This window comes from Chiloscyllium punctatum, chromosome 7 (genome assembly GCF_047496795.1).
Source record: "Chiloscyllium punctatum isolate Juve2018m chromosome 7, sChiPun1.3, whole genome shotgun sequence".
Lineage (NCBI taxonomy): Eukaryota > Metazoa > Chordata > Chondrichthyes > Orectolobiformes > Hemiscylliidae > Chiloscyllium > Chiloscyllium punctatum.
In genome coordinates, this window is record NC_092745.1 from 87,929,319 (window position 1) to 88,073,497 (window position 144,179).

The window sequence follows — 144,179 nt, forward strand, 5'->3', positions numbered from 1 at the left end:
CCGTAGTGTTAGATGAAGGGGTAAATGTAGGGGTATGGGTGGGTTGCACTTTGGTGGGTTGGTGTGGACTTGTTGGGCCGAAGGGACTGTTTCCACACTGTAAGTAATCTAATCTAATATGTTCTATGTTCTAAAGGGATACAGTGGGTGGGTGTGGTTCTGGTGGTATACTCTTTGGAGGGTTAGTGCGAACTTGATTGGCTAAATGATCTGTAGGGCTTTTATGATTCTATGAGATCTGACAGCATCTGTGGGGAGAAAATAGATTTAATGCTTTCCAATTACGTTTCATTAGACCTCTTAGATAAACAATTATCCCCCATTACTTGCTGCTGAGCTTTTTTGTTATGCACCTTGTTACATTTCCCTGGATATTGTGAGCATTTTTTTTCAAACTAACGTGCCATACTAACTTGTGAAACTAACTTGTGAAAAGCCTTGTTACAATTGATGAGCTGTATTATTTTCATCAATCTGCCCTGTTACCTCCTCAAAAAAATTCGATCAACTTAGGTGCAGATTTCCATCAGGAATGGGGCTTGTGGGCCAGGGGGGCTGAGAGACAAGTGGGAGTGGGGTGGGGCTGAGGGGAAGGTAGTCAGGAATGTGTTAGGTTAATTTAGATGGGGGTGAAAGTAATAGGTTGGAGAGGATAGTGGAGCAGATGGGGTGGGAAGGAAGATGGACATTCAAGAGGGTGGTGCCGAGTTGGAGGCTTGGAACTGGGATAAGGTGGGGGGAGGGGAAATTAGGAAACTAGTAAAATCTACATTGATCCCATGTGGTTGCAGGGTTCCAAGGTGGAAGATGAGACACTCTTCCTCCAGGCGTCATATGGTTAGGGTTTGGCAATGGAGGAGGCCCAGGACCTCCATGTCCTTGGTGGAGTGGGAGGGGGAGTTGAAGTGTTCAGCCACAGGGCGGTGGGGTTGGTTGGTGCGGATGTGCCAGTGATGAATTCTGAAATGATCCACAAGTTGGCCACCCAGAGATTTTCTCTGAAATGATCCCCACCGCCCCGTGGCTGAACACTTCAACTCCCGCTCCCACTCCACCAAGGACATGCAGGTCCTGGGTCTCCTCCACTGCTAAACCATTACCACCCAATGCCTGGAGAAAGAACACCTCATCTCTGCAACCACATGGGATCAGTTTCCTCACTTCCCCTCTCCCTCCTTATCTCAGTCCCAAGCCTTCAACTTGGCACCACCCTCTTGACCTGTCCATCTTCCTTCCCACCCATCTGCTCTAACCCCATCTCCAACCTATCACTTTCACCCCCACCTTCATCTATCATATTCCCAGCTACCTTTCTCCCAGCCCCACCTTCTCCCATTTATCTCTCAGCCCCCCTGGCCCACAAGCCTCATTCCTGATGAAGGGCTTATGGCCAAAACGTCGATTCTCCTGCTGTTTGGATGCTGCCTCATCTGCTGTGCTTTTCCAGCACCACACTCTTGATTCTAATCTCCAGCATCTGCAGTCCTCACCTTCTCCTAGGTACAATCTTCCCATAGCAAATCCATGCTGAAGTCCTTGGTTACTCCATGCCTTTCTAAGTGACCGTCCTGTCTCTCAGAATTGATTCCAATAATTTCTTCATTACTGAAATTAGACTGACTAGCCTGTAATTATTTAGGCTTTCCATTGTTCCATTTATAAACAAGGGTACCATGTTAGCAGTCCTCCAATCATTTGGCACCACACCTCCATTCACTCAGGATTGTAAAATGATGGGCAAAGCATCTGACCATTTCTTCTCTGGCTTCTTTGGACATTCTTGGGTACATTTCATCCTGTTCTGATGCTTTATCCACTTTCAAGTACACTAATCTCTTCAATGCTTCCTCTCTCCAAATGTTCATCACATCCAATATTTAACATTCGTCTTCAACTGCAACTACTGCATTGTCACTTTTTTTTCGAGACAGACACAATATATTCATTAACAGCCATGCTCACATCTTCATTTTCTACACATGAATCCCTTTTTGTCTTATGTGTTTATTTCCTCAATTATATACTTATTCTTAACATATTGATAAAACACCGTTGGGTTTTCCTTGATTTCGCTTGCTAATATTTGGTCAGCCCTCATTTTGCTTTCTTCATTTCTTTTTTGATTTCACCAGTCTTTGGCTTTCTGCAGTATTGGTTTTGGTGTTGAACATATGCTTTCCTCTGCTGCCTTACCTTACCCTGTCAAGGTTTTTTACATCCAGATGACTCTGGATTTGGCTGTCCCACCCTCTCACTTTGTGCGAACGTTTTTACCCTTGAACCTCCCCTTGGAATGTCTTCCTGTGCTCTGACACTGTTCATTATGAAGCAACTAGTCCATTTTTTCTGAATCACTCCTCAGCTTCGTAAAGTTGGCCTTATTCTATTGTCTCACTCTATTTCCTCTTCACGGCTGGTTTTGATTTTGTTTTTTCCCAGAGAGCACACCTGCTCCAGGCAGGAATTTTGATTCTTTGTTTATTTTTCTTGACCCTTCAATCGCTAATTCTATTAAACCCCGGAAGCCTAACTCTTCTGCTCTGCAATCTCTCCTAAACATGTACCCTATCATGTACCTCCCTTGGCGCCTTGTCCCACCCACCTCTGACACAAAACCTATTACATGTCTAACTTTACGTTCACAGACATAGATGAAAACTGTCCATGCAGATGCTGCTATAAACTGCTGAGAGTATTTAGAATTGCTGCATCCGCTGTATTGCGCTTTGGGAAAATGTTTAGTTTGACGACACCTGACATCGTTGTGATTTTGATTTACTTTGTGACTGTTATTGGTGTTGGAATATGGGTGAGTTAAGACTTAGTTAGGCATTGGTGATTGTTAACTTTTAATTACATTCTTAAAACTTCTTAGACTCCTAGTAATTATATGTAGGTTGTACTTCAAAACTAAACCTACCCCATACAGTCCGCCGAAAATTAAACTGTTAAGAACTTCATACAACCCTCCACTGTATTACCGAAAACACACAGCGTGAGGAATTTTACTCGAAATTTCAAAAGCCCCTTTTATGTGTAAATTACTCCTGGGGCTCGCTTGCTTTGATGGCCGTTTAGAGAAATATTGAATGAGGCAGAGAGAGCTATGATACTAGGTTACAGCAATATTGGAACTACAATTATTTTTCAAACAGTTCTTCTACGTGGAGTAATAACAACATTTCAACGACTTTGGTATACTGTATCTTCTCAGCTTTTTAAACCTTGCACCCTTCTATTTCCTTTAGACTTTGAATAAGGAACTGACGTCTAATTTTTTTTTGCATTACAGTCATCTGTAAAAGCCAACCAGAGAACAGTGGGAGGATATTTTCTTGCTGGAAAAGCCATGACCTGGTGGCCTGTAAGTAGGGACTGGTTTTGAAATGTGTTAATATTTAATGTGGTTTAGTGCAGTGTTTAAATAATAATAATAATCACTTGTAATAAAATGTATCACAACTTCACTCTTAAGAACTTCTCTATTTTACTCTATCCAATGTCATAGAGTCATAGAGATATACAGCACGGAAACTGATCCTCAGTCCAACTCGCCCACGAAGACTAGATATCCTAAATTAATCTTGTCCCATTTGCCAGCATTTGGCCCATATCCCTCTAAACCCTTTCTATTCATATACCAATCCAGATACCTTTTAAATTTTATAGTTGTATCAACCTCCACCATTTCCACTGGCAGCTCATTCCATACACACACCAGCTTCTGCATGGAAAAGTTGCCCCTTAGGTCCCTTGTAAATCTTTCCTCTCTCACCTTAAACCTATGCCTTCTAGCTTTGGACTCCCCTACCCTGGGGAAAAGATCTGGACTATTCACCCTATCCATGCCCCTCGTGATTTTATAAACTTCTGTAAGGTCACCCCTCAGCCTCCAATGCCCCAGGGAAAACAGCCCCAATCTATTCAGCCTTTCCCTGTAGCTCAAACTCTCCAATCCTGGCAACATCCTTGTAAATCTCTTCTGAACCTTTTCAAGTTTCACATCATTTTTCCTATAGCATGGAGACCAGAGTTGAATGCAGTATTCCAAATGTGGTCGAACCAATGTCCTGCACAGTTAAAACATGACATTTCAACTCCTGTACTCAATGCACTGACCAATAAAGGCAAGCATACCAAATGCCTTCTTCACTACCCTGACCAACTGTGACTTCACTTTCAAAGAACTATGAACCTACACTCCAATGTCTCCTTGTTTGGCAACACTCATTAAGTGGATAAGTCCTGCCCTGATTTGCCCTACCAAAATACAGCACCTTATAATTATCTAGATTAAACTCCATCTGCCACTTGTCAGTCCATCTGATCAAGGTGCTGTTGTAGTCTGAGGTAACTTTCTTTGCTGTACTACCCACTGCACTACCCATTTTGGTGTCATTTGCAAGCATTCTAACCATGCCTCCCATATTCACATCCAAATCATTTGTATAAATGATGAAAAGCAGGGGACCCAGCACTGATCCTTGTGGCATACCGCTGGTCACAGGTCTCCAGTCTGAAAAGCAACCCTCCACCACCACCCTTAGTCCCCTACTTCCAAGCCAATTTTGTATCCAAATAGCTAGTTCTCACTGTATTCCATGTGATCTAACCTTGTTAACTAATCTAGTTCAAATTCAGATTCAGATTACTTACAGTGTGGAAACAGGCCTTTCGACCCAACAAGTCCACACCGACCCGCCGAAGCACAACCCACCCATACCCCTACATTTACCCCTTACCTAACACTATGGGCAATTTAGCATGGCCAATTCACCTGGCCTGCACATTTTTGGACTGTGGGAGGAAACTGGAGCACCTGGAGGAAACCCACGCAGACACTGGGAGAACGTGCAAACTCCACACAGTCAGTCACCCGAGGCGGGAATTGAACCCAGGTCTCTGGCGCTGTGAGGCAGCAGTGCTAACCACTGTGCCACCGTGCCACCCATAATGATAGTTACCAGGCGGATCCTTGATGAAGACCTTACTGAAGTGCGTACAGACAATGTCCACCAATCTGCCTTCATCAATTCTCTTCATCTCTTCTTCAAAAACTCAATCAAGTTAGTAAGACACGATTTCCAGCACACAAAGCATGTTGATTGTCCCTCATCAGTTCTTGCTTTGCCAAATACATGTAAATCCCATCCCTCAGGATTCCCTCCAACAACCTCCCCACCACTAATGTTAGGCTGACCCATTTATAGTGCCTTGGCTTTTCCTTATCACCTTTCTTAAAGTATGGCATCACATTAGACAACCTCCAGTGTGGCTGTGCCTTACTGCTGAATTGTATTGTGCTGTAGTGAAGTTGGATGATAAAAAAAAGTTTAAAACTACAGCCACCTCTATTAATCATTTAAGGAACTTTAAATTGGAAATCTCTTCCTTTCTCCCATATGGGAATCTCTGTCCAGCTGCAATCAACAATTTCCTCATTAAAGGCCTTGATTATTAAAGTTGTGCTTAATTTATTTTTGAATCCAGGTGAACTATGACAAGTCCCTTTATAGCACCCTGAAGTCAATATTCATCCAGTGAAATATTTTTACAATTGGCTCATCATTGTGCTCTCCCATAACTAGCCTAAACCTTATGACTGCTTCTTCTCAGTGTTCTCTGACTGAGATTTGGCTCATATTCCTACTGAGAACAAAAAATGCTGGAGATCACAGCAGGAGAGAAAGCAAGCTAATATTTTGAGTCTAGATGCCAACTTGGAATTACTTCAGCTCTATTTCTTTCCTCTCGTACATATCTGAAACATTCCTCCCCTTATTGCTCTTTGTTGTAACTATCATAATGTACTTTAGAATAATTCGCCAATGGCTTTGAATCCAATACTAAAATTCTTGCTTTGTTCCATAATTTGTCTGCAAAATTGACTTCCCCTTTTCATTACATGGAGGTCTATGGCATAGATTGACAGCATAATAGCCCTACTGATGTTCCTTAGTCCTAATGAAATAGGGTCTGTATTTGGCTGTTCAACTGTATCATGCCCTTGCAATGCAGTCATAGTTTATTTGATTAATACTGCCAGCCGCTTTTGTTTGGCTTGCCTATCTTTCCTGAATACCTCATTACTGGGAATATCAAATTTCCATTCTTCTTCTTTGAGTCAGGTCTGTTATTGCCACATTATCAGCATTCCATATAGTGACTTGTGCTTACAGTTCATCAACCTTATTTACAATGTATGCATTTGTGCTACAAACTTATTTTAGGCAGCTTTACAGTTTCACTTACCTGTTGCCTCCTAGTTCAGAATTATTCGACATTGTGCTATTTTGCTTGAACTTGCTACACCTTGGTTCCCTCTCTCATGTTTTACCCTGGTACTCATCCTCCTGATGTGTTAGTTGAAACACTCCCTGAAGCATTAATTAATCTCCTGGAAAAGACTTGACTTCCAATGCTGTTGAGACGTACCCTGTTTATCTTAGTCTCAATGCCCGAGGATTCTGAAGTCCTCGTTCCTGCCCATTCTTACATACACATTAACCTGCCTGAATGAACACATACGCACTTCAACACTTGGAGCAATTCAGAGATTGCTGTCCTGCTTTTTCACTTCCTCCGTACACCTGAACCTCTAACTGCAGATCATCCTCCCTTTTCCAGTAACAATAAGAACTTGTATCGCCACAGTACCTTCAATATAATAAAAATCCCAAGGCATTTCACAGGAGCAGTAGAAAGCAAAGTTAGGGACATCAATACAATATTCAATTATCCATTTAAGTTTAAATATTCTTGAACATAGAACCAGTAAACTCCAGACTGAGAAGGATGCCATTTGCCCCATTGTGTCCATGCCTCCTTTTGCAAGAGTTAATCAGCAAGTTGCACACCTGCCCCTTTCCGCATATCCCTATAATTTCTTTCTCTTTTGGATAATAATTCAATTTCTTTTTGAAAACCACAGTTGAATCAAGTTCGACCACAATCTGTCAGTGTATGCCAGATCCTAACTACCCACTGGTTTTAATAAAAAGATTTCTCTCATGTCATTTTTGGTTTATTTGCCAATCAGCTTAAATCTTTTGGCTCTTGAAGCTTAAACCAATGTGAACAACGTTTTAGCATTTACTCTATCAAGACCCTTCATGATTTGAATACCTCTATCAAATGCCCTTTCAAACTCGTCTTCTCCAAAAAGAGAAAACTTTCAGCTCTTCCAATCTTTGTAACGGAACTTTCCCAATCCTGGTGCTATACTCCTAAATCTTCACCTGCAGCCTCTCTAAAGTCTTTCTGTCCTTCCTAAAGGTTGGTGCCCAGAATTGGATACATTATTCCAACTGTGGCCAAACATGTCCTGTTTCATGTTTCAACACAACTTCCTTGCTCTTAAACTTGGTGCTTCTATTTATAAAGTCCAGGATTCCGAATGAATCGTTAAACACTTGCTGAACTAGCCTACTAAACATTCCTGAAGAAGGGCTCATGCCCGAAACGTCGATTCTCCTGTTCCTTTGATGCTGCCTGACCTGCTGCGCTTTTCCAGCAACACATTTTCAGCTCTGATCTCCAGCATCTGCAGTCCTCACTTTCTCCTACTATTTTCAGTGATTTGTATGCATATGTCTATTTGAATTGCATGCTTTAACTTATATTGGCTTGCCTCATAATTTCCACCAAAATGTATTCAGGCTCACGTCTTTACATTAGATTTCATCTGCTATTGTCCACTCATTCTACCAGGCTGTATATGCTGTCGTGAAGTTTTGCAGTCTCCTGCTCATATTGCATAATACTTCAAGTTTCCTGTCAACATCAAATTTTGATATTGTGTACTGCATACCCAAGTCTAAGTAATTAATAAAGAAAGACAGTGGTTTTAACACTGTCCTTGGGAATCCCAGTATATTCCTTCCTTCAGTCTGAAAAATGACTTTCACTTCTACAATCTGTTTCCTATCACTCAGCCAATTTCTTATCCATGCAGACTTTGTCCCTTTTATTCCATTTGCTTTAACTTTGCTGACAAGCCTATTATGTGATACTTTGTCAAAGGCTTTATGGAAGTCCATGTGCATGCATCACATTACCATTATCAGACCTTTCTGTTCCCTTATCCAGACCTCAATAAAGTTAGTGAAACATGAAAACTGGACAAAAAAACTGCAGTTGCTGTAAATCAGAAACAAAAACAGAAATTGCTGGAAAAGCTCAGCAGCTCTGGCAGCATCTGTGAGGAGAAATCAGTTAATGTTTTGGATCAAGTGACCCTTCCTAAGCACTCAAAAGTTCAGAGTTCTGAGGAAGGGTCACTCCACCCCAAACATTAATTCTGCTTTCTCTGCACAGATGCTGCCAAACCTGCTGAGCTTTTCCAGCAATTTGTTTCGTTAGTAAAAATGAAATGTTTTCAACAAGTCCATGCCGGGCTGCCCTAATTTGACCAAGTGACCGCTAATCTTCGTGCATATTATTGTTTCTAAAAACTTCCCATCACCAAAGTTAAACTGATAGGATTGTAATTGCTAGACCCATTCTGCATCATTTTGAACAAAGGTACCTGGTGACTTATCTATGTTAACTACTGCCAGCCTTTAGAACATAGAACATAGAACAATACAGCGCAGAACAGGCCTTCGGCCCTCGATGTTGCACCGACCTGTGAACTAATCTAAACTCATCTCCCTACACTATCCAAGATGGATTCTTAGAATAACTGGTGCTGGAGCCTACCAGGGAGAAGGCAATTCTGGATCTGGTATTGTGCAACGAACCAGAATTGATCAGGGACCTCAAAGTGAAGGAGCCATTGGGAAGTAGTGACCATAATACAATAAGCTTCAATCTGCAATTTGAGAGGGAGAAGGTACAATCGGAAGTGACAACATTTCTGTTGAATAAAGGGAACTATGGAGCTATGAGGGAGGAGCTGGCCAAAGTTCAATGGTGCAATACCTTAGTAGGGATGACAGTGGAGGAACAATGGCAGATATTTCTGTGTATAATGCAGAAGATGCAGGATCAGTTCGTTCCAAAAGGAAGAAAGATCCTAGGAGGAGGCATGGGATGCCGTGGCTGATGAGGGAAGTTAAGAAAAATATAAAGTTAAAAGAGAAAAAGTATAACATAGCAAAGATAAGTGAGAAAACGGAGGACTGGGAAGCTTTTAAAGAACAACAGAGGATTACTAAGAAGGAAATACGCAGAGGAAAAATGAGGTACGAAGGTAAACTGGCCAAAAATATAAAGGAGGAAAGTAAAAGCTTTTTTAGGTATGTAAAAGGCAAAAAAAATGGTTAAGATTAAAATTGGGCCCTTGAAGACAGAAACAGGGGAATATATTACGGGGGACAAAGAAATGGCAGAAGAATTGAATTGGTATTTCAGATCTGTGTTCACTGGGGAAGACACAAGCAATCTCCCTGAGGTAACAGTGGCTGAAGGATCTGCACTTAAGGGAATTTATATTTGCCAGGATTTGGTGTTGGAGAGACTGTTAGGTCTGAAGGTTGATAAGTCCCTGGGGCCTGATGGTCTACATCCCAGGGTACTGAAGGAGGTGGCTCGAGAAATCGTGGATGCGTTGGTGATTATTTTCCAGAGTTTGATAGATTCGGGATCAGTTCCTGTGGATTGAAGGGTGGCTAATGTTGTACCACTTTTTAAGAAAGGTGGGAGAGAGAAAGCAGGAAATTATAGACCAGTTAGTCTGACCTCAGTGGTGGGAAAGATGCTGGAGTCTTATTATAAAGGATGAAATTATGACACATCTGGATAGTAGTAACAGGATAGGTCAGAGTCAGCATGGATTTATGAAGGGGAAATCATGCTTGACTAATCTTCTGGAATTTTTTGAGGATGTAACTCTGAAGATGGACGAGGGAGTTCCAGTAGATGTAGTGTACCTGGACTTTCAGAAAGCTTTTGATAAAGTCCCACATAGGAGGTTAGTGAGCAAAATTAGGGTGCATGGTATTGGGGGCAAAGTACTAACTTGGATTGAAAGTTGGTTAGCTGATAGGAAACAAAGAGTAGTGATGAACAGCTCCATTTTGGAATGGCAGGCAGTGACCAGTGGGATACCGCAGGGATCATTGCTGGGACTACAGCTTTTTACAATATATATTAATGATATAGAAGATGGTGTTAGTAATAACATTAGCAAATTTCCTGATGATACAAAGCTGGGTGGCAGGGTGAAATGTGATAAGGATGTTAGGAGATTACAGGGTGACCTGGACAGGTTAGGTGAGTGGTCAGATGCATGGCAGATGCAGTTTAATGTGGATAAATGTATGGTTATCCACTTTGGTGGCAAGAACAGGAAGGCAGATTACTACCTAAATGGAATCAATTTAGGTAAAGGGGCAATACAGAGAGATCTGGGTGTTCTTGTACATCAGTCAATGAAGTTAAGCATGCAGGTACAGCAGGTATTGAAGAAGGCTAGTAGTATGCTGGCCTTCATAACAAGAGGGATTGAGTATAGAAGCAAAGAGGTTCTTCTGCAGCTGTACAGGGCCCTGGTGAGCCCACACCTGGAGTACTGTGTGCAGTTCTGGTCTCCAGATTTGAGGAAAGACATTCTGGCTATTGAGGGAGTACAGCGTAGGTTCACGAGGTCAAATCCTGGAATGGCGGGACCACCTTACGCTGAAAGACTGGAGCGACTGGGCTTGTATACCCTTGAGTTTAGAAGATTGAGAGGGGATCTGATTGAGACATATAAGATTATGAAAGGATTGGACACTCTGGAGGCAGGAAACATATTTCCGTTGATGGGTGAGTGCCGAACCCGAGGACACAGCTTAAAAATACGAGGTAGACCATTTAGGACAGAGATGAGCAGAAACCTCTTCATCCAGAGAGTAGTGGTGTGTGGAATGCTCTGCCCCAGAGGGCAGTGGAGGCCCAGTCTCTGGATTCATTTAAGAAAGAGTTGAATAAAGCTCTCAAGGATAGTGGAATCAAGGGTTATGGAGATAAGGCAGGAACAGGATACTGATTAAGGATGATCAGCCATGATCATATTGAATGGTGGTCCAGGCTCAAAGGGCAGAATGGCCTACTCCTGCACCTATTGTCTATTGTCTATTGTCTATCATCATCCATGTGCTAATCCAAGGATTGTTTAAATCTCCCTAAGGTGGCTGAGTTAACTACATTGACAGGAAGGGCATTCCATGCTCTTACCACTCTCTGAGTAAAGAACCTGCCTCTGACATCTGTCTTAAATCTATCACCCCTCAATTTGTAACTATGCCCCCTCGTACAAGCTGATGTCATTATCCAAGGAAAAAGACTTTCACTGTCTACCCTATATAACCCTCTGATCGCCTTGTATGTCTCTATCAAATCCCTTCTTAGCTTTCTTCTTTCCAATGAGAACAGACCCAACTCTGTCAGCCTTTCCTCATAAGAGCTTCTCTCCAGACTAGGCAACATCCTGGTAAATCTCCTCTGTACCTTTTCCAACGCTTCCACATCCTCCCTGTAATGGGGCGACCAGAATGGTCCACAAAGCCTTTCTAATGCCTTTTCTTTCTCAATTTTTATCTCATCCAGTTCTTCAGTTGCCTCCTACATTTCTATACTTTAACTTCATCAGCATTTTCTTTCTTCATACAAGAGCTCTCTATAATCTCATGTTATTCTGCCAACACTCTTCCAGTGCTTTAGACCTGCAGTGCTATCAGACACCCTGCTGTTCTCACAGTGCTATTTGTAAGCAGTTTTAAGGCAAATGAGTAAAATCTTTGTGAAGAGGGTGGCTTTTAAAAAGCATCTTAAAGAAGGAAAGAGTGTTGAAGAGTCAGAGAAATTTCGGGAGGGCATTACAAATCCGAAGGCTGAGGCAGCTGAGGATACAGCTGTCTATGGTGAAGCAGTTAAACTTGGAGCTGCCTGGCTAGCTGGATGTCTCTGAGGGTTATGAAGCTGGAAGAGATTTTATAGATAAGGAGGTAAGACCAAGGATAAATTGTAAATAAAGAAAGGAATCTTTAAATCAGGTTTCTTAATCAGGACTGAAAATGTGTTGCTGGAAAAGCGCAGCAGGTCAGGCAGCATCCAAGGAACAGGAGAATCGACGTTTCGGGCATCAGCCCTTCTTCAGGAATGGCCCGAAACGTCGATTCTCCTGTTCCTTGGATGCTGCCTGACCTGCTGCGCTTTTCCAGCAACACATTTTCAGCTCTGATCTCCAGCATCTGCAGTCCTCACTTTCGCCTTTCTTAATCAGGAGCCAATATAGGGCACTGAACATAGCTAGTAGGTGATTGGGACTTGGACAGACTCTTGTGTCCCTTTTCTATGGCCAGTTTGCTGGTAGGCGGCATTTGATTAAATGGGGTCTGAAATGGGTGTAGGAATCAGTACAAGTGGAGGCCACAGACCATGAATTTAAATTTTCTTCCCAAAAGCTCCACACAAATTTCCCATTAGTGGAGTATGGCCCCACATGCACATCTTCCAATGTTGAGGTTTCAATTGACGTGCTATAGGGAAATATGTATTTGATGTCCCATAATACTTTGTTGGGGCAAGTAGATTTTCGAAATCTTTCAGAAGCGCTCCAGCTAAGAGGTTTGGGAACCTTGGGCAGCCTGGTGAAAAGTTGAAAGCATTCTGAAAGATGAATCTAAAATGTTTTGGCAACCTAAAATGTCATGATTAGGTACTGTCATACAAGTTAAATATTTTATTACATTCATGGGGCTCTGTCCTGAAAAGATATGTTGACCATTACATTGATCAATGTTGTTTAGTTTTGCCATTGGGGGTAAAATAAACTATAATACTTTAAAAACTATGAGAAACAATGGTCAGACACCTTCCTGTCATGATCTAAATAGTGATTTAAATACCCAGAATACTTTAACTTTGAAAAAAAAGACCTATTAAGCCTAAAAAAGCTACAAATTACATTTTATTTGATTGGCAAGGTATCTGCTTTGAAATAGAAAATAAACTGTTCTTTTAGTTCCATTGTTTGGAGGTATAATTTGACAGTTGAGCCATTGTGAAAGCTTGACTGAGTTTCAACAAGCATTCAGCGGATCGTCTTTACACTTTGTGGGACTAAGAAGACGGTTTCTGTGCAGTTTTAAGAGAATATTATATGATTATCTGATTTCTGTGCGGTTAATGAATATTACTTAAGTGGATTTAACATTTTCCACTAAGTTTAGAGATAGACAGGAAAGTGGAGCTGAGACCACAATCAGATCAGCCATGATTCTGTCAAACAAGGGAACATTTTTAAGGGGCTGAATGGCCTGATTTAGCTGCTAACTGATATGTTTGTATGGAGATTTCTTTCTGTACAGTTTGAATGGCTGTGTGACTGATGCCAGTTTTATTAGATTGCAAGAGCTTTAAATTTTTCACGGAAGTCAACGGCCTTCCATTGCTAAACATGGCTGCTGAGGACAGTGTCTTGTGAATAGTGGGGGAATGGCTACAGAGGATACATAAGAGCACAGAGGATGTATGGGGCCTATGAGGGATCTTGGAATGGATATAAGAATGATGTGGAGAGCTGTGCTGTTGTACCAGAGAACATTAATGGACCTTCTAAGCAGCCAGCCTTGGCACCTGCATTCCTTTGTCACTGCCTTGGCTGGTCTAAGGAGGCTGCAGACCTAAATCCTGCCTGTCCATGTGTCTGGAAGATGAAAGTATTGCAGGAATGAGAACAGCTGATGTGTTTGGGTTGGTGAAGTCAGAACTGCCCTAACTTGGATTTCTCAAATCTGAGATGAAAATCTAGTCCAGAGATTCAAAATATTGAGACAACAGACAGCACAATTGACTTCATTTAATCAGAATAAAAGGCTAGATTTGGAATAGTATGTATTCTGAGGAAATAACAGCACCATATTGGATTATAACATCATTGGGATTACAATTTCATGGCTCTACCCAGCAATTTGGAAAAAATTTACATACAACAGTTTAAACTGCTCATGAAAGAGAGCAATGACAACAGAAAGGTGGCAAGGGAGTTTTATTTCCCTTCCTATATCATTGGTTTCTGTATGAATCAGGACCTCTGAGTACACCACTATTCTGGTTAAAATATTGTGCAGCCTCTTGATGGTGGTCTGATTTCAACTTGTTTTCCCATCCACTGGGGAAAAAAAAATGAAAGGAAACTGGAAGAGAAATATTATTCATCTCTGAGCAAGAGAAATACCCTCTTTAATCCCATTGCCCTTCATAAAATCAAATTTCCCTTTTCTTTTTTGCCCCTTGGAGTAATTAGTTGGCTCTTCACAAAGAGACCTTGTTTCCTAACTTCAATAATAAGGCAGTTAGGAATGAGTAATGTTAAAACTAGCGAGGGGAGGAGAAAGCATTTCCATAGTTACACACAAAAAAACCTGAACATTTTTAAGGAGGCGGTGGTTCATATGTGGAAAGAAAAAACTAATGTGGGAGTGATGGGACCCAGGGAGATAGGAAGGAAAGCGATCTCTTTGAGATTGACACTGTTGGAAAAAGGAGTAAGTCAAACAAACAGAGTAGTCATGAACAATATAGAGATTGAGGTAGGACCGGTAGAGTAATATGGGACTGCGATATCATAGCAATTCCAGGGTGATGGCTCAGAGGAAGTGATAGCTGCAGGTAGGGTTATAGATTTAAAAGACATTTGGAAGACATTTAAAAGACATGAATAGGAAAGGTTTAAAGCGATATAAATCAGAGTCAGGCAAGTGGGACTAGGACCGAAGAGTCTGTGTGACTCTATGACAAGAAAATATAGGAAGTCTGGAATTTAAAAAGTAGGTCCTCGAGGGTAGTAATGTCTGGATTACTCCCAGTGCCATGACCTAGTGAGGGTAGGAATAGGAGGAAAGAGCAAATGATGGTGTGGCGGAGGAGCTGGTGTAAAGGAGAAGGATTCATGTTGTTGGATCATTGGAATTTCTTCTGGGGTAGAGGTGACCTGTATAAGAAGGACAGATTGCATCTGAATTGGAAGGAGACTAATGTGCTGGCAGGGAGATTTGCTAGAGCTGCTCGGGAGGATTTAAACTAATGTGGGGGTGATGGGACCCTGGGAGATAGGAAGGAAAAGATCAGTTTGAGACTGGTGCAGTTGGGAAAAGGAGTAAGTCAAATAAACAGGGTAGTCAGGAACAATATGGAGATTAAGGTAGGACCGATAAAGTAAACTGCATTTATTTCAATGCAAGAGGCCTAACAGGTAAGGCAAATGAACTCACGGCATGGTTGGAAATGTGGAACTAGGATATCATAGCAATTACAGGGCGGTGGCTCAGGGTTAAACAGGACTGGCAGCTTAATTGTCCAGAGTACAGGTGCTATTGGAAGGATAGAACGGGGAGCAAGAGAGGAGGCGAAGTGGCATTTTTGATTAGGGATACCATTACGACTGTACTTAGGGAATAAATCCTGGGAATAAATCCATGGAAGTTATTTGGGTGAAACTGAGAAATAAGAAATGGATGATCACCTTATTGGGTTTATATTGTAGACCCCACTAATAGTCAGTGGGAAATTGAGAAATAAATTTGTAAGGAGATCTCAGTTATCTGTAAGAATAATATTAAAAATCACACAACATCAGGTTATAGTCCAATAGGTTTATTTGGAAGCACTAGCTTTTGGAGCGCTGCTCCTTCATCAGGTGGATGTGGAGTATTAGATCGTAAGACACAGCAGTTTACAGTGTGATGTAACTGAAATTATATATTGAAAAAGACGGGGATTGTTTAAGTCTCTCATCTTTTAGAATGACCATGTTAGTTTCAGTTCTTTCACATGTATTTTCATACTTTTCATTTTTGACAACAAGTTCTTCATCCAAACACACGGAACAGCCATGGGGATCAAATTTGCACCCCAATATGCCAACATTTTCAAGCACAGGTTCGAACAAGACTTCTTCTCTACACAGGATATCTAACCAACACTATAAACCAGGTACTTTGACGACATTTGCTTCCTCTGGACCCATGGTGAGGAGTCACTGAAACAACTACATAGTGATATCAATGAGTTTCATCCCACCATCAAACTCACCATGGACTACTGTCTACTATCTGTCTCATTCTTGGACACATGCATCTCTATCAAGGATGAGCATCTCAGTACCTCACTCTACTGCAAACCCACGGATAACTTCACGATGCTACACTTCTCCAGCTTCCACCCAAAACATATTAAAACAGTCATATCCTATAGACAAGCCCTATGCATACACAGGATCTGTTCAGATGAGGAGGAACATGATGGGCACCTGGAAGTACTCAAGGATGCCCTCGTAAGAACAGGGTACAATGCTTAACTCATCGACCGTCAGTTCCGACATGCCACAGCGAGAAACCGTGTTGACGTCCTCAGGAGACAGGCATGAGCTACAACCGACAGGGTACCCTTTGATGTCCAGTATTTCCTAGGAGCCGAAAAACTATGCCATGTTCTTCACAGCCTGCAACACATTGTCAATGAGGATGAGCACCTTGCCAATGCCTCCACTTCTCGCCTTTAAACAACCACCAAACCTCAAGCAGATCATTGTTCATAGCGAACTGCCCAGCTTTCAGGACAATACCATACAACCTTGACATGCGAGACGCTGTAAGACATGTCAGAATGTTGACATGGATACCACCATTACACATGGGGACACCTCCCACCATGTGCGTGGCAGGTACTCATGCGACTCAGCCAACATTGTCTATCTCATATGCTGCAGGCAAGGATGCCCTGAGGCATGGTACATTGGCGAGACCAAGCAGAGGTTACAGCAACAGATGAACAGACACCACACAAGAATCAACAGACAGGAGTGTTCCCTCCCAGTCGGAGAACAGTTCAGCAGATCGGGACATTCGACCTCGGACCTTCGGTGACTGTCCTCCAAGGTGAACTTCGAGACAGGCAACAACAAAAAGTGTCCAAGCAGAAGCTGATAGCCATGTTCAGTACAATGGGGATGGCCGCAACCGGGACCTTGGGTTCATGTCACACGATAGGTGATCCCCTTGCACTACACACACATACACACAGACAGACACACACACACATAGAGACTCCTGCAGACACAAACTCCTACACACACACACACACATACAGAATCTGCAGTAGTGATTTCTTGATTATATGTTTATGGAGATATGTCTCTTGTTAAAACTTAAAATATAAGCCATAACTATTAATTTAACCTGGGGCAGTGTTTGTAGAGGAATAAGATGGTGCTATTTTCTGGGTCTGTAGATTGTGATGGCTAAAAATTTCTGGGTCTAAAAATTGCCTTTAATAGAGTGATATGTACTTCTTATCAGATTTGGGAGTTTAAAGAGAGTTTAAGGGTTACTGCGGATTATATCTGCCATAAATGCTGCTGGCTGCGAGTTTTATCAGATTGAATGGATCAGTTGGAGAGACAGTTAGAAGCAATGAGGAATTTGATGTGATGGATGGCAGTTATAGAAAGGGGGGAATGTCTCAGATACAGTCACATAGATGGGCTAACACCAGGAAAGATAAGAAAGGTAGGAAGCAAGTGCAGGAGTCTTTTGTGGATATACCCATTTCAAACAGGTATGCTGTTTTAGAAAATGTAAGGGGTGATGGATTCTCAGGGGAACGTAGCACAAACAGCCAAGTTTCTGGTATTGAGACTGGCTCGAAGGCAACGAGGGGTACGTCGGCTTCCAAGAGAACAGTTGTGTTAGGGGATTCTGTAGTCTGAGGTACAGACAGACATTTCTGTGGCCAGTAGCGAAAAAAGCAGAATGGTGTGTTGCTTCCCTGGTGCCAGGATCAAGAATGTCTCCAAGAGGGTGCAGAATGTTCTCATGGGGGAGAGGGGCCAGCAAGAGGTCATTGTCCACATTGGAACCAACAGCATAGGAAGGGAAAAGGTTGAGATTCTGATGGGAGATTAGAGAGTTCAGCAGAAATTTAAAAACGAGGTCCTCGAGAGAAGTAATATTTGGATTACACCCGGTGCTACGAGCTAGTGAGGGCAGGAATAGGAGGATAGAGCAGATGAATGCATAGCTAAGGAGCTGGTGTATGGAGGAAGGATTCACATTTTTGGATCATTGGAATCTCTTTTGGGGTAGAGGTGACCTGTACAAGATGGACGGATTGCACCTAAATTGGAAGGGGACTAATATACTGGCAGGGAGATTTGCTAGACCTGCTCGGAGGATTTAAACTAGCAAGGTGCAGGGGTTGGGACCCAGGGAGATAGTGAAGAAAGAGCTCAATCTGAGACTGGTACAGTTGAGAACAGAAGCAAGTCAAACAGTTAGGGCAGGCATGGACAAGGTAGGACTAATAAATTGAACTGCATTTATTTCAATGCAAGGGGCCTAACAGGGAAGTCAGATGAACTCAGGGCATGGTTAGGAACATGGGACTGGGACATCATAGCAATTACAGAAACATGGCTCAGGGATGGGCAGGACTGGAAGCTTAATGTTCCAGGATACAAATGCTACAGGAAGGATAGAAAGGGAGGCAAGAGAGGAGGGGGAATGGCATTTTTGATAAGGGATGTGATAAGGAATAAGGGATGTGATAAGGAATATCCTCCCTCAGCTGTGCTGAGGGAGGATATTCCCTGAAATACATCCAGGGAAGTTATTTGGGATGGAACTGAGAAATAAGAAAGGGATGATAACCTTGTTGGGATTGTATTATAGAGCCACTAATAGTCAGAGGGAAATTGAGAAACAAACTTGTAAGGAGATGTCAGCTATCTGTAAGAATAATAGGGTAGTTATGGTAGGGGATTTTAACTTTCCAAACATCGACTGGGACTGCCATAGTGTTAAGGGTTTAGATGGAGAGGAATTTGTTAACTGTGTACAAGACAATTTTCTGATTCAGTATGTGGATGTACCTATGAGAGAAGGTACAAAACTTGACCTACTCTTGGGAAATAAGGCAGGGCAGGTGACTGAGGTGTCAGTGGGGGAGCACTTTGGGGCCAGTGACCATAATTCTATTAGATTTAAAATAATGATTGGAAAAGGATAGACCAGATCTAAAAGTTGAAGTTCTAAATTGGACGGTATTAGGCAAGAACTTTCAAAAGCTGATTGGGGCAGATGTTCGCAGGTAAAAGGACAATGGAAAATGGGAAGCCTTCAGAAATGAGATAACGACAATCCAGAAAAAAGAATATTCCTGTTCAGGTGAAAGGAAAGGCTGGTAGGTATAGGGAATGCTGGATGGCTAAAGAAATTGAGGGTTTGGTTAAGAAAAAGAAGGAAGCACATGTAAGGTATAGACAGGATAGATCGAGTAAATCCTTAGAAGAGTTTAAAGGAAGTAAGGAGTATACTTAAGAGGGAAATCAGGAGGGCAAAAGGGGGACATGAAATAGCTTTGGCAAATAGAATTAAGGAGAATCCAAAGGGTTTTTACAAATACATTAAGGACAAAAGGGTAACTAGGGAGAGAATAGGGCCCCTCAAAGATCAGCATGGTGGCCTTTGTGTGGAGCTGCAGAAAAAGGGGGAGATACTAAATGAGTATCTTGCATCAGTATTTACTGTGGAAAAGGATATGGAAGATATAAACTGTCGGGAAATAGATGGTGACATCTTGCAAAATGTCCGTATTCCAGAGGAGGAAGCGCTGGATGTCTTGAAACAGGTAAAGGTGGATAAAGCCTCAGGACCTGATCAGGTGTACCCTTGAACTCTGTGGGAAGCTGGGGAAGTGATTGCTGGGCCTCTTGCTGAGATATTTGTAACATCGATAGTCACAGGTGAGGTGCCGGAAGACTGGAGGTTGGCTAATGTGGTGCCACTGTTTAAGAAGGGCGGTAAAGACAAGCCAGGTAACTATAGACCAGTGAGCCTGGTCTATTGTTGGAGGGAATCCTGAGGGACAGGATGTACATGTATTTGGAAAGGCAAGGACTGATTAAGGGGAGTCAACATGGCTTTGTGTGTGGGAAATCATGTCTCACAAACTTGATTGAGTTTTTTGAGGAAGTAACAAAGAGGATTGATGAGGGCAGAACGGTAGGTGTAATCTATGTGGACTTCAGTAAGGCGCTCGACAAGGCTCGCCATGGGAGACTGGTTAGCAAGGTTAGATCTCATGGAATACAGGGAGAACTAGCCATTTGGATACAGAACTGGCTGTAAGGTAGAAGACAGAGGGTGGTGGTGGAGGGTTATTTTTCAGACTGGAAACCTGTGACCAGTGGAGTGCCTCAAGGATCGGTGCTGAGTCCTTTACTTTTTGTCATTTACATAAATCATGGGGATGGTAAGGTCCTCGGGAGTGTTGCTGAACAAAGAGACCTTGGAGTGCAGGTTCATAGTTCCTTTAAAGTGGAGCCGCAGGTAGATAGATTAGTGAAGAAGGTGGTTGGTATGCTTTCCTTTATTGGTCAGAGTATTGAGTACAGGAGGTGGGAGGTCATGTTGCGGCTGTACAGGACATTGGTTAGGCCACTGTTGGAATATGGCGTGCAATTCTGGTCTCCTTCCTATCGGAAAGATGTTGTGAAACTTGAAAGGGTTCAGAAAAGATTTACAAGGATGTTGCCAGGGTTGGAGAATTTGAGCTATAGGGAGAGGCTGAACAGGCTGGAGCTGTTTTTCCTGGAGCGTCGGAGGCTGAGGGGTGACCTCATAGAGGTTTACAAAATTATGAGAGGCATGGATAGGGTAAATAGGCGAAGTCTTTTTCCTGGCGTCGGAGAGTCCAGAACTAGAGGGCATAGATTTAGAGTGAGAGGGAAAAGATATAAAAGAGAACGATGGGGCAACTTTTTCACGCAGAGGGTGGTACGTGTATGGAATGAGCTGCCAGAGGATGTAGTGGAGGCTGGTACAGTTGCAACATTTAAGAGGCACTTGGATGGGTATATGAATAGGAAGGTTTGGAGGGATATGGGTCGGGTGCTGGCAGGTGGGACTAGATTGGGTTGGGATATCTGGTCAGCATGGACGGGTTGGACCAAAGGGTGTGTTTCCATGCTGTGCATCTGTATGACTCTACGACTGTATAAGTTTGTAGGGTGAATTTGTACTTATAGAACTACATTTTACTTTGCTCAAAAACTGCATGAATCCATATAAGATTCTGTAAATCGGTTTTTTAGATTAGAATCAGTTTGAACATTGTGGCATAGACAGCCTCACACAGGGAAGCTCACACCTTCAGTACCTTATCTGGGCCATTATTGAGCATGTAACTTTTAAAAAAAAATTGGGATTTTCATATGAAAGAACTGAAACCAACATGGTCATTCTAAAAGATGAGAGACTTAAACAATCCAGGTCTTTTTCAATATAATAATTTCAGTTATGTCACGCTGTAAACTTTTGCTATAAATTCTGTGTCTTACAATCTAATACTCCACAATCATCTGATGAAGAAGCAGTGCTCTGAAAGCTAGTGCTTCCAAATAAACCTGCTGGACTATAACCTGTGTTGTGTGATCTTTAACTTTGTCCACCCCAGTCCAACACCAGCACCTCCACATCATGACTTTATTGGTCAGAACATTGAGTATAGGAGTTGAGAGGTCATGTTGCAGCTGTACAGGACATTGGTTAAGCCACTAATGGAATACTGCATGCAATTCTGGTCTCTCTGCTTTTGGAAGGGTGTTGTGAAACTTGAAGGGATCCAGAAAGATTTAGAAGGATGTTGCCAGGGTTGGAGGGTTTGATCTATAGGGAGAGGCTGAATAGGCTGAATAGACTGGGACTATGTTCCCTGGAGTGTTGAAGGCTGAGGGGTGACCTTACAGAGATTTATAAGATCATGAGGAGCATGGATAGGATAAATAGACAGGGATCTTTTCCCTGGTGTGGGGGAGTCCAAAACTAGAGGGCATATGTTCAAGGTGAGGATTTAGAAAGGACCTAAGGGGCAATTTTTTCATGCAGAGGGTGGTGTGTGTATGGAATGAGCTGCCCAAGGAAGTGGTGGAATCTGGTACAATTGCAACATTTAAAAGGTGTTGGAATGGGTATATGACTTGGAAGGGTTTCGAGGGATATAGGCCACATGCTGGCAAATGAATTTATTTAGGATATCTGGTCAGCATGGACAAGTTGGACCGATGGGTCTGTTTCTGTGCTATATATCTCTATGACACTGTGTCTCTATTATAAGATTTCAATTTTCTGAACAGATATGCTTAAAGTAGTAATTAATCAGCTGGATTAACATTTATGCATCTTTATAGATATTGAAAGTTTCAGCGAAATGAAATATTATCAATTTTTTAAAAATTGTTTAACATTGAAACCAGTATAACCTTTTTTTTATTCTCAATGTGTGAACAGATTGGAGCATCACTTATGTCCAGTAATGTGGGCAGTGGCCTGTTTATTGGATTGGCAGGAACAGGAGCTGCAGGAGGTATTGCTGTTGGAGGTTTTGAATGGAATGTAGGTTTGGCTGTTTCTAACTTATTATATGCCATATCTTATCCTAAATTGTTTTTTTTAAACCTAATCTGGCTACATAGTGGCCTTCCATTCTTCCACCCACAATTTTGATTCTTATTCAAAGGCTGTACTTTTGCTGAAACAGAAATGTATCCTTTAATCTGTTTCATGTTGTATTGAGGTTTAGACAATTACTGTTTCTAAATATTAGAAACTATCAAACAAAATTAAATAATTCCACATCAAATATTTTTCTTCTTGCACTGGTCTTGATTTCAAGTATTAGTTGCTGAAGAGATTACGTTAGAGGTAACATAATTTTGATGTTAGTACTTTGGATGCACATTGAAGAAAATTGAGCCAAACCAAATTGGGAATTGAGCACTTTTTACACTGGTTATGAAAATCACAGCATAAAATAGTGAAATCCCTTCACGTGAGTATGTTCAAAACTATTAAAAAGTTAACTATTTCAATGCACCACTCATCTTCAAGCCATTGCAGAGGCATCTGCATCTACAATAAAGCCTTGGATGCCACATATAAAGATGAACACTTAAATCCATGTTTTTTTGCTGATTTGCTGTTAATATTCTGATTAGGATTACCCCATTTCTGAATCAAGTTGGAAACAACCCTTTCTACCCACGTTTCCATCATGAAAGAATTCTGTAGGATTGATATGGAGACCCTCTTTCCATTTGTATTTTCATTGATACGCAGGAAGATTTGTCCTACTTTCTATCTTGCACTGGGAAAATATTATAATTCAACACAGTTACTAAGCTTAATCCATAGATTTTCACAAACAAAAACAGAAGGTCTGGCAGCATTTGTGAAGAGAAATCAGCATTAATGTTTCAGATCTGGTGACCCTTCCTTAGAAGAACTGCATCTGCAGTTCTTTCCGTTTCCATAGGTTTTCACAATGGACTTGCCAAAGGCAATGCCACATTGTGCCATATATGCAGGAGAATGGAGAGTATAAGGCAAGTCAGATTAATTTGGCAAGGTCAAACCAAGCCAGCACAGTTCCTATAGCAGAATTGACAAACATAGGTGTCTTTTCCAAGACCTTTCCCAGGAGCTGTATCTCAGGAAGTATCATTTCAGTTATAATGTTGCAGTGGAGCTGTATTCATTGCTGCACTAATATACAAATGCGATTCACTGCATGAGCAACATATCACAGGCAGTACCTGTGTAGTGTTCTGTTTATGTTCACAAGTTGATTTGTACACAAGTCAGAACATGGTGCAGGACATTATAAAATAGCCATTTGTTAGTACAGGAAAAGTTTGTAGGTTGGATCTTTAAAATTACATGGCTACATGGGATTGCTTTTGCAAGGATGACCATTCATAAGTTGGATATTCATAAATTGGAAATCCTCTGTAAGGCAGCACAGACGTGGCTACAGTTCTCTATCTCATTCTAAAAGATCGGTTGATGTTAATACAAAAAGCGCTGGAAATATCGGTAATGCAGCATTTGTGGAGAGAAACAGAGTTTCTCTTTTGATTAAAAAGTCATTCACCTCAAACATTGATCAGAATCTTCCGATTATCCTCCTCAGTCCAAAAGTAGGAGAGTTTGGAGGAGGGGTGCCTGCGACCTCTAAAGATTGGAAAGCCTACTGATCTTCCAGCCATCAGGCAACTGACTGATTGCCATTGCCTTTTGGCCAGAATTAGGACTCATGCACATAAACAGGTACGGAATAGAGGGATATTTCTGGCTGCCAAGAGTTACCTATCAATCTGAGGTTGGCAGCTACAGAACTCAGCAACACCAAGGTGGTTGTTAAAGCCCACCCAGACTCTCAGGATGGAAGATCACACACAGGAAAGGTAATTGTGCTCCTGTTATTTGGGGATTATGGTTTCTAGGGCTCAGGCTCCTGGGATGTGGTCGGCGCAAGGAGTGTTATAAAATGTAAGGGCAGGCAGTGACTCTGACTGACCATTCCTCCATTCCTAGATTAGTGCAGATCAAGAGGCCCACTACCCATCTCTCACATCCATCGACCCTTCACCACTCACTGATGGACTGCCCATACTGCAAACTAGTTAGAAAAGCAATCTTTCACATCCAGGCTGGAGCTGACAGTTGTAGTGTTTAGATGGTCATTAGTGGATCACTTTGGGACTGACTTGGTGGGGAGTGAGATGATGCAGCTTTACCCTCCCTAGACTCACATTAATTTGGGTGAGAGCAGGAGGGTGCTAGGGTTTTGATTCACCAAATTAAATTCACTTTCCACCTCCAGACTTGGAAGACTGTGCCCATTAATACTTGTTTCTCATTACAGATGCAGCCTGACCTGGTTTTGTTCCAGAATTTTGCTTTTGTGTTAAATGTTGATGATGACATTGTTAATGCTATGTGGAACTGCAAGACACTTAGAACAATGCAGCACAGCAACAGGTCCTCAGCCACCATGTGTGTGAACAACATGATGCCATTCTAAACTAAACCCATCTGTCTGCACATGGTCCATATCCCTCTATTCCCAACCTGTTCATGTTCCTGTCATAATGCCTCTTAAACCTTGCTGTTCTATTTACTTCTACCACCTCCCCTGGCAGCACATTCGACATTTACCACTCTTTATGTTTTAAAAAACATACCTCACACATCCTGTCTTAACTTTCACTTCTCACCTTAAACCAATGACCCTGAGTATTTGTCATTTCCACCTTGGGAAAAAGCAACTATCCACTCTATCCATGCCTCTCATAATTTTATATACTTCTGCCAGGTCGCTCCTCAGCCTCTGATGCTCTTGCAAAAACATCAAGCTTGTCCAACCTCTCCTTACAGCTAATACAGCCAATTCAGGCAACATCCTGGTAAACCTCTTGCACCCACTCCAAGGCCTTCTTCATCCTTCCTATAGTGTGGAGACCAGAATTGCACAGAATACTCTAAATATGGCCTCATTAAAGTCTTACACAGCCACAACATGACTTCCAATCTTTATACTCAATGCCCTGACCAGTGAAGGTAAGTATACCATACACTTTCATTACCACCTATTCCACTGGCGTTGATGTGGAGTGTTGTGGAGTTGCACCCGAAGATCCCCCTGTATATCAATGCTCCTAAGGGTCCTGCCATTTACTATATACTTTACTGTTGCATTTGTCCTCCCAAAATTCTTCACCTCACACTTGCCTTGGATTAAACTCCATCTGCTATTTCTCTGCCAAACTTGCTGACTCATCTGCATCTTGTGTCCTTTGACAACCTTCTTCACTCTTCGCAATTCCACCAATTTTCATGTCACCTGCAAGTGTACAAATCAGACCACCTACATTTTCATCATATATATAGAGGTCCCGGCAGTGATCCTTGTGGAACACCACTGGTCACAGACCTCCAGTCAGGAAAACACCCCTCCACAATTATCCCGTCTTCTATGACCAAGCCAATTTTGTATCCAACTTACTAACTCACTGTAGATCTATCTCACATGACTTAACCTTCTGGACAAGCCTACCATGAGGAACCTTGTCAAATGCTTTAGTAAAGTCCATGTAGACAACATAAGCTGCCCTCATCTTGTTAATCATCTTTACCTCTTCCACAAAAAGATACTGAATCATATTTGTGAGAAGTTCTCCTGAGCAGAAAGCCATACTTACTATCCCTAATAAATCCATTCCTCTCTAAATGTGAATAAATCCTGTCCTGAAGAATCTTTTCAAATAATTTCTCTACCATTGATGTAAGGCTCAGTGACCTATAATTTCCTGGGTTATCCCTGATGCCCTTCTTAAAGAAGAAGAAAATTGGCTATTCTCCAGTCTCCTGGAACCTTGCCTATTGCTAAAGAGGATGCAAAGATCCCGTCCAGGCCTCTGCAATCACCTTCCTAGTCTCCCTCAGTGTCCTGGGATAGATCCCATCAGGCCTGGGGACATATATACCTTCACATTTTTCAAAACACCCAATACCACCTCCTTACTATTGACATGCCTGAGCAAATCAACATACCACTTCCCTAATCATACCATCATTTATGTCCTCCCCATTGGTGAAGTACTCATTAAGGATTTACCCATTTTCTCTAACTTAATGTATAAATTCCCTCCATTGTTCCTGAGTGGATCTACCCTTTCCCTAACTACCTTCTTACTCCTGATATATGTATCAAATACCTTAGGATTCTTCTTGTCCTACTTGCCAAGAACATTTCATGGCAAGGAAATGAACTAGCCCTTCTAGTTCCTTGTTTAACTTTCCAACTTGCTTTATATTCCTCAAGGACTATGTCTGATTTTAGTTTTTGAAACCTTACAGATGCTTCCTTTATCTTTTTGACTGAACGTTCAATATCCCTTGTCATCCAAGGTTTCTGAATCTTACCAACCTTCCCTTTCACCTTCACAGGAACAGGTTGATCCTGACCTCTGTCAACTGGCCTTTAAAAGATTCTCGCATGTTAGCTATGGATTTATCCTCAAACAATCACCCTCAATTTAATTTCGCCAATTTCTGTCTAATACTGTTGAAATTAGCCTTCTCCCAATTTATCAGTTTTAGCTGAGATGAAGTTTTATCCATAATTATCTGAAAACTTACAGAACTTTGATCACTGTTCCCAAAATGTTCCCTCATGCAAACCTTGATCACCTGGCCAGGCTCATTCCACAAAACAAGGTCTCAAGTGGCCCCTTCCTGAGTTGGACAATTTACATATTATTTCAAGAAGCCCTCCTGGATTTGTTTACAAATTCTGCTCCATCTATGCCCCTGGCACTAAGAGAGCCCCAGCCAATATTGGGGAAACTAAAATCACCCACTACAACAATGTTGCTCGGAACTGACTCATCTAACACACCTTATTAGATTAATTTCAGACCTTTTTCACAGAACAGGGTACTGTACAGTTAATTAAAAATGTGCATCTTACCAAACTCTTCTCAGATTTGTTAAACTCATTAATCACCTTAGTTAACAATCACTTCCTAATTTGGAGCCCAATTCACATTTTTGTAAAAGGGAAACGAATAATAAACTAATTTATTCTCATAGTAAACTGATTTATTTCACTGGATTTATTCCAATTATTTACAAAAACATATAAGCTCTTTCCATCACTGACAACAAATGATTTCTGTACCATATTCTAACAAATCTTTGACAGACATGGGACAGACTATCATGGATCCTAAGTACCCTTGTCCATAAGTCAGAAGCTTTTGTGGAAAGTTGATAGAACAAACCTTTTTGCTGTTCCCGTTTCATCAACTTGTTTCTTCCCTCTACATATGCTGCCTGACTCTGCTTGGTACTTAGATTTCTCTAATGTTGTTTCACATTTCCAGCATCAGCAGAAATTTCCTTTTGCCTAAGATTGAAAGATGACTTGATCCCGATAACTTTCCTCACAATTGAACATTTGAACAACATCATATACGGGGAAAGCAGTTGGATCATTCCAAGCATGGGCTTTTATTGGAGTCCATTGTCATACTTACATGAGCAAAGATGCAGAAATGTTCCCCTCATCCCACTGCATCCTTGGAACTTTCTCAAGTGATGGGATGCTTTTGGCCATCACTCACTTCCTCTTTAAGTCGTTGCCGCTAAGTTTTTCATCACTGAGAAAATGATGTTAGGTTTGTAAGCATCAATGATGTAGTGCAGTCCAACTTTGACAAGCATTTGATGCCAAAGCGTGTTCACTCTGTACGAATTGCGAAGAGGGCACTGACGATACGTGATTTCCCTGACTGTTTTTGATGGCTCAAGCACAGCTGGCATGAGCTGACTACTGACTATGGCCAAGTGTGTGCAGATTGTGCCCATGACTGACAGAACCAGGACCACCTGACTGGTCGCATCGCTTCCCCCCACCCCAACCGAATGGACTGGGGTCTTGCCCCCATCAGTTTCTGACATGGCCATTTGGTTGAATGAACGTGCAATGTGTTTGCTGCTCAGGCAGCTGGCACATGCTATTGGGATTAGATTGATGTCTCAGTGTACTGTACAACAAGATGTCACCCTCGCATGCCAGACAGATCACTACTGACAAGCGTAATAAGCAGCCTGTCCCTGTACTTGCACACAGGAGCATATCAGTACAGCAGTATTGTAGCTTCCAGCTCCAGCTGGGAGGCATGGCCTAGAAAGGTAAGGATGCTGGGAATATACAGGTGGGTGCATGTGAGTTGGTCTAAGTGAGCAGATCTGAGATGTATCCTGGTCTAATCCGTGAGCTGGGTGCCTGTTCATGTGCACAGTGTCCCTGCAATAGCCTGTCAATGCTAGTGGCTGGTGTTTCCTGCAATATGAGTGTGTGTTTACTAACCAGCCTGCAAGTGGATCAGAGAGGTGCCACGATGGATGTGAGGGTTCAATAAATGTCAGATACCAATGTCCATGGAAGAGGGGAATATGCAGCTGGTTTCTGTGGATCTCACCCTGAGATGATTATTTTGGTGTTGATCATCACAGAGGCCCCCTTAGAGCCTGTGGCAAGCTGAAGCCACCAGGTATCTTGCTTAGGTTTCCACCTGGAGAATTCTCAATGTCTAGTTTGTTTGGCAGATTTAGCAGAATGGAAAGCTGAATGTTAATGAGCTAAGTTCAACTGTTAATAAGGTGGTTTATAAGCTTTAATTCCCCCTTAAATAGAGTCATAGAGATGTACAGCACAGAAACAGACCCTCGGTCCAACTCGTCCATGCCAATCAGACACCCTAAACTAATCTAGTCCCATTTGCCAGCTCTTGGCCCAGATACTCTAAACCCTTCCCATTCATATACCCATCCAGATGCCTTTTAAATATTGTAATTGTATTAGCTTCCACCACTTCCTCTGGCAGCTCATTCCATACCTGCACCACTCTGCATGAAAAAGTTGCCTCTTTGGTCCCTTTTAATTTTTTCCCTCTCACCCTAAACCTGTACCTTTTAGTTCTGGACTCCCCCACCCCAGGGAAAAAGACCTTGTCTATTTACCTTATCCATGCCCCTTATGATTTTATAAACCTCTCTAAGTGACCCCTCAGCCTCTAACGCTCCAGGGAATATAGCTGCAGTCAGTTCAGCCTCTTCCTATAGCTTAAACCCTCCAACCCCAACAATATCCTTGTAAATCTTTTCTGAACCCTTTCAAGTTTCCTATAGCAGAAAGACCAGAATTGAATGCAGTGTTCCGATAGTGGCCTAACCAATGTCCTATCAGTCACAACATGACCTCCCACCTACTGTACTTAATGCATTGACCAGTAAAGGTAAGCATACCAAACACCCCTTCTTCACTTTCATATCTACCTTGGACTCCACTTTCAAGGAATTATTAACCTACGTTCCAAGGTCTTTGTTCAGCATCTCACACTTATCTAAATCAAACACCATCTGCCACCGCTCAGCCCACTGGCCCATCTGATCAAGATCCCATTGTATTCTGAGGTAACCATCATCGCTGTCCACTACACCTCCAATTGGCCAGTCGCCACTGCCAGTGAGAAATTTGCCTCACTATTTGGCAGATGGATTAAAGATACAGTAAGGTAATCCAGCATCAAAATAAGCCTCCCGCCTGATTCTGCCCATAAATCTCATCATAGGCTGTCACTCAGACCTCTGAAAGATTCTGCCTTGGCCTCACATTTACACAAGATGAAACTTAAAGTAGACAGCACACTGGTTTAAAATAAAGCACAAAACATTTTAAATTTACTCATGGAATAGCCGATCTCGAGTTGCCCTTAAGAATGTGGTGGTGAGCTGCCTTCTTGAACTGCTGCAGTCCTTGTGCTCTAGGTATACCCATTAGGGAGGAAATTCCAGGATATTGACCAAGTGACAGTGATGGAATGGTGATATATTTCCAGGAAGGTAGGTGGCTTGGAGTGAAACTTGTTGGTGGTGGTGTTCCCAATTTTCTGCTGTCGTGCCTTTCTGAATGGAAGTGGTTGTGGGTTTGGAAGACTCTATCTAAGGATCTGCTCACTGCTCACAATCCCTTTTTGTCAACAGTTAGATGTTTATTCTTAAAAATGAAATGATTTTGTATACTGGACAAGATATACTCACCGTAATGCACATTATATATGACACATTTAATATTCATTTTAGAGAAGAGTTGGAAAAGAAACTATTCCTTTGTGTTCCTTGTGAGTTGAATGCATATTTTAAATTTCTTAGACATGGTTTAATATGATATATTAATATACTGTTACTGTGAACACAAGCAGAGAGCTGACTTCTACTGTCTGTTGTTTTAGGCTTCTTGGCTTCTCCTGGCACTTGGCTGGATATTTGTTCCTGTGTACATTGCTGCTGGCGTGGTCACTATGCCTGAGTATTTGAAGAAAAGGTTTGGAGGGCAGAGAATCAGAATCTACATGTCTGTGCTTTCTCTGATTCTGTACATGTTCACTAAGATATCGGTGAGTGGGAGAAATAATGCTGTGTTGTTTCATTAGATAGGATAGCTGAGTAGACAAAAAATTGGCAGGGGAAATATAATTGGGAAATATGAATGCCACTTTGGTAGGAAGATTAGAAAAACAGTATTCAAATGGAGAGAGAGATTGTAAAATTTGGTGATCTAGAGTATACAGTATCCTGATAAATGAATCACAGAAGGTGAGTATGCAAGTGATTAGGAAGACAAGTTGGATGTTGGTGTTCATTACATGGGGAATGGATTTTAAAAATGAGGAACTTTTACTGCTGTTAAGATGGTGTCTTGGTGAAACACTTTGAGTATTGTTACAGTTGTGTAACTCCTATTATAAAAAAGTACAATTGTGTTGAAAGCAGCTCAGCGAAGGTTCACTGATTAATACCTGTTGAAGAACGGTTGAACAAGTTGGGCTCGTATCCGTTGGGAGTTTAGAAAGATGAAACCTGATCTTATTGAAAAATGATTTGGAGATGCCGGTGTTGGACTGGGGTGGACAAAGTTAAAAATTACACAACACCAGGTTATAGTCCAACAGGTTTATTTGGAAGCACTAGCTTTTGGAGCGCTGCTCCTTCATCAGGTGTTTGTCACTTGATGAAGAACCACCTGATGAAGAAGCAGCGCTCTGAAAGCTAGTGCTTCCAAATAAACCTGTTGGACTATAACCTGATGTTGTGTGATTTTTAACTTGTGTGATTATAAGATTTTGAGAGAACTTCATGGATTGCATACCTGGGGCACGTTTTCTCTGATGGGAAAAACTAGAAATAGGAGACAGAGTTTAAGAATAAGAGCTGTGTACTTTAAGATAAAGATGAGAATACTTCTTTTTGTCAAAGGTTATAAGCATAGCAATTACCTCCCCAGAAAGCAGCAGAAACTGCGTCATTGAATTTATTTAAGGCTGAATTAGGGAGATTTCTCATAAACAAGGGAATTAAAAATTATGGGAGGCAGAGAGGAAAGTGGGATTAAGAGCACAACCAGATCATTCATGATCTTATTGAATGATGAAGCAGGCCCAAAGGGCCAAATCACCTATTCCTGCTCTTAAATCTCATATTCCAGTCATTAGATAATGCTTGGAGCACCATGTTTTGTTGGTACCTAGATTAGATTTCCACATTTCTCTGAAATCACAAGAACTGCTTCAGTTCAACTTCAGTCTCAAAAGTTCATGTGCCATTCTTGTAGTGAAGTTTTTCACATTAGTCTTGTGTGTACAGCACTCACTTAGCTCAAATTTTCCCTGCACTATTTTGCAAGCTTACTTTGATTAGATTCCGTACAGTATGGAAACAGGCCCTTTGGCCCAACAAGTCCACACCAACCGTCCAAAGAGTAATACAGCTAACACTATGGGTAATTTAGCATGACTGGCACAGCTTTGGACTGTGGGAGGAAACCGGAGCACCTGGAGGAAACCCACACAGACACAGGGAGAATGTGCAAACCTCCACACAGACAGTCGCCCAAGGATGGAATCGAACCTGGGGCCCTGGCACTGTGAGGCAGCAGTGCTAACCACTGAGCCACTGTGCCACCCCACGGTTTATGGATGTGGAGACCTCATGGAAGAAGCAATTGCTGATCATAATCAAAACTTTGTAGGACTAGTAGAGCTTGACAGTTGAACTTAATGCTGACCAAGAAAAGAAACTGTAATTAATGATGTCAGAATACAAGTGCAGAGTCATGTACTGCCAGCAAAATATCTTCACCCAAATTCTGGCAATTCAGGAGTTGCAACAGTGATGCAATTACCAAGAGATGGAAAAGCAGCACAGCTATTTATTGGATTCGTTGACTATTGAGCAACATTCTTGCCTAATTTGTCAGCTGAATGTGAACCATGACATCAGTTCACTACCAATGACATGTAACTGTCACAAAACAAGAAGCAGCTGTCACTAAAATCAAGAAACTAGTGATAGCAGTACTTAAATACAATTCTGTAAATGATGAAGTCACCTTGTCGTGTGATGTCAGTGAGACTGGACTTGGATCAACCCTGATAACATTATTTCATTTGAATCCAGGGTTTTAAAATAGAACAATGCTACACTCGGATTGGAGTAGAAGTGACTGGCAGTTGCTTTTGCTCGTGAGCATTTTCATTAATACCTACTTGGAAGAGATAGAGTAACATTCAAGCTCCTTCAAAACATGTTCGTCAAGGTACTAACTGTTCCGAAGTGTCTGCAAAGAAAGTTTACTTTGGTTCCAGAGATGGCAAAATTGCAAAATACTGCAGCAAATTTTGGAATAAATGCAGAAATAGCTGGAGACAGTCTGGAGGTCAGGCACCATCTGTGAGGCAATCAGTGAATAATGATTATTTCCACAGATGGACACTATTTTAAAAATACAGCAGAACAAAGAGAAAGAGGATTGAAGCAATCATATATAACCTTTACACACACTGTTACATGTATGTGCATGTTTGCAAGCTCACTCCAATGCCTGTGAAGTAAAAATTAAAATGGAAAAAAGGATTCAATTCCACGACAAGAATGAAATTAATATGAGACAATTGAAGGTATGATGAGCAAAATTAAAGAGTGCAGTCTGTGTGTTAATAGATTAAGTAGCAATGGGTAAGGTGGGTAAAAATAGAAACTGGGAAACCTGGCTAAGCCAAAGGGGATCTAGTGGTCCCGGCGCCTGGGAGGGAAGTTGGCAGGTGCTGATGATGCCACTGTCACAGTTTTTTAAAGCGATGTTCCTGCCTATAGCAACAAGGCATTCCCTCCTGTACAACCTTGCAAATGTGATTTGTTTAATCTGTTCCTCCTCCTTTGATTTTTATTGTTTTCTTATTCTCCTTAATGCTTCCTAATCCATTTTCATATTCTCACTTCTTTCTTTCGTCCTCTTCTTGTACATGCTCTTACTATACAGATTAAAACACACAGTGCTGGTTACTTGGACCCAGTTCATTGACACTGGAACACAAATAACTAATGGTGTTGGATTTTCTGTTCTTGCACAATTAGTTGAACTGTGAAGTTGGCTGTCGCTTGATTAGCCTTATTGAGTGTGCAGTAAGATAGGGAGTGTTTCTCTCACTGATGACCAAATATAGTATTTTTACCAACAACCAGGGTCATTTTGCCCTCCTATATTTCTTGATGTGATTGTTTTTTTTTCTCTGAAACCTGGCACAGTGCTATTACTTACATTAAAAGAAAACTATTTGTTCTTGAGCATAATTTACATTCACAGAAAGAAATGACAAACCCATAAATCTTACAGATGGGCAGAAACCGCTATCCTAGAACACCCAGCAAGTAATATAAGTTGCACCAAACCGATTCATTTCTTCATTGCTAATTGAACTACTGTATATGATTCACCTTCATTTCCTTAATATAAATTAACCTCACCGTTTTGTTTCCTGATAACTTTACCTACTGTATTCAATTTCTTCTTCTGACAATTCGTAACCAGCAGTCGAAAGATGCACTAGGCTGGTTTAGATAACTAGGCAAAAGTGAGGACTGCAGATGCTAGAAACCAGAGTTTAGATCAGAGTGGTGCTGGAAAAGCACAGCAGGTCAGGCAGTATCCAAGGAGCAGGAAAATTGACGTTTCGGGCAAAAGCCCTTCATCATTAAATAACTGCTGATGAGCTGATGATTCTTCTAGTCTCTTTCCTCAGGGATATGTGAAATTGACAAAGGCCAGTCCCCTCACCAATAGGAAAGGTTATGTTAGTCCAAGCTCTGGTATCAAGACCTGGACTATCAAATTACAGGTCGTTAAGAAATTTGGGAAATTTCCCAACTTGACACATTTACTTCAGAAGAAAGTGTATCAAAAGGTGTACTTGTCCAATGGGGTAACAGTAGGTGTGTGCTGGGGTTGAGTCCTATACTCAGGTCTGAGGCAGCTGCTGGAGATGCTGAATGCCAACAGGAACTGGTTATAGTTCTTTGGGACTTCCGCCCAGCTGCTGTGTTCAATAATAGGCCATCTAGCCCTCACCCCTCATAGCCGCTCCTACATCACACATTTCCCAAGCCAACCCCTGCCTGCCACCTACCCCAATAGTCCTTCATATTTATCATGCCAACCTATGCCCCTCCACTCATCTCCAATATCCCCTACATATTTCATTGCAATCCAAATGGACCTCATTGAACATATACTCTGTACAGAACTATTGAACCCCATAGTGACAATAGCATCTAGAGATGCAGTTCATAAGTTTCTTTATAAACAGCTATTACTACAATCCCATAAAGGTGCACTCAACCAGATATTTAAACTACCTTTCTGATAAACCTGTTCAGAGATGTTATCACACACTTCTGAAGCAGGTGGGACTTAAATCTGGGTCTCAAGTGTGTTGGTGGGAAAGTGCAGCAGGTCAGGCAGCATCTGAGGAGCAGGAGAATTGACGTTTCAGGCATAAGCCCTTCATCAGGAATGAGGCTTGTGGGTCGGGGGCTGAGAGATGAATGGGTGGGGGGGCTGGGGTTGGGGGTAAGGTAGCTGAGAAAGTGATAGGTGGATGAAAGTGAGGGAGAAGGTGATAGGTCAGAGGAGGGAGTGATGGACGGGTGCGGAGGGCAGTGACGAGTTGGAGGCTTAGAACTGGGATAATGTGGGGGAAGGGAAATGAGGAAGCTGTTGAAATCCACATTGAACCTGTGTGGTTGCAGAATCCTAAGGCAGAGTATGAGGCATTCTTCCTCGAGGCATTGGGTGGTAACAGTTTGGCGGCGGAGGAGGCCCAGGACCTGCATGTTCTTGACAGAGGGCAGCGAGGTGGCTCAGTGGTTAGCACTGCTGCCTCACAGCACCAGGATCCCAGGTTCAATTCCAGCCTTGGGCAACTGTCTGTCTGGAGTTTGCACATTCTCCCCATGTCTGCGTGGGTTTCCTCCGGGTGCTCCGGTTTCCTCCCACAGTCCAAAGGTGTGCAGGTCAGGTGAGTTAGCCATGTTAAATTGCTCATAGGGATAGATGCATTAGTCAGTGGGGGCTGGGTTGCTCTTCGGCGGGTCGGTGTGGACTTGCTGGGCTGAAGAGCCTGTTTCCACACTGTGGGGAATCTAATCTAATCTAGTAGGAAGGGGAGTTGAAGTGTTCAGTCACGGGGTGGTGGGGTTGATGGTGTGAGTGTCCCAGAGATGTTCTCTGAAACAATCCGCAAGAAGGCCTCTCTGGTCCAGGAACAGGGACACTACCAATGCGCCCCTAACAAGAGGGCCCCTAACCAGACATTTAAAATAATAATAACAGAAACTATAAGCACCTGACACCGTTTTATCATCTTTAAAGAAACATTGAGCTTGGTGGCATCTTGCAGCACAGTGGTAGTGTCCCTGCCTTTGAACTAGAAGGCCTGGGTTCAAGTCCTACCTGCTCTGGATGTGTGTAATAAAGTCCCTGAATAAGTTGATTGGAAAATATAAACATTGAGAAAACTGTCTATCAAGCAGTGTTTCCACTGTGTGGAGCTTTTTCAGCAACGAAAAGTCAGCCTCTCGGACAAATGTGCAAAATGAGAATTGGCTGGGGGCCAAGGCATCAATTAGTTTGTTCTGTTTGTAAGTAAACCTGATTGATTTTGTTGAGTAGTTGTCCAACTTGGTGACTCCCCCACCAGCAACTGCAAAATGACGGACTTTGCCCTCCACTGTCTTGCCTGAAGCTTGATTGAGGAACGTCAGTAAAATGACAGGTCCCCACCCTGCACTCTTCCTCTTGATCAAAGTCTCCATCCATCTCTGACTCCAAACCCTTCTCCAGAGCGTAGGCATAAAATCATGTTGATTTTCCTAGCCTCAATCAAGACAGGTCTTGTTATTTGACTTCAGGTCAGCAGCCTAGTGTCTGTAATCAACTGTAAATTATTTACTATCATCTCTTAGTAATGGAGTAAAATGGAATGTTTGAGATCAAAGATCTTGAAAGTATGAAATGCTGATGGCTCCACAAATGTGGCCTGAAAACAAGAAACTGTCCCACATAAAGAGCACATTGTAATAAATAATAAATGATTTACAGGACTTGGTAAAACATTGTGAATCATTTAACACATATGACATCATTGAAAAGCCTTAACTAAATTTTCTCCTGTCACTATAATTGTTACTTTAAAAGCAGATGAGAAATTATCACCATTATTTTGTTTAAGTGACGAATTAAGCAGTCTGAAGCTTTTGTTATTGTTTGCCTATCTTTAATGGTTAAGAAAAAGAAGGAAGCATATGAAAGATATATGGAAAGGGCTTTTGCCCGAAACGTTGATTTCGCTGCTCGTTGGATGCTGCCTGAACTGCTGTGCTCTTCCAGCACCACTAATCCAGTATTTGATTTTCAGCATCTGCAGTCATTGTTTTTACCTATATGAAAGATATAGACAGGATAGATTGAGTGAATCCTTAGAAGAGTTTAAAGGAAGTAGGAGTATACTTAAGAGGGAAATCAGGAGGGCAGAAAGCGGACATGAGATAGCTTTGACAAACAGAGTTAAGGAGAATCCAAAGAATTTTGACAAAAACATTAAGGACAAAAGGGTAACTAGGGAGAGAATAGGGCCCCTCAAAGATGAGCAAGGCGGCCTTTGTGTGGATCCGTAGAAAATGGGGGAGATCCTAAATGAGTATCTTGCATCAGTATTTACTGTGGAAAAAGATATGGAAGATATAGACTGTAGGGAAATAGATGGTGACATCTTGCAAAATGTCAGTATTACAGAGGAGGAAGTGCTGGATGTCTTGAAACACATAAAAGTGGATAAATTCCCAGGACGTGATCAGGTGTACCCTAGAACTCTGTGGGAAGCTAGAGAAGTGATTGCTGAACCTTTTGCTGAGATATTTGTATCATCGATAGTCACAGGTGAGGTGTGGGAAATCTGGAGGTTGGCAAACGTGGTGCCACTGTTTAAGAAGGATGGTAAGGACAAGCCAAGGAACTATAAACCAGTGAACCTGATGTTGATGATAGGCATGTTGTTGGAGGGAATCCTGAGGGACAGGATGTACATGTATTTGGAAAGGCAAGGACTGATTAGGGATAGTCAACATAGTTTTGTACGTGGGAAATCATGTCTCACAAACTTGATTGAATTTTTTGAGGAAGTAACAAAGAGGATTGATGAGGGCAGAGCAGTAGATGTGATCTATATGGACTTCAGTAAGGCGTTCGACAAGGTTCCCCATGGGAGACTGGTGAGCAAGGTTACATCTCACGGAACACGGGGTGAACTAGCCATTTGGATACAGAACTGGCTCAAAGGTAGAAGACAGAAGGTGGTGGAGGGTTGTTTTTCAGACTGGAGGCCTGTGACCAGTGGAGTGCCACAAGGGTTGGTGCTGGGTCCCCTACTTTTTGTCATTTACGTAAATCATGTGGATGGGAGCATAAAAGGTACAGTTAGTAAGTTTGCAGATGACACCAAAATTGGAGGTGTAGTGGACAGCGAAAAGGGTTACCTGAGATTACAACAGGATCTTGACCAGATGGGCCAATGGTGGAATTTAATTCAGATAAATGCAAGGTGCTGCATTTTGGGAAAGCAAATCTTAGCAGGACTTATACACTTAATGGTAAAGTTCTAGGGAATGTTGCTGAAAAAAGAGATCTTGGAGTCGCACTTCCTGCGAAAGTGGAGTCGCAGGTAGATTGGAGAGCGAAGAAGGCGTTTAGTATGCTTTCCCTTATTGGTCAGAGTTTTGAGTACAGGACTTGGGAGGTCATATTACGGCTGTACAGGACATTGGTTAGGCCACAGCTGGAATATTGCGTGCAATTCTGGTCTCCTTCCTATTGGAAAGATGTTGTGAAACTTGAAAGGATTCAGAAAAGATTGACAAGGATGTTGCCAGGGTTGAAGGATTTGAGCTATAGGGAGAGGCTGAACAGGCTGGAGCTGTTTTCCCTGGAGCGTCAGAGGCTGAGGGGTGACCTTATAGAGGTTTACAAAATTATGAGAGGCATGGATAGGGTAAATAGGCAAAGTCTTTTCCCTGGGGTCAGGGAGTCCAGAACTGGAAGGTATCGGTTTAGGGTGAGAGGGGAAAGATATAAAAGAGACCAACAGGGCAGCCTTTTCACACAGAGGGTGGTACATATATGGATTGAGCTGCCAGAGGAAGTAGTGGAGGCTGGTACAATTGCAATATTTAAGAGGCATTTGAATAGGAAGGGTTTGGAGGGATATGGGCCGGATGCTGGCAGATGGGACTAGATTGGGTTGGGATACCTGGTCGGCATGGAAGGGTCGGACTGAAGGGTCTGTTTCCGTGCTGTATATCTCGATGACTCTATGACTCTAAATGTGTTCCTGTTTCAGACTGATATTTTCTCTGGAGCGCTTTTTATCCAAGTCGCATTGGGTTGGAATCTCTACCTTTCTACAGTGATTCTGCTGACAGTGACTGGCTTTTACACAATAGCTGGTAATTATTAAAATAAGAAAATTTCTGCACTCTGAGTAAGAAATGCTCCATTTATCACTTATCACATCACTTTTAGTTACTGTTTCTTGTGCCTATGTGCTAAGAATTATTCCAAAGTACAGAAAATGTCAGGATACCTTCTCTACACCTTACACCATATTGCTCTGAAATCACACTGGTACATCAGAGAAAATTTCTTTGTAGCCCTTATACTGGTTCCGTGAGTGCTCACGGTAACACTATGAGATCTTGATGGGGACAACTGTTCTTTTCTGAAAAGTGCTCCTCGAATGATCATGATACAACTTGCATTCACATAGACCTTCAGTGTCAACATCCCAACGTGTTTCACAGCAGCATAATCCGACAAATTTAGCATGACATCAAAAGATAAGATACTTGACTTGGTGATCATAAGCTTCATCAAAGAGAGAAATTTTAAAGAACAGCTTAAACGAAGAGGGAAAGTGGCAGAAGAGTCAGATGGGAAATGTAGAGCTTAAGGTATACATGCTTGGAAGGCATTATGAGGAAGACACAAGAAGCCAGATTTAAAGGCTACTGCATTCACACCTTAAAGCTTGAACGACGTACATGCCGTCTGATAATTAATTTGTTCACAGCAACAGCAATAACATTAGTCAACAAAAAAAATCATAAAAGCTGTTAAAAAATAGCAGAGTGTTCTAGGTGGTTATTGCCTGTAAAATCAAACCCCTGATTCAGATAATATGTAGATGCTAAAGAATAGCAAATCCCTCCTTTGGCCTGAAACAGTCAATTCTTGCAATAGCTCTGTTAAACATCACTTCAATAAACTAGAATTCACGTTAAATTTCTATTTATATTTCTTTAAAGAGTTTAATTATGTAGGATTGGTAGTTTGTTTTAATTTTTATGACGCATTCCTAAAATAAAACAAGCATTGGGGAAAATAGAGAGAGGAGTGCTGCAATATGGCTTCTGTTCTCTTGCCATTGTAATGTTCTTTCTTTTGCTAAGATATGCTTATCATGCTTGCTTTTCAACATTTGACTGAAAACACACTCATACAGCTTGCAGATTTCTAAGGATCCTGTTAGCTCCTGAAAGCCAAACTGTTCAATTTATACAGCTAGTTCAAAAAGCTGTTTCTTAATATAAAAGAAAAACCATGTCTTAACAATGCGTAGGTTTCATCAGTCAGAACCCTTCTAGATGTCATCTTCATACTGTCCTAAAGTATATCAGCACACTCAAAATATTAATGCAAGTGATTGAAGCTCTACTATATAGTAAATCTCCATTTTAAAACGGACTCAACATTGTTTCACTTCAATATTAGTAATAAAATAGTGACAATTTATTTGTTTAACTTTATGGGTTTCAGTTTAACTTTGTTTGCAACAAAATACCTCTATGGCATGCTTACTCTCAAGATCTTTTCGCCATAGTTCATTCCATAAGACCACAAGACATAGGAGCAGAAATGAGCCATTTGGCCTATCAAGTCTGCTCCACCATTTAATCATGGCTGATAGGTTTTTCAACCCCATTTTCTCCCTTTCTCCCGTAACCTTTGATTCCCTTGGCAATCAAGAACTTACCTATCTCTGTTTTAAATATGTTCAATGACCTGGCCTCCACAGCCTTCTGTGGCAATGAATTCCATAGATTCACCATTCTCTGGCTAAAGAAGTTTCTTCTTATCTCTGTTCTAAAGGGTCTCCCCTTTTCTCTAAGGCTGTGCCCTTGGGTCTTCGTCTCTCTTGCCAATGGAAACATCTTTCCAACATCCACTCCTTCCGGGTAGTTTAGTATTCTGGAAGTTTCAACCAGACTGCCCCTCATCCTTCTGAACTCCATTGAAAATAGTTCAAGAGTCTTCAGAAGTTCCTGTTATGTTAAGCCTTTCATTTCTGTGACCATTCTTCTGAGCCTCCTCTGGAGCCGCTCCAAGGCCAGTATGTCTTTCCTGAGGTATGGAGCTCAAAATTGCTCACAATACTCTAAATGTGGCCTTATAAAACCTCAGAATACATGCCTGTTTTTATATTCTAGTCCTTTCAAGATGAACAACAATATTGTATTTGCCTTCCTACCTACCTACTCAACTTGCAAGTTTCTCTTAAAAGAATCCTGCAATAGGGCTCCCATGTCCCTTGGAATTTCAGATTTCTGAACTTTCCCCCCATTTAGAAAATAGTCCATGATTCTATTCTACCCATCTAAGTGTATGATCTCACACTTTCCTATGTTGTATTTCATCTGCCACTTCTTTGCCCCCTCTCCTAGCCTGTCTAAATCTTTCTTCAGCCTGCCCACCTCCTCAATACTACCTGCCCCTTCATCTACCTTTGTATCATCTGCAAACGTAGCCAGAATGCCCTCCGTTCCTTCATCCAGATGTTAAAGTATAAAGTGAAAAGTTGTGGTCTTGACACTGAGCCTTACGGAACATCACTTGTCACTGACTGCCATCCTGAGAATGACCCTTTTATTCCTATTCTCTGCTTTCTGCCAGCTAGCCAATTTTGTATCAATGCTAGTACTTTGCTTCTAACACCATGGGCCCTTAACTTACTTAGCAGCCTCCTGTGAAGCATCTTGTCAAAGGCCTTTTGGAAGTCCAGTTTGATAACATATATTGGTTCTCCTTGGTCTAACCTGCTCATTACCTTCTCAAAGAATTCTAACAAATTTGTCAGGCATGACCTCCCCTTGATGAAACCATGCTGACTTTGCCCTATTTTACCACATGCTTCCAAGTGTTCAGAAATTTCATCCTTCACAATGGATTCCAAGATCTTACCCACGACCAAGGTTAGGCTAATCGGTCTGTAATTTTCCATCTTTTGCCTTAATCCCTTTTTAAACAGGGGTGTCACCTTAGTAATTTTCCAGTCCTCTGGGACCATCCTGTAATGATTCCTGAAAGATCAACATTAACTCCTCCACTATCTCTTCAGCTGTCTCCCTTCGAACTCTGGGGTGTAGTCCGTCTGGTACAGATGGTTTATTGACCTAAAGGCCATTTAGTTTTTCCAGCACCTTCTCGTTGGTGATGGCCACCATACCAGCTCTGCCCCTTCAGTCTCTTGAATCTTTGAGATATTACCCATGTCTTCCACCGTGAAGACTGACACAAAGTAATTATTCAGTTCCTTAGCCATTTCTTTGTTCCACACTACTATCTCTCCAACATCATTTTCCAATGGCCCAATGTCCACTTTTGAATCTCTTTTGCCCTTTATACATCTAAAGCTTACCCTCAAATATACCTTATTCCTCCTTACTTCTTCTTTTGTTGCCCTCTGTTGGTCTTTGCAAGCTTCCCAATCCCCTGGTTTCCCACTGCCCTTTGCCACATTATATGCTTTCTCTTTTGCTTTAATGCTGTCCCTAACTTCCCTTGTCAACCATTGTTGTCTCATCCTCCCTGTCCCATGCTTCATTTTCCTCGGGATGAATCTCTGCTGTGTCTCCTGAATTACTCCCAGAAACCTCTGCCATTGCTGTTCCACTGTCTTTCCTACTAGGCTCCTCTCCCAGTTAATTCTACCTAGCTCCTCCCTCATGCCTCTGTGGTTGCCTTTATTCAGCTGTAATACCATTACCTTTGATTCTAGTTTCCCCCTCTCATTTTGCAGAGTAAATTCAATCATATTGTGATCATTGCCTCCTCTGGGTTATTTCACCTTAAACTCTCTTATCAAGTCTGTCTCATTGCACAGTACTAAATCCAGTATTGCCTGTTCCCTCGTGGGCTCCATCGTCTCATAAACATTCCACAAATTTGTTTTCTTGCAACCCACTACCAACCTGATTTTCCCAGTCCATATTGAAATCCCCCATGATGACTGTAACTTTACCTTTCCTACACATCTTTTCTATGTCCTGGTGTAACTTGCACCCCAGCTCCTGTCTACTATTTGGAGGCCTGTACAAAACTCCAACTATGTTTCTTTTTTACATGTGCAATTCCTCAATTCTCCCCACGCAGATTCTACACCATCTAACCCTACTTTGTTTCTTACTATTGATTTATTCCCTCTCTACCCTTCCAATTCTTGTGTTGGTTCAGATGTTTCTTGAATGCTGCTATTGTGTCTGCTTTCATTTCTTCCTCAGCCAATGTGTTCCATGCACTCACCACCCTTTGTGTGAAAAACTGTATTACCATATTATATAGCTATATTATTATACTGTTTTAGTTTTAGTGATTTATTTTATCTTTCAAGTAATTTCAGCTAGGGACATCTCATACTGCAATACAGATGAATGTAGCATACTGAATACTCACACATAGTACAGTATTTTAACCTGTTTTCTCCAAGCAAGAAATGTCCACAGGAACCTAACTCTCACTTTAGCATTAATGTCCATGGGAAACTATATTGCACTGTATGTTGTTTCGCCAATGGTCACAATTTCCCAGAATGAAACTACAACTTTAAGTTCTATGGTCAAGTTCTGTTACCTCATCTTGATACAACTAAAAGGTAGCTGGTGCTTGAAATTTATTTGAATCTTTTGTTAATAATACAGATCAGACAAAGAGAACATTCTTCTGTTTCATAGTTAGCAGTAGTATAACCTCAGATAAATATGTGTAGCAAATTTTTTAACTTTAGCATTGATGCTAAGAACCTGCAGAGATAAAATTGTTGGCATGCTATTTTAATTGAAAATATATCAGTAATCTCTTGACATAAAGAAATATTACTAGCAAATGATAAAGCTGTAAAAAGGAGCAGTTGTTCTCTATTGTCAGTGATGGTTGTGCCCAATGCATGGACTTCAAGCATAATAGATGTTTCATTAACTTTGAATTAATTCCTCATATGTTTGTACAGTTTGAATTGAAGTACAAATCGTAACAAATGGTCAGTTGGTCAATTTTCTGATGTAATGCTTTGATTTAAAAATGTTTTTAATGCAGGGATGAAAGAAAAGCAAAAAAAATTATATGGATGAGTTTGGAGTAAAATAAATTCAGAGCATTGTGGAAATATTTTAGGAGATTTGGTAGAGCAATGTATAGTAGGAGAAGTATACTTAGTTGAAGCAGGTCAATAAAATTCAGTAATTTCCTCAAGAATTTAGTGTAACAGAGAATAAAACAGATGAGATGTAACATTTGCTGCCAATTTGCTTATTGTCTGTTTTGATGTATTGCCAAAAAGTAATTTCACCAAAATAAGGGTATGATAACATGACATTACTCAAATTTTCAGTTTGATTTGGTTTATATAAGAGAATCCGAGAGCAAGATTAGGTACCATAGTAAAGTCCTGGATGCAAGTCTAACCTTACTCCTAAATTGTCGACTTCATTGTTCCATTCTACATCAAAATTTGTAATCTGTTTTCTGTCTTTTATCAATGGCTGATCAGTCGGTTCCAGGGGACTCAACACTGCAGACAGAGTCATACTGCATGGAAACAGATCCTTTAGTCCAACCAGCCCATGCTCTCCACATCCCAAATAAATTCATCCCATCTGCCTGCACGTGGCCCATATCCCTCCAAATCTTTCTTAATCATGAACACATCAAATGCTTTTTAAACATGGGAACTGTACCCACATTCACCACTTTCTCTGGCTGTTCATAGAACATAGCGCAGCACAGGCTCTTCGGCCCTTGATGTTGCTCCGACCTGTGAAATTAATCTGATGCTCATCTAACTTGCACCATTCCATTATTATCCATATGTATGTCCAATACCTATTTAAATGCCCTTAACATTGGCAAGACTACTGTTGCATGCAGGCCATTCCATGCCCCTACTGCTCTCTGAGTAAAGAAACTACCCCGATATCTGCCCTAAATCTATCACACCTCAATTTAAAGCTATGTCCCCTCATGTTAGCCTTCACCATCTGAGAAAAAAGTCTCTCCCTGTCCACCTTATCTAACCCTCTGATTATGTTATACGTCTCGATTAAGTCACCTCTCAACCTTCTCTCTCTCCAACGAAAACAGCTTCAGTTCCCTCAGCCTTTCCTCATAAGACCTTCTGTCCATACAAGACAATATCCTAGTAAATCTCTTCTGAACCCTTTCCAAAACTTCCACATCCTTCCTATAATGCTGTGATCAGAACTGCACACAATACTCCAGGTGTGGCCTTACCAGTGTCTTGTACAGCTGAAGCATGATCTTGTGGCTCCGAAACTCAATACCCCTACCAATAAACACCAACACACCATATGCCTTCATAATGACCCTATTAACCTGAGTGGCAACTTTTAGGGATTTATGCACCTGGACACCAAGAATTCTCTGTTCATCTACACTGCCAAGAATTTTACCATTAGTCTAGTACTGTGCATTCCTGTTACTTATTCCAAAGTGAACTACCTTACACTTTTCCACATTAAACTCCATTTTGCCACATTTCATCCCAGCTCTGCAGTTTATCTATGTCCCTCTGTAACCCACAACATCCTTTGGCACTATCCACGACTCTGCCTACCTTAGTGTCTTCCGCAAATTTACTAATCCATCCTTTTACACACACCTCCAAATCATTTATAAAAATGACAAACAGCAGTGGGCCCAAAACAGATCCTTGCAGCACACCACTGGTAACTGAGCCCCAGGATGAATATTTCCCATCAACCACCACCCTCTGTCTTCTCTCAGCTAGCCAATTTCTGATCCAAACGGCTAAATCACCTTCAATCCTGAAACTCTGTATTTCGTGCAATAGCCTACCATGTAGAACCTTATCAAATGCCTTACTGAAGTCCACATACACCACATCAAACACTTTACCTTTATTCACCTGTTTAGTCAGCTTCTCAAAGAACTTAATAAGGTTAGTGAAGCACGACCCACTCTTCACAACACCTGTTGACTATCCCTAATCAAATTATTCCTTTCCAGGTGATTATAAATCCTATCTCTTATTCCAACATCTTACCCACAGCCGAAGTAAGGCTCACTGGTCTATAATTACCAGGTTTTTTCATCTCCCCTTCTTAAACAAGGGAACAGCATTTGCTATCCTCCAGTCTTCTGGCACTACTCCTGTCAACAATGATGACATAAAGATCGAAGCCAAAGGCTCTGCAATCTCCTCCCTGGCTTTCCAGAGAACGTAAGGATAAATCCCATCTGTCCTAGGGGCCTTATATACTTTCAGATCTTCCATAATTGCAAAAACCTCCTCTTTGTCAATCTCAATTCCATCTAATCTTGTATCCTGTATCTGAGTATTCTCACTAACATTGCGCTTTTCCAATGTGAATACTGACGAAAAGTTATTCATTAGTGCTTCTCCTACATCCTCAGACACAACTTTCCACTACTATCTTTGATTGGCCCTAACCTTACTCTAGTCATTCTTTTATTCCTGATATACCTATAGAAGGCCATAGGATTTTCCTTGATTCTTTGCCAAAAACTTCTCATGCTCCTTCCTGGCTCTTCTTAGACCTCTCTTTTAGATCTTTCCTGGCTAACTTATAACTCAAGCCCCCAAATGAGCTTTTACGCCTCATCCTCACATAAGCCTTCTTCTTCCTCTTGACTAGAGCTTTGACATCTTTAGTAAAGCATAGCTCCCTTTCTCGACAACTACCTTCCTGCCTAATAGGTATATACTTATCAAGGACTGACAGTAGCTGTTCCTTGAATAAGCTCCACATTTCAAGTGTGTCCATCTCCTGCACTTCCCTTCCCTGTCCTATGCATTCTAAATCTTGCCTAATCACATCATAATTGCCTTTCCCCCAGTTACACCTCTTTAGCTGCGGTATATACCTATCCCTGCCCATTGCTATTGTAAACATAACTGAATTATGGTCACTATCACCAAAGTGCTCACCTACCTCCAAATCTAATACCTGGCCGGGTTCATTCTCCAGTACCAAATCTAATATGGCATTGCCTCTTGTTGGCCTGACTACATACTGTGTCAGAAAACCCTCCTGTCCACATTGAACAATAACTGACCCATCTAAACTACTTGAACTGTAGTATTCCCAGTCAGTACTGGTGAAGTTTAAGTCCCCCATAACAACTACCCTGTTACTCTCGCTCCTATTGAGAATCATCTTTGCTATCCTTAATGTGCCATCATTCCACACATGAGCCACTTTCTGTGTAAAAAACATGATGGTGGATATAAGTTTAAACCTTAGTTTCTCCTTCATGATGATTTCCAGATTAAATAGGTTATAGAAGGAAGAAACAAGGGAAACCAGCACATTTAAGAAAAGAAAGAGTTACCCAGAGGCACTTTCCCTCAGAGCCATTTCTGAGAATATACAGAAAGGGGCTTGAGAGTATATTCAGTTTGAAAATGTTGTGCAGCTAAAGAAAGGGCCATAAACAGATTGTTTAAAGACTATTTTTAAAATAATCTCCCTTCTTTTGATAATGTTATATTTTAACAAAAGGGTGACTGTGAAACCTGGCCACAAAACATTGAACTGGACATGACGGCACCCCTCTTGCTGATCTCAATATTGCCCTACCTGCAATACATTTGGCATGACCAGTGAATGGGAGTGGGCACAGGTTTTTAAAAGGAAGGAAGGACAAACTATTGGAGGTTGCCCTTTGCCTCTCAGGGCATGTCCCCAGCAGACAGCAATTGCCCTAATTTCCTTCCTATCTCTAAAACCCACATCTCACCACCTCCTATCCCGACCCTGACCCCAATCACTCTGCCTCCTAAGTTGACAAACTCTCTTTGCCAAATGGCCCTGACTTACCTGAATCCATTGGGCCTCCTTTATGGACCTGTCTGTAGTCCTGGTAATGCCCACTATGGAGTCCTGATGCTGCTATCCAATCAGATTGGATATCAGCCGAGAGGGTGGGCATTCTTCCCCATTGAAAGGCGCATTACTTGAGCCTGCCCACAATGCATTTTGACTTGTGTATTTATCGGCTTGCTATCAACTTGTCTTCCTGTAAATGTCTGACCCTTATCTGTGCTGCTTTGTTATTGCCTCTGGATTGTGCCTGACAATCTTTAAACATTGTCCCATGGCTCCAGCCCTGCCTCCCTTCAGCATTTTTCCCAGTATTACACCAGAGGTTACATGAAGGCTCTCTGCATCAAACATTAGAGCTTCAATATACTCTGATACTCAAAAAAACAGACAAAAAAATTCAGGAAAAATGCCATCCTCCTTTCAACAATCATACATGAATCATTCATCCCCTCTCCTTCCCTCAACTCATTCACTGATCTTGCATTATCGGTTGACAGCCAGAAATCTTGTTCGGCATGTCACCCAGCACATACATCAGATCCGGTCATGTTCAATAGCAATCTTAGCAAAAGCCAGCATTAACTTACTATCCAATCAGTGCATAGAAGATGGGAAAATATTTTTAATGTGTCTTGAATATAAATAGGTACTTAAGAGCTGAAGTCCAATTGATTAATATTTCAAATTCTCTGCCAGTCAGGAACAAAATAAGAAGTGGATGTTAAAAATGTTCAGTTTAAACCTCCTTTACATAAGTAAATGAACAAAACTGCCTCAAACCTTCCTTCCAAACGTCTCCCATTCTCTCACGATTGAATCGATAATCTACCCTGATATATCTTCTTTGCAGAACCTTTCATAGGTCCTTGCATAATTTCCCTTCACACAGGTAATAAAACAAGCTGAAATCTAAGCTGTGAAAGTATAATTTCTATTGCCCGCCACAAGTCGAAATATTTCAGAAAAACTTCCCTTAATTTAAATTAATGTAAAAACTTCAGGGAGTAACTTGACGATATTTATGTCTGATTTATTATTTACAGTCTGGGATTATTGCTCAGTAAATGGTTATTTTTGTCTTCTCATTGACAGGTGGTTTGACAGCAGTGATTTACACAGATGCGCTGCAGACTGTGATTATGGTGGTTGGAGCTATTACGCTTATGTTCATTGGTGAGTCTTTCAGTATCAACAAACAAAAAAATTTGTACACTTCAGTTAGGTATATGGAAAGGAATGAATATATGCTGGAGAGCAAATTCACTTTACTGACTTGAAACCCGCACATCCACTATTTATTTGTTCACTGGAATATGATGGCTTCAGGCTGAACAGTAATACACTTTCATTATAAACAGACTATCAGCAATTCCAAATTGCATTTTCTGAAAAGGATAAGTAACAGGAAAGCTTTTATATATTGTGTGTATTTTCCTATTTTTTATTGTGAATCTAACCTAGTATTCATGACTGTCAGATGTATGATGTAATCTGTGTTAAACCTTTATGTCCCTGGAATTGTTATTACTCTTTCAAACACACAATGCTGTCTCTGCTGCACAAGTCTAAGATTACCCTCAATGCCTCACCAACCTCCTTCCCAAGCCACTCACTGTCACACCCCTGGGTCTGTTGGCAGATCGACAATCTCAACGTTTGTTCAGAATAATTAAAGGAACATTTAAGATGATACAAAACTAGCTTATTTACCCCTGAGAGGGAAAAACTGCACTTCATTAGAAAGAACAGCTGTGGACAACTGAGGAGATAAGGGACGGCATAAAACTAAAAGAAAAGGCAAACAAAAATGCAAAAGACAGCACACATCAGGCTGAGTGGGAAAGATGCAAAGACCAGCATCTAAACAGTTTATACAAGTGAAATAATTGCAGAGGCCAATATCCCATTAACAACTCACCCAGTTCACATGCTCTGACCAACTAGCTCAAAGCCACTCCCCAGACTGAGGAGACCTTCTGATACTCATGTTGATAAGTATCAGACAGAGCTCCCTGATTGGCCCAGGTTTCCTCCCTGAGGAAACCCACGCAGACACGGGGGGAATGTGCAAACTCTACACAGACAGTCACCCAAGGTGGGAATCAAACCTGGGTCCCTGGCGCTGAGACAGCAGTGCTAGCCACTGTACCACCCCAATGTCTATGGATGTTGTTGATATGGACTTCCAGAGACATTTGGTAAATGATAGACTGTTAACTAAAATAGAAGCCCAGAAAAATGAAGGGAAATTACTATCATGGCAGGATAATTAGTTGAGTGGCAGGCAACAGAAAGTAGGGATAATGGGTAGATACTCAGATTGGCAAGATGTGACCAGTGGTGTCCAACACTGATATGTGTTAGGGCCTCAGTTATTCACATTATTTATTAATGGCTTGGATAGTGGCATGGAAACTCATGTATCCAAATTTGCTGATGAATAAAATCTAGCCAGCATTAGAGACCAGTGTAGATGGTACCATAACAGAGTCATAGAGATGTACAGCATGGAAACAGACCCTTCGGTCCAACCCGTCCATGCCAACCAGATATCCCAACCCAATCCAGGCCCACTTACCAGCACTCGGCCCATATCCCTCCAAACCCTTCCTATTCATATACCCATCCAAATGCCTCTTAAATGTTGCAATTGTACCAGCCTCCACCACTTCCTCTGACAGCTCATTCCATACACGTACTACCCTGTGCGTGAAAGAGTTGCCCCTTAGGTCTCTTTTATATCTTTCCCCTCTCACCCTAAACCTGTGCCCTCTAGTTCTCCCCAACCCCAGGGAAAAGACTTTGTCTATTTATCCTATCCATGCCCCTCATAATTTTGTAAACCTCTAGAAGGTCACCCCTCAGCCTCCGACGCTCCAGGAAAAATAACCCCAGCCTGTTCAGCCTCTCCCCGTAGCTCAGATCCTCCAACTCTGGCAACATCCTTGTAAATCTTTTCTGAACCCTTTCAAGTTTCACAACATCTTTCCGATAGGAAACATTACAAAGGGCTATTGATAACTAAGTGAATGGGCAAATCTGTGGCAGATGGAATGGGTCTTTAAAATGTCATGAACAGGTGCAGAATGTAACAAAGAAAGCTAATGGAATGCTGGCCTGGATATCTAGAAGACTGAAGTACAAGGATGCAGAGGCAATGTTGCAGTTATACGAAACCCTGTTTGCATTCGACTTGCCGCACTATGAGCAGATTTTAGAAACGATATATTGGCCTTGGAGGGAGTACAGTATAATTTTGTGAGAACGATACCTGGAGTTGTGTTTTGCCTCCACCTCGGCCCATTGAAGCCACTCAATGTGGTTTTGTTTTGTGTGGGTACTTCTGGTCCAGGTGGACCATCTTGGACTAGAGTTTCTGTAGTCAATAGTGTTATGGGTTAAGCTGGACCATTTGAAACATTCTTAAGCAGGCAGCTCAGACCATAATTTAGGTTAGATTAGATTACTTTCAGTGTGGAAACAGGCCCTTCGGCCCAACAAGTCCACACCGACCCTCTGAAGCGTAACCCACCCAGACCCATTCCCCTGCATTTACCCCTTCACCTAACACTACGGGCAATTTAGCATGGCCAATTCACCTAACCTGCACATTTTTGGACTGTGGGAGGAAACCGCAGCACCCAGAGGAAACCCACGCAGACACGGGGAGAATGTGCAAACTCAATACAGACAGTTGCCCGAGACGAGAATTGAACCCGGGTCTCTCGCGCTATGAGGCAGCAGTGCTAACCACTGTGCCACTGTGCTGCCCACTTGTGCCCACTTCTAAAACCACTTTGGCTGAAGTCTCATCTGTTTACTATTTGTTTCAGTAAGTGTACAGTGAAAATTACACGGATTAAGTTATCTAGATTGACTACTAGATTCTAAAACAGACAAAAATTTATTCACAAAATTACACAATGAAATGCAAAGAACATGATAAAGAATCCCTACAGAACTCGTTGATCCAAGCTAGACTTAATTATGCTGTTCCGAATGTACACAACAGTTCAAATAAGCAAACTCCCTTTAAAACCCAGTATAAATGGAATACATGCTTACAGGTTGAAGTTGAAGGTGAGAAAAAAAGAGAGTGTTTCCACACAGCTCCCTGTCGAACCTCTCACCAGGTCAGACTGAACGAAAACTGCTCAGCGCAGTGCAGCTAGAGAGCTAACCACACATGAATTGTTTTCATCTCTGTACCAAACCAGACTGATCAGAGCCCAGCCTGGCTTATTACCCCTCTGAAAAAAATCAAGGACAGAGTCTCCTTCAGCCAAGGAACAGCTTTTAGAAAGAAAAACGGAATAGCGTTGTGACAATGGGAATCTTGTATTTCTTCAGGGACACTTTAAGGATAGTCTGTGAAGCATTTTTCCTGTGATCCTGGTAACCACTTGTTATGAGAAAATTCAGAATGGAGTGCTCATTTTAGGAGTCTTGTGTGGCCCATGCAACAGAGCAGGTTGACTGTAACCAGTGCCTTGATGCTGGGAATTTTGGTGAGAGAGGGCACTAATATTGGATATCTAGCCAGCTCTGGATTTTGCATGAGGCATAGCTGGTTGTATTTCTCAAGAGATTTGAGATGTCTGCTGTACACTGTCCACGTCTCTGATGCATGCAGGATAGTTGGTAATGCTGCTGCTCTGTAGGAATGAGCTTGACGTTGGGCTTGAGGTCGTTATCATCAAATGCTGGGTTTCTGAGATGGCTAAAGACTGTACTGGCATAGCTGAGGCAATGTTGAATTTCATTGTTCATGTCTGCCCTCACTGAAGGAAGGCTCCCAAGGTATGAGAATTGATCCACGTTGTCCAGTGGCTTGCTGTGAATTTTAACAGTTGGAGGGCAGTGTTACTCAGTCAAAGAAAGCTGTTGGAGGACCTTTGTCTTCTGAATATTTAGTCTAAGGGCCATTCTGTCAGATACCTCTGTGAATGTTTAGAGCTTGGACTCTGTGAGGTCACACCCAATCTGTGTACTGCAGCTCACAACAGAGGCTGGGGTAGTCATGACTCTGGAGTGGTGGTGATGCAGGTTGAACAGTTTCCTGCTCATCTGATAGATTAGCTCCAAGCCAGTGGAAAGATTGATGGATATGGGATGGAGTGTTGCAGCAAGGAAGATGGAGAAGAATGTTGATGTGATGGACTTGATTGACCCCAGTTTGCACTCATCACTGGATCTCTGGTGGATGTGTTGGTGAGGCCATTGTGCAGCAGACAGATGACGAATTTCAGTGGGCAGCCAAGTTTGGGGAAGATTGTCTTCTCACATGACAGAATCAAAGGCCTTGTTTAAGTCAAAGGAGGATATGTATAGAGGTTCCTGCTGCTCTGCCCTTTTATTTGACTTACCTTGCTGTGAAAATCGTGTTCACTATGCCTCTTGATGAGTGGAATTCATATTCAGGAGGCTTGTGGGGGATTCTTGAACTGACCTTGTGGAGGACAGTAATCAATTGAAAATAAAAATGGGTGTGATCAAAGTTTGGCTGCGAGTCTGTTTCAAGCTGCTGATGTAGACCAATTTCACTTCACAGCGTCTAAAACTTGCTGGGCTTTGGGAAAAGGACAGCACATTGGACTATTTTACTGATCAGGACAGACTTAATGGGATGAATGACTCTTACATCACAGTAAGATTTTAATAGGGTGGGAAAACCAGTCATTATAAGGTGTGACCACTGACAAAGGACACCATCACCCTTTCTCTGAAGGTTAGCAGAGACAGCAGGCAATGAGTCACTAGCTGTCTTGTTACCAAACTTACATAGTAGCAGCTGGAGAAGGCATGAGCAATGAGCATTTCAATGAAGATGGAAAATAGTTAACTTGAGGTTAACTAAATTGGAGTTAGATGAACTCAATAGTAATCCTCATCTCCAGATTTCCGTATGGAATTGCAGATAAAATTGCAAACCAAGATGTCAGCGTGACCTTTAATGAAAGTTAGGAATCAGAAATTCACAGCTAAGTCTGCACAGACATTGAATCTCCAGCAGAGGTCATTGATAAACAAACACTGCACTGACTGAATTCACCCAGGGATCTCGTACGCCATCTGGTTTAATGCAGCTCTCAGTCAGATTACTGGTGAAGCTTCTCATGCTGTATTTAAAAGCAGAGAGCAATTTCTACCTGCTTTTATTCATTCATAGGATGAGGGTGTCACTGCTAGGGCCAGCTTTTATTGCCCATCCCTAATGACATTCAGACGAACATACAAACTGAGAGCAAGAAGAGGCTGTTCAGCCCATCAAGCATGTTCTGCCATTCAATAAGATTATGTCTGATCTAATTAAACTTCAAATCCAGTTTTTCAGTCTACCTCCAATAACCTTTCACTTTATTTTGACAAATATCAGTCTACTGTTGCTATCATTATATTTAAGGACTTTGATCACCTTTTCAACAAGAGGGTCTAAACCTTTAATTTGTGCAAACTTCATTTAGCCAACTTTAAATCGTAATTTGTATTTGTGTTAAAGTAAAACCTGCCGTTTAAACCTGAGCTTTGAGCAGGTTTCTTTTGAAGAGCTGCTTTGAAAGAGTATCCTAATTAAGAACCAGCTGAAATTGGCTTCCCATTAAGTGAGTGAGCTGGGCCTTTTGCTTTGGGAGCCTATAAATTCAGTGAATGAGTTCACTTCAGCTTTGGACTGAGCTTGTGTATTTAATGGATAAGACTGTCTAAATCTTCATTCCTTATTAATTTGTTGAGGTAGGCCCTTTTTCTTGGGAGTATATATAAGCAGCCAATTTAGTGTGAAGTAGCACTTGATTGTGACTTACAATAGGGTACCAGGGTTGTGCATTTCAATGAGTATGGCTGACAATAGAGTGTATGATTTGAGCATCTCAAGGAGTTCAGTGGTAGGAGGAGAGAGATATTCAGTTTCTTTTGCTGAAATAAAGCAGCTGTTCCTGAATAGGACTATTGTGTACTTCCAGTCTTTAAACTAAAAATATGTTTTATTTTTGTGTTTAGGTCTTCAGATTATTTTCCCACTTTCTTAGAAATAGTTTGTTCGCTATAAGATTAATATAAGCATGTAAGAAAGGAAAAGAAAAAGTGTTTAGGGTGGGGATTAATTGTGTCTAAAAGAGCATGGACACGAGAGTGACTTAGTTGATAACGGATATAAAATACAATGGAGATGGAAGGTTGGGTGATGTGTTGTAGCTGCAGTATGTGGAAGCTGCTGGACACTAAGGTGATCCATAGTGAAAACATCTGTAACAAGTATTTGTAACTCAAAAAACTTTGGACCTGAGTTGAAGAACTGCAGCCCAAGCTGCAGACATTCTGTCACTTCAGGAATGGTGAAATGTACCTAGACATTTGGCTGCGGGAGGTGGTCGCATTCCCGAGATTAGGTCATTCATTGTTGGGCTGTGATCAAGGACAGGCAGGTCTGATTGTAGGTGAGGCACATATAGCAATCCAAGGAGCAGCTCTTAAGGAGATTTTGATCTTGCAGCTGTCCCAACAATTATGAGGTGATTGCAAGCTGTATGGACAAGAGTGGGGACAGCAGGAAGGACATGCGAACTGACCATGACACCATGGATTGGGAAAGTTTTAAAAACCATCAGAAATTTGACCAAAAAAATAAAAAGAGGGAGAAAAATAAACTGAGGACAAAGTAGCAAGGAAAATAAAAATATACAGGACAAACTTTTTTTAAACATATTTAGAGAGGCCAAAATGAAATCATGCCCATTAGAGAATGAAATAATAAAGGAAACCAAGAAATGGCAGAGGAGTTGAATAAATACATTGCATCATTTTTGATGCAACAATCATTCTTCATTTACGTGGTGGCAGTTACAGTGGGAGGAGTGATAGCGAGGACCAAAGGCCCAACAGGAAGGTTGGAGTACAGTTTACAAACTTACTCCATGTATAGGCAGAGGGCATGCTGAGCAGGAGCTGACATGGGACTGCTGGGTAAGTGAGGCTTCATATCTGGGCAGTTGCGTTACTCTAAACACTACTCGGGTAGTGTCTCCCACCCATTCTCCTCCTCTAACCAGAATGATAAGGTGACTTGTCTTTCTTTTTCCTCTCTTTTAGTTTTCAGTAGGCTCGCTGGTCATTCAGAATAGTGGGAATGGATTTTAGAGCAGTTGAATGTTCCTCCTGCAGAATGTGGGAGTTAAGGGCCACCACTAGTGTCCCTGCTGACTGCATCTGCGGGAAGTGGACCCAACTTCAGCTCCTCGATAACCGTATTAGGGAACTGGTGCTGGATGAAGTTCAGATCGTTTGGGAGGTGGAGGGGGTTACTGAGAGGAGTTACAGGGTGGTGGTCACACTTCAGGTACAAGAGGAAGGTAGATGGGTTACAGTCAAGGGACAGAAAGGGAACAGGCAGGCAGTGCAGGGATCCCCTGTGGCCATTCCCCTCAACAACAAGTACACTGTTTTGGATACTGTTGGGGGGAACAACTTACCAGTGGTAAGCAATGGGGCATAGCTCTCTGGTGCAGAGTCCATTCCTTTTGCTCAGAAAGGAAGGAGCAGAGCATTTGTCATTGGAGACTCCATAGTTCAGGGGACAGACAGGAGGTTCTGTGGGAATGAGAGAGACTCACGGTTGGTGTGTTGCCTCCCAAGTGTCAGAGTTCATGATGTCTCTGATCATGTTTTTGGCATCCTTGTGGGGGAGGAGGAGCAGCCCCAAGTCGTGGTCCTCATATATACCAACAACACAAGTAGCATGAGAGACGGGGATTTAAGGCAGAAATTGAGGGAGCTAGGGTGCAAGTTTAGAGCTAGGACAAACAGCGTTGTTACTTCCAGTTTGTTGCCCATGCCATGCGCTAGCGAGGTGAGGAACACGGAGAGAGAGGAATTGAGCATGTGGCTACAGGGATGGTGCAGGAGGGAGGGTTTTGGATTCCTGATAATTGAGGCTCTTTCTGGGGTAGGTGGGACCTCTACAAACAGAGTGGTCTTGCTAATGCTCTTCGGGTGGGTTTAAACTAATTCAGCAGGGGGACGGGAACCTGAAATGTGGTTAGAGTATAGAGGAGGTTGAGAGTCAGGACATCCGAAATAGGGTTTCAGGGTCGCAAGAGGACACCAGCAAGCAAAAGGTTGGTTTGAAGTGTGTCTATTTCAACTTCAGGAGCATCCGAAATAAGGTGAACTTGCAGCATGGGTTGCTACCTGGGATTTCAATATTGTGGCTATTTCAGAGACGTGGGTAGAGCAGGGAAAGGAATGATTGGGGTATGTTCCAGGATTTAGACCTTTTAGTAAGAACAGAGAAGATGGTAAAAGAATTGGGGCTGTGGCATTGTTAGTCAAGGACAGTATTACAGCTGTATTATCAACCGAGGACTCATCAACTGAGATAGCATGGGCTAAGATTAGAAACCGAAAAGGAGAGGTCACTCTGTTGGGGGCTTTTTATAGGACTCTGAATGGTTTCAGAGATGTAGAGGAAAGGACAACAAAGATGATTCTTGATAGGAGTGAGAGAGACAGGGTAGTTGTTATGGGAGACTTCAACTTCCCAAATATTGACTGGGAATACTATAGTTCAAGTACTTTAAATGGGTCAGTATTTGTCCATTGTGTGCAGGAGGGTTTTCTGATACAGTATGTAGACAGGCCACAGGGGAGAGGCCACATTAGATTTGGTATTGGGAAATGAACCCGGCCAAGTGTTAGATTTGGAGGTAGGTGAGCATTTTGTTGATAGTGACCACAATTCAGTTATGTTTACTTTAGTGATGGATAGGTATACACCGGAGGGCAAGAGCTACAGCTGGGGGGAAAGGCAATTATGATGTGATTAGACAAGATTTAGGATGCATAGGATAGGGAAGGAAACTGCAGGGGATGAGCACAATAGGAATGTGGAGCTTATTGAAGGAACAGCTACTGTGTGTCCTTGATAAGTATATAGCAGTCAGACAGAGAGGAAGTTGTCAAGCGTGGGACCCATGGTTTACTAAGGAAGTTGAATTTCTTGTCAAGAGGAAGAAGAAGGCTTATGTAAGGATGAGAAGTAAAGACTCAGAACGATTGAGAGTTACAAGGTAACCAGGAAAGACCTAAAGAGAAAGCTAAGGCGTGGGAGGAGAAGAACTTGAGAAGTTGTTGGTGGATAGGATCGGGGAAAACCCTAAAGCTTTCTATAGGTATATAAGGGATAAAAGAATGACTAGAGTAAGATTAGGGCCAATCAAGGATAGTGTTGGGAAGTTGTGCGTGGAGTCAGAGGAGATAGTGGAAAATGCTAAATGAATATTTTTCATCAGTATTCACACTGGAAAAAGGCAATATCGTTGTGGAGAATACTGAGAAACAGGCTACGAGACTAGATGAGATTGAAGTTCACAAGGAGGAGTGTTAAGAGGTTCTGGAAAATGTGAAAATAGATAAATCCCCTGGGCTGGATGGGATTTATCCTAGGATTCTCTGGGAAGCCAGGGAGGAGATTGCACTAGATGAGTCATCCACAAACTCTATCAACAAACACATTGACCTGGACCCAATATACCGGCCACTACAGTGGACAGCTGGAACTGATAACCGGAAGCGGCAGAGACAGGCCACTATAAATGCCGGAGGAAACATCACAGAAGCACTTCACAGGAGGCTCCCAGGCACTGAGGATGTCACCTAGACAGGGGACGAAACGTTTGCAAGACAAATTCCCAGCTCGGCGAACAGAAGCACAACAACGAGCACCCGAGCTACAAATCTTCTCCCAAACTTTGAACAGGTTGAAAGCTGTTAAGAAGGCTTACAGTGTGTTAGCTTTTGCTTGCAGGGGGATCGAGTTTAAAAACCATGAAGTCATGCTGCAGCTGTACAAAACTCTGGTGCGGCTGCACCTAGAGTATTGTGTATAGTTCTGGTCACCCCATGATAGGAAGGATGTGGAGGGTTCAGAGGAGCTTTACTAGGATGTTGCCTGGTATGAAGGGAATGTCTTATGAGGAAAGGCTGAGGGTTTTGAGGCTGTTTTTGTTAGAGAGAAGAAAGTTGAGAGGTGTATTTGAGACATGTAAGATAATCAGAGGGTTAGATAGGATGGACAGTGAGAGCCTTTTTCCTTGGATGGTGATGGCTAGCCCGAGGGAGCAAAGCTTCAAATTGAGGGGTGATAGATATAGGACAGATGTCAGAGACAGTTTCTTTACTCAGAGAGTAGTGGGGGGTGTGGAATGCACCGCCTGCAACAGTTGTAGACTTGCCAACTTTATGGGCATTTACATGATCATTGGATAGACATATGGTAGGTTAAATGGGCTTCAAATTGGCTTCACAAGGTAGCACAACATCGAGGGCTGAAGGGCCTCTTACCGCGCTATATACCGTTCTATTCTCTGTTCTGTCAGTCTTCACAGTAGAGGACATCAATAGCATTTTAAAAGTACTAAGCAATCAAGGGGTAAAAGAGGGAAAGAAGTAAGCACAACAGCCATCAGTAGAAAAATGTACTAGGGAAAATAATGGGCTTAAAGGCCAATAAATCCCCTGGACATAAAATAAACAAAAGAACTGCAGATGCTAGAGATCTATAGAACACAGAACATTACAGTGCAGTACAGGCCCTTCGGCCCTCAATGTTGTGCCACCCATTGATGCTCAGCTGGATACTCTCCAGTCAGTACAAATTACACTTTGGTAAAAACAATGATTGCAGATGCTAAAAACCAAATACTGGATTAGTGGTGCTGGAAGAGCACAGCAGTTCAGGCAGCATCCGCTGCTCGTTGGATGCTGCCTGAACTGCTGTGCTCTTCCAGCACCACTAATCCAGTAACAAATTACACTTTCCCTAGTACTGGTGTGCTTGAGAGGTGGTAGTGAGCTGCTGACTTGAACTTACTTAATACATGTGGTGCACATACACCAACAATGCTGTTAGGAAGGAACTTTCAGGATTTCGACCCAATGAGAGTGAAAGGGATGGCAATAGTTCCTAGTCAGGATGGTGTTGTACTTGTGTCATGCCTCACTAGGATGGTATGCTGGAATCATGCCCTGCTACTCCTGAAGTATGCAAAGTATGCAAAACTCCCTAGCTGACCTGCCTGTTTTGACCAAGGTTAACAGAAAGCATATGTCAGGTTTTTATACTTAACAAGAATTACTATAAGCAAATAGATTCTATCTACAGGTAAACAACTATGAACTGTGACATGTAACTGTCCTGGTTAAAACTCTGACCTACTTATATACACTCCTTAAACACACATACATATACAACAAAATATTATCTTGAGTGGTGGGAAAATCTTGCAAGACAGTTCAATGGCTCCATCCACAGGGGTTTCTGATATCACCCTTTATATTGCCAGGGATTTGCTGTTCACTGATCTCTGTTTTTCTCTTCAGGTGTTTTCCATTTTCTTACTTGAGGCACAGGGCAACTAATTCACAAATTATAAAGTTTCTGACTTATTGGTTAAAAGCCACAGCTTACAGCATCTGCTGAAGGGGAATAAACTCGCTTTCTTCAGGTTTTATGTGTTTATTACTGCAGAGAAAAGGGCATCACCTCCCCTTCATTTAGTCCAAATTCCTTCTTGGGACGAGGGCAATGTTGTGTCATCATAATCTTGGAGTTGACCAGTAAATGTTATCAACAAATTGAACTCCTAGATATTAACTGAAAAAGATATGCCACAAGTATTAACAATTTCACACAAAAGCTTTTACTGTACAAGATTTTAAAAAGGCACACGCTACTAATCCAACACTATATTTCATAAACGCTCAGTCTTTAAATATAAAAGTCTTTTGTAGAATGTTTTCTGACCAACCAGAAACCAGCCAAATGAACTTCCTTTGAAGTGCTTTACGCAGAGAGTGGTAGATGCCTGGTACACGTTGCCAGCAGAGGTAGTAGGGGCAGGCATGGTAGATTCACTTAAGGAGTGTCTGGACAGATGCATGAATAGGTGGGGAGCAGAGGGATTCGGATGCTTAGGAATTGGACAACAGGCTTAGAGAGTGGATTTGGATCGGCACAAGCTTGGAGGGCCGAAGGGTCTGTTCTTGGGCTGTAAATTTTCTTTGTTCTTTGTTCTTTGCTTCCAGTGCAAGAATAGTGAGATGAACAAAGGTGTGCACATTCCTTTTAAGTGTCATCTCACTATTCTTGCATTGGAAGCATTTCAAAGGAAGTTCATTTGGCAGATTTCTGGTTTTAAGAGGTTATTTTATGAAGAACATTTGAGCATGATTGATCTCAATACGTTGAAGTTTTGAAGACTGAAAAGTTGTATGTTGAAAGATTGAGATTCTGAGGGGACCTGACAGGTTAAATGCTGGGAAGATGTTTCCCTGATGCTGGAATCTAGAATAATAGGCACTGTTTAAAGGTACCGAATCTTCCATTTAAGGCAGAGATATTGAGAAAGTTGTTCTCACAGAAGGTTGTTAATCCTATGGAATTCTGATCCCAAAAGAGCAGCAGAGACTGAGATGTTTTGAGCCCTATATCTAAGGAAAAATGTGATGGCATTGGTAGGGGTCCCAGAGGAGTTTTACAAGAATGACCTTGGGGATGAAGGGCTTGTCATATGAGGAGCAGTTGAGGACTCTGGATCAGTACTCAGTGGAGTTTAGAAAGATATGGGGAGATCTTATTGAAACTAATAGACCACTGAGAGTCCTGGGATAGAGTGGATGAAGAGAATATGTTCCCACTCATAGAAGAGACGAGGACTCTTAGATTCATCCTCTCTATCCCTCCAGGAGTCTGTCTGTTTATCATTTCCAGTACTAATACCTTTCTCTTTGGTCTTGGTCCCAGACTAATTCAGGTGGAGATTGTTCCATCAGTACAAATTCTACTTTCCCTCATACTGGTGTACTTGAGAAGGTGATAGTGAGCTGTTTACTTGCATTTATTTAATCCATGTGATGCAGTTACATCAAAATACATCAAACAAAGTGAAGGGGAAGGTGGTAGTTCCTAGTCAGGATGGTGTTGTACTTGTAGGATGCCTTAACAGGATAGTTTGCTGGAAATCGTGCTCTGCTACTTCTGAAGTCACAAAAGTTAATGATTTTATCAAAGTAGAATGAACAGCTTCAGCATGAAGGGATAACCCTTTAGAACAGAGAGGAGAAATTTCCTCAGTCAGAGGGTGGCTAATGTGTGGAGCTTATAAAGTGTGGAGTTGGAAAAAGCATGGCAGGTCAACAGCATCAGAGGAGAAGAGGAGTTGATATTTCAGGTCAGAACCATTCCATCAGGATTGTGGGCCGTGAAGGGGGCTGAGAAAAAAATAGAGGGAAGGGGTGGGGTTCGGGGAAAATGGGTGGGATGGTGATACGTGGAGGTGGCTGTGATTGGTCAATGAGAAGGATGGAGTAGATGGGTCCGAAGGAAGATGGACAGGTTGGGTCAGGTTAAAGGGGCAGGATGAAGAGAAAGAGGGCTGGGCCTAGAATGAGGTGGGGGTTGGGGAGATTTGGATGCTCACGATTTCTATGTTAAGGCCACAAAGGGTGGTGGACTCCAAGTCATTGAGTGTATTTAAGATAGGGAAAGAAAGGCTCTCAAAATCATAGAGTCATCTTGGTTGATAAGGGGATCAAGGATGATAGGAAGAAGGCAGAAGAATGGTGTAAGAAGCATATCATCGATGATTGAATGGCGGAGCAGACTCAGTGGAGTCAGAACACGCATCCATGCAAATACATAATAAAAGTAAATAGCATTAATTACGTAAACACAGAATTCTGCCTTTTTACATTTGCTGTCTTATTGTTGTCATTTGACTCAGCCAGCAGAAACTCTTAGCCTCAGTCCATGAGGTAGGGAGAAGAAAGATATTTATAGTTTCTGCCTGTGATTGCTGTTCAGCTATTTTTACTGGAAATGAAAGTAAATGAACTGGAATTTACAGCCACCGTGGCCATGTTTTCAGTGGACATGCACATAAAATTACAAATGGCAGCAAGCACATCACCTTCACTATCACCCCCATGCTGATCTGCATAACATGTTATTGAGCCACTTGACCCAGATAAAACATTACCCATGCCATAATAAGGTTTAACCCAGACAGGCAGGAAGGAATGGACAGTCCATTTTTAAACAGCTTAAAAGGCAGGAAGGAACAAGGCACATCATTCTGCGGGATATCCTGTACACCATCACTCCTAAATGCCATGTTTCTATTCATTCCTTGCTACCTGCCCCCTAATACCTGACCCCAACCCCTTCAACCCTTCCCCTCGACTCTTGGATCCCACCCTGCCCTAAAAGCCTGGGACTTGTCTGGCTCTCTGGACGATCATTTCCTCTTCAAGGATCTGCATGAAGTCCTGGGGGTGCCCACTATTAAACTCTGGTGCTGATGGGCCTGCTAGAGTTGCTAGTCATTCAGATTGCCCACAGCTCTGGAGGGCACATTTTCCTTTCACTGAGGGGCAAAATACCTCTCTATCCTTCAGTCTCCCAAAGTGTGTTATGGATGTGGTTGGGGCTTTTATCATACCTGTCAGCTGCTGTCTGACTTTCAGAAGGTGAGCAGTCAGTCCCTGTTAAAGTTCTGTCTATGGTTCTGAGAGTAGGGAACAATAGGAGCTGTGTGTGTGTGTATATGGTTATATAGATCATATCCCAGGAAGGGTCCACAACTACCCAAGGATGTACAGACTGTCCCTGACTTACAAATATCTGACTTACAAACATCTGGTTCTTACAAATCAGATCCTGTACAGGTGTATTAATATTAATTCTAAAGATCTGGCATGTAAATGTTTTGTTGTGATTATGAAGAGCAATTTTGTACTGTCCTGCATTCCGTTCCAATTTACATATAAATTGACTCAAGAACAGACTCAAGAGTGGAACCTGCTTGCAACCCAGGGACTGCCTGTAGTCAGTAGTGAAGAAGAGGCAGTTGGGATGGATGTGGAACTGCAAGAACAATGAAAGCTCTTTGTTTTTCAATAGTTGAAGTGTAAAAACTCATTATATCCAAAAGCAAAGATCTGAACAGTGATATTTTCACCCATGCATGAAGCATCACTGGTGCACTCATCCAAGTTTGTATAGTTGAAAAAACTTAACAAACTTCATAAATAGGGAACACGTTAACTACATCTTGTGTAAATATTTCAAAACTCTTTACAGCAAATTCATTTATCATAGATTGTCAAGTGTAACAGACAAACTATACAGGCAATTGAAGAAAGCAATAGAGAAGCTGGGAGGAGACTTGATTAGAAATTGAATTACAGCATAAACAGAAAAAAAACCAGAAATTGTTGGAGAACCTCAGCTTTGCCTATAAACCTTATCTATGCCCCTCATGATTTTATAAACCTCTATAAAGGTCACCGCTCAGCCACCTTACATTCCAGGGAACAAAGTCCCAAACTATTCAGCCTTTCCTGATAACACAAACACTTCAGTCACATTAACATCCTTGTAAATCTTTTTTGCATCTTTTCCAGTTTAATAAAGTCCTTCCTACAGCAGAATAACTATAACATGTATGCAGTACACCAAATGTGGCCTTACCAATGACTTGTATAGCTGTAACATGACATCCCAACTCTTGTATCACTGCTCTGACTGACAAAGGAAAGTATGCTAAACACCTTCTTCATCGCTCTGTCTACCTTTGACACCACTTTCAAGTAACTATGTACATGCACCTCTCTATCTCCAAGTTCAACAATACTTTCCAGTGCCCTCCCACTAACTGTGTAAGTCCTGTCCTGTTTGTGTCCACAAAATGCAATACCGCACATTTATCTGCAATACACTCTATTCCCCAGCCCACTGGCCCATCTGATCATTGTACTCTTAGATAACCTATCCACTATCTTACGAATTTTTGTGTAATCTGCAAACTTACAAACCATGCCTCCTATATTCTCATCTAATTTGTTTATATAAATGACGAACAACAGAGGACACAGCATTGATCATGGCATGCTGCTGGTCACAGGCCTCCAGTGTGAACAACAAACCTGTTCCTCCACCTTCTGTCTCCTAGCATCAAGCCAATTATGTATCCATTTGATTAGGTCTCCCTGGATCCCATATGATCGAACCTGCTAACCAGTCTACTATGCAGAACCTTGTTGAAAGCCTTACTAAAATCCATATATATAACATCTACCACTCTGCATTCATCTATCTTATTGATCACCTCATCAAAAAACTCAATCAAGTTTGTGAGACACCATTCCCATTCACAAAGCCATGCTAACTATCTCTAATCAGTCCTTGCCTTTCCAAATGTAAATCGATCCTGTCTCTCAGAATCCCCTCCAACAACTTACCCACACTGACATCAAACTCACCTGTTTATCGTCCCCAAGGCTTTCATCTTGCAGCCTTTCTTAAATAATGATATAATGTTAGCCACGAAGATGTTGTCCCTGAACTTTTGTTATCTTGCTTTCGAAAGCCTCCCACTTTCCAGATGACCCGCTATCTGTGAACAGCCTTCCCCCATCAACTTTTGAAAGTTCCTAATAACAAAAAAATTGGCCATAAAACTTTAGCTTATGGACCAGGCCCTTTTCCATAACTATTTTAAAACTAATAGAATTGGTCCCAACATACTCGCCCACCGACACCTCAGTCAGTCACCCTGCCTTATTTCCCAAGAGGTGGTCGGGTTTTACCCATTCTCTAGTACAGCCATCTACATATTGATTGAGAAAGTTTTCTTGAACACACTTAACAAACTCCTCCCCATCCAAGGCCTTCACACTATGGCTGTCCCGGTCTGTGTTTAAATAGTTAAAATCCCCGACTATAACACCCCTATTATTCTTATAGCTATCTGCAATCTCCTACATATTTGCTCCTCAATTTTCCATTGAAATATTGGAAGGCCTTTAATGCAATCCCATCAAAGTGATCACCCGTTCTTATTTCTCAGTTTCACCCATATAGTTTCTCTGGATGATCCCTCATGAATATTCTCTCTATATACTGCCATTGTACTTTCTCTAATCAAAAACGCCACTATCCCATGTCTTTTGCCTTTCCTCTATCCTTCCTAAAGCATCTGTACCCTGGAATGTTGTGCTACCAGTCTGTCCCTCCCTCCACCATGTTTCTGTGATAGCTATGATAGCCCAGTCCCATGTTCCCATCCTTGCCCTGAGTTTGTCTTCCACACTGTAAGTAATCTAACCTAATCTAATCTAATCTTATCTGTCAAATCTCTTGCATTGAAATAAATGCAGTTTAATTTATCAGTCTTCCCTTGTTTCCTAACATGCTCTTGCCTGTCTTGTGTGTTTAAATTCCTGTCTTTAGTTTCTGTACCAGCATCAATCTTCTCTTTTGTCTCATGATTGCATAAAAAACCCAATCTCTTCCAGACTAATTTAAACCCTCCTGAGTAACCAGTCAGGATATTGGTCCTCCTCCAGTTCAGGTGCAGTCTGACCCTTTTGTACAGGTCATTTCTGACCTAGAAGAGATCCCAATGACTCAAAAATCTGAATCTCAGCTCCAAAGGAAAGGTGCCATGGGATCCATTACATCCATCAGAATATGCACACGTCAGGGCCTTGGTTCAACATCTTATCTGAAAAGCAACATTTTCATCAATGTAGCAGTCCCTGAGTAAAGCACCGAATTGTCATCTAAGTTATTCACTCAAGTTCTAGGGAGGAGTTTGACCCAATAAGCTTCTGATTCAGAGATGGAACTGTTTACCAGTTCTGTGGAGGACCCATATCAGACTCAAAGCGTTGACTCTGTTTTTTCATCCACAGATATTGCCAGTCCTGCTGGTTTTTTTCCCCAGAAGTTTCTGTTTTTATTTCAACTTTCCACTATCTGCAGTATTTTGCTTTTATTTAAGTTAGTGCATATACCATAATGATTCCAACTGATGGTAATACCAGACAAACTGGTTTCCATGGTGAAACCTGGCTTGTCAGAGCATCTGTTTTGTTTTTGTGATTTGTAACCATGGTGGTCAGTCACTGAACATGCTCTTAAGAGGCAGCAAGTGTACTTTTAACAAAAGAACATCAAAATTAATTGCACAAAAGGAAAAACGAAGCAAACAATTTTACATTATGCAAGTACTAGTTGAACCAATCCTATCGCAAAGATCAGATATAAAGATATAACCTAGCTATCCTCAACAACAGCCTGAGAGATGCTCAAACCTCAGCAAAAAGTTAGCCAGTTTTCACTTCAAAGTTCCTTGTTCAGTATATTGGCTGCATGTGGGTTATTTCTTACGAACACCTGCATCCACCCAGTTATTTGCTTCTTTAGTTAATGTTGCTTCATGAGACTGTATCTAGACTGTTAACATAGCTCTCTGTTTCTTGATATGATTTCTTCTACTGTCTTCTGTTTCTGGAACTTTCTGTTACTGACATTAAACCACTCAGAACTGCCTTTCAGCCCAAATTGCTTTGGAGACTGCTAAGCAAACAGCACCTTTGTTGCTATTGGCCTGTTCTCTGTGATGGAAACCTGCACATTCACTGAAAGAAACCTTCTGGATTGTTTTCTCTTTCTGTTTCTGTTCAGTTTCTGTTTCTGCTTTCCTGTATCAGATGACACCTTGTAGCTGGGCAGTTGCCTAACTTTTTTTTCTCATCTAACCTTGTCTTTCTAAGGCACTGATTTATTCACCTTGAGGGTTATTTTTAAAGGCCTGAATTAAATAAATGTGCACCCATTTACAAACATCCCTGCACTACTGTTAGGACTCAAAATGGAACTATGTTCTCCCATTCTTAACCAAACAATATCGATACAAAAATTAAACTTAAAACTGGTTCTGTCTGCGCTAGAAGCCAAATTTCTAAACAATAATCACAATAATATTTCATGAGCTTTCATCACAATACTGATATTGGAGACTTCTCTAAAGAATTTTATTCTTGCTGTCTAGATACATGGAAAACTCCACATGGTGATACCAGTTCTGAAAGCAAGCAGTCAAGTGCCGCGAACAGTCAAGGCTGCAAATGCTATGTTGGCCTTCATTGCCGAAGGGTTTGAGTACAGGAGCAAGTATTGCTGCAGCTGTACAGGGCCTTGGTGAGACTATAGCTAGAGTATTATATGCAGTTTTGATCCTCCTTGCCTAAGAAAAGATATAGTTGCCATAGAAGGAACGCAGTGAAGGTCCACCAGATGGATTCATGGGGTGGCAGGTTTGTTGTATGAAGGGAAATTGGGTTATCTAGGCCTATATTCACTAAAGCTTAGAAGAATGAGATGGGATCTCATTGAAACATACAACATCTGACGGAATGGACAGACAGATTGCAGGGGTGTATTTCTCTTGGCCGGGTGGTCCAGGTCAAGGGGTCACAATGTCAGGACATGCAGTAGGCTGTTTTGGAGAAATGTTTTCACTCAGAGTGCGGTGAACCTGTATAATTCTATATGAAACAAAGACCTTTGGATGCCAATTCACAGAATTCATTTAAGAAAGGAGTACATGTCAAGAAACTAAGGGTATTAAGGGGTACATGGAAAGAGTATGGTGTGGATCATGATCATGTTGAATGGCAGAATGAGCTCAATAGACTGAATAACCTACTCCTGCTCCTATTTTCTATGTTTCTAAAACCCTGTAAGCTTGCATTTTTGAAATGATTAAAATATTAAAAGCATAATTTTAGGGATATTCTGCAATAGCCCTGAAAACTATTGATATATTCACAAAATTGTCATTCGTGTAATGCATGATACAAAATACACTGAATGTAGCTCACACAAGTTGAATTTATGAGATGTTTAGGCCACAAATCAGGGGATTGACCTTTACATGAACAGATTTTTTTTAAGGAATTGATATTCATGTTTGATTTGGACCATTAAAAGACCACCATGATGGAAAAAAATAAAAATTAACAATGTTAAAGAATTAGCATTAATTCTCGAAACATTTATTTCATTTAATAGCATTGCAAACTGTTCACATTTCATCCAACACAGTATATACTATAACAAGTTATTTCCAGTTCACATTAAAATGCTTCAAAGCACTGATCACTACCTGAATTACCAATTTGTCCCAATAGCCTGGCTGCGCAATGTCATCATATGGATGCTCTCTGTCCTCATTATCTGAATCATTTACATATACATGTCCCAGTGCTGAACAACATTGATAAGACTTCCAGGAATAATTGCCACATTCAAGTTGACTGATTTACATCATGACATATTGTCAACAAAGTAGAATTTGAAGACATTCCCGATGAGCAATTTTTTTTCTACACATAGTCCTTCTGGTCTCAAATTCCACACTCCTTTGATCAATTTCTTGTAACCGCCTTCATCCATTTGCCATTTCTATGAATCTGATATCAATACTTTTCTGGAATGTATCTTTAGGGAGAGCATTGTCCTTGAGTATCACAATTGGCTTGAATTTAGTGCCACCGCCATGCATGATGGAAACACTGTGAACTGTGACTTCTCATGGCCAATCGACTTTGCAAGAAATATTTTCTCACCAATCTTGGTAATGATCTTGTGTGCTGGCTTGGTGAAGTTCATAGTTTTCACCCATAGTCCTAGTACAAGCCATTGATACCCGTTTTTCAATCTATTGCATGATGAACAGCTTATGTCCGAAACGTCGATTCCCCTACTCCTCGGAGGCTGCCTGACTGGCTGTGCTTTTCCAACACCACACTCCTTGACTGCATGACAAAACAGTAGAATTTGATAATTATATCATTGGGTTAAGTGGCAGACACTAAGATTATTTAATTTTCTGATGAAGGACTTAATTTTAATGATTCTTGTGCCTTCTGCCTCTCATGTTGAATTCTGTATAGACATCCTCCTTCGCTTTTCTCAAGGTATAGAATTGAACAGAAGCACAGATTATAATCCAATCATTCTGAGAGTGCTCATTAACTCATTCTGCTTCAGACTTTTATTCTTTCTCAAAGGCACCATGTTTGACCACGTGGTGCCCAGTAGTCTTACCAGTTGGCTGGGACAATGCTGTTAGAAAATTGAAAAATTCCACGTTTGCCTTCAAATCGATAAACTGTAGTAATTAACAGTAAGTAATTAATCACAATGTAGTTTAACCAGTGCCATTATGTTATTTTGGATCAAAAGTCAAACATTTGACTGTTTTACAAAATCAGCTTTTAGACAAATACGTACAGTATTACAGATATTAACCCTTAATCTCTTTTAATGTCATTTTAATATATTTTAATGAACAAATGTATGAACGACCTGAAAGAATCATTATAGTATGAAGCACTAAAAAGCATCTTTTATGAATTTAGGTTTTTACAAAGTTGGTTGGTACTCAGGGCTGGTGGAGAACTATTTCCAGGCAATTCCTAACGTTACTGTGCCAAACACTACATGTCACATGCCTCGAGCAGATGCTTTCCACATGTTTCGAGACCCAGTCACTGGTGATATCCCTTGGCCTGGGCTCATCTTTGGTCTTACAGTGCTTGCCACATGGTGCTGGTGCACTGATCAGGTAAACCACATCAGCCTGAAGAAAGGAAGATGTGATAGCAATTGTACATTTTAAATTAGTTGACCACCTTATCTATTCCTAGCAATTATTGTGGGAACTAATTATACGATTTTATATTATGGACTATTAAGTACAATTGTCTTTCCCTTTTCTCATTTTCTAACTACCTTTTGATTTTCCTCGTTATAAACCCTCAGACCCAAGAGTCCATTTCTAACACATAGAAAAAGTGTTTGCATATCTGTGAGCGAATAAGGGCTTGCTTAGGTTTGAAGGGATAAGCTGTTGGTTATGAGTAGGAGTGTGTAGCAACAAACCAAGATTCTGCATTGCATTGATCTTTGTGTAACTATTCAATTGGACTACAGTCACAACTGACAGAGCGCTCAAATTATCCTGTTTTGCCCTACTTGTTAGGCTAGAACTTATTGTTGTGATTAAAACAGTTAAATGCTGAATGAATTTATAATTGATTCCTGTTATTTTAACAAGCATGTATTTAGTGATGCTAAACATTTGCACGTTATTATTACTGACAGTAAATCCTCGCCTGCTGTCAGTGAAATTAACCTCTGGGCTGCTCAGGTGCAAATACTTATTTTCTACACCTGACATTTTTCTTCTTTTGTCTTAGTGGAAATGCTAACCTATTTAAAGAAAATGGATTAACAATGATAAACAGTAATTTGCCTAGAATAATGAATGAATCCAATGAAAGTTTCCATCGTCGTATTCCACAATGGTAGAGACCTATAATGTTACAATTTATTGTGTCTGCTTTCAGGACTGTCATAGAAATAAAGTTTTCTAACTTTTAGATTTCATAAGATATTTAACCCTATCTGCTCACTTGTTTGTGTCTCCCTGAATTGCTTTGGGGCATTTATTTTATGTTAAACATGCTTGCAGTTGTTTCTGAATGGATGCAAGCCTTGTAGAGTGCCCATTTGGTTTGCCCATTTCAACTGGCATGCAACTGCCTTTTTCAGGAATTTTGTAATTAGAGTGGAAAATCACTCCTATTAGAGTAAGTATTTTAACATAGGAACATAGGAACAGGAGTAGGCCATTCAGCCCCTCGAGCGTCATCCACCATTCAGTGAGACCATGGTTGATCTCTGGCCTAACTCCATATACCTGCCTTAGGCTATATCCCTTAATACCTTTGCACATCAAAAATTTATCTTATCTCCAATTTAAAAGTAACAACTAATCCTGTGTTCACTGCTATTCGTGTGCAAAGGACTTCTTGATATCTCTCCTGAAAGGTCTGTCCCTGATTCTCAGATTATTTTCCCTTGTTCTGGAATCAGCTGATGCTCGAAACATGGACTCTCCTGCTCCTCGGATGCTGCCTGACCGGCTGTGCTTTACTCGCATCACACTTTTTGACTCTAGTTCAGGAATCCCCAACCAGTGGAACTAATTATCTACCCTGTATTTTCTTGTTAATGTCTGGAAGACTTCGATCAGATTATTCCTTAATTCAAAATTCTACCGAAATTGGTCTAATTTGTGTAATCTCTCCTTATAACTTATCCCCTGAAGTCCGGGTATCATTCTTATAAGCCTATGTTGTAATCCCTTCAAGGCCAATGCATCCTTCATAGGGTGTAGTGCCCAGATATGCCCACAGTACTCCATATAGGGTCTGATCAGAGTTTTGTGTATGACTTCTGCATTCTTGTACTCCAGTGCTCTAGATTTAAAGGTCAGCATTCCATTAGCTTTCTTGATAATCCTCTACACCTGTTTGTTACACTTTAATGACCTATGGACCTGAACTCACAAGCATCTTTTGACAAGTGCAATTTTTAACTTCATAACATCGAGAAAGTGCACTGATCTATCCTTTTACCGTCCAGAATGGATAACCTCAGACTTTCTTATGCACAGTGACTCAGTGGTTAGCATTGCTGCCTCACTGCACCAGGGTCCCAGGTTCGATTCCAGCCTTGGGTGTCTGTCTGTGTGGAGTTTGCACATTCTCCCCGTGTCTGCGTGGGTTTCCTCCGGGTGCTCCGGTTTCCTCCCACAATCCAAAGATGTGCAGGTCAGGTGAATTGGCCATGCTAAATTGCCCATACTGTTAGGTGCATTAGTCAGAGGGAAATGGGTCTAGGTGAGTTACTCTTCGGAGGGTTGGTGTGGACTGGTTGGGCTGAAGGGCCTGTTTCCACACTGTAGGTAATCTAATCTAATCTAAAAAAATTGAGCTCCATCTGCTGCAGTTTTGTCCTTTCACTTAGTTTATCAATGTCCCTTTGTAATTTTATGCTACCATCTACAGTGGTCTCTAATGCTGCTTAATTTTGTGTCATCTGAAAATTTGCATGCCTTAACACAGATCCTTATGGTACACCACTGGCCGCATTCTGCCAGTCTGAGTACCTACTCATGACCCCTACTTTTTGTCACCTGCCACTCAACCAATTTCTCTGTCATATCAGTAATTAGCCCCCAGTTCCATGGGTTTCTACTTTAGTTAACGGTTTATCATGTGGGACTTTATCAAATATCTCTGGAAGTCTATATCAACAACATCCATAGACTTTCCCCTGTCCACTTCCTTAGTCACCTCTTCGAAATGCTCCATGAGGTTTGTCAGGCGCAAGCAACCGATCATGAGTCTATGCTGGCTTTCCCTGATTAACTGAATAATTTCAATGTGTTCAGTTCCCCTATCCTTGATTATAGACTCCTGCTATTTCCTCACCCAAATGTAAGGCTAACTGGTCTATAATTCATAGATTTTCCTCTTTTGCCCTTCTTAAAAAGTGGTGTGACTTGTGCAATTTTCCAATCCAGAAAGACAACTCCTGTATCTAGAAAACTCTGAAAATTGTAGTTGGGGTGTCTACACTGTGCTCCTCTACTTCCTTTAACAGCCTTGGATGGAAACTGTCAGGTCCTAGGGATTTATCATCCTTTAATTCTGTTATTTTCCTCATTACAGATGTTTTACTTTTATTCAGTCCCTGTTCCTGAACCATTACTAATTTCATTGGGATTTCTGACAAGCTATCCTCCTCTTCTACTATAAATACTGAGGCAAAGTAATAAGTTGACCTGTCAGTAATTTCCATGAAGTCATTGACAATATCCCCACTCTTAGTCTTTAGTGATGCTCCTGACCACCTGCTTTCCCTTTCTGTCACAATAAAATATCTTGTTAATTGAATTTGATGTCCTGGCAAGTTTCCTTTGTCCATCCTTTTTGAGGCTATTTGCTGGTCCTTGTACATTTCCCATTCAGCAGGATGTGTGCTGTTTTTGCATTTTTGTAAGCCTTTTCTTTTAGTTTTGTGATGTCCCTTATTTCCTTTGTTGTCCATGTCTGTTTTTTTCCGTGAAATGGAGCTTTACCCTCTTGGGCACAAACTGGTTTTGTATTGTGTTAAATGTTTCTTTAAACATCCTTCCCTGTTCTTCAGTTGTTTCAGCCATTGGGCAGATTTTCACAGTTTGCTGTGGTCAGTCTCTGTCTCATCTCATCAGCCTTAGCTAAATCTAAAACTAGCAGCTGATTCATGCTTTTCACTTTCAAATACTGCATTGAATGTGGATCATGTTATGATCACTATTTGATAAATGTTCACACACAATTAGGTGATGAATTAAATCTGGCTCATTACTCATTCATAATTAAATCCAATATTGTTTGTCCCGTTGTTGCAAAGAGCACATATTGTTTTAGGAAACTATCCTGAACACACTCCAGAAATTCCCCTCCTTTTTGATAGGTTCTTGTTTGCCTCTACTAATCTGTGTGAAAGTTATAATCCCCCATTAATACTACTATAGTTTTGCCATACATTTGCCTAATTTCTGCATTTGTACAATCTACCACTGCTTTTACAGTTTTAGATCCTTTACTGTTCTTCAAGTCCACTCATACAGTCTCAACCATTGAAGTAATCTTGGTTCCAACCAGTAAGACGACTTCATCTCTTATACCATCCTATAAATCTTTTAACCTGATATATTTATTTCCCAATTTTGACCATCCTTTAGCCATGTCTCAGTAATCCTTACAAATCTCCAATTTGAATTTGTGCCTGCAGTTCATTGAATTTATTCCTCACAATCCATGTACTTGTATAGAGAACTGTAACCTGTCCCTCAGCACCGATACTTTAGTCATGTGTTTATTATTTCTATTCATTTTAATCAATACTTATAGTCTTGCCATTACCTGCCATATCTGACGTAGGATTCCTGACTGTTTCTTTACTCACTGTTCTGTTACTTGACTTTGAAAATTTATTAATTACCCCTGAGCCCTCACCCCTATTTACAAGTTTAAAGTCCTTGTGACCACCCTATTTAGCCTTTCCATTGGACATTGGTTCCAGATTGGTTTGGATGGAACCAATCCCAAACCCAGTTCCTACCTGTCCCAATACTGATGACGGTGCCCATGAAGTGAAATCCCTCTTTCCGAAGCCACTCATTTAGCTATATGTTTACTTCCCTAATTATCTTACCTCGATGCTAATTTGCATGTAGCACGGGTGACAATCCAGAAATTGTAACCCTTGAAGACCTGTTCTTTACTTTTGTTCCTAATTCCTGATATTCCCCAATCAGGGCTTTTCGCCACTCTTGCCTGTTTTGTTTGTCCCAATGTGGATCACAACAACTGGAATTACCTCCCTCCTACTCCAATATCCTTCCAAACCTGTTCAAGATCTCCCTTACATTGGCACCAAGCAGGTGACTCTCAGTCCTGTGTCTCCCCCTAATACTTTGCTTTTTTCTTCCCCTTTGCTTCTATTGTTAATAGACCTTAATGAGATGGTAATTTTTTAAACTCATTTTATTTATTTGCTGTTGTCTCTTTATAAATAGGTAATTGTGCAGAGATCCCTTTCAGCAAGAAACCTTTCTCATGCTAAAGGAGGATCAGTTTTTGGAGGATACCTGAAGATGCTGCCAATGTTTTTTATTGTTTGGCCGGGCATGATCAGTAGAGCACTTTTTCCAGGTATGTATAAAATTGGTGATTAAAAGAACAGAAGGCTTTGCTTTAAAACAATGATTAAAACAGTTACAGAAATCAGTTCTTGTCTTTCATAGAATGGTTCATTAGATTTTTAATTGCTCTTGTGATATTCCAGAGCATTAATCTAGATTGGTGAAGTGACAAAGGAATGAATAATGATGATTTCAATTGCTGCATTATAAAGAGAAAAAAACTAACACGAGGATCTATGTTGTTAATTGCTTTTAAAAGTTAAAGAATGCAGTTACTGACCATGTTTTTTCAATATAAATTTAATTTGACCTTTTCCAGATCAGGTAGGCTGTGTGGATCCTGATATTTGTGAATCTGTCTGTGGAGCCAGAGTAGGATGTTCAAACATAGCATACCCCAAACTGGTGGTGGAACTTATGCCTGTAGGTGAGACTGTGTATGCATTATATTTTAGTTCCAGAACTTTACACATATGAATGTCGAAAATTTTGTTTTCTTTTGTTTCCTTCTCTACTGCCTAGTGTTTCCACAGGCAAGATTGTTGATACCGTCAATTATTGTTATCATTTCATAATTAATATATTTTGTGTCATCTTTCTAAAAGTTGCTTTCTTCCACCAGTTGTGCACCACCACAGCAAGATGTCAATTTTCCAGCAGAAATCAGGCAGACAGACCATGCAGTCCAGTCTGACTTTATAGCTCACTGTTTATTTTTATTATTTACTCATGGGATGTGGGCATCCCTGGCTGGTCAGCATTTATTGACCATCTCTAGTTGCCCTTGTGGTGGTTGTGAGCTGCCTTCTTGAACTGTGGCACCCATGTACTGTAGGTTGACCCACAATGCCCTTAGGGAGGAACTTCCAGGACTTTGACCCAGTGACACTGAAGGAATGGCAATATAGTCCCAAGTCAGGATAGTGAGTGGTTTGGTGGGGAACTTGTAATCGGCAGAGGATGACTTATCTTCCCCTTTTCTCCAAGATATGGAGGTGCTTGTGTTGGACTTCAGTGGACAAAGTTAAAAATCACACAACATCAGATTATAGTCCAACTGGTTTATTTGGAAGCACTTGCTTTCAGAGCACTGCTCCTCTGAAAGCTAGGACTTCCAAATAAACTTGTTGAACTATAATCTGGTGTTGTGTGATTTTTAATTTTCTCCAAGAGATGCTCTTTGCAGACTTTTTCCACGAATGTAGAACTTACAAAATCATTGCATTCCAAATGGAAAGATCTCTGCTTTAGGAAATTTCAGTGGGTCCAGTTAATTTTCTGAAAATTTCAAAATTAAGGACATCAGCCTTAATTTCCAGGAATCAAACACTTAAATCAGAGATTCATTAGGGTGAATCTTAACTACCCCTGCCTTGTTGAAATGCTCTGGACCAAGTAACAAAATAGAGCTGGACAATTTCCACCTCCATTCCACACCCTACAGCTTTTGTTTGGGTGTCTGATATGCCAGATTAATTGGATGGGGCCCTTGGACGTTTCTTTGAATGATTAGTGCTGCTTCAAACTTAAAAACGCTTAACACCCTGGGTTTAGCATTGATCAAACATTTACTTGATCGGCCATATACAGAGGAACCTCGATTATCTGAATATCAATTATCAGAATATCGGATTATTCGAAGTAGATCTCGAGGTCCCGATAGACACATTACATCAAAGACATATTTCCGACACTGATCGCGTCTTTTGTATACAGGCACCATCTCCAAATGTCTGACTGCATACCCACTCTCTCTCCCCACACTTTCCCTAGAGTTCAACACAGGGGTGTACCCTAAACCTCCTTCCCCAAATAATCTCTCCAACATAGTCCTGCACAGGGCAAAGATGGAACCTGTCAGAAAGTTGCAGTAAAACATTGTAGTGAAACGTTGTTTGTGTGTGTGTGTGTGTGTGTGTGCGCGCACAATTTGGAGATTCACCCCCACCTCCCCCAAAAGGCAGCAGCAGTCTTGTTGATGTCCAGTCCGGCTGCCCCGGAGAGGGGATGGGGGGGGGGTGGCGGTATTGGAATGGTGTTGGCGGGGGCAGACAGGGGCGGTGTTGGATGGGCGGATGGGAGGGGGGTGGTGGAGGTGTTGGATGGGGTTGGGGGTGCGGGCAGGGAGCAGTGTTAGATGGGCGGACAGGGGCAGTGTTGGACAGGGGCGGGGGGGAGGCGGTGTTGGATGGGAGAGTGGGGACTCGTGCGCAGTGTACTGCTGCCTCAAGTACATATAGCTCCCAGCAGACTTAAAAACTCTGAGCCCCAGAGGAAAGGCATTTAATCGATTAACTGAATAATCGATTATCTGAACGAATAATCTGTAAATGCTGTTACTACTGGAGTGATCCAGAGGCTAGAAACTCTGTGGCAAGTAACTTAGTTCCTGATTTCCTAAAGCTGGTCCACCATCTACAAGGCACAAGTCAGATGTGTGATGGAAAATTGTCCATTTGCTTGGATGAACACAACTCTAATACTCAAGAGATTTGATACAATCTAGGACAAAGCAATTGGCATCCCATTCACCATATTAAACTCTCTCTATGACTGCTGACAGAGATAGCATTATGGACTATATGTGAGAATCACTGCAGCGTTTCGCCAGGCTCAGGAAAGCAGCAAGTGATAGACAGAGCTATGTGATTCCACAACCAACAGATCACGTCTAAGCTCTGCAAACCTGCCACATCTAGTCATGAATGGTAGTGGACAACTAAACAACTTGCTGGAGCAGGAAACTTCATAAGTGTCCCCATCGTCAATGATGGGGAAGTGCAGCACATCAGTGAAAAAGACAAGGTTGAGGCATTTACAACAATCTTCAGCCAGAAGTGGCAGTCGGGTGATCCATCTCAGCCTCCTTCAGAGATCCTCAACATAAGAGATGCAGTTTTCTTCCAATTCAATTCACTCCATGTATTAGCAAATGAACAACTGAAAGCAATGGATACTGCAAAGGCCCCTGCCAGAACCAAATAGTACTAAAGACATGTATTCCAGAACTAAGCACCCCTAAGCAAGCTGTTCCAGTACAGCTATAAACCGGCATTTACCCAATAATGTGGACATATCTGTAGGAGTTCCTCAGGATAATTTCTTACCAACTGTACAGAGATCTTATTACACACCTTTGGCTTGGGTATAGCCTGAAACTGGACATCCTGATCTAGAGATAGGGACACTACCACTGCACTACAGAAGTTTCAGAGGTTTTCTCAGGGTAGTGACCCAAACCTAACCATTTTCATCTCAATGACATTCATTCCACCCTCAGGTCAGCATGAGGATCTTTGCTGATATTTACACAATGTTCAACACCATCCACAATTCCTCATATACTGAAGCAGTCCATGTTCAAATGCAGCAGAACCTGATCAAAATCCAGGCTTGGGCTGATAAGCTGCAAGTAACATTCATGCCACAAACGTGCCAGGTGAAGACCATCTCCAGTAAGAGATAATCTAAACATCGGCCTTTAACATTCAATGGCATCACCATCAGTGAATCCCCAATATTGACATTGTGAGTGTTACCGTTAAATCAGAAGCCATTTAAATGTTGTGACTACAACAGCAGGTCAGAGGTTAGGCATCCTGCAGTGAATAACTCATGTCCTGACACCCTAAAGCCTATCCACCATCTACAAAGCAAACGTCAGGAGTATAGTGGTGCAGCTCCCACAATATCTTAGAAGTTTAACAGAATCCAGGACATAGCAGCCTGCTTAATTAGATCCACATCCACAAATATTCACTCCCTCCAGAGTGCACTCAGTAGCCCAATAGTGATAACTATTTACAAGATGCACTGCAGAAATTTCAGAATTCAGAAAAGCCCTTTCCACCTTCCAAATCCATAATAAACATAGTCCAGAGGAATAAGAGCTACAGATACATGGGAACCATAAAATCTCCAATTTAACTCTAAGCTAATTACCATCCTGACTTGGAAATGTGCCACAATTTCTTCAGTATCCCTGAGTCAAAATCCTGGAACTCCCTCCTGAACAGTGTTCGAAGTCTACCTACACCAAATGGACTGCAATGCTTAAAGAAGGCAGCTCACCACCACCATCCCAAGGGCAGCTGGGGTTGGACGATAAATGCTGGCCCACATCCCTGGAATGAATAAAAGCAATGTTCCTTATACACAGCATCTTCTATGGCCTCTATCATTAAGAAGAACTGCAAACAGATAGAAGTGCTAGCATATGTAAATTACCATATAAAATGTACACCATTCTGACCTGAAACAATATAATTTTTTCATCTCTGTTGCTGTGACAAAATGCTGGAACTTGCTCCCTATAAACCTCGGAACAGAACCAAAACAAAACTTAGCCATTCCTTTGAAAATCCGAACCCCGCTTATTCATAAAGTTGTCATTCAAATACTCATTGATAATCCCACTAAGGAAACCTTCTTAACCTTATGTATGATAAACATATTTGCTTTGAAACAGTTTTTAAAAGAAACATCAGGTTTTACTAGGTAATAAGGATGTCAGTTACACAAAGTGGCACTCCCCTTTGTAGCTGATTAGACAAATCTCAGCCGGACTGAGTTCATTAGTAATTCTTGGAGCTCAGCCAAACATTCATACTGATGCCATTTGGTAGCTGCTTCAACATTGGCAGACTGAGCAATTGGCCATACATCTGTGTTTTTCTATTGATCCAATGGTCCAATTATACATACTCAGTTGAACATTGAACTCATTCCAACAAGGTTTTGTTGACACAGTTACAAAGGATGCTGCATTCCCAAGGGCAGTTAGGGGTAGGCAGTAAATGCAGACCTAGTCAGTGAAACCCACATCTCCTGAATGAATAAGAAAAATAATAGTTGAGTATGTATGGAAAGAACTTGGACTTTACATGGAGATATGGCTGAGCATGCAGCATGTATGGGGCAGACCATGAAGGCAAAGATAACCTTACCAACCAGGTTGATGGCTTAGTAGAGTGAGGTGAGCTTTCTAAACTTCTTGCTTTGCCATCTACTCATTTCTGTTGCCACCTCAGGCCTAACTCTGGTGGGGATGGACCCATCTCCAGCCCATTCACTCCTCCCCATCATGAAAGTAGGGTGCTTGGGCTTTTCCAGGTGCAATCAGGTCATAGGAATAGAAAAATAGCTGACTCCCAACACCATCCCCATGAGAAATATCCAGTCTCTATGTTCTGGGCTGGTGGAGTACTCATTTTTGGGGTCATTGGTAATAACTGCAGATGCCTGCAAAAAACAATAATCTCTTAATTATAACAGCAATTGTAGGATTTTATCCCTTGCATTTCTTGGTAAGTGGTGACTAAGATTGTGACTGCCATCAATTTGCATTGTAGGAATTCATGGGTTTCTGGATGTTGGCTGCTGTTTCCTATCCCCACACATGCCTGCACTAAAAAAAAAGTTTATATTAAATGTGACTGCTTTTATTTTCTGTGCTTATTTTGAACCAGGCCTGAGGGGACTGATGATAGCAGTATTGCTGGCTGCTTTAATGAGTTCACTCACCTCAATCTTTAACAGCAGCAGCACACTCTTCACCATGGATATCTGGCAGAGATTCCGGTCAAACGCCACTGAACTAGAGCTGATGATTGTTGGCAGGTAAGTTCAGACTTCAAAAATGATTCGAAAATTGAATGTACAGTGAAATATTAATAAGAATAAAAATTATCAACTTACCATACTGCCGAACGGTGATGTGCTTTCTGTTTGGGTAGACCTTGATTGAGAGCCATGCTTCTACTGAAACAAAAAAAGGAGCTTTATTACCAAATTCAAAAAAAGCTTATGTGGAAGGGTCCTAGGGTGTGATTGATACTGAAAACATACTCTTAACTTGTTACCCAGGAATATAATTGATCACACTTTATAGAAACCATTAGATTTTCATTTCCAGTGGAGTATGCCAAGTTGTCTTGCTACAAGAGGAGTGTTGTGTTCTATTTGATTCTCATTTATTTTGAAACATCTGCTGAGAAAGGTTTGCTCTGACAAACCTTTGTTGGTATAAGCCCCTCTTCCCTCAGTCAGGTGTGCCAGCACTTTTCCCACTTGCATCACTATGAGATGTAAAGACCCAGTTAACCCTTGGGTTGGAAGGTACTTTAGAAGCGTCCCAGTACAACTGTGCCTAGCATTAATAGTACTGCATGAAAATGATTTTCCCAGGCTGATCAAGGGCCAATGTTACTTGTTTGGATGTGGTAGGGAATGTGAAGAGCTCAAATGGAAATGCTTATGTTAACCCTCTGTGGCAATGTCCAGCTGAGCAGCGAGAGAGTGAGGTGGTTGAGCTCTACTTACCTCTTTCTAAAATTCACTGATGGGATGTAGACATCACTGACTGGGCCAATATTTACAGCTTGTCTAGTGCAAAGACAACGAGGTGACTGTGGAACGTAGGGTTCGTACCTGGCTGCTGCTCACCTATCTAGAGTGGAGGAAAGTTTGGCCTGATATTGCATGCAATTGGCTAGCACCTAAGTAGTGCTAATTGGTTAAGGGCAGTGAAAACAGGCAGGGCCTGGAACAAGCTCCTGAACTTTCCTTATTCCTAAATTGCATTGGGCCCAAATTATATGCTTTAAAACCCAATTTAAATACGTGAATGAGGCTTGCCTCTTTCAGAAGGGAATGCTGGCTACCTTTTTCAAAGCTCCTTCAAGGTTGAAGCAGGTATGAGAAAGATGTGGAGTAAAAAGGTCATTTTAATTGTTCTGATTTTCACCTCACTACATCGCTTTCTAAAATTTGAACAGAGTGATAATAGAATGAAGATCAGCCCATTGGTTATATCAGAATTATTCAATTGGAGTGACTGATTGATTAATTATCACATATGGGCAGGATGCAAACTTTAGCATAACTTGGTTATAGAATGAATATTGTATAGAGCTAGTTATGTGAGTGCCTACAATAGGGAGAAGGGCAGAAAGAAATTAGTTTCATTTAGTGAGGGTCTACCAGCTAAAACCCCAAAGGAGAATGTATTTTACCTGGTTAACATGTGGAGCATCTGATATTTTCTCTTCAAACTTATTTTATAGTTTATGAATATTTTCTGCATTAAACTATATTTGTAAATGACTCTTATTCTCTTTTATATACATGCAATTCATGCAAGTTGCTTCTGTTAATGTAGGATATTCTGACTGCACTCAGTCTGAGCATTATATGTAAGAGAGATGTGTTAAGGGCATGGATGGACACATGGAATTGCAATGTTGCTGTCTCCACAGAGATGTGGTTGAGGAAGGGGCAGGGCTAACAACTCAACATTGCAGGGTTTAAAATCTTCAGGGTGGAAAAGAAGAGTTGGTATTGCATTATGAATTGAAGAGTTAATTACTGCAATAAGGAGGTACAGTACCTTACAATGGGCTTCAAATGAGGCTTTATGCGTTGAGTTTAGGAATAAAAAGGGAGCAGTCGTATTGTTGGGAATGTATTATAAACCCTGTACTAGTCAGTGGACAATAGAGGAGTGGATATATAAAGACAATTCACTGAGATGTATTTAAAAAAAAACTTAATTGTATGAGAGGGTTTCAACTTGTCCACTGGGATACCCATAGTGGAAAGGGTTTAGAAGGGGCACATTTCTTGAAATGTATTCAGGAGAGCTTTCTATATCAACATGTAGAACGTCCAACAAGGGATGTGTAATGCTGGACCTAATTCTGGGGAATGAAGCCAGACAAATATTTGAGGTGGCAGTGGGAGAACATTTTAGTGCTATTTCTAGAAAAGGAAAAATATTGGCCTGCAAAATTGAGTTTTGGATTGAAAGAAGGCAGTTTTTATTAAAACAAGGCAGGAACAGGCCAAAGTAGACAGGGAATGGCTAATCAACTCATGGAGGCATACAGCACAGAAACAGACCCTTTGGCCCAATTCATCAATGCTGTTCAGGTTTCTTAAACTGGACTAGTCCTTTTTGCCTGCATTTGGTCCATATCCCTCTAAACCCTTCCTATCCATGTATCTGCCCAAATGTCTTTTAATTGTTGTAATTGTACCCACTTCCCACTTCCACTGGCTGTTTGTTCCATGTACACACTACACTTTGTGATAAAGTTGTCCCTCAGGTTCCTTTCAAATCTTGCCCCACTCACCTTAAACCTAAGCCCTCCAGTTTTAGACTTCCCCTACCCTGGGAAAAGGACCTTGGCTATTCACCTTATCTATGCTCCTCATGATTTTCTAAACTTTTATAAGCTCACCCCTCCGCCTTCTACGCTCCAGGGAAATAAAGTCTCAGGCTATCCAGCCTCTCCTTATAATGCAAATCTTCTAGTCTCAGTAACATCCTTGTAAACCATTTTTGCACCTTATCCAGTTTAATTAAAACCTTCCTATAGCAGGGTGACCAGACTTGTACACAGTACTCCAAATGTGGTCCTACCATTTGGTATGGCTATAACATGATGTTGTAATTCCTGTACTTGATGCTCAAGGAACGATGTACCTAAACCCCGAGGTCTCTTTGTTCGATAACATTCCCCAGAGCCCTGCCATTAACTGTGTAAGCCCTGCCCAGGTGTATCTTACCAAAATGCAACACCTTGCAATTATCTGAATTAAACTCCATCTGCCACTCCTGGGCCCACTGGCACAATTGTTCAAGATCCTATTGTATTCTTAGACAACATTCTTTACTATCCATTATACCACCAATGTTGTCATCCACAAATGTATTAACCATGCCTCCTATGTTCTCTTCAAACAACAGTGGATCGAGCACTGACCACTGGGCACAAGCGTCCAGTCTGAACAACAACCCTCTACCAGTACCCTCTGTCACTTACCATCAAGCCAATATTATATCCAATTGGCTAGCTTTCGCTGGAACCCATGTGATCTAACCTTACTAACCAGTTTACCTTGCAGAACCTTGTTGAAGACCTTGTTAAAGTCCATGTGGATAATATCTGCCACTCCATCTTCATCTATCTTCTTGGTCACTGCTTCAAAAATGCAGTCGAATTTATGAGACATGATTTACCATGTGCAAAGCCAGTCCTTGCCTTTCCAGATGCATATCAATCCTGTATCTCAGAATCACCTGCAACAACTTACCCACCACCGATGTCAGGCTCACCAGTCTGTAGTTCTCTGGCTTTTCCTTGGAGCCTTTCTTAGATAATAGCACAACATTAGCCACCCTCCAATCTTCTGGAACCTTACCTGGGGCTGTCAATGATACAACTATCTCTGCCAAGGGCCATGCAATTTCTTCCTTGGCTTCCCACAATGTCCTGGGATACACTTGATAAGGTCCCAGGAGTTTATCTACCTTTTATGTGTTTTAAGACCTCCAGCACCTCTTCTTCTGTAATGTAGACTCTTTTCAAGGTGTCAATATTTATTTCCCTGAGTCCCATGCCTTTCTTCACAGTAAATACTGATGTGAAATATTCATTCAGTACCTCACTCAACTCCTGTAGTTACACACATAGACAGCCTTATTGATCTTTAAGGGACCCTATTCTCTCCCTAGTTACTCTTTTGCCCTTAATATACTTAGAATCTCTTTGGATTCTCTTTTACCCCATCTGCCAAAGCTACCTCATGTCCCCTTTTGGCTAAATTTGCAGCAGAACAGTGGGGTGGGTGTTTAAAAAGGAACTGGGGAGAATACAGGGGGCCCAATAATGTTGAGTTACATATCAGAATAACAAGCCCTAGCAGGAAAAGAGATGTTTCTAACAGTTACAAAGTAAGCAAATCAGTGGAAGCCCTTATGGAGTGCAGAAAGTGCAAGGGAAGAACTTAAAAGAGCAATTAGGAGAGCAAAGAGAGGCCATGAAGAAACACTGGAGGATAAGCTTAAGGAGAATTCCAAGGTATCGTATTAGTATAAGAAGTAAAAGAGGATAACCAGGAAAAGAATAGGGCTCACTGGGGACTAAAGAGGGCAACCTGAGCATGGATCCAGAAGACATCAGTAGGGTGCTAAACAAGTACTTCACATCTGTCGTCCGTTGGGAGAAGGAGGGTGTAGGTAGAGAATTCAGGAAGACAGACTGTGAGTTTCTTTGGCAGTTTGACATAAGGAGTGAGCAGATATTGGAGGTTTTGGCTTAAAAGTGGACAGATCCCCAGGTTCGGACACATTGCATCCTATACTGCTGTGTGGGGCAATGGCAGATATTACATGGGCTCTGACCGAAGTTTTTAATTCCATTCTGACCACAGGGCAATGCCAGAGGATGGGGGACAGCTACTGTGGTTCTACTTTCAAGGAGGGTGATAGGTATAAGCCAAGGAAAGACAGACCAGTGACTCTCACGTCATTGGTCAGAAAACGATTGAAGAAAATTCTGAAGGAGCAAATGAACTTCCACTTGGAGAGGGAAGGTTTGATCAGGGATCATCAGCATAGCTGTGTCACAAAGAGGTCAGGCCTAGCACATTTGTTTGAATTTTCCAAGGAAGTGAGCAAATAGATGAGGGTCATGCAGTTGATGAGGTTTATATCGACTTCAGCAAAATCTTTGACAAGGTTCTACATGGAAGACTGATGAAGAAGCGAAAAGCATATGGGATCCAGGGTAATAAAGCAAGTTGTATTCAAACTTGGCTTCATGGTAGGAGACAGAGTGTGGTGTTAGAAGGCTGCTTGTGAGACTGGAGGCCAGTGTCCAGTGATGTAGCACAGGGATCAATGTTGGGTCCCTTATCGTTCATGACAGATATAAATAATGCAAAAGAAAATGTGGCAGACATGATAAGTACATTTGTGGATGACATGAAGATTGACCAGGAAGTTGACAGTGAGGAAAAAGGTCTTAAGCTAAAGGAGGCTATAATGAATTAATCAGATGGGAAGATCAGTGATAGATGGAATTTAACCCTGATGAGTGTGAGGTGATGCACTTTGGAAGAAGTAGTAAGACAAGGGTGTACTCGATGAATAGCAGGACAATAGGAAATAGAGGGACCCTGGGGAGTTTGTCCACAGATCCCTGAAGACAGCAGGACAGGTTAAGAATGCATATGGGAAACTTGCCTTTAACAGTTGTGGTACAGAGTATAAGAGCAGGAAGGTTAGTTTGGAGCTGTACAAAACTTTGGTTAGGCCACAGTTGCAGTGCTGTGAGCAGAAATGATGTGATTACAATAAAGTGGGTGCAGAGGATATTCACCGAGATGTTGCCTGGGTTGGAGCAAGGTAGCTATGAAGAGAGGCTGGGTAAGCTCAGGCTGTTCCTTTAGAGCAGAGAAGACTGACAGGGGATCTGATACAGTGTGGGAAAGTGTGGTAGAAAGAATAGAGACATGGTCTATTTTCTAAATGGGAAATTTGCTTTGGAAATCTGAAACACAAATGGTCTTAAGAGCCTTAATTCAGAATTCTCTTAAGTTTAACATACAGGTTAAGTTGGCAGTTGGGAAGGCACATGTGATGTTCACATTCATTTCAAGAGATTTTGAAAACAATATCAGGGATGTACTGCTGAGGCTGTATAAGGCTCTCATCAGACCACATTTGGAATATTGTGACCAGTTTTGAGCCCCAAATCTAAGCTGACATTGCAACAGGTCGAGTGGAGGTTGGCATGAATGTGATGATATGGAGGTGCCAGGATGAAGGGCTTGTCATTTGTGGAGTGGTTGAGGACTCTGGTTCTGTACTTGACAAAGTTTCAACGGATGAGGGGGTATCTTATTGAAACTTACAGAATACTGACAGGCCTGGATAGAGTGGACATGGAGAAGATGATTCCACTAGTAGGACAGACTGGGGCGTGAGGGCCCAGCCTCAAAAGGGACAACCCTTTAGAACTAAGGTGAGGAGGAATTTCTTCAGCTGGAAGCAGGTTGTAACTTATTGCTGTAGAAAGGTTTGGAAGCCAAGTCATTGAGTGTATTTAAGACAGATTGAGAAGTTTTGATTGATAAGGGGATGAAAGGTTACGGGAGGAAGATAAATGGGATTGAGAAACACATCAGCCATGATCAAATGGCAGAGCAGGGTCGATGGGCAATATGGCCTAATTCTGCTCCTGTATTGTATGGTCTTACAATTAAGATGTACCTGCACAAGATTGAGGGGCATGGTAAGTGTGGATAGAAAACAGCTATTTTCTTTGCATGAAGGGTTAGTACCAAGGGGTATAATTTTAAGGTTAAAAGGAGGAGGGTTAGAATGAATCTGAGGAAACAGTTATCGTCCAGAGGGTGGTGAAAATCTGGAATACGCTTTGCTGGAGTTTAGATGAGGAGGGAAACCTCACAACATTTAGAAAGTACTTGGATGAGCACTTGAAACGTTACATTCAAGGCTGTGGGCCAAGTGTGATTAATGTAATTTTATGGTAGTTTTGTCAGTGCAGACTTCATGGGTCTTCTGAGGCTCCAAAAGACTCTAGTCAGGCCACATTTGGAGTATTGTGCATAATTTTGGGCCCCATATCTCAGGAAGGGTGTATTGGCCCTGGAGCATGTTCGGTGGAGGGTCATGAGAATGGTCCCAGGAATGAAAAGCTGAACATATGAGGAATGTTTGATGACTCTGAGTCTAAACTCGATAGAGTTTAGAAGGATGAGGGGGGATCTAATTGAAACATACAGAATACTGAATGGCCTGGAGAAAGTAGATGTTGGGAAGATGTTTCCATTGGTAGGAGAGACTAGGACCCGAGGGCAAAGCCTTAGAGTAAAGGGAAGACCTTTGAGAACAGAGATAAGGAGAAACTTCTTCGGCCAGTGAGTGGTGAATCTATGGAATTCATTGCCACAGAAAGCTGTGGAGGCCAGGTCATTGAGTATATTTAAGACTCAGATAGATACGTTCTTGAATATCAAGGGTTTTGGGAGAAAGCGGGAGAAGGGGGTTGAGAAATTTATCAACCATGATTGAATAGCCTAATTTCTGCTCCTATGTCTTATGGTCTTATTGGCCAATGAATTTTTCTGCTCAATATAATTCTATGACCTGAAACAGAATTTGTCTTATTCTAGGTTATCATGGCAATTAGTCCCATCTCTTGTCCTTACACATAGAATCCCTACAATGTGGAAACAGGCCAGTCCGCCCATCAGGTCCACACTGACCCCCCAAAGAGCATCCCAGCCAGATCCATACCGCTTCCCTGCGGGGAGGATGTGCAAACTCCACAGAGACAGTCACCTGAGGCCGGAGTCAAACTCTGATCCCTGCTGTGGTCAGGCAGCAGTGCTAACCGCTGGGCCACTGTCCTGCCCATGTTGTACCACACCAGGTTGGCATTACATTTTCAGGAATGCCTGATGCTACCTCTGATGACAGCTTTTGTTCCCCAACTGGCATTTTCCTGACTGTCTGATGGCTTATGGTTACTTACTGATTGATATTCCAGATTTATTTAACTGAATAACTGTCTTCTCAAGGACAATCTGGAATGAGCAATGAATACTGGCCTAACCAGCAACACCTACATCATATGAATAAATAAATTAATAGAATTTGAATTCAAATATCCAATATATCTTCATGTAGGCTTTTGGTCACTCTTAATATTCCCTCTATTATCTTCGTGTTCATTTTCCACACGCTTTTTGTGTAAAGTTACCTGTAATATCTTTATTACTTAAATGGCATTTATAAATGGGAAAGAGATTTTTTTAATAGCTCTTTCACTCTGCTTTATATGACTGTTTAGAGATTCATGGAGATTTATTTGTGCAACAGTTATACGAAAGGAATGCATCTTTTGGTTTCTCAAAAAACTCCATAAATGCAGCAATGAGGAATATTCATGTTGGTTAATGTTTTTATTCAACTGTCCGGCTTCCTTGTAATAAAGAAAATCCCTTGAGACTTTTCACCATTGTTAAAATGTCTATAAATAAAGTACGTTGTTGATGGACATATCTGAATCAGCACAGAGATCTGTAATAATCTTATGGGACCCTTGACCTATGCAGAAGATGTGCTGGAATATTGTTTTCACGTTATTTATTATGATTATCCTCCCCAGCAGGGGAAATAAAGCTTGTAATTTTCTCTTCTTCTGCTTCTACATTAATTTTCCTCTTTCTGTCAGGGTGTTTATTGTTTTCCTAGTTGCCATCAGTATATTGTGGATCCCTATTATCCAGACAGCTAACAGTGGCAGGCTGTTTGACTACATTCAGTCCATTACAAGTTACCTCGCACCACCGATCACTGCACTTTTCGTTATGGCGGTATTCTGGAAGAGAGTTAATGAGCAGGTAAGAACCGACGTCATATTTTCAGGGATACCCGGTGCTACACCCAATGACAGTTGGGAATTTATGACCCAGTTGAATTGCTGTGACTTTCTGACTGCTTCTTTACTTTCTGATACTGGTGTCATAATCCAAAATGTATTTATTTTGCCTGAATTCAAATTCTCAATATCTTGTCAACCAAGCTTTTGGTCACTCCTCTTAAGGTTTCCTTTATTGGCTTGCAACACTGGGGGTGAGAGCTGTTGCAATTGCTGTTTTTAATATTCTAATAATAGACAGCCTGCTGAAGGTATCTTTAAATCTTTACAGATGGTGTCTGTCAAAATATATAAAGGTAAGGTGTTTACAAAAGATTGACTCAAAACAAAAGCTGCTCAATGGCACTTTTATTTCAGCGGAAGAATACTGAGGTTCTAAATCAGTAGTGTCTTCAACCAACAGGCCAGGATACAACCTTATGGGTTCAGCCAGGTGACAATTCTTCAGATGCAAGTCCAGGCATTCTTAGAAGGATTTTTGGTGTGTGGCCAGTACTGTGTCAAGTTCCAATTCGTTTTCATCCAATTCTCTAATTCTAGAATGAGGGGACACAGCAGGAGGACACTGTGTAGACCATTTAGGACTGAGATAAGGAAAACTTTCTTCACACAAATGGTCATGAACCAGTGGAATTCTCTGCCACAGAAGGCTGTGGAAGCCAAGTCACTGAATACATTAAAGAAAAAGATAAATTTCTAGATTTTAATGGATTCATGGTTATGGGGAAAAAGTGGGAAATGGTATTGAGATGGATGATCGACATTGATTTATTTGAACAGGTTCAAAGAGCTGAATGGCCTAATTCTGCTCCTAGTTTCCAGGCTTTCAGTGTTTCTGTAAGTGCAGCAGACTTCAGCGTGGGTTTCCGCCAGGTGCTCCTGTTTCCTCCCACAGTCCAAAAACGTGCAAATTAGATGGATTAACCATGTTAAATTGCCCATAGTGTCCAGGAATATGCAGCCTAGGTGGATTAAGCCATGGGAAATGCAGGAATGCGGTGAAGCGGATTGGTGGGGAATGGTTCTGGGTGGGATGCTCTTCGGAAGGTTGGTGTGGACTCGATGGGCTGAGTGGCCTGCTCACCAGCTATAGGAATTCTATGGGGCAAGGACTTTGCTGGTTGATCAAATATTCCAGTTGATCAAGAGATCTACATAATCAATGTAAAAACACACAGTAGTGTAATGCAGGAGATGTGCACATCACCGTTATACTTTATTCCCAGTATAAAACACTTAAATAATAATGCAACTTTGCCTTAAATAAAACTTAGTAGCAGAGAGCATTCTCACTCGCACCCTAAACTGACTGCTCAGGTATCAAGGAGATCGCAATAATATAGTAAGCTTCCAGTATTTGAGGTGTATAATTTTTGCCAGTGTATCGAGAGTGTCAGTTCACAAGGTGTCAGTTGGAATAAAGATTGTTGTACATACTTTCTGATATCTGTCACTGAGAAACAATAATGAAGGCCCTCACTGTTTTTTCTATCTGTCCTGATAGCATTGAGCCTTACTGGGATGGTTCCATTCTCACACCACTGGAGAACATGGATCTGTCACCCAGTTTCTCTTTGATGTATGTAACACCAGATTGTAAGTTGTCAGAACAGTATCCACAGAAATGTACCAGGAAAATTTCACAGGCTCCTGCCAGTGGGTTTGTAGGGTGGGGGCCGTGAAATTCCCTGGGTGGCCTTTCCACCACCCCCCTGACCATCCTGGCATGTCTGGAATGTTATGGTGAACTGAGCAAGACCGAGGCTGACTCATCCACCGTTGCCAAAGTTGAAGCCCTCTAAATGGGCAAATAATGGAACACCATCACCTCCAAGTTCCCCTCCATGCCACTCACCATCCTGAATTGGAAATGGTCCTTCACTGTCACTGGGTCAAAATTCTGGAATTCCCTCCTTAATGGCATTGTAGATCAACCCACAGCACATGGTCTGCAGCATTTCAATAAAGTAGCTTACCAACATCATCTCAAGGGAAACTAGGGATGGGCAATAAAATGCTGGCCAGCCAGCGATGCCCACATCTCATGAGTGGATAAAAAAATGAACACTTAAAAGGATGTCTGACAAGTGGGAGGTGTTCAAGAGTATAATGACAAGAGTTCAGAGGCATTTTGTTCCTGTTAGAGTGAAGGATAAGGTTGGTAAGATTAAGGAACAATGGATGAATAAAGATATTGAGATTCTCTTCAAGAATAAAAGAGGATGTTATTTTAGATACTGACCACTTAGTTCGATTGAATTTTTTAATCAATATAAAGAGCGTAGGAGCATTCTTATGAGAAGGCAAAGAGGGCATATGACAAAGCATTGGCAGTTAAGGAGAAAGTGAAGACTGCAGATGCTGGAGATCAGAGCTGAAAATGTGTTGCTGGAAAAGCGCAGCAGGTCAGGCAGCATCCAAGGAGCAGGAGAATCGACGTTTTGGGTATAAGCCCTTCTTCAGGCAGGGCTTATGCCCGAAACGTTGATTCTCCTGCACCTTGGATGCTGCCTGACCTGCTGCGCTTTTCCAGCAACACATTTTCAGCATTGGCAGTTAAGGTTAGGGATAATCCAAAGAGATTCTACAAATACATTAAGAGCAAGAGATTAACTAGAGAGAGGGTAGGGCCTCTTAAAGATCAAGGAGGTCATCTTTGTGTTGAACCCCGGAGATAGAAGAGATAATAAATGAATATTTTGTCAGTTTTTACTGTGGAGTAGGAATTGGAGGATAGAGAATGCAGAGAAATAAACTTTGATGTTTTAAAAACAGTTCACATTACAGAAGAGGAAGTTCAGGAGGTCTTGGAGAATATAAAGGTGGATAAATCTCTAGGATCTGATCTAATGTATCCCAGAACATATGGGAAGTAAGAGAGGAAATTATGAGATCCCTTTCAGAAATATTTGCATCACCTATAACTACGGGTGAAGTGCCTATTGACTTGAGGGTGGCTAATGTTGTAACTTTGTTTAACAAAGGTTGTAAGAAGAAACTGAGGAATTAAAGACATGTAAATCTGACTGATTGTGGGTAAATTGTTGGAGGTGATTATAAAAGGTAGGAATTATGGACATTGAAAGAGGCAAAAACTGATTAGGGATATTCAGCATGGTTTTGTGCGAGGAAAATCACCTCTCATTACCTTGATTGAGTTTTTTGAGCAAGTTACCAAAAAGGTGGTTGATGGCAGAGCGCAGACATTGTTTATTTGGATTTTAGTAAAGCCTTTGACAAGGTTCTGTATGGTAGACTAATTAGTAAAGTTAGGTGACATGGGATTCAGGATGAGCTTGCCAATTGGAAACATAATTACCTTAATGGCAGGAGACAGAGAGTAATGGTGGAGGTCCACATTTTGGTCTGGAAGCCTGTGACCGGTGATGTTCCACAAATATCAGTCCTGGTCCTCTTGTTTGTCATTTATATAAATGATTTGGATGAGAATATAGAAGACATGGTTAGTAAGTTTGCAGATGACACCAAAATTGGTCACATAGTAGACAATGAAGAAGGTTTTCCAAGATTACAAAAGGATCTTGATAAAATGAGTCAATGGGTTGAAAAGTGGCAGATGGAGTTCCATCTGAATAAATGTGAAGTATTGTTTTTCGGTATAAAAAATGCAGGTCAGACTAATACAATTAATGGTAGAGCCTTGGGTAGTTTTGTGGAACACAGGGATCCAGGGGTGCAAGTACATAATTCTTTAAAGTTTATGTCACGTATAGGGCTTATGCCCGAAACGTTGACTCTCCTGCTCCTTGGATGCTGACTGACCGGCTGTGCTTTCCCAGCACCACGTTCTCGACTCTGATCTCCAGCATCTGCAATCCTCACCTTTCTCCTAGTCACATACAGACAGGATAGTTAAAAAAATGTTTGGCACGCTTGCCTCCATTGCTTAGTCCTTTGAGTATGGGAGTTGGCACATTATGTTGAGGTTGTACAGGACATTTGTGAGGCCTCTTCTGGAATACTCTGCCCAGTTCTGGTCACCCAGAAGTTATAGGAAGGATATCGTCAAGCTGGAGAAGCTTCAGAAGAGCTTTACCAGCATGTTGCCAGATATGGAAGGTTAAGTTATAAAGAAAGGCTGGTTAGTCTGGGACTTCTTTTACTCTAGCATGGGAGGTTGAGAGGTGATCTGATAGAAGTCTATAAGACAAGAAGTATAGATAGAGATGACAGTTGTTGTATTTTCCATAGGATGGGGAATTTCAAGACTAGGGGGCACGTTTTTAAGGTGAGAGGAGAGAAATTTAAAAAGACATAAGAGGCAATTTTTTTTATGCAGAGGGTGGTTCATGTGTGGAATGAACTTGCTGAGGGAGTGGTGGATGTGGGTACAATTACAATGTTTGAAAGATATTTGTATGGATACATGCGTTGGCGAGGTTTGGAGGGATGTGGGCCAGGAGCAGGTAGGTGGGACTAGTTTAGTTTGGGATTATATTCAGTGAAGACTGGTTGAACCGAAGGGTCTGTTTCTGTGCTGTATGACTCCCAAGTCCTGTTTCCTGCCCAGCCTCAATTATGAAGTTGATGGGAGGAGTTCATGGACAGGGGACAGGGGCTCCCTGATTGGCCCAGGTTATTAACCCCAATCAAGGATCTTGTAGTCAATAAGGCTGACCTGGTTCCAATCACTACAACAAGTTTTAACATTGTTTATCAATAACACACAGTCTCAATACAGACCTGTGCTAGCATTAGGTTTTCTCCCACAGAATTATGCAAAGGATAATATCTCCAGTAACACAGTGCATTGACAATACTAGTCCAGATTGCATGAAAAAGGATAAATATAATGACAGGATGGTTTGGGAATTGGGTGCTATTTACTGAGGGTGTTGGGGATTTATCCTCCTAGCTCCTCAGTTGCCTTTACTTCATCTTTTAGGGAAAGCAGGCTATATTAAGTGTCACTCAGTTACACAGGGCTCAGCAGCTTTACTGCTGCTGGCATTGCCCCCATCCAAGGCCATGTATCAATGTTGGATCTGAGGTCCCAGGTGAGTGATGGCAGGGGTGGGGAGGATACAGGTCAGCAGTGAAGGCCGGCAGTGGCTCATTTGGCTTCTGTTTCCCCCACCCCCCACTCCCACTACAGGTTTAATCCCAGCAGCGACATGCTGTGGCCCCTAAGTGGGAATTAACTAGCTAAGTCGGGCAGGAGGCATAAGGTGCCAAGGCCCCACCTGCTACCTTCCTGCCACACTCACCTCAAGGGGAGGGCATTGAATTTGCTTGACTTAAAATCCTTCATAAACCTATAAAACGGGAATATTTCTATTTGGAACTGAAATAAATTAGTTGCACTATGGCAAGTTGTATATAGCTGTGTTCCTTGCTTACATTTTATGCGTACTGGAAACATAAAAAGATTTATCATTTTCACTGCAGGTTGTTATGGTTACTTCCCTAATGCAATGAATGTGATAGTTGGATTCTGAACTGACTTGCTGGAAATAATCGGCAATAAAATTAATGGAACACGTTTGTTTATGTCGCAGGGTGCTTTCTGGGGCTTGATGGCAGGACTGGCTGTGGGTTTAATTCGAATGATCGTCGAGTTTGCTTATGAAGTTCCATCATGTGGTCATGAGGATCACAGACCTGACATCCTCAAGAACATGCATTACCTTTACTTTGCCTTGCTACTGTGTGGATTTACTGCAATCATTATCACTATTGTCAGTCTATTGACTCCACCAATTAAGGAAGAAGATGTAAGTAATAGGTATTCATCAATTAATTGACTTTTTTAAAGAAACTTTTTTAAAAATTACATTTACATAAAATTGACTTTTCTGTCTCTAAAGAATATTCCAAATTTCACCTCTTTAGTTGTTTACATTGAAAATAGGAGCAGGAGTAGGCCGTTCAGCCTATCAAGGCTACTTCACCATACGAGATGATCATGGCTGATCATCCACATCAGTACTCTGTTCCCACTTTCTCGTCATCCCTTTGATCTCTCTAGCCCTAAAAACTCTATCTACTCCTTCCAAAACAGAAAATGCTGGAAAATCTCAGCAGGTCTGGCAGCATCTGTAAGGAGAGAAAAGAGCTAACGTTTCGAGTCTAACAAACGTCAGCGCTTTTCTTTCCTTACAGATGCTGCCAGACCTGCTGAGATTTTCCAGCATTTTCTCTTTTAGTTTCAGATTCCAGCATCTGCAGTAATTTGCTTTCATCTATCTACTCCTTCAAGAAAACATTCAATGTTTTGGCCTTAACTGCTTTCTGTGACAGAATTCCACAGGTACATCACTCTCTGGGTGATTAAATTTCTCCTCAGTTTAGTCCTAAATGGGTTACTCCATATCCTTTTAAGTTGTGGACTCTGGGTCTGGACTCCCCAGTCATCAGAAACATCCTTCCTGCATTCCTCTTAGAATTTTATACAAGACCTGCTCTCTGCTCTGCTTTGTCCCTGCCTGCCCTGACTGTTTGACTCACCTTTGTTCTCAGCTCTACCAGTCTCACATTCATCTCTTTCCTCACTATCTCCCTGGTCCCACTCCACCACACTTTAATAGTTTAAATCCTCCCGAGCAGCTCGAGCCCGTACATTAGTCCCCTTCCAATTGAGGTGCAATCCATCTTTCTTGTATAGGTCACTTTTACCCTAAAAGACCTTCCAGTGATCCAAAAATGTGAATCCTTCTCCCAAACACCAGGTTTGGAGGATATGAGCAACAGGGGGAGGTTGACTAGGCTAGGGCTGTTTTCCCTGGAGCGTTGGAGGTTGAGGGGTGACCTTTATAGAGGTTTATAAAATTATGAGGGGCATGGATAGGATAAATAGACAAAGTCTTTTCCCTGGTGTGGGGGAGTCCAGAACTAGAGGGCATAGGTTTAGGGTGAGAGGGGAAAGATATAAAAGAGATCTAAGGGGCAACTTTTTCATGCAGAGGGTGCTATGTGTATGGAATGAGCTGTCAGAGGAAGTGGTAGAGGCTGGTACAACAGCAACATTTAAAAGTCATCTGGATGGGTGTATGAATAGGAAGGGTTTGGAGGGATATGGGCTGGGTGCCGGCAGGTGGGACTTGATTGGGTTGTGATATCTGGTCGGCATGGACAGGTTGGACCAAAGAGTCTGTTTCCATGCTGTACATCTCTATGACTTTATGCCTGCTGCACCTGAGTGCTTACTTTCTTCCACTGGTATACAAGGGCACCCAGCGCCCATTGCACCACCTCCTTTCTCAATCTGTCAACATTCAGATAATAACTTGTTTCCTATGTTTGCTATCAGAGTGATTAATCTCACATTTATCCACATTATACCTCATCTGCAATGCATTTTCCCACTGACTCAAACTTGTCCAAATTACCGAAGCATCTCTACATCCTCCTCACCACGTCGCCACCACTTTTTTCCAGCTACTATTAGTTTGGAAAAAGGGTCATGGTCTTGAAACATTAACTCTGTTTTCTCTCCACATATGTGGGCCAGACCTGCTGCGTTTCTTCAGCAATTTCTGTTTTTGTTTCAGAATCCCAGGATCTGCAGTTCTTTGTTTTATTTTCCCGTTTATTCCTATTCTTTGATTCCTGTCTGCCAACTAACTCTCTGTCCATGTCAGTACATTATCCCCAATCCCATGCATTTTAATTTTACATTCTAATCTCTTATGTGGAACCTCAACAAAAGCCATGAAAATCCAAGTAAACCACATCAACTGTATCCCCTTTATCAACACTACAGGTCATATCCTCAAAAGATTCCTGTTGAGTTGTCAAGCATTATTTCCATCTTGTAAATCCTTGCTGACTCTGTCTGATCCTGTCACTACTCTCCAAGTACTCTGCTATTAAATCTTTTATACAAAGCTCTAGCATATCCCTTGTTACCAATGTCAGGTTAACCAGTCTATAATTTGCACTGTTACCCATGTTTGAATCTTATCCTTGAACTTTCTATTATTTCCTGTTCTGTTTTTTTTTGCTTTTGCCCTTGTTTACCTCTCTTCTGTCCCCCTATCCAGATTTCTATTCTCTTGCCATTTTAGGTTAAATCTTGTGATTTACTCTTTTAAGAATTTGGATTTGGTTTATTATCCTAATTTACTTATGCAATTCAAGAAACCAGTAAGAATGTGCAACTTTGCAGTCTTACTATTTCATGCTCTACTGGTTTTTAAAGCTTGAGTCAGGAACCAGCTAACCATTTTAACTTGATTGATGTCCTCTACCACATATTTTAATCTTGGTCTGCATCATTTAGAGCCTACACTTAGACTTTTGTATTCGAAGAGAACAAGTTCCCTTTTCATTGTTTTCTGTATTCCACAGCATTTCTGTGTGTGTGTGTCTGTGTGTCAGACAGACAGAGCCTGGTCAGCTTGATGTCAGTGATAGGATGGTTATTACAATCTTTCCTAAAACAAGTCATTAACCATTTCAGTGAGAAAACATAATTAAAACTAATTTGCATTGATTCCTAAAGTTATGGCATGATTGAACCAATCTTCACGATTTAAAAGCAAAAGGAAGAACCAATAATGGCTACCATATGGATCTGACATATATGGACCCTTAGAAGGCCTCTATTAAGGTGTCATGTGAGAGAGACATAAGAATGATCTGATCATGGGGGTGGGTCAGCACACAGCAGGATTACTTGGAGTAAATCTATAGTTTAGCAAACAGTGTTGGAATTTAAGGGGAGTTATTTGGAGTGACGGAAAATGGAAATAATATCCCACAAGGATCTGTTCATGAACCACTTTTGTTCAACCGTGTACATATAAACAATCTGGGGTTACTGGGGAAACATCCATTTCAAGAGGAGATGTGTTTAGGTCTGTGCAGAGTTAAACCCTTTAAAAGTGACTTTGGGTTGGAGTCCTGACATCATCTTGTCTGTTTGTAGGTTTCTACCAGGTGCAGCTCAGGAGCTGCCATTTTAAATGTAAGCAAATCAGGCTGGAACTGGGTTTATAGTTTTTTAACTCATCAGATATTCTGATGGAGCCAGATAATTTAACTAGTGGTGCGGAGGGATAGCTTAGTATGTTAGTATCATTATTCATTTTCAACAAAGTTTTTAATGTTCAGACATCTTCCTCAAGACTAAATGATGTAAAGACATGAAGCATTTAAAGTATTCAATTTGGACTTAAGTCTGTAATGCTGTGTATTTCATGAGAATTTCCTTGAGCAATGGTACGTCAGTGGCTGAGGTGAGACTATGCAGTGGTTTGATCCATCGCAAAATGATGGTATAACAAGAAACAATTTTTTGAAGACTGAGAGGTCCATCCGAAGGTACTCCCACTTGGCTGGGAATGAAGGCTGTTTCTAGCCCTGCCTGTGAATGGAACCATGTCACATGTCCTGGAAGTACTATCTCTTTGGCTCTCAGTTGCTGGACAAAGCCTCTGCTGTAGTAATGATGGGCAGATCTGGGTCATAGTGAACCATTATTTGAATTGACATGAGGTTGATTTGTTCAAATGATTTCCATTGGTATTCATCCTGATACCAGGCCCAGTCCTGTTTAGGTAATTGCTGTAGTAGTTTGCTCACCTACACCAGACAAAGAACGTCCATATCTGACTGACCATGCTATAAACCATTGAATCTCCATAATACAGTGGGGAAATGGGAAGTCCTTGACGGCTTTTGACTTGGGCAGATCAACTTTGATGCCTAATGCATGGATGATATGTCTGAAAACATTGATTGTAGGTTTAGAGAGCTCACATTTATAGTTAAACGAGTCCTATGTTCTGCAAGCAACTTGACATCAATGCACCCGTGTATCTTATTCCTGCACAGTGGATCCATGGATAAGGAGCTTGTCCAAATGGCAGATAGCTCCTTCCAACCCCTTCAACATGCTATTCATGGTTCATTGAAAAATGTCCAGGACGGATGTGGTTTCAAAAGCCAGCCAATTGAAACAGGATCTAAAGGTCGCTACCAGAAACTACTGTTCATGTCCGGTTTAGTAAAAACTGAGCTCTTTGCAAGATCCAGCAGGGTTTCATCCACAGGAGCCCCTGTGGTGTATCTCCCTTTCAAGGCTTTCTTTAAATGCAGAAATGTAGTGAACCAATGGACATGAGGAAATGAATGATTCCTGAACACTAGCTGATGGGCTGTGCTAGCAGTGATATTGCCTTCAGTACAGATTGATACAATTCCTCATATGATCTTCTGTACAAGCGGGTGTGGAACCTTCCTTGGGATGAACAAGGAAACTTGTTTTTCCATCACGTCTTAATGTAATATGATAAGGTGGGTTCAGTTTCCTTAGATCTATGAATTGTTGGGGAATTCTGATTGGAATTGTGCCAATTTTCCCCTTGACTTCACAAGGCATCCACCTTGTATATGAGCTGGAGATATGAGTACACTCTCGGGCTTAGAAACACGAGAAGAGGAGTACGCCACTCAGCCCAGCTGGTCCACACTCCAATTTAATATGATCATCGCTGATTGAACACATCAATTCCTTTTACTTACACACTCTCTATAATACTTTAAAACATTGGGAATCACAAATTATCAAGATCTACTTTAAGCATATTCAAAGACTGACCTTCCACAACTCTCAGGGCTAGAAATTCCAAAGATTCACAACCCTTTGAGTAAAAAGGTTTCTCCCCATCTCAGTCCGATATGACACTCCCTTAATTTTAAATTGTGTCCATAGTTCTAGACTTCCCAGCCAGGGGGAGTATCTTAGCTGCACTTTAGAAACTTAATAATGAACAATCTTATGAATGACAGTGTTTGTGATTTGTCTCCCTTTATACTAGAGGGTAGCACCACTTGTTACTTGACCTTCAGCTGAACACCTCTTGGGCCAAGAGGTTGAATGGCATGGTCTTCTCTTACCACAACAGAAATATGAGATAATGTTACACACCACCAAAGTATTTTGGCTGGTACTATCATACTTCTCTGAACGCTGGACTGAATCAGGTTGAACTTCCATTCTTTATTTCGCTTAAAATGTGAGCCTACATGTCATGAGTTCTATTGTTTCCATTTCCCGCTGACCTTGGCCAGTTTTAATATCTACTAGGAGAAAGTGAGGAGGCCCTGCTCTGGTCTAGCTTTCTAAGGTTTGCTTCAAGCTGAGGTTGTCTGCCCTGCATTCAAGTTTGCTTGTTGCTGGAGTCTCTCTGCACTGTGTTTTCAGGTCATCACCCTGTTCCATTGGCCCAGCCTATCTCCTGAGACTGCTTGCTCAGATCTCTGCTGGTAACATTTGCCTTTTTCATCTGATTGCTGATTTCCTTGTCCCACAGCCTGCCTTTATTTAAATTTCATGGCAGTACCAGGCGCTGCTGGGTTTAGTTCTCATTGTGTAGAGGAAAGGTTTCTCAATTTTACAGTGCTCACTATATTGTAAGCATGAATGGGGAGCAGGCCTTTGTGAGAAACAAAGCCCACTCACTTCAATAATTTCAGTCCGAGACAAGATCTGAATCAATAGTGTCATTTATTTTACACTTGCAAGTGGGTGTGCTGTCCCGTGTCTAAGAGGCAAAAGACATACACACACTAGGTTCAATTCATACATAATATTTATATGATTTAATGTCCATTGTTTTACATTGCTCCCTCCCCTACTTACATCATCCACTTCCCTAAGACCGGCCCCCATTACCCCTGTTTACCTCTTGCCCTATCCGGCCTTGTCTGTGATAAAATGCTTATTTCTGGTCTCACAAGGCTGTTTGACCTTATCCTGCTATAGGTCATTGTTAGGCATATCCCTTCTTCATCATTATCTACCCCCTTCATCTGTGCCTTTCCCGAGGCCGTTCTGATCCCTATGACCCTTTTAATTGGGGTTTGTTCCTGTGTTTTTGTAAAAGTGGGAAGCACATGTTTATACCTACTGTTTGTACAGGCGTATCTAGCTTAACTTCATCCCCTCACAACATCTTATCTACTTGCCCATAATGTCTACCTTCTGACATACAGTTTTAGCTAATACAAAAACAATTATATATTTCCTCCACATCGTTTCCATTCTTGTTGACTCAGCACTTGGCTAAAACAATTACCCACTGGTGTGAGTTCACCTCCTTTGTAAAATGGAATTGCAGAAGTAACACTAATCCTACTGATATCCCACAATTCCCCCTCTTTCTTTTAATTACCATTTGTTATCTTCTGCAAATATTTTATTTATAAGCATCGCTCCCGAAATTTGCAAGCATCATCCCGGAGATTTCATCCATCTTGGTCTCACTCATCTGCTCATTATTTAGTCGATAAAGTCCTTCAACCTGATTCCCTTTTAGGGGCATCTGTTTCATTAAGGCTGTTTCAATCAACCTTTGGGTGAGTCCTCGTATACAGGGTATGATCATTTTTATTAATTGTTACCCACCAAAAGAGAGCTGACACAAAGCCTGCTGCAATCTGGTTACGAGCCTTGAATTCATCCGGTACTCCCCTAGGGACTCCTACCGAATCAAGATAAATCCTGTCATCGAAAGAAGTGTCTAACAGTAATCTCTTACCCCTTCCCTTTTTCCCTCCTTTGTTTTCCTTCTCAAATGCCAGGGTAAATGGAATTGCCAATTGTACAATTGCACATATCCCTCTCCAATCTGGAGATAGCGTGGGTCTCAATATTTTGCCTCCACAGTACCACCACAGATCCGCTCGGGGAACCTTTAATGCTGAGTAGTTCCCTCCCTTCTTCGTTTCGGTGACATTCTTAATCTCTGTACATAGTTTCAGCTCCCCCAAATCTTTCGACTGACTTGTACCTCGTCTACACACACGATGTGTGATTTCCAACTGCGGCAGAAAACAGGGGGGGAACTTTTACATCTTTCTTCTCCAAGGGAGGGAACATCAGAGATAGGGAGGTACAATTCCTATCATTCCATGCAGTCTCATCCTGATACAGGGCTATCATACATTTCATGCCCTTCCTGTCTCGCTTCCACCCGAGCGGAAAGGAAACCACCTGGGCCACTGGCCGACCGGAGGCACATGCATAGCAATTGCTTTTGTTCAGACTTTTTACAGTATACTTTACCCATTCAACCCAGGCATTTGCATCCCCGTACCCAGTTTCTATTTCAATGGTCTGTTTCAAGTCCTTTACCTCTATAAATTTTACTACTTTAGGATCATCGGGAGGGGTGAAAGATTGTATCTTATTACCCAGTAGTTCTACCCGTTTTCCCTGTCCTACACTAATTCGGAAACAACAGCCCAAGAAATCCTTCCCATTTGCTTTCATTTCTATCCCAAATGTTTCATTTAATTGTATCTCATAGGTGGCCCCACCCAGGATTGTTTCGTGCCATGTGGTTTTCCTTATTGTTAGGTATATTGGGTTACACTTTTTATCAGGGCAATCGCGAGCTGGTCGGAAGGGGGTCTGGTGTACTGTGACGAGACCATTATACGAAGTACCATCCCCAAGGCTATCCCCATAGGACTTAAGATGTATCTCAGAGCTGCGGTACTGTCTCTGATTATCTACATCCCCACAATTTACTAAGCTGCATACATCAGCGTCTATTACTTGTGGATTATCAGACTTGGGGACCGTTAATAATACATATGAAAATGATATTTGACAAAATCCCAATACTAAAAGGGCTAGCATCATATCTCTAGCAGCATTCCCAGTATTCTAAACATCATGCTGAATATACAATCTTACAGAAATAATCCCGCGCTCGCGTCGCCACTGTATAATCAGTTACTCAAAGTCTCTTTAGCCTGAGTTTCAGCGAATCTTGCATTGATTCGGCTATCCAGACTTCTTCCTCAACTGGAGGGTCCACTGGCCCTTTGATCCGAGTGTAGTGAGTCCAGCCTTTCTCTGCTGTCCTTATCGCTGTTTCAGGGGTCAAAAGAGCCTGGTACGGCCCTTCCCAGTCCGGCTGTAATTTAGTCTCTGTCCATGATTTTACTAAGATCCAATCGCCCGGCTGGATGGGATGAACGGTGAATTCAAGGGGTGGAGTCTGTGCCAATAAACCCTGTTTCCTTAGGAAAGACAAAGAGGAGGACAAACCCAGTATGTACTTCTTTAAAAACAAATCTTTAGTTTCGGGACTTGGCAATTCTCCATTCGTTCCCAAGTAAGGTAATCCAAATAAGATTTCATAGGGGGATAGTCCCAAGTCTTTCCTTGGGGCTGTTCGTACTCGCAAGAGAGCTATAGGTAAACATTTGATCCAAGGGAGTCTGGTTCCTATTATCAATTTAGAGAGCTATCGTTTGAGTGTTTGGTTCATTCACTCAACCCTTCCCGATAATGGCGGGTGCCATTGAGTATGGAACTCCCAGGAAATTCCCAACCCTTTCATTACCCCCTGTAACACTTTAGAAGTAAAGTCAGTTCCTTGGTTGGAATCAATATGGTTCACGCGCCCATATCGGGGAATTATGTGCTCCAATATTGTTTTAGACACTCCACTTGCAGTGGCGGTAGCTAGGGGGTATGCCTCAACCCAACCAGATAAATGATCTACTATGACCAACATATATTTTAGTCTGCCTACCCTGGGGAGTTCAGTATAATCTACTTGTATACTCTGGAAAGGTCTCAGTCCTGGGTCTCTTCCTCCCGGGGTCTGTTTTCTCAAGACTTTCTTATTTACCTTTTTGCATATGATACATTCCTCACATATTTGTTTAGCAATTGTATATATTCCTTTACATCCATATTCCCTAAGAACTAAATCACACATTGCTTGTACTCCCCAATGGCTGCCTTGGTGTAGGACAGCCATAATCTCTCGCATCATCACTTTGTTTAACATTTCCCTTCCATCAGGTAACCTCCAATGCCCGTCTGCTGTTTTTACAGCTCCTAAATCTCTCAATTCATTTTCTTCGCTTTCAGTAAATATAGGAGCTTCCCGAGGACCTGGAACAGTAGGTATTAGGGAATGAATCACCACTTCTTGTGGGTTCAGGGCTGCTTCCTTAGCCACCTCATCGGCTAATCTATTCCCCCTAACTTCTAGTTCATTTCCTTTCTGATGACCATTTACATGCACTACTGCTATTTCTCGGGGAAGTAATACGGACTCCAAGACCCGTTTAATCAATTCTTCATGTACTAATCCCTTCCCCCACCTCTGGGTTAATACTCCCAAAACCACTCCCTTATCCACGGTAGCAAAGAGGGAAGGTAAGGCTAACACGGGGGCATGGATCAGATCTCTTTTGCCTCATCATCCCAACTTAGACATTTTGGTTCCCCCTCTAATAGTTTGAGATATAATTTCTTAGTCTTCAGTGCATAGGAATCAATCCACAATCTGCAATAACCCGTGAGACCCAAACATTTGCGTAACTCCCTTTTAGTGCTGGGCAGCGGCATTCCCACTATTCCCTCTATCCGTTCCAGGCTTATCTTTCGCTTTCCCTCACTAACTAAATGTCCCAAGTATTTCACTTCTTGCTCCACATATTGTAGTTGGTTTTTAGATACCCGCAGTCCCTGCTGGCCCAGGAAATTCAATAATTTGTTAGTGGCTTCTACTACTCTTTCTCTTCTTTTTCCTGTTACTAAGAGGTCGTCTACATACTGCAACAGGGTAGTCCCCTTGGGGCTGCTAAATTTCTCTGATACTTGTTCTAACATCTGTCCAAATAAATTTGGGGATTCCGTAAACCCCTGGGGAAGCACAGTACACTGGTACTGCTGTTGCTGTCCTGTCTTAGGGTCTTCCCACTCAAAGGCAAACAAATTCCTACCTTCCTCTGCCAAGGGACAAGCCCAAAAGGCATCCTTTAAATCTATCACACTAAACCATTTGTGGTCATGAGGGATCTCACTTAATAACGTAGAGGGGTTTGGCACCCTGGGTGCCTGATCTGTACTGTTCGATTTAATGTTCTCAAATCCTGCATCAATCGATAATTTCCATCGGATTTCCGCACTGGTAGTATTGGGGTATTATAAGGAGACATACATGGCTCCAACAATCCATCTCTAATCAATCCTTCAATTACTGGCTGCAGTCCTCGTTTACCTTCAATGGAAATGGGATATTGTCGCTCACAGACAACATCCCCTTTCCTTTTTAAATTTATTTCAAGGGGGGGGATCTGTAGTTTTCCACAATTCCCTTCCCTAGCCCATACAATAGGGTCTATCTCTCTCTCCACATCCTCTGCCAACATTGCCTTTTGTACAACTAATTCTTTTTCCTGAATTCCAATCCCCAGTCCTAAGAGGATAATTAAATCTCTCCTTAATAAGTTACTTCCTATATCAGGGATATACAACAGTTCCCCTGTGACCCTATCCTTAGGACCTTCTATCATCATAGGTTCAAATACTGGAACAGTAAATCCTTCCCCTTTTTAACCCCGAAACAGTAATTGACCGTGTTGACATTCCTACTTTCTTTGGTTTAAAATTCAGCGATGACCGTGCTGCCCCCGTATCTACTAGGAAGACTACCTCTTCCTTATAGGGTCCCACCTTCAGGTTTATCAAGGGTTCCTGGTGGGCCCCCGAGGGCAGGAACCCCTGACACCCCTATTCTTCATCAAAATTCATAAGCGGAATTGCCCTCTCTTCCCTTTTCAGAGCCGGACATTCCCGCTTAAAATGCCCTATCTTTCCGCAATAATAACATCCCGCCTGTGGAGTCTTCCAGCTCTGCCCCTGTCACTCGAACCCTCTATCAAATACTCCCCCTTGTCCTCTCCCTCTCTCTCTCCCTCTCCCTCTCTGTCCTACATGCTGCCACCCACCGCTCCGGTTGCTCAATATTGGTTCCATTCTTTTCTTAACTACCTCATCAACCGTAGCTACCATCATTTTCACCTTCTGTTTCTGTCTCTCATCCTCTCTCTTTACAAACACTTTCTGTGCCTCTCTTAACAATTCATCTAATGGCTTTTCACTCCACCCTTCTATTTGCTGTATCTTTCTCTGTATGTCTGGCCATTCCTTTGTCACAAAAATGTACTTTCAAAAGACCCTGTGCCACTGGGTTCTCAGGGTTCATTCCAGAATATTTCCACATTGAGTCTCTTAATCTCTGCAAAAAAAAGCTGAAGGAGTCTCATCTTTCTCCTGTCTAACTTCAAAGACTTTAGTCAAATTCTGTGACTTCGGAACTGCCTCTTTTATTCCTTTTAGAATCAGGTCTTTCAATTCCCTCATTTCTTCTCTATGCTCCGGATTTTGATTTTCCCACTGGGGGTCTCTGAGGGGAAACTTCACCTCTCCCTGTCCAGCATCCCCATCTCCAATCGGATGTTCCCTGTCCCATATTTTAATGGCTGCTCCCCATATAAGTCCCCTTTCTTCCCCAGTAAATAGTATATTCAAAATAGACATTAACTCAGCCCAGGTATACAGACTGGGCCCCAAAAATTGATCAGTTTGTTCAGACAACCCTACCAGATCCTCAACCAGGACCTTCATTTCTTTTTTTTTTAAATGTCCTGACCTCCCCACTGCTGAGGGGGGCACTTACAAACCCAATCTTTGTCCCCTATTGGTACCTCCCGAAGGGGATAAGTCATTACGTTCTTCCCCTCTTTCTTTTTTTTTAATGAAATATTGCAATATTTCTAGCTCCCCATAACTTCAAACACCAATTCATCAATTCATGCTTGACTAACTTTAAAGCCTGTTCCAAATTTGTAAATATATTTATATATTTACGTTCATTTATTCAGTATTTAATATTCAAAATGTAAAATGCATACAGTTCTCAATTTTGAAATCCACTGTAATCACCCAGTTTTAGTCCCTTAATTTAAATCCAAAATTAGTTTTCTTAAGTAGTACTGACCAATCATTGCTCAATTACAATACTATAGGTCTTGAAATAATCAGAGCTGCCTTAAAATTATTTGTCTATTCAAATTTAAAGAAAAAACTTCTAATGCATGAACAATGGCCGAATCCAAGGTCACAGATATTAACCATAGGATCTTGTTTTTACTACAATCTAATGTTGAACTGAAACTTCAACTGTCCTCCATAAATCGCTTTCATGCAAAGATAAAAGAGATTAGTTAGAAACTGATAGTAAAGCAGTCGTGACCTGTAAGAAGAACAGGAGTTATCATTCTTTTTTTTTCATAATCTCTATAGAATCCTTAACCTTTAAAGAAATCATGTTAAGTTTCCATAATAAGAATCAGATTCAAAACAGTCCCGGAACTCAAGCTCCAGGGAATAAAACGCAAACATTCAATCACCAACAAACAAATGTGCATTCAAACCAAATCACAAAGGGTTAAACTTTCGACCAGCTGTACAGCTCTCTTCATTCTCTCTCTCTCTCTCTCACTCATTGACAAATAAATTCAGATATTTACAAACCCAGTCTTTGTCCGACCTGAATTTTGGCCAAAAGAGGCGGGACGAAGAATGGATTCCTTAGTCCATATGAAGCAACAATATTTAATCATCTTTTTCCCCTGTACAAGTATTATTTTGCCAATTCCACAACATCCTCCCCAAAGAACTTTCTGGAGGTATGTTGTAAGGGACCCCGCCTCCAATTCCATTGCTTTTTCCTTCTTTTGTTTTTCCCGGAGGCTTTTTCCTTACCCACGGCACAACCCATATTGAGTTCCTTCGTTAGTCCCTTATTAACTACTAAAACTCAATCCCGGCCACCAAGGCAATACTTAAAAGTCAGGTTTCTTACCTTGGTCTGTGCACAGAGTTGCCTGGCCCCTTTGTGCCGTATTGTCTATCGAGCTCCTATCACTGTCTGATTCAGATGTCTCTCTTGTGGGATTCGTACCAGTCGCCCAAGGGAGCAGACCAAACCAGGACACGAGACCGCTCCTCAATGGGGAACGGGACGCGTCTTCCCAGTGTCCAAGGCCAGCCACTCCCCCCGGTGATGGAAGAAAATCCCGGACAGCCCCCAATTGTGAGAAACAAAGCCCACTCACTTCAATAATTTCAGTCCCAGACAAGATCTGAATCAATAGTGTCATTTATTTTACACTTGCAAGTGGGTGTGCTGTCCCGTGTCTAAGAGGCAAAAGACATACACACACTAGGTTCAATTCATACATAATATTTATATGATTTAATGTCCATTGTTTTACATTGCTCCCTCCCCTACTTACATCATCCACTTCCCTAAGACCGGCCCCCATTACCCCTGTTTACCTCTTGCCCTATCCGGCCTTGTCTGTGATAAAATGCTTATTTCTGGTCTCACAAGGCTGTTTGACCTTATCCTGCTATAGGTCATTGTTAGGCATATCCCTTCTTCATCATTATCTACCCCCTTCATCTGTGCCTTTCCCGAGGCCGTTCTGATCCCTATGACCCTTTTAATTGGGGTTTGTTCCTGTGTTTTTGTAAAAGTGGGAAGCACATGTTTATACCTACTGTTTGTACAGGCGTATCTAGCTTAACTTCATCCCCTCACAACATCTTATCTACTTGCCCATAATGTCTACCTTCTGACATACAGTTTTAGCTAATACAAAAACAATTATATATTTCCTCCACATCGTTTCCATTCTTGTTGACTCAGCACTTGGCTAAAACAATTACCCACTGGTGTGAGTTCACCTCCTTTGTAAAATGGAATTGCAGAAGTAACACTAATCCTACTGATATCCCACACCTTGGTTGGCAGAATGTTTTGTTAACCACACATTATGTAGAGAGCAGAGAGAGAACCCAGCATGACCATCTTGAAGGCCTTCCATACACTAAATATTATGTGATCTGATGTTACTGCCAGTAGTGTTATCAGGAATCCCATTGATAAAGTCTTCCCTTATACTACATTCATTAAAATGTATGGATGGATATATATTTATGTTTAAACAGTTAGATGCATCAAGCATTTACAACAGTTCTACAGGTTGGCAGCTTCAGGCCTCACAGACTAGAGTTATGCTGCCACCTGTTGGTTATATTCTACCCAGTACAGATCACTTTTTACAATTGATCATTGACTGAGAGATACTTAAGGTTCTGTGAAGCCACTTCCAGGTGATTCTGCATCTTCTGGATTTTGTGCATTTGAGAGTTAAATTGTAAAACTATATTTCTTTTGGATTCATCTTCAACAGAAAACACTTTGGCGTCAGGGGGTGGGAGTGGGATTGGGGCATGTGACCGATGAGAATATCAGAGAGAATCTATGACATTAGAAGAGTGCGGTGCTCTTAGAATGAGAAAGTGGCTTTGGGAATAATGAAAAAGATCCATTTTTATTCAGAACCACCATGTTCCCATGATTCATATGTCGGCTGTCTGGTAACAATTCTGAGCTTTTGTGGTTATGCCTCCAATTATTTGGGTTGTGCTTTCTGGGTTGCATGTAGACAGCATGGACATATAAATTAAGAGCAGAAGTAGACACTTTGGTCCCTCCAGCCTGCTCTTAAATAAGATTATGATTGATCTGATTACTCGACATCCTGCCTCGACCTTTCCTTATTTGCCTACCTGTATTTTAAAAATACTCAAGGACAGTGCTTCTGCTGCTTTTTGAGAAAAAGAGTTCCAAAGACTTATTACTCTCTGAGAGAAAACAATTCTCCTCATAAATGTCTCAAATGAGTGACCCTTTTTTTTCTAATCGGTAACCCCTAGTTCTAGAGTCTCCACTAGAGGAAACACCATCTCTACATCTACCCTGTCAAAACCTCTCAGCACCTAATGTTTTAATCAAGTTGCCACTTACTCTTCTGAACCTCAGCAAACTCAAGCATAGCCTGTCCAACATTTTCTCAAAAGACAATCAACCCGTTCCACCTATTAAACTCCTAAACCTTCTCTGAACTGCTATCAATGTATTTATATCTTTCCTTAAATATGGAGTCCATTGCTGTACACAGTATTTCAGATATGGTCTCACCAATGCTCTGTATAACTGAAGCATGATTTCAGTATTCAGTTTCTCTCACAACAAATGGTCACATTCTATTAGCTTTACTAATTATTTGCTGCACCTGCATCCTAACCTCTTTCAATTCAGGTAGTAGGACACCCAGTCTCCTCTGCACCTCAGAACTCTGAAATCACTCACCACAGATAATATACATCTGTTTCATTCTCTGCCAAAATGACAATTTCACAGTTTCCCACATTATACTCCTTTTACCATATCTTTGCCTACTCAGTTCGCCTAACTATCTCACTTTCCAACTGCCTAGTGTCCTCTTCGCAACTTACTTTGATACCTATCTTTGCAAATTCAGCATTTTATGCAAAAATCTTTTATATGGCACCTTATCAAATGCCTTTTCGAAAGCTAATTACAGACATGCACTGCATTCTCCTGATTTCATAACACGTTACTTCTTCAAAAAATCTCTTATGAGTTGTTTTAACATAATTTCCCTTTGATAAAATCGTGCTAGCCCTGCCTGATCACATTAAACTTCTCTAAGTGCCCTTATTTCTTTAATGTCTTTTATAATAGCTTCTAATATTTTCCCTGTGACAGATGTTAAGCAAACTGGCTGTGGTTTCAGGCTTTCTTGCCATGCCTTTTTAACTAAAGGAGTTACATTCTCTATTTTATAATATATTGGAATATTCACAACAAAACTAGGGAGTTTTGGAGAATTAAAACTAGTGCATCAACTATCTCACTAGCCACTTCTTTGAAGACTCTATGATGAAGTCCATCATATCCCAGGCATTTGTCAGCCACAGCTTCAATGCTTTCTCTTTTGATTGCAATTTTCCTGAGTTCCTTCCTCCCTTTCTTTTGATGCTTTTCATTTACCATTTCCTTATTTTCCATTATTAATTTCCCAGACTCACTTTCTATAGGACTAACATCCTTTTTGTTAACTCTTTATAAACTACCCTATTGTAACCCTACAATCTCTTTCTAGCTAGCTGTGTCTCATACTCCTAATAATAATTTTAAAAACACTCTGATAATACTCCAACATATTCCTTCATAATCATTCAGTATGGAATCTATTCAAGCTGTGAGTAGTGTGAGCTGTGGTGGGATGTGTGATAGAATCGGGTGAGATGTTTGGGATTATCTTGCCATATCTTGTTTGGTTTTCCCAAGCAGCATAGCAAGAACCAGATTAGGGAAGAGCAAGTTTCCCACTGACAATCATTACTGCATATTAAACACCTTGTTAACAGTTCAGCTTGCCACAGGTTGTGGTCTTATCAAACTCACCATGCAAATTAGCCATTGGAAAAACCCAACTTGGAAACAAGAGCAGACCCTTGGCAAGTTAAACTCACCACATGCTCCAAATGACCTCCATGTTGGACACTGGGCACCAACATCCCATAGCAGGCTCCATAGCCATTAGCCTCACATGCCCCATTTCCACAAACAGTGGCATCTGACATGTTTAGAAGTGGTCTAAACTGGTGGACTGAGAGTAGCGTGGATCTTGAAGCTGCTCCTGAGATTGCAGTTTGTATCTAGATTTCTTGCAGTTATTACATTTCAATGGTACATGATTTTTATTTTGATTCATTTTTGATTCTTTTAGTCAAAAACACACAAAAAAACACTTGTGCATGAACTTCCAGAGGAAGTGGTGGATGGGGATACAGTTACAAAGTTTGAAAAAACATTTGGATAAGTACATGAATAAGAAATGTTTGGAGGGATATGGACCAAGCGCAGGAAGATGGATTAGTTTAGTTTGGGATTATGGTTAGCATGGACTGATTGGACCAAAAGGTCTGTTTCCATGCTGTCTCCTGGCACATTTTCAATCAACTTGTAGTTTGCTTCTGCATTTTGATGCTGTATTTCAGGCAGCATCAACACCTGTCATTGTAATACTGCTGTAAGGACACTGTGCATTCAGGGACACACAGCCAGCTCATAGACAGGAACAGGCTGTATTTCAAGGTTCTTCACTCTCTGTCATGGTGTTAATTCCCTCTGAGCCTACATGAATGCTTGCAGGATTCCTGTCTTGCATTGTGTTGCTTGTTTGCAAATTGCTCCATGATCCAGGGATACCAGGCTCACGTTAGTGCAGTATTGCCATGTTGGTTAGAACAGATGCAAAGCCAGGAGCTTGCCACAGGTTTTATGAGAAATCTCGCAGGATTGGTGATATCGAAGTTTAGGGTGGATAAGGAAGATGTTGCATTAATTTGAGGGCATGATCCTTGGTGTGAGGTTTGTGTAGTTGCAGAGATAGTGAGTTTGAGGTATCAGAGTAAAGTGGTGGCAATTATGGCAGAGCGGCAAAGGCATTGTCTTCCTACCTACTGTACTTGGTATTCTTCCAGATGGTTAAGACTGCTTCAACCGAAGTGTTCACCCGGGATCAGACTGCTATGGTTGGTATCCTGGCCCCCACTGCAGGTCTGCGGAGGGAGAACAGGATGCACCATTCCATCCAGCAGGAACTTCAGGATCACGCCCACACAGAGGGGCACCAATACCTCCTGTCAACCATGCTGTAGCCAAATGTTAGGAACTGTGCAGGGTATATCCGGACGGACAGTATTGGAGCACAATGGGCTTTTAAACATGGCCCTCCTCCAAGGATGCCAGAGTTCAGTTATCTTCAATGAGTGGTGGTTTGCTTGGGAATGGCACACGGCAGGATGGAATGGGAATTGATGCTCATTGTGAGGGCTGAAAAACTAATTTAAGTGATGAGTTTGGTATGATACGTGAGAATCATAATGTTCAGCATTACGATGAGAATCACTCCACCAAACCAATTATTCAGCTCTGAATCTTTCTTTGCTGTTTTATATATTCTGAACAACCATCTGCACTACCAGCTGTCTTTGCACGATTATATGTTTTTTTCTTTAAAATTTGATATTATGTTCAACCTTTCTATTTAATCATGAATGGTGGGTCTTTCCCTTCGTATATTTCCTATTCGTTGCAATTTTGTGTATTCTGAAAAATCCACTTAAATGTTTCCCACCGCAAAACTTGACCTATTCCTTAACGTAATTTGCTAGTTTGTGGGTCTGTTTTATGTCCTTATAGTCATCCTTATTTAGGTTTAAAATGGTAGTCTTGGACTACTCCTCTCCCCCTCAGAGTTAATATAAAATTCAATCATATTATGGTTGCTCACTCCAAAGGGTGCCTTCACAGTGAGATTATTAATTAATCCTATCTCATTCCATAAACTAGGACTAGTATAACCTGCTTTCAGGTTAGTGCCAAAATATGCTGTTCTAAGAAACTTTACTGATTTTTCTGGTCTACATGTAGACAAGTTCTGGGAAGGTTCATTATTTCATCCTTTATATTCCATACAAACACATGGTCAGTGTTAGGGGAGTGGATACTATTCCCACATGTGACTTCTTGCCTTTATCGTTTCTTAACTCTCCCCAAACTGCTTCAGCATCTTGCTTTCTTGAACATAAATCATCCCTCTCTATTGTAGTAATACTATAATTAATGAGCAGAAAATTTCTAAGTTGCTTTCTCTAAAGGGAATTGATGAACCGGCTGGGTTTTTAATGACAGTGACCAGCATTAGGCTAGCTTTTTTTTAATTCCAAATTTACTTATTCCATTTAAATGTTGCTATCTGCCATGATGGGATTTCAACCTATCACTCACAGACAGTGCCTTCAGTTCTGTCCTGGTATTATTTGTGTAACCTCTAGCTTTATCTATTGGTTCACTTTCAGATTTGTTCTCTCCATGCCAACCTATCATGGTCTGTTTATCATTTTTTTATATTAATACTGTTCTATCTTGCATTTTCTGTACTCTGTGATTTACTATATCTTCCTAAGTTTGATCTCTTTACCTAAGTATTTGATTTACAAGCTTCTCTACTCCCTAATTATGTGGCTACACTCCAGCATGACTCAAGTATATACCATCACAGTGATACAGCCCCCATTTTCCCTAATATTATGCCCCATGACCCAGAACCCACTTCTAGCACACCAGTCTTTGACCCACAAATTAATTTATTTGATCTGATTAGGATTGCACAAGTGGTTCTTGCTGTACTGTTAATCTGTATACCCAGGTAATGTTCTGGGGATGCTACACAAGACCTCATATTGTTTAATGAGATGGAGTTCAAATCCTATCACAGCAGATAATGGGAATTTGAATTCAATAAAAAACAGGAATTAAGAACCTAATGATGACCATGAATCCATTGCTGATTGTCAGGAAAAACCTATTTGATTCACTCATGTCCTTTCTAGAAGGAAACTGCCATGCCCACCTGGTCTGGCCTTCATGTGACCCTAGACCCACAACAATATGGTTGACCCTCTGGACAATCAGAGATGGACAATAAAAGCTGGCCTAGCCAGTGATGCCCACATTCTGTGAATGAATGATAAAAACATTGCACTTGGCTCACATAATAATCCTCAGGTCCTTATCTTTGAAGTTCTGCTTCTTAACTTGTGCCACCTCCTCATATTTATTCTACAGAAGCTTTTTTTTTTGGTCTTGTCTATTTATTGCTAGCTACATGGACTACAATGACTGGACCCTTCTCCTCTCATTGTTAAACTCATCTCAGATCTTGAATGCCTGAACTGGGGAAGCAATGCTGACTTGTCACCTCTCACTCATTACTGCAGAGTTATGTGAATCCAGCTCACTACAACCGCTACATTTCCTCTTTACTCCTTCTACATAAATGGCTTCCTGCACCATGATACTATGGTCAGGTAGCTCATGCACCTTTTAGCTCCTATTCTCATCTAAGCAAGCAGAATCTCAAACCTGTTGGGACAACTATGAAAGCTGAGGCTCCTCTGCTACTAGCCTCCGGGTTCCATAACCTGCCTCGCTCACAGTCACACTCTCCTGTCCCCGACTACTGATTAATTAGAAAAGCCTACCCTAAAGGGTGGACCGCCTCCTGGCAGATAAATGTGGTAACATGGTCTCCAGCTCAGACACTCTGAGTTGAAACTGCTGTATCAAAAAACTCTTAGTGCAGACGTGAATTTTGCTTTATGAATTCATGAAATAAGGACCTCATTGGCTGAACCAGCATTTTTTGCCCATCTCCAATTGCCTTGGAAAAGACGGTAATAAATTGAATCACTTGTTGAACTGCTACTATCTTTGTTGCATGGACACCCACAGAGCTTTAGGAAGAGAGTTCCAGCATTCTGGAGCTGGGTTGTCACGAGAGTTGTCAGGAGTTTAGACAGGGGCTTGCCAATGTCCAGTCCCTTGATTCTACACAAATCAGTGCTGATGTTGAAGGAGCCGTCCACATCCCTATCCCCCAAACCAACAGATACGCTATAACACTGGTTTTACAGTCAGCTCTTCCTTATCCTGGCTGGAGCTTGGAAATTACCCTTAACAGATCCTTAAGATGCCGTTAATTACTGTGATAAATAGTAATATCTGTTATTTTTCTCCCAGTCCAACGCGAACACAAAGTTATATGTGGCCAATATTTTGCCAACAAAGTTTGAGCACACATCTTCTTAATATCATGCAACATTTACAATAAGAAAAGGTACTCTGCACATATGATTGTATGTCAGAGAGTAATTGATTGCAATAATTTATATTTTTAAAGCTGGTCCGGTTAACATGGTGGTCTAGACATGAACAAGCACCGGTTATTAAATCAGATGATCCCTGGATCCAGCAAAGGACAGTTGAGAGTAATGATGAAGTGCACTCGGTTCAGGAGGATAAAGGACAACATGAAACAGGTAAATGAGAGATGAGTTTCTGAAAAATGGCCAAAATCAATGGTATTGACACATACTAGCTATTAGATATGCTAGTGGTGGTTTTTCCAGTAATTCTGGCCAAATAAGACATGTATTCTCTGCTAACTGATCTACAATGTCAGTGATCTGCTCTTCAAATCATCCACTTTCCATCTAGATTCACTATAACTAAAGGAAGAGACTGAGAAGGGGGAAAGAGGTCTGAACCAAAAGGTGTAAGGTTAGAAAAGAAAGAAAACAGTAAGGAATATTGCAAATTGTTAAAAGAAGTAGAAAATAAAATAATTGATGTTGTTGACTTGATTGCTGAGCTGTTAAATTGTTTGCGGACATTTTGTCACCATAATAGGTAACATCATCACTGCGCTTTCAGTGAAACATTGGTGTTCTGTCCTGCTTGCTATCTGTGTGCTCTGGTTTGCTGAGGTGGGTTCTATCATTTCTGACTTTGTTTCTTAGTGGTTGGTATATGGGTTCTAACTCTCCATGTTTGTTGATGATGTTCTGGGTTGATTGCCAGTCCTCCAGGAATTCCCATGTATGTGTCTGTTTGTCTTATCCTAGGTTGGATACATTGTCCCAGTTGAATTGGTATCCTTCTTTGTTTGTGTGTATGGACACAAGTGATAGTTGATCAGAGAGTTAGACACCATATACCAACCACTAAGAACCAGAACCAGAAATGGTACCACCCACCTCAGCAAACCAGGATACATAAATAGCAAACAGGACAGAACACCAACACTTCATTGGAGGCACACTGATGATGTTACCTACAATAGTGATGAAACATTTGCAAACAAACTTACCAGCTCAGCGAGCAAGTCAACAGCCTCATCCACAACTTGAGCTACAAGTCTTCTCAAGAACTTTGAATAAAGTAATTGTTAAGAAGTCGGGAACTCGGGCATTTTAGATTGAATGTCAAGGCCAATGAAACATCTGGGATCTTAGTGAACAATTGGACTAAAGTGTTCTCCTCAGCTAATGAAATATCAAGATTGAGGAAGATGAAGCAAAATGGGAGAGGAACAAGAATAATCAATACAAAATCAATCAAAGAAAGAAAAATAGAGTAGGATAGGTGAGGTTGCGAGACAGAGAAATCAAGTGAAAGAAAAAGAAAGAGAACAAAAATAAGATATGACACTTTTTTTAGATCCTCATGTGGGAATGAAATTGCTGTTCCCTTTCTGATCCCTGGAGAGAGAGATTTGCATTAAGAAGGTATTCATGCAGTTAAATTCCAGCCCTAACTTTCTGTGTCAAAATGAGCAAGTTATAAGTAATAATGGAAATTCTTACAGGTATGATGTTGTTTATTTGATGCAAACAATATAACGTTGAACAAACCAGTAAATTCTGGAGATTCATAAATTACACTGCATCATATTTTCCTGAACTTGCTAAAAATTTTAAGTACTTAACACCTTAAGTGCTGTAAGCTGCAGGGCAATGGGCGGTGTGCTGGAAGATGGAATTAGAAAGGGCATCTGAGTATCTTTGGGTCAGCAAGGACAAGATGAGCTGAATAGCTCCCTTCTGTGCTGTAGCATTTTTACAGTTCTAACCGGTCCGAGTGTAGGTCACCAAAACACATATATTTCCAGTAAGATTATTGCTGACCCCCAAAGTCCATTCAGCAATATGCTTATTTTGAGAGAGATTGTTTTCAACACTGCTTGTTTCTTACAATTAAAGCTGATTATTTTGTTTAATCTTTCTGTGTTTATTTCTGTTAAAACAGTGGAACCACCCCAGTGGAAAAAAATATTGTTTTGCTTATGTGGGTTCAAGGTACAGCAGCAACCTGAACTCTCAAAAGACGAAAGTGACGCCATTCGGATAAGGTTAACCAGCATTGAAGAGAAACATTTGTGGCGACAAGTGTGTAACATAAATGCTTTGATCCTGATGGCAATTAATATCTTCTGCTGGGCATATTTTGGATAAGAAAAGTGTTGGGATCTTAATTAGTGCAGGGTCTGTTTTATATCTCATTGGTGAAGTAAGTGTTTGTAGCAATACATTTATGAAAACTCTTGTGAAAGCATTCATTTATATATTACTGATTGCTGCAGTCAAAATCCTGTCTTCTGTGCCAGACTGTTCTGCAAGCTGTAAAGAGACACTTTGTTGAAATATATAGGAGCATTGCAATAATAAAGCTAAGAAAAAGTCAATTAAAGTAATTCCTTTAGGGGAATTAAATATACTTGTCATAGTCATGAAGGTGTACAGCACGGAAACAGACCCTTCGATCCAACTTGTCCGTGCTGACCAGATATCCTAAATAAGTCTCGTCCCATTGGCCAGCCTTTGGCTCATATCCCTCCAAACCCTTCCTATACATATATCCTTCCAGATGCCTTTTAAATGTTGTAATTTACTAGAGTCTGCCACTTCCTCTGGCAGCTCATTCCACGCACACCACCTTCTGCATCAAAACGTTGCTCCTTAGGTCCCTTTTAAATCTTTTCCCTCTCACCTTAAACCTATGGAGGTGTCAGTCTTGGACTGGGATGGACAAGTCAGAAATCGCACAACATCAGATTATAGTACAACAGGTTTATTTGAAATCACACAAGTTTTCAGAGCACTGCCCCTTTGCCAGGTGCTGTGATTGAGCAGTGCACACAGACACAGAACTTATAGGCAGAGAGGTCAAAAGATCGTACAACTGGTGTGAATTCAGTGTCAGATAACACGTCTCTGCAAGTGACCAAGCATGTTAGACGGTGTTTATACAGTCAACGTCAGTGCTGTGCTCTCATGACAAACAGGCAGAGCAATAGGAATATACAAAAAGGGATATCTCAGGTCAGATACTGAATTGTAGGTGTGAGGCTTTGTTCAGAACTTGTCAGAATTTTAATGTGTGAGAATGAGAGACAGAGAGAGGGAAAAGAACCTGCAGAAATGTATTATCTGACATTCCAGTTGTATGACTTTTAGATCTCCCTACCTATAAACGCTGTGTCTATGTGCACTGCTGTCTCATTGCACTTGACGAAGAGACAGTGCTCCAAAAGCTTGTGTAATTTCAAATAAACCTGTTGGACTATAACCTGGTGTCATGTGTCATCTGACTTTGTCCAACCCAGTACAGTTTTCTTTCCACATTCTTTTCATTTTGATGTTTTAAATTTAAATTTCACCTTTTGTATTTTATTTAATTAAAATTGCCAGCACACACTACTTCCTCATAAGTTATTTTTAAAATTAACCACTAAAAGACCATTGTTTTATTTTTAAAAAGTCAGTAAGTCATTAAAATTTCATCTCATGAGGACATAATTCAAAAAATTGTTTGGGAACAGAGAGTTTTGAGCTTTATGTATGCACATCATTGAAGATATTGGAGCGGTTTGATAAGGTGGTGAAAGAAATATGGACTATAAACTTAAGAGGTATGGATGAAACTTTATGAAGTACTAGTTTGGCCTCAGCCACCCAATTTTTATCTAATTCTGGACCATGCACTTTAGGAAGCATGTGGAAGCATTGTACTGGTTGCAGAAAAGGTTTGTGAAATTGTTCAGTTTTGTGAATAGATTGGAGAAGATTGGACTGATCGCCAGAGAGAAAGTTGAGATGAGATTTGATTGAAATGTTCAAATTCACAAGGATTCGTGATAAAATAGAATGGGAGAAATTGTTCCCACCGATGGGAAGATTGAAAACTGGAAGACGTGTAAGCGGATTGGGAAAAGAGCCAACAATGGCGTGATGGCAGTGAGATGGGAATTTGTCATTGTCCCATGGGTCCTGGTGTTGAGGCAAAGTGCTGGTCCTGATCCCAGGCCAGTGTATACTGGAACCATCGCAGCAATTTTACCCGCGCAGATGATTAGGAAGTCACCCAATTATAGATTTTGACCTGCTTCTCAAAGCTCCCAGCCTGATCAGAGAGCCAGCAGTTTGAAAGTTTTGACAGCATCACTGATTATGGAAACCATTGCTGAAGCCTTGAGGAGAGAGAGAGAGGGTGTCTCCGTTGTTGAGGTGCCTATGAAGGAATGCTGAGAAATCTTTTGATGTTGTGGGTGGCACAGTGGTTAGCACTGCAGCCTGACAGTGTCAGAGACCCGGGTTCAATTCCCACCTCAGGTGACTCTCTGTGTGGAGTTTGCACATTCTCCCCGTGTCTTTGTGGGTTTCCTCCAAGTGCTCCGGTTTCCTCCCACAATCCAAGCATGTGCAGGTTAGGTGAATTGGCCATGTTAAATTGCCCGTAGTGTTAGGTGAAGGGGTAAATGTAGGGGAATGGGTCTGGGTCGGTTGCGCTTCTGCGGGTCGGTGTGGACTTGTTGGGCCGAAGGGACTATTTCCACACTGTAAGTAATCTAATCTCATCTAAGTTTCAGCTGTTGGATCCCAGCAGCTGGAGGCATCACTACCCCAGCAGCAGCATCTTTAGAGGGGGTCAGGTTGGTCATTGCTGCCAGGAAATCCCTAGGTAGACCTTGGAACATTGTGAGTGGATTCCCTCCTGCTCACCTCCAAGAAAGTTGCTAGGAGGCTGCTGCAGTGTACCATGCTGTGGTTGGAAAGGTTCTGAGGCAGTTGCGGGGTGGATGTTGCATGCCTTTTATTGCCATTTCACAAGACCTACAGACTTCCTGACTGTCTTCAATGGGACTGAAAAAATCCCACGTGTATTTTTAAGCAGTAAATGGTAATGATCTGGAATGCTAATGGAATCAATGGGTAAACATAGTTAAGAAGAAAACCTGGGGAAAGTACAAAGCTAGGAAAGTGAGAACAACCAAGTTGCTCTAAAAGACCAAAAGAACTGCAGCTGCTGCAAATCAGGAAGAAAAACAGAAGTTGCTGGACAAGCTCAGCAGGTCTATGTAGAACAATCAGAGTTAACACTTCATATTTGCTGACCCTTCCTCAGAACTGTTCTAAGGAAGTGTCCAAAGTTCTGAGGAAGGGTCACTAGATCTGAAACATTAACTTTGATTTCTCTGCACAGATGCTGCCAGACCTGCTGAGCTTTCCCAGTACCTTCTGTTTTTATTTCTGCCAAGAATATTAGGTTAGTGCTATATAGTCCCGGGTTATTGTCACAGATGTTCGTCCACCTTCTTAATCGAAATTTTCCACTTTCTTCAAATGCTGATTGAAAAGGGTCCTCAGTTGGGAAAAGTAAATGATGCACTCCTTTCTCAGCCTTCTACACTTCCTTAATTTCACATCGCTCAATTTTTTGCTCCCTTAAACCTTTCTTACACTTGGCACCTTTCCAAGTACAGTGCTGTACTGGTTAATAAACTGACACAAAGAAAATTCTTCTTAATTGTGGAATTATGGTAGCTAAATTGTTATTGGTCTAATCAATGTGGAAACTTGGGGCAATCAGTTTAGTGTACTGAATTCCCTTTTGGAAAGCCCCACCTGGACTAAAATGGGTTTTGCTATTCCTTTATTTGAAGGAATGTGGTAGCTGACTTTTAATCAGATTATTTAACTCAGAACATCTTGATGAAACAGCATTTTGTCTACATAAACTTGAGGAATGATAATGAAAAAGATGACTTCCAAAAGGCCTTATTCACCAGAAGACTCTTTTAAATTTAATATCTTAAAAGTATTTTGTAAATGCACTTTCATTTTCACATGTAAAATCCTTGGAGTACTACAATGGATTTATTCTACCAGCTTTCTGTTGTAAAAAGTAACTGTCAGTTCAATTTTTGTTTCAAAAAATTTCCAAACTAATATTTGGCTCACAATAACTTAATTTTACCCTTATCTTTATGAAACAGATTGAAAGTAATTAAATAAACTTATTATGTATAGAGATGTAATGGAATTAGGTTAGTAGTTATTTTATGTATCTCTATTAAGAAATCGATAAGTTAAAATTAATGTGCCTCGAAATAAGCTAAGCAAGCTAATTTCATGACTAGCTTTGCTGTGTAATTTAAATGAAATCTATGTGCAGCATTTGGATCAGCAATATTTCCTTCCCTCTGTCAACTCAATGGTTAGCCAAAGCTGAGCCACGCGAGGGACTTATGTTCATATTTACTGTCTGTTAATACGTTATTGTGCTGAGCTTTTCATCTTGCATGCATAGTAATCATAGAATCCCTACAGTGTGGAAGCTGGCCATTTGGCCCATTGAATCCACACTGACCCTCTGAAGAACATCTCACCTAGACCCACCTCTCCTATCCCTGTAAACCTGCATTTCCCATGGCTCATCCACCTAGCTTGGGCACAATGGGCAAATTAACACAGCCAATCCACCTAACCTGTATATCTTTGATCTCTGGGAGGAAACCTGAGCACCTGGAGAAAACTCACGCTGAGATGGGGTGAATGTGCAAACTCAGACAGTGCAGGTAGAGTCAAACCCAGGTCCCTGGTGCTGTGAGGCAACAGTGCTCATCACTGAATCATTATGCCACCACCCCTGCCCCCACAAGAAACGTACTTGCATTGAAAGTGAACTGTAGTTGTTACAAAACTGACAGTCCAGCATTGTTCAGGATATAAAAGTAATATCAGAGAATCCACACTACTTAACACTCTGTAATATATATATATATATATTATAGACAGGCTAGTAGAATTTTATAGGACTATTTATAAATCGCAATTTGAGATTCACAATTTAATTTCCCATTATGTGTCCCAAAGGTGTATTCTTTGTTTTAGGTTAGTTTCTTCTGTTCTTCATACAATTATTGCAATAAATGCAATTACTGCAATTTTCTTTCAAGCAATATTAACAACAGAAACATGATGAAAAGGTAATGGAGCTCCCTGCTCTCTACATGACTGTTGAGGTCACAGTATATAATTGCATACTTCAGAGTCTTACCTGTATAGTCATTTACCCTATCTTTAAAGTCTTCATCAAAATACAGAGTCAAAGGTCACACAACACCAGGTTATAGTCCACTGGGTTTATTTGCTGGCAGTTGGTGGTATCGATGGTAGCCATGATGTGGAAGGGTTAGTACTTCCACGTCAAATATAGAAATTCACTTTAATTAAAAATTGTCATTCAACAGCATAAAGCCATTGAATTCCCCACCATTAATGTCCTGGGAGTTGGGGTGGGAGTGGGTCAAAATATTCAGAAATATAACTGGAACATCCATATAATTTACTGTAAGTACAAGACCATCTCAGAGGCTTGAGTATTCTGTGGTATGTGATTGACTTCTTGACTCTCCAAAGCTTGCCCATCATCTACAGGAGAGTGACGGAATGCTCTCCACTTGCCTGGACAATTGAGGCTGCAATAACACAAGAAGTTCAAGACAAAACAACACATTTAATTGACAGTCTATCCACCATTCACAGATTTGCACCAGGCACATGGGAAGACACTAATGCTTTTATGCATCCTCAAGTCTCACACCTCTTGGTATTCATTTATTTTATGTTTTTTCAGGGGATGTGCGCATCACGTTATTTATTACAACAATAAATACCCTTGAGAATCTGATGGTGAATTTCCTCCTTGAACTGCAGCAGTCCATGGCAGAATTTCACCCAGTGACAGTGAAGGAACATCCTAATGAGGATGGTTGTGTTATAGCTGGAATAGCCTGGTTATCTATGTGGACAGCTTGAACTCTTGAGTGAGGGTATTCAGGGGGTTAGGTTAATAAGGGCTTCAGAAGAGTAATGAAGGGGTCAAAGGGTATGAGGGCGGGATTTTCAAAGCAGGCGGATGTGAAGGAAAGGGGTGGTACAATGTTTGGGGGAGTTCTCCTGATGCACAAAGGGCACCCCCTAAAGTTAGTACACTCCTTTCTTCCCAATGTTCTATAAACAGCTTTAAAAGAATGGCCTGGCCTCTCCTGTCCGCCTACCATGCTAATTGTATTTTGGCATGGATAGCCTATTATCAGTTTTTAAAAAGCTCAGTTGACCTTTAATCCTTTATTTACACATGGTCGGTAGGCGGCTGATTTTGTCACTGAAATGCCCTCTGCATTGTGAGCTCAGGAGTGGGTAGGAATGTGCTGGGTTAGCCATTCGTTCTTTACTCAATGCATCAACTATCACACTAGCCACTTCTTTAAGACCCTCAGTCCATCAAGAGCCAGGGACACATCAGCCCATGGCTCCAGCAATTTGCTCTGTAGCAATAGCATAACAAACTGTGAAATTGTGTAAGTATCGTATGCAGATAAATAGATTAACGCTGATTTCTAACAGCAAAGTTCTCTTAATTGAGCCTTAACAAAATAACGAGCAACCCATCCGATCCCCTTACTGCCCCTGAAAAAGTACATAGATGGTGAGAATAAGTCAAGAATCTGTCAGAAATGGCTGTCCCTTATTTTTCTATCTCTCATACCTCCAAGTCTTGCAACACAGGCCTGGAAAAATTCAACCTTTATGTTTCGAGATGAGCAAAAATAGAAACTGATGAGGTCTCTCTTGACCAGCAATCTTTTTAAATTACTAATGATCATAAAAAGTACTAAAAATAGATACAGAAGAATCTGATAATAAAATAAATTGTTATAACAATAATATAATTCCCTCAGTTGGAGCTTGACTAGGTAGTGTGAATTGTCCTGAAAAAGCTGTTCTTATAGTTATCAACCGAAGATCATGCACACAGATATTAATTACAGGAGAGATGTACTGCTCTGTATGGAAACTTATGATGAACGTTATGGATCAGTAGTAAGGTAAGTAAATAACAGAAAAAAATCTGGCTTTAGCTTTTCAATTCTGAAGAGAACAAGAAAGGAATCAACCAACAGTTCAAATGTGAACTGAGTCAGTGTTTTGACAATGGGAAAATAAATTGGTTACAGTAACTCACAACCAAAGTTAAGTGAGTTCCAGTAAAAAGACATCAACATAGCATGCAATGTATCTTCTGGGGAAACTTTTGATTGGGAACTGGCCAATATTGGTAGAGCTTGTTTCTCACAGTCTCTAATATGTAAATAATACAGACACATTTGCATGAATGAAATCAATGCATATGTTCAATAATTCTCAAACGTTAACTTATATCGAGACGTCATGGTTTTCCTAGGACAGAAAATCTGCTTGAAAGAATGTAGCTATGACACCAGCCAGAGAGAATATTGTGCAGTCAAAGTAATTTGTGCCATCCAATAATGACTTACATTTATTTTAGCACATTTCACAATCTCAAAGTGTTTGTTAAGTCCTATACCAACATGTCTTAATTGGAATTTTAAACTAATTTTGAGACTGCAAAAGTTGGCTGTCTTTGGGTCAGCTGACTTCAGTGGATTAAAAGCTCTATAGGGAACTAAAGGAAACATTCCAGAGTCATGTGTAAACAAAACTGAAACAACTAGTTAAAAAAAACATTCAATGCCTCAAACTTTCAAGGTGTTAAACAAAAACATAGGATGTTGGAATTAATATAATCACCATCTCATATTTGGAAGCAACTTTGAGCTGGTGAATAAGTCACAAAATGAGGAAGCCATCTTACTGTCTGCATTCAAAACCATCAAAAGGTGTTTTGTTAACAGTTGCTAGAGTTAATAAATTTGCTCCCACACTCCATGGGTAAGAAAATATAAATTGATTCTATCATACTGATCATGGGCAGTAAGGAAACACAATTAGGATGGATTTTTACCCTCTGATATAGCAAGGATGCTGGGAACATAGGGCAAGAATGAAAAAAAAATCAGAAATGTGATGTCAAGAAACTGTTTTCTGATTTTCACCTGAGGTTTTAAGTGGTGACCTCAGGATCTTGTTTTTGAGCAGTGACGACTTTATTTCCATACATGTGCAACTCATTATTAGCTCAATCACCATTTTCAATTCCTGTCTCCCTTCCCAAGAAACCAGATGGCACAATTTGGCATGGAAGTCAGAGTGGTTACCTGGCAGCTGCAGTTCAATGAATGCATGTAACGGATATTATTCAACTGTGTATGCAGCAGAATGCTATTGCATGGTACATGACAGCATCTTCCTTGACCTTTCATCAATGCAAATTGGAAACCACAAACAACCAGGCTCTTCAATTCATTATGTCTACTCTTGAACAAACTCTCACACGACTTTAAGTCCATCAAAACTTGGCTTTGATGCTTAAGGACATCTATGACTTGCATGCTTCTGCTAGGTCACTTGACATGTAGGGACACATACATCTCATACATATACACTGGATACCTCTTATGGCTCTTAGCTTGCTTTCTTAACAGTCACTCATTTTGCAGTTTCTTGGAGAGGGGTAGTGCAGAGGGGTAAGTAGGCAGCTTGTCATATTGGATGACTGAACAATCAAGGAGGTGGACATATTGCTGTAAAGTGCCAAGCTACATCATATCTATAGACATGTGCCAGCAGTTTACGGGGCAAACACACAACGTGTTTCAGGAAAATAGCCATGTTTGAAGATCAAAGGGAAGCAATTATTAGTGGGTTCCATTAAACTATAAGACAATAAGATGTAGGAGCAGTAGCTATTCAATCCATCAAGTCTACTCTGCCATTCGATTCGATCATGGCAGATCTGACAATCGTCGACTCACTTTTCAACCTTTTCCCTTAACCACTGATTCTAATACTGATTAGAATTCTGTCTATCTCAGTCATAAATATATTTAATAACTCAGCCTCAACAGCCCTCTGGATCAAGGGGATCATTTACTCTTGCAAAGCACAGAAGATCTTTAATCTTCTCCCTGCACCACTGTGCATTCTGTTTAACCCAGTTTAACTATCTGTACCCAGGCTGGCTGTGTCTGATAACATGCCATCTTTTAGTGGTCTACAGGAAAAAGGACAGTCCTTTTCTCCACCGTCACGTTCGCCATAAAGCAGGGAGCTAACATACTTTTGGCTATTTCCTCAGAACTATAGTCAAGTACCACAACGTGTAAAGAGCAGCAACCGAGGTGGTGTACAACTCGTCACCAGCGGTATGAATACCATCAAGCCCGAACAGTGAGAGTACTTCTGCCTCTTCTATTGTGCAATTCAATGAGAAGCACACTGAGGAGACTGATTCCATAATTAATAAGGTGAATAATAAAAGGTTGCTTGAAAAGTGTTGCTCAAAGCCAAGATGCCATGAACCTCACTTGACAAAATACTTTAATTGCAAGTGGGAGAATTCCACACATGGATTCTGTCCATGTCATGCTCCAGAGTGAGTGAATTGCTTCTGAAGTCACTGCTGCAATGTCCGGAAATATACCTTTGAACAGTTATACAGTTTTATTTAAAGAGCATCCCTGCTATTTTTGAAGAGGGCTGAGGAACTTTTACATCCACCTGAAAGGACAGATGTAGTTTCAGCTTAATGCCTCATTCAATAGTCAATGACTCCAACAGTTCTCCTTCAGCAGGGAGTGAATTCCTGCAGCTGGAGGTAAAAGTTCAAACACTGAGATCAGGTGACTCCTGATAGTTAAAATAGTTTCCAGCTTATGGAAAAAATATAGAATTGATTATTTAGTTTGAATAAATTACAAAAAAAATCCAATGTCTTTTAAAGATATATTACTTTTTAAGTTAATTTAGCATCAGTTCTAAATCTTAGGTAACTAAAATGATTACAAATCACAATGCTGCCGAACAATTATGGAGATGCATTTTCAATGCCAAAACATTTTAATGCAATTACTTGGCAAGAATCAGTGCACAGGCTGACATATGGATACTTTATATGCATAGCTTGTTATTGTATTCTGTTCAGCACTTCTCTAACAGTGCGACAGCCTTGGGATTTACAAGACCAGCAGTTGAATGTTGACAGCTGTTTCAAAAACCTAAGAGGAAAACTGACATAATCTACCTCCCTTAATATAGAATGGCCTGCCAGATAATTTAAGCATAAGTCTGGAATAATTTATGAATGAATCAGAAAAGAAAGAGAAAACAGTAAGCCTTTGCTTTAATAAGTACCTTTGATGATGTCCTATTGCCTCGCAGTGCAGGATAGAGATGTGGAGGAACCATTGTAATATGGAAAAGGCAACAGCCAGTTTATGGACAGCATGCTCCCACAAACTGCAATGTTGTTCTTTTACTTCCAGCAATGAATAAAGAATGAGCAGGACACTGCGGTAAACACCCCTGCTCTTTTTCAAATAATATCATGAGATATTTTAAATCCACCAGAGAGGCAGGCAGGGCCTTGGTTTCACAACTCATCCAAATGACACCCCTGACATTCCCTTACCACTGCACTGGATTGTCAGCCTGGAACATCATGCTCAATCCTGTGAAATTAGGCTTTTTACCCTGAAAATATACTTTGTGCATTAACTGCACAACTTTATAACTCAGAGTAAGAGTCCTCCCAAGTTAACCACAGTTAAGTTATAGGATGTTGCAGTGGAGAGACTTTGAGGTTATTTTATATAGTTGGATAAATTGTTGAAGACAGACCAAACAGCCTCCTGCACTATCACTGACAGTTACACTAATATTGTTGCATTAATACGGTGTAAGTATTCTACGTCTGAAAAAAAATGCATGCTTTTGTCTAATGAAACTAATTGATTAATGAAGGCTTAATATGTTTTTTTGTACATTACAAAGTATAAATCAAATATGTACTTTTGTTTGCATTGAATGTTTTAAAATGCTATTTTGACTGATCTTCAATAAAGTGAACAGAACAATATAGTTCAAGATATTTGATGCCTTTTAAAGTTTATCTGCAGAATAAAGAGAAAGCCCTAAAGGTGCAAACTGAGCTTTCATGCTGCACTGCAGAGCTAATTGGAAACAGTTTTGTCAGCACACTAACATCTGCTGTGTGCTTACCTCGAGCTTTCCATTTTCCATTCCCTGGGCTCTGGCATGCATCATTCTTGATTGTTCTTTCTCAAGCAATTTATAGAAAGTGACATCCTCCATTGCACAAACATTGCTGCATCTCCAAATTAACTTGTTGCTCGTGCTAAAACAGGTTTACTAATAAGTAAAATCATTTCATCTAATAAGAACAGAACATAGAATAATAGCAGAAGTATATACTGTACTTACAGAATACTTGCTCAATGATGCTTTCTGAGTATCCTTTAAATGTCGTGGCTTACAACAATCACCAGTCTACTAAACTTCAGTGAGACGTGACCTGAAAAACATGATAGCATTGACATTTTACAGATGCAGGCAGCTATAAAGCAAATTGCCTCAACAAAATTCTTGCTCAAGTGCCATTTAAAAAGCATCTAGAGAATTTCACTACCAGTTGGATGACTGTACGCAACACATTTGACCCACTGAGAGCCAGCTCCTGAATGCATGGATAATTTTTTTCTTCATGAAATATGTACACAGCTGAATTGTATTAATGAACCACCACATGTACGTGATTTATAATTAAAGTTCACAGCCTTGACACTTTATAAAATTGGATTTGCATCTTATGATCGAATAACAACTAAATGACAGGTAACTTATCGAGAACATAAAAGAATGTCACTGAACAAGTAGGAAATAATATCCACATTCACAGACTTGACAATGTCAACAAAAACTGTAGAGATGAAAAGATGGTTGGAAATGGGTACTAGTTTCATGGAGAGAGGTTTTCAGAGGAAGAAAATAACAATGGAGTGCTCCTCCAGCTTCCAAAACAAAAACCTAGCCTATTACTGCACTGAGTCCCACCCTGCCCTGAGCGTAACTGACAAGGAAGGGGAAGAATACCTGGGTTCTTTGTACCAGGAGGCAGTCACACCTCTTAGGACAGGCTTCTCTGATTTGGTCAGTGTTCAAGGACAGGAGAGTGTGACTGTGACTGAGGCAGGTTAAGGGAGTCTCAGTGTTGCAATTGTCTGATTGGTTTGCTTATGCCCAAAATGTTGACTCTCCTGCTCCTCGGATGCTGCCTGACCTGCTGTGCTTTTCCAGCGCCACACTTTTTGACTCTGACTCTCCAGCATCTGCAAACCTCACTTTCTCCAATTCTTCCAGTGTGTTTGGATGAGAATGGATGGCTGAGCAAACTGACCACGGCACCATAATGCAGGAAGCCACTGAAGTTGGGGGTGCAAGAGGAATGTAGTGATAATATAGGACAATGTAGTCAGTAGGTTTAACACCATTCTCTGAAGCAAAGAGCGTGAGTCCATTGTTGCTTGCTAAGTGCCAGGATCCAGGATATCTGCTCTGGGCTGGTGCAAAATATATATCAGGAGGAGCAGGATCCTGTTGTGCTCCATGCACGTACCAATGGCATAGAAAACATGGACAATAAGAATACAGTTCAGTGTGATGAGCTAGACACCAGATTAAGAAATTAATTAATTATAAATTAATCTCTGGATGATTATTTAACTTATGTGTACATTGCCATAGGACAGATCTTTAAAGAGAATGATGTATTGCAGAAAGAGAAATGTATTCTGATGTTTGGGGCACCAGTACTGATGATGATGGGACTTGTACCATTGGGTGGTCTCCAGCTGAACAATGCAGGAGCTGTTCTTGTGAACCACACAACCAGGGAAACAAAAAGATTTTAATGCAAATAGTGAGGGCAAAGGACCAAATTTGGGAAGATGTAGTCAATCAAAGAGTAACGACAAAGCGAAAGTGAAAGGTAATAATGCAAAATATAACAATACATATTGGAGAAGGACAGAGTGTAGAAATCTAAATGTGAACTAATAGATACAGTTAGTGGTTAAAGAATAAAAAGGTGAAATGAAAAAAAAACCTGTATCAGAATGCACATCGCATTCAAAACAAGACAGATGAACTGAGAGTGCAAATAACAATGAGTAAATATGATCTAGTCACCATTACAGAGAGATGGCTGCAGGATGACATGGATTGGTACCTGAATATTAAAGGATACAGAACGTTTAGGAAAGACAAAAAGATGGGAGAAGGTGGATAGGTGGCTCCATTGATGATAATATTAACATGATTGAGAGGAGAGATTAGAGTGGCGCTGGAAAAGCACAGAAGGTCAAGCAGCATCTGAGGAGCAGAAAAATTGACTTTTTGGGCAAAAGCCCTTCATCAGGAATGAGGCTGGGAGCTTGGGGGTGGAGAGACAAATGATTGAGAGGAATGGTGTAAATTCAAGAAAGCGTATAGAAACAGCTTGGGTAGACATCAGAAACGATAAAAAGGCAAGAAGTTATTTGTGGGTGTGATGCACAGGCCTTTTAACAGTAACCACACAGCAGAAGAGAGCATTAAGGAAAATATAACTGGGGGTTGTCAGAAATAGTAGTGACAGAGGTTTGATAGTTTTTCAACTAGAAGCAATTCTGTGTATGTGTTTGGGAGAACTCAGCATATGAACAACTTCTTGATTTGTTCCTGGATGAATGGCTTTAGATTTGTATTTGAATAATTCAGCAGAAATATCTAGCCTGTGAAGGAGAAAACATCTCTCTCTCCTCCATTTGAGAGTAGAGAATTAAAAGAACAGCTCAAGCAGCTAGCTACTCTCTTCCTGAAAAACCATCTTCAGAGACACTGAAAAGACAACTCCTCAATTGGTGAATAAAAGGTTGAGAATCCATATGTCCACTACCTCATGTCCTCAAAATGTTGAAAGTAATCAGAAGAGAACTGAAGGAAACCTCTCATTGTAATGAGGACTGGTGCAGAACTGTGCTTGTAAGATTTGTGTCTTATCTGCTTCTTTGTGTGTCTGTATTTGTGTGGAAATGTTGCAAAAGGTGTAGTGTTTAATTTAGTGAGTTATAAATCAGCAATTCATCTTTCTTTCTGCTGTTGGAGTGTCAAGCTCCTGGGAGTGGTCATCCACAAGTTTTCTTGGACTCTTCATGTGGACGCACTGGTTACAAAGGCCCAACAACGTCTCTTCTTCCTCAGGCAGCTGAGAAAATTTGGCATGACGGCGAATACCCTCGCCAACCTCTATAGGTGCGCCATCGAGAGCATTCTGTTCTGGGTGTATCACTACCTGGTATGGCAACTGTACCATTCAGGATGGGAGACGGTTACAGACAATGGTGAACTTAGCCCGGACAATCACAAAGGCCAACCTCCCATCTATAGAATCCATCTACCAGGCCCGCTGTCAAGGAAAGGCTGCCAGCATTCTTAAAGATCCATCCCATCCTGCCAATGTTTTTCTACAACCTCTACCATCGGGGAGAATGTACAGAAGCCTGAACACATGCACCAGCCGGTTTCGCAACAGTTTCTACCCTACTGTTGTTAGAATATTGAATGGACTCACAAACTCTTAACATTCATCTGTACCTGTGTTTTTGTTTTTGCTGCTGTTTACCTATTATTTACTATCTATGCTACCTAACTCTCTGTGATCTGTCTGTATTGCACGCAAGACTTTGCTTTTCACTGCACCTTGGTACACGTGACAATAAATTCAATTCAATTCAATACAACGTTAGTCTGCAACAACTAGCTATTTTCTTGTTGTATAGAGAAACCTGGGTTCATCAGTCAGATATATTGGGGATTTGGATAATTTATTAAATCTTTTCACATTTGTGGCAACTTCAGTAATAATAGAGTTGTTTTTCAAGACATTATCCCAATGAGTCATCACAAGGTTTTGGGGCTCATCCAGGATTTTGGAATTGAGACATCATAAGTTTAGTTATGCACTTGGAATCAGTGATAAAATCAGAGCTGGGCTGATAAAAATAAAAATTGCAGATGCTGGAAATAAAGAAAAACAGAAATTGCTGGAAAGCCTGAGAGCAGGCCTGGCAGCACCTGTGGAGAAAAATCAGAGTTAACAGTTCGAGTTCGGTCTTACTTCTGAGGAAGGATCACTGAATCCAAAATGTTATTATCTCTGTTTTCTCTCCACAGATGCTACCAGATCTGCTGAGTCTTTCAAGTGATAAACATTTTTTATGAGGAGAGAGGGCAGAGAGAAGCGAGGGCTGCTGGGAAGGCTAAGAATTTCCACTTAAAAAGGGATTTACCTTGGGAGTCGGGCCTCCATCTTGGATGGAGTCGTTTTTGTCAGGTGTGTTCAGAAGGGTTTCCTCACTCAGTGGGCCGAAGAGGGGAGAGGCCATTTTGGATTTGGTGCTCGGCAATGAGCCAGGACAGGTGTTAGATCTTTTGGTGTGAGAACACTTTGGTGACAGTGATCACAACTGCCTCACATTTATCATAGCCATGCAGAGGGAAAGAAGCTGTTACCATGGGAAGAAATTTAATTGGGGAAAAGGAAATTATGATGCTGTCGGACAGGAGTTGGGAAGTATAGATTGGGAGCAATTGTTCCGTAGAAAGGGCACAACAAACATGTGAAGACTGTTTAAGGTGGAGTTGTTGCAAGTGATGCATAAATTTGTTCCTTTGAGACAAACAAGAAGGGGTAAGATTAAGGAACCTTGGATGACTAGAACAGAGGAGCTTCTCGTCAAAAGGAAGAAGGCAGCTTACGTAAGGTGGAGGAAGCAAGGGTCTAGCATATCTTTAGTAGATTACAGGTTTACTAGAAAGAAGCTCAAAAGTGGACTGAGGAGAGCCAGGAGGGGACACGAAAAAGACTTGGTGGGAAGTATTAGGGAGAACCCAAAGGCATTTTACTAAGAGGAATAAGATAATGATTAGGGAGAAGGTAGGGCCAATCAGGGATAGCGCAGGGAACTTGTGCATGGAGTCTGAACAGATAGGAGAAGCCATAAATGAGTTTTTTGCTTCTGTTTTCACTGAGGAAAGGGACCTTGTTGTGAATGAGAATTTTGAGGAGCTGGGATGCAGGCTTGATCAGATCAAGATTGATGAAGTTGATGTGTTGGCAATTTTGGCAAACATTAAGGTTGATAAGTCCCCAGGGCCAGACCAGATTTATCACAGGTTGCTTCGGGAGGCGAGAAAGATGGTTGTTAAGTCGAAGGCGAAGATCTTTGCTTCCTCACTCTCCACAGGGGTCGTACCGGACAATTGGAGGGAGGTGAATATTGTTCCTCTTTTCAACAAGAGTAATAGGGAAATCCCTGGCAATTACAGACCAGTCAGTCTTATCTGTGGTCAGCAAGGTTTTGGAAAGAATTCTGAGGGATAGGATTTATGACTATTTGGAAAAACATAACGTAATTAAAAGCAGTCATCGTGGCTTTGTGAGGGGCAGGTCATGCTTCACAAATCTTATTAAGTTCTTTGAGGACGTGACAAGATAGGTTGATGAAGATCAGGCAGTGGATGTGGTGTATCTGGACTTCAGCATGGCATTTGATAAGGTTCCCCATGGTAGGCTCATTCATAAAGTCAGGAGGTATGGGATACAGGGAGATTTGGCTCTCTGGATTCAAAATTGGTTGACTGTCAGAAGGCAGAAAGTGGTTGTAGATAGAAAACATTCTGCCTTGAGGTTAGTGATGAGTGGTGTCCCACAGGGGTCTGTTCTTGGGCCTCTGCTCTTTGTAGTTTTTATAAATGACTTACCACCTTGAAGAGGTTGAAGAGTGAGTCAGTAAATTTGTCAATGACACAAAGGTTGGAGGTGCCATTGATTGTACCAAGGGCTGTTGCAGGCTGCAGCATGACATTGACAGGATGCAGAGCTGGGCTGAGGAATGGCAGATGGAGTTCAACCTGGATAAATGTGAAGTGATGCATTTTGGAAGGTTGAATTTGACTGCTGAATATAGGATGAAAGACAGCAGTGTGGAGGAACAGCGGGACCTTGATGTTGTAGAGCATAGATCCCTCAATGTTGCCACCCAAGTTGATAGGGTTGTTAAGAAAGCACATGGTGTTTTGTCTTTCATTAATAGGGGGATTGAGCTTAAGAGCCACGAGGTTTTGCTGCAGCTCTACAAAACCCTGGTAAGACCACATTTGGAATATTGTGTTCTGTTCTGGTCCCCCTATTATAGGAAAGATGTGGAGGTTTTGGAGAGGGTGCAAAGAAGGTTTACCAGGATGCTGCCTGGACTGGAGGGCTTGTCTTATGAAGAGAGGTTGACTAAGCTTGGACTTTTCTCTCTGGAGAGAAGGAGGAGGAGAGGTGACCTGATCGAGGTGTACAAGGTAATGAGAGGCATGGATAGAGTCAATAGCCAGAGACTTTTCCCCAGGGCAGGATTGACTGCCATGAGGAGTCATAGTTTTAAGTTGTTAGGAGGAAGATATAGAGGAGATGTCAGAGGTAGATTCTTTATGCAGAGAGTTGTGAACGTATGGAATGTGTTGCCAGCAGTGGTGGTGGAAGCAGAGTCATTAGGAACATTTAAGTGACTGCTGGACATGCAAATGGGCAGCAGTGAATTGAGGGGTGTGTAGGTTAGATTATTTTATTTTAGATTAGGATTAATCCTCAGCACAACATCGTGGGTCGAAGGCTCTGTTCTGTGCTGTACTTTTCTATGTTCTAAGTTCTAACATACCTGGTCTTATATTGCAAAAGTATCAGAAGTTTCTAAAGCCTTCCTGAAAGAACTGTCCCTGATTAACTTAAACAATCACAAGAACAAGGTTAATTGAATTAGAAGGTAAAACAGAAGTGGAATTGCCTGCCAGAGAGAAGGACAAGCACAACATTTAGACTAAATAGAGAAGAGACAAGGTCCTCCAAGTCATGCAACATTGAAATCAATTCATATTGAGTTATAATTAAAATAGTTTGAGAATGAGAAAGGGATAAAGAATCTGGAAACAGAAATAAAAAGACAATTAGAACTTCATCGACATGAGCTTGAAGATAAACAGAACAAACATTTCAGGAGAAAGACATAGAAAGAGAGATGGAATTGAAACGCTGGAATTAGGGAAGTAAGAAAGAACAACCAAGAGAACTATTAAGCTTAAAGTGATGCAATTGAAAAAAAATCTTGGAAGGCAAAGAAGCCTCTGACGAAGAAAATCCTAGTCAGAATCTAAAGTTCAGTAAGGAAATGTTTCAACTTGTGCAGAACCTACCAAAATTTGACAGAAAAAGGATGTGGAGACCTTTTGTGTCATTTGAAAAAACACGAATTGGCCAAAGTTGAACTAGACATGGACTATGCTGAACAAATTGGCAGGAGTAAAGCATAGGAAACTTATGCTTTGCTGAGGAGATTTCTAGGGATTATGACACTGAAAACAAATGTATACTAAGTTCATATGCATTGATTTTGAAAGCATACACGCAAAAGTTTTGAAATTTAAGGATCCAGCCAAGTCAAACCTACAAAAAGCACAATTAAAGCCAAAGAATTAGTGAATAGGATGAGTGGAGCATGTATCCTGGTTCCATTACACAAAATGCAAGTGGAGTAGGACTTGTTATCCAGCTCAGTGATAGTAGGAGTTGTTAAAAAATTACCCGTAAATGAGTCACCTTACTCCTGTGCAAGGTGAATCTCTGAAAGTAAAATTCAGTCATCCCTATAAAGTAATTCAGGGTGTTAGTAAAGTGATTTATTTGATAGATATTCCTGATCACAGGAAGAATAATCAATTACATCTTTGAAATTATATCGTCACAGAGAAAACAATGAGAAAGAGTAAAGATGTCCAGTTGTAAGAATAGTAGATGACAAAGACCATTAGAGTGAAGTTGAAGGAGAAGCAAACAATTCACGAAGTGAAACTCCTACAATCTGAGCAGTTAATATAGGTATGGTTCTACACTCTGTTCTCATATATAGAGGAAGTACAATGGGGTGGAGGCAATGAGGACCTGAACACATATGAGCACAGATCATTGACAGTGGCAGAGAGGTAGAGAAATAAAGCATACACTACCCTCAGCATCATTAACATTTGGAGATAGTGTAGATGTGATTTACAAGAATAGTTCCAAGATTGAGAAACTTCAACTGCGGGTAGATTAAGTTGAGACTTTTCTCCATGGTTAGAAGAATGCTGAGAATAAATCTGACTGAGGGTTCCAAAATCTCAAGCCAGCTGAATAGAGTAGATAGGGCGAAACTGTTTCTGCTTGTGAAAGTGATATGCAAACAAAGCAACAGTGAGGAGCAAAAACCCTTTTCACATAGCAAATTGATATGATATTGAATACACTGGAAAAGGGATGGAGGCGGGTCCAACTGAGACATTCAAAAGGGCATTGAATGTTTTTTTTATTCTAATGGTGTGTCAGGATATAGGAAAAGGCAGGCGATTGGCAATGGAACGTAGGGAGGGAACAGGTCATTGAGCTAGTGCAGACACAATGTGCTGATTGGTTCCCTTCTGCATTGTAATAATTATGTGATTCTATGTGGAACAAGTAGAGTCATAGAGTCCTACAGCATGGAGACAGGCTCTCTAGCCCAAATTAGTCCATGCCAACCAAAAATGTCCATTCACCCTAACCCCATTTCCCTGCGCTTAGCTCATATCCTTCTAACCCTTTCCTACCCATGTGTTTGTCAAAATGCCTTTTAAATGTTAATAATGTACCTGCCTCAACCACTTCCGCTGACAGCTCATTCCATATGCATACCACCCTGTGTAAAGAAAGTTGCCCCTCAGGTTCCCTTTTATTCTTTCACCTTTAACTGATGCCATCTAGTTCTCGATTCCCCAACCCTAGGAGAAAGACTGAGTGCATTCACCCTATCTATGCCTCTCATGATGTTATACACCTCTGTAACGTCCCCCCTCAGTCTCGTATGCTCTAAAGAAAAACGTCCAGCTTGTCCAACCTCTCCTTATAACTCAGCCCATTGAGTCCATGTAAATTTCTTCTGCACTCTTTCCAGTTTAATAACATCCTTCCTATAACAAGGTGACCAAAACTGAACAAAATACTCCAAGTACGGTCTCACCAACATCCTATATAACTGCACCATAACTTCCCAATTTCCATACTCAATACCCTGACTGATGAAGGCCTGTGTGCCCAAAAGCTTTCTTCATTGCCCTGTCTACCTGTGACTCCACTTTCAGAGAACAGTGAACCCAAACTCCAAGGTTCCTTTGTTCCACTATACCCCTTAAGGCCCTACCATTCACCATGAAACTCTATCTTGATTTCACTTTTCAAAATGCAAGACCTCACACTTATCTATATTAAATTCCATTTGCCTTTTCTCACATCACTTCCTCAACTGGTCAAGGTCCTGCTGCAATTTCTGATAACCTTCCTCACTGTCCACAATACCGTATTTGTGTCATCAACAAACTTATTAATCATGCCTTGGACGTTCCCATACAAATCATTGATACAGATAACAAACAACAATGGGTCTAGCACTGACCCCTGAGGCAGTCCACTAGTCACAGGCCTCCAGTCTGACAAACATCCTTCCACTATTACCTTTTGCTTCCTACCATCAAGCCAGTTGTGTATCCAGTTTGCCAGCTTGCCCTAGATTCCATGCAATCTAACTTTCCAGAGCAGCCTAGCATGTGGAACCTTATCAAAGGCCTTACTGAAATCCATACAGACTCCGTCTACTGCCCTGCTGTCATCAACCTTCCTGGTCACTTCATCAGAGAACTCTAACAAATTTGTGAGGCATGATCTTCTACTCATAAAGCCATGCTGACTACTCCTAACCAAACCCTAGTTTTCCAAATGCATGCATATCTTATCCCTCAGAATCCTCTCAAAAACCTTCCCTACCACAGATATTAAGCTTACTGGTCTATAGTTTCCAGGTTTTTCTTTACAGCCCTTCTTGAATAATGGCACAACATTTGCTATCCTCCAATCTTCTGGGATCTCACCCATGGTTAACAATAATGCAAAAATATCTAATATACCTAAACAACCTCTTTGGATTCACTCTAACATTCTCAGCCAAGGCTATCTTGTGCCCCGTTTTTGCCCTCCTGATTTCCTTATTTAGTAAACCCCTGTATTCCCGATATACCTCCAGGGATTCCCTTGATCCCAGCTGCCTGTACCTGAACAACACCTCCTTTTTTTCTGGTCAGAGCCTCAACACTCTTGTCATCCAGGGATCCCTATTCCTGCCAACCTTGCCTTTCACCGTCACAGGAACATATAGATCTTGAACTCTAGCTATCTCAGTTTAAAGGCCTCCCATTTGCTGGAGGTCCCTTTGCCTGCAAACAAATTAATCCAATCAACCCCTGCAAGCTCCTGTCTAATTCCATCAAAATTCGCCATGACTCAATTTAGGACTTGAACCTATGGACCAGTTTTGTCCCTCTCCATAACTATGTTAAAATTAGTAGGAAGATGGTCACTGGTCCAAACGTGCACCCCCACTCTCACCTCCACCACCTGTACAGTCCTATCTCCCAAGAGTAGATCAAATTCCTGAATAGCCCCTTCCTGAGTAGGACCCTCTGTATACTGCTTGAGGAAACTTTCCTGAATGCTCTTAACAAAGTCCACCCCATCTAAGCCCAAGGCTCTGGCAGTTCCAGTCTGTGTTAGGAAAATTAAAATCCCCTACTATGACAACCCTATTGCGCCTGCAAGTCGCCCCAATCTCCTTACATATGTGTTTCCCTAATTCCCATTGACAATTTGGGGGCCTATAGTACAATCCCAATAATGTCACCATTCCCTTTGAATTTCTTAGCTTTATCCACAAAGCCTCACTGGATAATCCTTCTGTTATTTGATCTCTGATTACTGCTGTGACACTTACTTTAATCAAAAATACAACTCCCTATCCCCTCCTTCCATCATGTCTGTCCTGCCCAAAGCATCTGTACCTGGCACACTACGCTGCCAGTCCTGTCCCTCCCTTGGCCATGTCTCTGTAAAAGGCTATAATCTCCCAGTCTCACATGCCTATCCAGTTTATTGGCCTTACCCGTCAGCCCTCTTTCGTTGAATTAGATACAATTTAATCCAACAGGCATTCCTTGCTCCCTTTCATTTTCCAGCCTGATCTGTCTCTTTAACTTACTTTCCCTGTTTACTATATCTCCTTCGAGCCTTGCACTTGCCTCCCTGCTGTTGAGGATCCCACCCCTCTGCAAATCTAGTTTAAACCCTCCCTTGCAGCCTCTCAAACCTGGCCCCAAGGTATTGGTTACCCTCCAGTTCAGGTGCAACCCATCCCTCTTGAAAAGGTCACCTCTGCCCTGGAAAAGATCCCAGTCATATTAAAATCTGAATCCCTGCCCCTTGCACCAGTTCTTTAATCACCCATTCACTTGCCATATCATCCAGAGATTATCACTAAAGAGGTCCTGGTTTTTACCTTTCTTCCTAGTTGTCTATAATCACTCTGTAAGACCTCATCCTTATTTCTACCTGTGTCATTTGTGCCAAAATACACAATGACTTCTGGTTGTTCACCCTCCCACTTGAGAACATTCTGCAGTCACTCTGAGACATCCTGGACCCTGACACTTGGGAGGCAACACACCATCCTGGATTCCAGTTTGTGGCCACAAAATCTCCTGTATGCCCCATTATTGAGTCACCTATCACTCAGGTTCTATTGACCTTTACCCTTTCCCACTGTGCCCCAGAGCTAGTCATAGTGCCACCAACCTGCCTACTGCCACTTTCCCTGAACGGTTATCCCCCACCACCCCCCCCAGCAGCATCCAAAATGGAATACTTGTTTTCAAGGGGAATGGCCACAGAGGAATCCTGCACCCTGTGCCTACTCCCTTTACCTTTCCTGGTGGTCTCCTAGCTACTCTCTGCCTGCACCTTAAGTGTGACCACCTCACTAAAACTCTTATCTGTGAAGCACTCAGCATCTCAGATGATCCTGAGTGCATCTAGCTCCAGCTCCCTAACATGATCTCCCAGGAGCTGCAGCTGGGTACACCTCCCATGGGTGTAGTCATCAGGGACAATTGAAGTTGTCTTGAGCTCCCATACCCTGCAGGAGGAACATGCCATTGTCCTAACTGCCATTTTAAAGAGATGGGCAGTATAGAAATAAACCCTTTGATCCAACTCATCCATGCTGACCAGATACCTTATCTAGTCTCATTTGCCAGCACTTAGCCCACATCCCTCTAAATCCTTCCTATTCATATGCTCATCCAGATGTTTTTAAAATGTTGCAATTGCATCAGTCTCCACCACTTCCTCTGGCAGCTCATTCCATATACACACCAGCCTCTGCGTGAAAAAGTTGCCCCTTGGGAGGATTTAAACAAGTAAGGTGGGGTGGAGGTTGTTGGGGGGCGGGGAACCCAGGGATATAGTGAGGAAAGAGATCAATCTGAGACTGGTACAGTTGAGAACAGAAGTGAGTCAAACAGTCAGGGCAGGCAGGAACAAGGTAGGACTAATAAATTAAACTGCATTTATTTCAATGCAAGGGGCCTAACAGGGAAGGCAGATGAACTCAGGGCATGGTTAGGAACAAGGGACTGGGATATCATAGCAATTACAGAAACATGGCTCAGGGATGGGCAGGATTAGCAGCTTAATGTTCCAGGATACAAATGCTACAAGAAGGATAGAAAAGGAGGCAAGAGAGGAGGGGGAGTGGCATTTTTGATAAGGGATAGCATTTCAGCTGTACTGAGGGAGGATATTCCTGGAAATACATCCAGTAAAGTTATTTGGGTGGAACTGAGAAATAAGAAAGGGATGATCACCTTATTGGAATTATATTATAGACTAATAGTCAGAGAGAAATTGAGAAACAAACTTGTAAGGAGACCTCAGCTATCTGTAAGAATAATAGGGTAGTTATGGTAGGAGATTTTAACTTGCCAAACAGCGACTGGGTCTGCCATAGTGTTAAAGGTTTAGATGGAGGGGAATTTCTTAAGTGTGTACAAGACAATTTTCTGACTCAGTATCTGGATGTACCTGCTAGAGAAGGTGCAAAACTTGATCTACTCTTGGGAAATAAGGCAGGGCAGGTGACTGAGGTGTCAGTGAGGGAGCACTTTGGGGCCAGCGACCATAATTCTATTCGTTTTAAAATAGTGATAGAAAAGGATAGACCAGATCTAAAGGTTGAAGATCTAAAAGGAGAAAGGCCAATTTTGACGGTATTAGGCAAGAACTTTCAAAAGCTGATTGGTGGCAGATGCTCGCAGGTAAAGGGATGGTTGGAAAATGGGAAGTTTTCAGAAATGAGATAACAAGAATCTAGAGAAAGTATATTCTTGTCAGGGTGAAAGGGAAGGCTGGTAACTATAGGGAATGCTGGATGACGAAAGAAATTGAGGGTTTGGTTAAGACAAAAGAAGGAAGCATATGTCAGGTATAGACAGGATAGATCGAGTGAATCCTTAGAAGAGTTTAAAGGAAGTAGGAGTATACTTAAGAGGGAAATCAGGAGGGCAAAAAGGGGATAGCTTTGGCAAATAGAATTAAGGAGAATCCAAAGGGTTTTTACAAATATATTAAGGACAAAAGGATAACTAGGGAGAGAACAGGGCCGCCCAAAGAACAGCAAAGCGGCCTTTGTGTGGAGTCACAGAAAATGGAGGAGATACTAAATGAATATTTTGCATCAGTATTTACTGTGTAAAAGGATATGGAAGATATAGACTGTAGGGAAATAGATGGTGACATCTTGCAAAATGTCCAGATTACAGAGGACGAAGTCTTGAAATGGTTAAATCCCCAGGGAACTCTGTGGGAAGCTAGAGAAATAATTGCTGGGCCTCTTGCTGAGATATTTGTATCATCGATAGTCACAGGAGAGGTGCTGGAAGACTGGAGGTTGGTAAACGTGGTGCCACTGTTTAAGAAGGGCAGTAAAGACAAGCCAGGGAACTAAAGACCCGTGAGCCTGACCTCAGTGGTGGGCATGTTGTTGGAGGGAATCCTGAGGGACAGGATGTACATGTATTTGGAAAGGCAAGGACTGATTAGGGATAGTCAACATGGCTTTGTGCATGGAAAATCATGTCTCACAAACTTGATTGCGCTTTTTTGAAGAAGTAACAAAGAAGATTGATGAGGGCAGAGCAGTAGATGTGATCTATATGGACTTCAGTAAGGCGTTCGACAAGGTTCACCATGGGAGACTGATTAGCAAGGTTACATCTCATGGAATACAGGGAGAACTAGCCATTTGGATACAGAACTGGCTCAAAGGTAGAAGACAGAGGGGGGTGGTGGAGGGTTGTTTTTCAGACTGGAGGCTTGTGACCAGTGGAGTGCCACAAGGATCAATGATGGGTCCTCTACTTTTTGTCATTTACATAAATGATTTGGATGTGAGCATAAGAGGTACAGTTGGTAATTTTGTAGATGACACCAAAATTGGAGGTGTAGTGGACAGCGAAGAGGGTTACCTCAGATTACAACAGGATCTTGACCAGATGGGCCAATGGGCTGAGAAGTGGCAGATGGAGTTTAATTCAGATAAAAGTGAGGTGCTGCATTTTGGGAAAGCAAATCTTAGCAGGACTTATACACTTAATGGTAAGGTCCTAGGGAGTGTTGCTGAACAAAAAGACCTTGGAGTGCGGGTTCATAGCTCCTTGAAAGTGGAGTCGCGGATAGATAGGGTAGTGAAGAAGGCGTTTGGTATGCTTTCCTTTATTGGTCAGAGTATTGAGTACAGGAGTTGGGAGGTCATGTTGCGCCTGTACAGGACATTGGTTAGGCCACTGTTGGGATATTGCGGGCAATTCTGGTCTCCTTCCAATGGAAAGATGTTGTGAAACTTGAAAGGGTTCAGAAAAGATTTACAAGGGTGTTGCCAGGGTTGGAGGAATTGAGCTATGGGGAGAGGCTGAACAGGCTGGGGCTGCTTTCCCTGGAGCGTTGGAGGCTGAGGGGTGACCTTATAGAGGTTTACAATATTATAAGGAGCATGGATAGGATAAATAGGCAAAGTCTTTTCCCTGGGTTGTGGGAGTCCAGAACTAGAGAGCACAAAGCTATATTGACTATCCCTAATTAGTCCTTGCCTTTCCAAATATATTTATATCCTGTCCCTCAGGATTCCCTCCAACAACTTGCCCACCACTGACATCAGGCTCACTGGTCTGGAGTTCCCTGGCTTCTCCCTACTATCCTTCTTCAACAGTGACATCACGTTAGCCAACCTCCAGTCTTCCGGCACCTCACCTGTGACTATCGATTACACAAGTATCTCAGCAAGAGGCCCAGCAATCACTTCTCTTG

The 144,179-nt window shown here is 41.3% G+C and overlaps 1 protein-coding gene across 1 annotated transcript; it reads left to right on the forward strand.

Annotated features, from left to right (window-relative positions):
• Positions 1–2,696: 2,696 nt before the first annotated feature.
• Positions 2,697–118,448, forward strand: slc5a9 (solute carrier family 5 member 9). Its single transcript, XM_072574255.1, has 14 exons — positions 2,697–2,809; positions 3,293–3,364; positions 22,275–22,379; positions 30,626–30,790; positions 39,122–39,227; positions 49,032–49,112; positions 70,206–70,411; positions 75,263–75,398; positions 75,708–75,815; positions 80,857–81,007; positions 89,437–89,605; positions 95,163–95,378; positions 116,116–116,254; positions 118,023–118,448. Exons 1-14 carry the CDS (start codon positions 2,735–2,737, stop codon positions 118,226–118,228), a joined length of 1,935 nt encoding a protein of 644 aa, XP_072430356.1. The 5' UTR covers positions 2,697–2,734; the 3' UTR covers positions 118,229–118,448.
• The last annotated feature ends 25,731 nt before the right edge of the window (positions 118,449–144,179 follow it).

Excerpts from the sequence above, each read along its gene's own strand:
- slc5a9 (XM_072574255.1), top strand. The coding sequence starts at position 2,735 with ATGTTTAGTTTGACGACACCTGACATCGTTGTGATTTTGATTTACTTT. Across the intron at positions 30,791-39,121 it reads ACATGTTCACTAAGATATCG|ACTGATATTTTCTCTGGAGC; the intron begins GTGAGTGGGAGA and ends TTCCTGTTTCAG. Across the intron at positions 95,379-116,115 it reads CACCAATTAAGGAAGAAGAT|CTGGTCCGGTTAACATGGTG; the intron begins GTAAGTAATAGG and ends ATATTTTTAAAG.